Source organism: Hylobates moloch, unplaced genomic scaffold (assembly GCF_009828535.3).
Source record: "Hylobates moloch isolate HMO894 unplaced genomic scaffold, HMol_V3 SCAFFOLD_15, whole genome shotgun sequence".
Classification (NCBI taxonomy): Eukaryota; Metazoa; Chordata; class Mammalia; order Primates; family Hylobatidae; genus Hylobates; species Hylobates moloch.
This window is the reverse complement of record NW_026652290.1, coordinates 36,201,319-36,345,497: the sequence shown is the minus strand read 5'-3', so window position 1 is coordinate 36,345,497 and position 144,179 is coordinate 36,201,319. Positions and strand designations below refer to the sequence as shown.

At 41.0% G+C, this 144,179-nt stretch overlaps 1 long non-coding RNA gene across 3 annotated transcripts; it reads left to right on the top strand.

The window, feature by feature from the left end:
* Nucleotides 1-40,308: 40,308 nt before the first annotated feature.
* Nucleotides 40,309-142,646, top strand: LOC131381403 (uncharacterized). Of its 3 annotated transcripts, none has more exons than XR_009210147.1 (4): nt 40,309-40,453; nt 55,367-55,449; nt 121,196-121,306; nt 142,495-142,646. It is a non-coding gene; the product is annotated as an uncharacterized LOC131381403 (long non-coding RNA). The 3 variants fall into 3 exon arrangements; XR_009210146.1 differs by lacking the exon at nt 40,309-40,453 and adding an exon at nt 40,540-40,648; XR_009210148.1 differs by lacking the exons at nt 121,196-121,306; nt 142,495-142,646 and adding an exon at nt 112,155-112,209.
* The last annotated feature ends 1,533 nt before the right edge of the window (nt 142,647-144,179 follow it).

The following is a 144,179-nucleotide window of genomic DNA, read 5'->3' as shown; positions in this document are numbered from 1 at the left end:
GCAGAGTCAGAAGAGTTGCTGCCATTTTTTGAATATCAGCTATGTTTCCGGTGCTTTGATATAGGGTATTTCATTTATTTTCTTCAAAAAATCCTATGAGGTGTATATGCTATATTATTATCTTAATCTTGCAGATGAGGAAACATAAGCCCAGAAAGGATGAAGCGAAACCAGCAAAGTCACACAGGCAGTAGGTGGCATAGCTGGGATGTAAACCCAGACCGAGTGCCCACCAGGCGCCTGCCGCCTTCACCACCAGCCTCAGGACTGTCAGTGGGCAGTGAGTAAGTTGGAATTTTAATAACTTTGGAGACAAATTTAGCTTCTTAAACAGAAGTGTTTTCTTAGATAAGGAAGGAAATGATATTTTCTTACCACATTTAGTATAATTCATCCTAAACAGAGAAGTTATAATGACAGTGACAAAGCAGGAATGTGTATCTTTATTTTCCAGGTTATGCAAGATAAACAGAAAGATTGCTGGCTTCTGGTTTCTAGATTGTGAAATGAGGACTGGAGCCCATAAACTCCAATAGCATTTTCAGCTTTGAAATTCTGAGGCTCTCGGACAGTTAGCTGCGAAACAAGTATCTTAAGTTTCTAAGGCAAATGCTTATAAAATTAGGAGAACTCACTAATAGTTTTCACACGTGTTTTAAAATTTAAATACATATGTGTGTGGTTACATAAATATACCCATCTATTGTGGGAGAAGCTATCGAGAATACCAAACATTTTATTTTCATTAAATGTAACAATGCTATTTTTTGCTGTGACTGGTGTTTTGGTCATCTGTTGCTGCATAAAAATCATTCCCAAACATAGCAACCTTCAACAGCAGTAACATATATTTTACTCATGAATCTGCAGTTTGAGGAGGGCTCATCACGGAAGCGTCATCTCGGCTCTGCTCAGCCTCCCAGGCAGTCCGATGGCTCGGGCTGGAGACACAGAGAGCTCACTCACTTATGTAATGGATGGAGGCTGTCTGCTGGGACCTTTGCCAGGGCTGCTGGCTCTGACCTGTGGCCTCTTCATGTGGCCTGAAATTCTCATGATATGGGAGATGGGCTCTGAGGATGATCGTCTGGAGACAGAGAGACAGAGGGAGGGAGAGAGAGCATGCGCCAGGTGGAAACCCTACCACTTTCTGTGACCCAATCTCTAAAATCCTGTGGTGTCACTTCTGTGCCTCTTCATTAAGGCAGCCAAAGACGGCCACCCAGGAGATGGGAAGGGAAGTTGACTCCATCTTGTGATAATGAGTGGCAATCCTCTGGGGCATCACTGAGATCAGAAATAATACTGGGACCATTTTTTAAAAATGCAGTTTGCTACAGCATGACTCACTATTGTCTTCCAGCACCATGGCAGACTAGCTCCCTAGAATGTCATTCCTTTGGGGAAAAAGATCTTGTCTGCCCGGTGCCTGGTGTGTAATAAGTTCTACTATCTGTATTTGTGGAATGAATGAAGACTCTGAACATTCAATGATAAGAAAACAACAAGCCAACAAAAAATAGGGAGGAGATTTCAGCAGACACTTTACCAAAGAAGAAAAGAGATGAGAGACAAGCACATGAAAAGATTCTCAACATCATTAGGGAAATGCAAATTTTTTTAACTTTTATTTTAGGTTTGGGGGTACATGTGAAGGTTTGTTATGGAGTTAAATATGTGTCATGGGGTTTTGTTGTACATATTATTTCATCATCCAGACATTAAACCCAGCACCCAGTAGTTATCTTTTTTGCTCCTCTCCCTCATCCCACCTTTCCCCCTCAAGTAGACCCTAGTGTCTGTTGTTGCCTTACTTGTGCTCTTAAGTTCTTATCATTTAGCTCCCACTTGTAAGTGAGAGCATATGGTATTTGGTTTTCTGTTCCTGCATTAGTTTGCTAAGGACAATGACCTCCAGCTCCATCCATGTTCCTGCAAAAGACACGACCTCATTCTTTTTTAATGGCTGGATAGTATTCAATGGGGTATATGTACCACATTTTCTTTATCTAATCTGTCATTGATGGGCATTTAGGTTGATTCCATGTTTTTTGCTACTGTTAATAGTGCTGCAATGAACATTTGCATGCATATGTCTTTATGGTAGAATGATTTATATTCCTCTGGGTGTGTACTCAGTAATGGAATTACTGGGTTTAATGGTAGTTCTGCTTTTAGCTCTTTGAGGAATTAATACTACCCCATACCTCTTAGAATGACAAAAGTTCAAGAATGGCCACACCAAATGTTGCAAGGTTGAGGAGCAACTGGCATTCCCTCATGTGCTGGTGGGAATGTAACTGGTAAAGCACTTTGGAAAAGTTTGGCTGTTTCTTAAAATTTTAAAATACACTTACATGATTCCACCTGAGGAATTTAACCAGAGACGAAAACATACGTCCATGACAAAACTTGTACATGAATGTTCATAGCAATTCTCCTCGTAATAGCCAGAATCAGGCAACACCCCAAATGTCCATCAGCATATTCGTGGTTAAACAATATGGTATATCCACACCATGGAATATTACCGATCAATAAAAGAAATGGGCTTGGCTGGGTGCAGTGGCTCACGCCTGTAATCCCTGGGAGGCCGAGGTGGGCAGATCACAAGAGACCATCCTGGCTAACACGGTGAAACCCCATCTCTACTAAAAAGAATACAAAAAATTAGCTGGGTATGGTGGCGGGCACCTGTAGTCCCAGCTACTCAGGAGGCTGAGGCAGGAGAATGGTGTGAACCCAGGAGGCAGAGCTTGCAGTGAGCCAAGATCAGGTCGCTGCACTCCAGACTGAGAGAAAGAGCGAGACTCTGTCTCAAAAAAAAAAAAAAAAAGAAATAGGCTCACACAGCAATAGGGATACATTTTATTTTATTATTTTATTGTATTTAATTAATTTATCTATTTATTTATTTTGAGATGGAGTCTTGCTCTGTTGCCCAAGCTGGAGTGCAGTGGTGTGATCTCAGCTCACTGCAACCTCCACCTCCCAGGTTCAAGTGATTCTCCTGCCTCAGCCTCCCGAGTAGCTGGGGCTACAGGCACGCACCACCATGCCAGGCTAATTTTTCTATTTTTAGTAGAGACAGAGTTTCACCATGTTGGCCAGGCTGGCCTCCAACTCCTGACCTCAAGTGATCCACCCACCTTAGCCTCCCAAAGTGCTGGGATTACAGGCATGAGCCACTGTGCCCAGCCAAGATACATTTTACAATAATGATACCTGATGAAATAAGCAAGGCAAAAAAGAGTACATACTATAGAATTCCATTTATATAAAACTCAAGGAAATGCAAACAAATCTTTAGTGACAGAAAACAGGGCAAGGAGTGGTGGGAGGGAGGGGGCATGAAGAACTAGGACAATTTGTTGATTGTAGTTGTTTCAGTTTCCTATTGCTACAATAACCAATCATTGCAAACTTAGTAGCTTAAAACAGCACACATTTATTCCTTATCATTCTGGAGGTCCAAAGTGAGTCTTACGGAGCTAAACTCAATGTGCCGGCAGAGGTGGCTCCTTCGGAGGATCCAGGGAGATTCTGTTCCTGCCTCTTCCAGCTTCCGGAGGCTCTTGTTGTCACGTTGCCTTCTCCCTCATCTAAGAACCCTGTAAGACCCTGATAGTCCAGGATAACCTCCCCATCCCAAGGCTCTTAACTTCCTCACATCTGCAAGTCCCTTCTACCATCTAAGGGAACACATTCCTGGGTTCTGGGGATTAGGATGTGAACATCTTTGGGGGCCATTATTTTAGCCTACCACGGTGGCAGTCTTTCCACAGGTGTATACATATGGCAAAACTTACACACTTTATGTGCAGGGTGATTTATTTTCTATCAAAGGTAAATCATATATAAATACAATTACATCATAGAATTATATAATTAAATTATATAATATAAATATAATTATATCAAAATAAGAGAAAGAGAAAAAAATATATTTCCTTTTTTTCTTTTTTGAGATGGAGTCTCGCTCTGTCACCCAGGCTGGAGCGCAGTGGTGCGATCTCAGCTCACTGCAACCTCTGCCTCCCAGGTTCAAGTGATTCTCCTGTCTCAGCCTCTCAAGTAGCTGGGATTCCAGGCACCCACCACCACGCCCAGCTAATTTTTATATTTTTAGTAGAGATGGGATTTTACCATATTGGTCAGGCTGGTCTCAAACTCCTGACCTCAGGTGATCCACCAGCCTCGACCCCACAAAATGCTGGGGTTACAGGTGTGAGCCACCGTGCCCGGCCTGAGAAAAATATATTTTCTGGCTGCCTGTCTCTGAGCTCTGAAAAAAATGTACTAAATATGATATCTGAATTATCTCTCTGAGTAATTATATGAATTTGGATTTAAACCATGTTGATTTAATTGAATGTGTCCCTATCATCAGTGACCGGGAGAAAGTCTTCATCCACCAGTCCGGTGGCTGGCCTCACTTTTGTTTCTGGAGTACACTATGAGATTTGTGTGTGTGTGTGTGTGTGTGTGTGTGTATAATTCATATATATAAAATCACAACTGCTGGCTGCTGTGTGATTTTCACACAGCTCTCATCATTTGTTCATATCTACATGTACTCTGTACATCAAAGATGAAAATAAAGTTTTTGGCCGGGCACGGTGGCTCATGCCTGTAATCCCAGCACTTTAGGAGGCCGAGGTGGCTGGATTATGAGGTCAGGAGATAGAGACCATCCTGGCTAACATGGCGAAACCCCGCCTCTACTGAAAAAATTACAAAAAATTAGCTGGGTGTGGTGGCAGGCACCTGTAGTCCCAGCTACTCGGGAGGCTGAGGCGGGAGAATGGCGTGAACCCGGGAGGTGGAGCTTGCAGTGAGCCGAGATCACGCCACTGCACTCCAGCCTGGGGACAGAGCGAGATTCCATCTCAAAAAAAAAAAAAAAGAAAAGAAAGTTTTTAGTTTTGTAGTTGCATTACTGCTGCTGCAGCTTTTTATTTTATGGTGCATTCACTTCACTCAGCTTCTAAGAGGAATATAGCTTTTGCTCTTCCAAAATTAAACTTTACAAACCCATTTGCTGAGTGGGATTTAAGGCATTTGTCCAGTGGTCTTGATGGATTTTCTGTGATACATGATCCAACACTTATTCAAAAAAATCTGATGTAAACGCATGCATAAAAATCCACTTGGGGTTATGAAGGCAATTAAAATGTTTTGACAAACTTTTCTTACTCCTTGGGGTGATTTTGAAGTGGACTATTCATCCTGCCTGGTAGCTGCTCTCAGAGGATGCTGGGTAGATGCAGTTGATGACGGCCTTCTAACTGCAGACCCACAGTACTGCAGGCTCCTGGGTCAGGCTAGAGGCGTGGGCTGAGCATGAGTGATGAAGGCATGCAGTACCCATGCTCCTCCCTCCTCCTATGTGTGGGCTCTGTGTGAGCAGGAAGGGGCTGCCGGCCCTCAAGGAGGCGTCTTTTTTAAATACTCAGCATTCCTGTAGGACCATGCACTGGAGCCCAGTCCTTAATAGGGAGGAAAAAGGAGACTTGGAAGGCCAGCACTCAGGACACCAATAGGTGCACAGGCTCAAGCAGCCACAGGTAAAGAAAAACATTCCCTAACACTTTGTTTCTTCGCTCAGGTTAAACTTTGACCTGGACCCCCTATAGTTGAGGCCTCTCACATCCTTCCTGGTTTCACATTTCTCACTGCTCCTGTGACATCCAGCACTCACTATGTCGCTTCCCATCCCCACCAGCTTCTGTATCCTGCCCAGTGTCCTCAGAACTTGTCAACTTTCTGACCTGTTAGGTTATGCAAATTTACATTAATCCTAGGCCAAGAGAGGCTAGGACTGCTTGAGAAACGATAGCCTTGGTATTTGCAGGTAACTCCATTAACAAGAGGCCCTCGGGAAATGTATCCATGGAAAGGAATGAAATTCCTTACATGGTAGGAGAGATTGTCCATTGGTTGGTCATGTCCTGGGTCTGTAGTTAAACATCACTAGAGTGCCAAATGGGCCGTCAGCCCCAAGGCGGCTTTGGCTGTTGTCTCCTGGGACGTCAGTACAGAACTCTGATTTGTTTTTTGTTCTTTGTTTTTTTTTTTTTTTTCTGAAATGGAGTCTTGCTCTGTCACTCAGGCTGGAGTGCACTGGCGAGATCTCAGCTCACTGCAACCTTCACTTCCCGGGTTCAATCAATTCTCCTGCCTCAGCCTTCCAAGAAGCTGGGATTACAGGTGTCTACCACCACGCCCGGCTAATTTTTTCTTTTTTTTTTGTATTTTTAGTAGAGACAGGGTTTCATCATGTTGGCCAGGCTGGTCTGGAACTCCTGACCTCAGGTGATCTGTCCATCTCAGCCTCCCAAAGTGCTGGGATTACAGGCGTGAGCCACCGTGCCTGGCCAGTTATTCTGAGTCTGCACTTTTTCACATACCCCACAAATGGGGCACAGTGAGCTCTGAACTGAGCTATTACTTTCTCCAGCTTCAGGTCTATGCCCTTCAAATCTGATGGCGCACACATCTGAATGTTTTTACCTGGAGTTTCTTGTGATGATTATTTCTATCATACTGATAACTACACTCAAACATTTATAAATTAAGCTCATTAAGGTATCGAATGGCCTTGCCCAAAGCCTCCTGACAGCTTATGTTTTATATAGAAATTCAGCTTGTTGATTTGGGTATATGTTGCAAATGCATACTCACCCTCATCCCTTATCTGCGTGTCTGTGACTGGCACTGTAATACTTTGTGAATCTTGCTTTTCTGTACTTTTCCCTCTCTCCTCCAGAAACTTCTCCTGGAAAGGCTCTTTCTGAGCCCTCACCCTGTCTTTCTTGATAGGCCTGTTTAACATCCTCTTCCCAGCTGTTGTGTATTTTCCTCCTCCCGTTTCATGCTCATGTTGCTCCTCTGACCTGGTGACTCCCTTTAACACCAGGGGTGACAAAGAGCATCCTAAATTCATGGAATGTCTTTTATCTACAACTTGGGAAGCTGAACTGTCTTGATGAAGTATGACATCCTAGACAGAATCTCAGGGTAGCATGAACAGCTATGCTTCTTTATTTTTTCTTCTAAAAGGTTAAACATTTTCCAAGTTGGCTGCCATCAGCATGGACGGGTTTATGCTGTGACTTTTTTTCTAGGAAGATTAATGCCAGAGCCATTTGTCTGTGACGATACCTTTGAAGAGAAACAAATGAAAAAGTGGAATTTCAGTCCAATCTAGTCTAATGAATTCAATCTGATGCAGAAATAACATGGGGAAGCAAGGCAATGAACACGTGCTGGGCAGACACATCAATCATCTGAAATCGTGTCACTGAGCCGGACTATAACCATAGCAAGAACGAATCTAACTATAGTCTTATTAGGTGAAAGACTGGATTCTATTTATCTTTTTATGTACAGCCAACTCAAAAGCTTGCAAGACTCAGGCACCTTTTCTGTTCTCACTTGGGCTTTGAAAAACTGTTCACATTATGAATTCAGTACACCCTTAGGCAAATTTGTCCACCCCGTGGCAGTGTGGCCCAGGACGGCTTTGAATGCAGCCCAACACAAATTCATAATTTTTCTCAAAGTATTACGAGAGTTTTTTGCACTATTTTTAAGCTCATCAGCTATCATTAGTGTTAGCGTATTTTATGTGTGGCCCAGGACAATTCTTCTTCTTCCAGTGTGGCCAAAGGAAGCCAAAAGTTTGGATACCCCTGTTTTAAGGTAAGAATTTGGGTTGCCAATTGGTTGGTATGATTATTCAATTGGCATCCATAATGGTTTCTGGAACATAGAAGATGCACAATGTATTAGCTCCATTCTTCCTTCCCTTGCTTTCTTGCCCTCTGAGGCCAGAAATCCCAAGAGGTAGTGGCAGTCACACCTGGACCAGAGCTCTGAAGAGATGGGTTCTCACCTGAGCTCTGGCTCTCACTGCAGGAATGATGTTATGCAAGGCGTCTTTCCCCCATTCTTTTGTGCAACTGGGATCTGCATAAGTCAGTGGTTCTCAAAGGGGGCAATTTTGTCCTTCTGGGGAAAATGCCTGGAGACATTTTCAATGTTCACAACTGTATGCAGGGAGAGTGTCCTACTGACATTTAGTGAGTAGAGACCAGGGAAGTTGCTGAACATCCTACAGGGCACAAGACAGCCCTACAATGGAGGGCTCTCCAGCCCCCAGTGTCATTAGTACTGAGGAACTCTGGTGTAACAGTAAACGATCACCAATGGAATAATTTACAGTCATACACTGACTAATGACGTGGATACATTCTCAGAAATGCAATTTTGTCATTCTGTGGACATCACAGAGTGAACTTACAAAGACCTAGATGGTATAGTCTACTACACACCTCAGCTGTACAGGCCGTACTCTGTCCTATTGCTCCTAGGCACAAACGTGTACAGTGTGTGACCGTACTGAGTCCTATAGGCAATTATAACACAATGGTAAGAATTTGTGTATTTAAACCTATCTAAACCTGGAAAAGGTACAGTAAAAATATGACATTATAAACTTATGTAACCATGGTCCTATATGCAGTTCATTGTTACGTGGCACATTACTGTAGTACAAAGGGAAGGTGTGGACTCCTATTATGTATCAGGTGCTGTGCTAGATATTTAAATCCTACTTGATTTGATTTTCACAAAACTCTCCAAGTGTGGATATTACTGTTCCCATTTTATAGGTGAGGCACCTGAAGCTCAGAGAGTCTAAGCAGTATCATATCACTAGCACGAGTTGCAATCAAACTTGGAGCTGTTTTCATTAATTTGATGATAAAGACTTTGAAGCACGCATGTGTTTGATGGTGCTTATAGAATCATAGACCTCCAGAACCAGAAGGTATCTTGAAAGTAGTTGGTTAGTCAGATGTCCTTGTTGTACAGATGGAGAAACTGAGGCAAAGAGGTTTACTCCATCACAGAACAAGAGCCAGAGTCTGGCCTGAAGCCCATGGCTGAGCTAGGAGAGGGCCCAAGCCTTCTAACCAGTGCTCTCTGGGGTATGTCTGCCTGTAGGAAGACATGGAGTGGGAACACTTGTTTCTCCTAGCAGGCCTGAATTACCTCGTTATTGCTAGCCAGGCAAATTCCCACTGTAACAGGCCATGGCTGGATTTCTGGAGGTGGTGGACAGGTTTTCCCTTTGGAGCCCTCTGAACAGGTAGTCTTGGCTTTGCAGGTGTTCTTGGACAAGGCTCACACATGCTGCAGGAGAGTGCTTCTGCTGGTTCAGGTGCTGTCCCTTAGGACACATCCTTGGCTCTTCCCTACCTCTATCCTTTCGCCTGCTTTCTCACTCCTCACCTTGCAACCCTCTCTATGCCCTCCAACTCTGACTTGCAAAATAGACCAAGGAGGCAGGTTAGGAAGAAATTCTGGGAGCAACATAGAAAAAAGTACGTTTTTGGAATCTGGGTCACTATCGTAATCTGCTGCAGATAATGAGCAGTGAATGTGTGTTCGATGAGATGGCACTTCTTCCCCTTAGGTCTGAAGGAACTCATTTGGAGAACAGGCATGCAGATGCCCTGAGAGCTTGGTGCCACACGATGGACACACAGATAGAGATGTGGCTTCTGCACCCTGTGTTCCCACACCTCTCATATTTCAGACTCAGTGCTTTGCCCTTCATTCATTAACTCGCATTCTTTTTCTCTTCTATCTCCCTCCATTTGGGACGATCAAAATTTTATTTCTGGATGAGTTCCTTTTTTGCCCTCTCTGAGAGTTAAATACCTTTTCTGACACTGAATTTGGAAACACAGACTTAGGGAAATTTTTCAGAAAGACTGCTTTAAGAATAATTTTTTTCCAATAGACAACACAGAAGTAGAATTTTATTTACTTGCCTTTGCTATTATTAGCCATTTATATCATATCATAACTTACGAATAAGACATTAAGATGAGCATTGTAAACGAATGCTACCAATTGCATAAGAGAGAGAATCCATTCATTTTTGCTAGCTTGTATTGTTTTGTTTCCACCATACAATTAGATGTACAATAGAAATACAATTCTATTGCATTAAAAAGAGTAATACTTTTTTATATGTTACTATGTGATAGGCATATAATTGAAGCTTAAAAAATATTTGCTGAATTAAATTGAATGTAATAAGGAACATTTGAAAAACACAGAAAAATAAAATTATTAAAAATATAAAGTTTTCCATCCTTATGAAATAACCAATATAAACATTTTGGTGTATAGCCTTTAACTCTTGTCCCTACATGTGTATCTCTATCCATATCTCTAACTCTGTCTATGGCTCTATCATCTCTACACACACACACACACACACACACACACAAACACAAGATTAAAAAATGTGGGATCATAGTTTATAAAATGTGTAGTATTATAACGTTTATAAATGTTGTAGTATAGTGTAGGAGTTCTACATGAGGTAATGCATGGTTTATTTTGTATGATTCATGTTGCGTCCTGAGAATCTCATCCTTAGCTCAAACCATGGCATTAGAAGTTAGACAAATCTGGATATAATATTGAATAAGTTTTTTTACTTCTTTGTATCTGTTTCTTTATTCCTATAAAAATGGGAATAATAATATTAACCACACATTTTTGTGAAGATTAAATGAGATAATGAAAAGCCCTTAGCACAGTGTGCGGAACTTAGAAGTTTTTCCACATTATTAAAAGCTCACTGATGCACTTCCGGGTATATATATATATATCTTCAGTCTCATCTCTTTATGTTTTATAAGCATTGATTCCTGGAAGTAGAATTATTGAATCAAAGGAGATAATATTTTCCCCAGAGAACTCATTTCCAATGTTGTAAAAGTAACATTTATTGAATTCTGTCTATGGGACAGACACTGTTCTAAGTATTTTACGTGTTTTAACTCATTAAACCCAATGGTAACGCTGTGAAGTTGGTGATATCATTTTCCACATTTTGCTGATGAGGGAATTGATGTCCCTGGAGCTTGTGGATTTCCCCAAGGTCCCACAATTAGGAAATGTGGAGCACAGATTGAGTCCAGCAGCCTGACTCCAGGCCCCATGCTCTTACCCAGGGTACGATCCTAAGTGGATCTCTGGTTGTTAAATCAATAGAAAGAGGGAGAAGAGGGAGCAAACTGGAAAAGTCCTAAATGCCAGGGAGGAGGGGGTGAGGTTGGCAGGTTAGATGAGAAGCTGATGTTAAGTCCAAGGCCTTTAAAAAGATATCAAAGAGATGGATTTGGGAATGGGGTGGGATGAAGGCAAAATCTGTGATTTTTGATAAGATATCTCTTAATTTTCTCTTTTCCTTTTTTTTTTTTCTTTTTTAGATGGAGTCTTGCTCTGTTGCCCAGGCTGGAGTGCAGTGGCACGATCTCGGCTCACTGCAAGCTCTGCCTCCCAGGTTCAGACCATTCTCCTGCCTCAGCCACTGAGTAGCTGGGACTACAGGGGCCCGCCACCACGCTTGGCTAATTTTTTTGTATTTTTAGTAGAGACAGGGTTTTACCATGTTAGCCAAGATGGTCTCGATGTCCTGACCTTGTGATCCGCCCGCCTCAGCCTCCCAAAGTGCTGGGATTACAGGTGTGAGCCATTGAGCCCGGACAATTTTCTCTTTTCTAAAGTTAAATAAGCAAGTTGGTTTATTTTATGAATCGTGTTGCATCCTGAGAATCCCATCCTTAGCTCAAACCATGTTCTTTTCACTTCCCAATGATGAAGGTAACGAGAGAGCATTGAGTATTCTCCCATTTTCCAGGGCCCTCTATGTAAAAACTTGGTGTCCTGAGAAGGTTAATTTGTCATTGAGAAGGGGTTCACCGACTATTCTTTAATGCAGCTTTTAACAAGAGAGTGTTATTTTCATGAAAACAAAAGCATCCCTGTTGCAGATGGAAGCCTTCCACCTTGTGTTTATGCTGATGGCTGTCCTCACCAACCGCCTGGCCTAGTTATTTCTCACTCAGATAAACTATGCAGGCATTTGGGATGGGCTGCAAGGCAGCGCCCACTCCTTTTTATTTGCTGCCATGGCTGGTCAATTGGGAGCAGAGTAGATGCTTCACATTAAGAGCACTTGGCTCTACAGCAGGGGTCCCCAACCCCTGGGCCATAGACTGGTGGTCTGTGCCCTGTTAGGAACTGGGCCACACAGCAGCAGTTGAGTGTCAGGTGAGCAAGGAGAGCTTCATCTGTATTTATAGCTGCTCCCATGGCTCACATTAACACCTGAGCTCTGCCTCCTGTCAGATCAGCGGTGGCATCAGATTCTCATAGGGGTGCAAACCCCATTGTGAACTGCACACGGGAGGGATCTAGGTTGCGCGCTTCTTATGAGAATCTAATGGCCTGATGATCTGTCCTTGTCTCCCATTACCCCCACATAATATCATCAGTTGCAGGAAAACAAGCTCAGGGCTCCCATTGATTCTGATTCTACATTATGGTGAGTTGTATAATTATTTCATTATATATCACAATGTAATAATAATAGAAGTAAAGTACACAATGAAAGTAATGCACTTGAATCATCCTGAAACCATTTCCCAGCCCTGGTCCATGGAAAAATTGTCTTCCACAGACAACTCCCTCCACCTCCATGCCCCCATTTGACAGGTGAGAAACCAAGGTGCAGTGTGATTTGCTGAAGGTGAGTCTATTCCTGGCAGAGTTGGAATGGTGACTCAGGTGACCTTCACAAAAACTACCTGGGTTTATCCCAGCTGCACACTTTTTTCCCTAAGTCCTTTTGGAAAAGGTGCTTGGTCACCTGGTGCTTAGATTTTCTTTCTGTAACAACTTGCATAACTGTGGTATTATGGGATTTTGTGGGAAGTTCTAGATTAGTGCCTGGCACCTAGGGTGCACTCAGTGTTAATTAGGTTTATTATTACACCAGTGGTTTTCAATTTTTTGATTTATTGGTTTGTTAATTATTTATTTTTCATTTTTTATTTATTTCATTTGTTGCTCCAACTGTGGGACCAACCTACTCGTCAACATTTTTTTTGGAACGAAGGCCCAATGTCTACACAGAGTAAAGTTGGATGTCACTGGAATCCCTGCTGCCAGAGCCTCTTCCTCTTCCTCCTCCTCCTCCTCCTCTTCCTCCTCTCACAGCCCTGATGAGGCCTGGCTGTATCAGAGACTGTGACTTGGGCCTACTGGCTTGATTTTAAACTGCTGTTTGTGTGTGATGCCTACCTCTGGGACTTCATCTCTATCCAAGTCATCCCGTTTGTTAAAGATAGCATGGAGTGGAAAGGAACTGGCTTAAAGTTGTGGTTTGCAAATGTGGCTGCTCACTGGGATCTCCTGGATGGTGTAGAATATGTACAGGTCCCACCTCTGGAGGTTCTGATGTGACTGGTCTTAGGTGCACCCTGGGCACTTGGATTTTTTAAAGCTCCCAGATGTTTGTAAAGTACAGCCAGGGTTCAGAATGACTGGCTTTGATCAATAATTTTCTACCTCAGCAGTACATTGAGATCACCTGGGATCTTAAAAAATAAGTGCATGACTACCTGAATCCTACCACAGGAGATTCAGATTCAAAAGGCATAAAGTTGTGCAGGGGACCCAGGGCCTCCTTCCTCCCTTCCTCCCTTTGTTCATCCATTCCTTCCTTCCATTTCTTTTTTTTTTCCTTCCTTCCTTCTCTTCTCTTCCTTTCCTTTCCCTTCCCTTCCCTTCCCTTTCTTCCTTCTTTCCGAAGTAAAGTAGAAGTTCCTCTTCAAAGACTTTCTCCCCATCTAATTAGGAATAAATAGTAACTTCTCTTAGAAGCAAAATTTATTCAAAGACCTGTGCTAACGTTATTAAATATCTGCTAGCTGCAATAAAGAAATCAATGTACTTTATGTTCTTGGCTCCCAAATTTTAGCCTAAATATTTGCCCTGGCATGCTTATACTGGTCCAAGCAAGCATGAGGTCATAGCCTGTTCCTCTTCCTTATTTGTAGATGTTTTTACCTTTCTCAGCATTCCACAAGTTATTTCCTCCTTCCTTTGTTCTCCTCTGCCTTTGCCTCTTTTAAAAAGTTCTAAGTTGCTAGCCAATCGGGACAAATACAGAATGTGAGGTCCCATTCCAGCCAGTGGAAACTGGATACAGCAGTAGGGTGGACGCGTCAAGTTATAAATGACCCTGTCTCCTTTGTTTGATGTACTCTCATGGCAAAACTGCTGGTGAGTGTACCCTTTCTGCAGAAAGTAAAAATGGCCTTGCTGAGGAAATTAAACTTAGGTTCAAGGGCTACTTCTTTATGGCACCAGGGAACAAGCATTTCTAACACTTCCCTCCCTCTCTCCCTCCTTCCCTCCCTCCTTTTTTCCCAGGTGATTATACCCTGGGGCATGCATGGGAACACTTGGTGGGCTTGTCAAAACACAGATGCTGGGGACCCTTGTCAAGAGTCCTTGATTCAGCACTGAACCCAGGAGGTGGAGGTTGCAGTGAGTTGAGATCACACCACTGCACTCCATCCTGGGTGACAGAGTGAGACTCCATCTCAAAAAAAAAAAAATTAAAATTAAATTAAAAAAGAGTCCTTGATTCAGGAGGTCTGGGGTAGGGCTTAAGAATTTTAATCTCGCCAAGTTCCCAGGTGAGGCTGCAGGTGCTGGCTGGGGCCCCACTTCGAGGACCTTGGGATGGAGGATGAATGTGATTTGAGAGGGAGTGAGGGGGTGCAGCATAACCTTCCTTAGGACTTGCTCCTGGCATCAAGGATACCAAGGAGGGATGTCATCCTCCTGCTCCTCCACCACATGCCTCTTTGGGTCACAGCATTCTTTAACCTGTATGGCTTGGGACCAGGTGTCATTTCCAGTGATCTCACAAACTCTGATGGAAAACCTAGTACAGATCCTTCAGCCTGATTCTCCTCCGGGAAAATGTATCGTACAGATCAACTTTAGCTTATCCGTGGCATAGAACTAGCTTCAGCCAAAAATGCTTTCCCAACAATGGCAGTGTTTCCAGGTGTCAGCAGGGATATGTTTGCCTCGGGAAGTTTAGAGAAAGGTCAGAATATTCAGTGGTCAGAAAACTAAGCCCAGATACTACAGGCTCACAGGGGCAGGCAGACTACCAGAGCAGGGCCCAGCAGCAGACGGAGAGGGGGAACCACAGAAGACAGGCAGCTTTCAGCAGGTGGATAGTGCAAGAAGAAGACAGAGCAGACACCCAACGTGCGCCAGGGAGGACTTGGGTTACTTCGGGATCCAGTCATACAGGAATGTGAGCAGCTTGACTTGGGGATAAGACAGAGACAAAGGAGCAAGGACATGAGGCAGGGGCTCTGTTATTGAAAATCTGGCCCACAGAGGGTGGGAGCAGGATCAGCATCCACATCTCAGAGCCTGGGATGGGGTGGAGGGCACAGAGTTCAGGGTTTGGCCGGGCATCCTCTAAGCACCTGCCAGTTATCATGCACATTCATGAGTACCTTGTGTGCACGATGTGAGCATATGTGGTGTGTGCGTTCTGGCAGTCTGCTGGCTGTGGTTCTGTGGAAACAGTATGCCCTGCACTCCTGCAATGAGCAGCTGTTGGCACACTCTGGCAGCCTGTCAATCCAGGCAGCCTGAGCAATGACACTGGTCCCTCCCATTCGCACCACTCCAGCTGCCAGCTCAGGAGAGATTTACGAATGCCCAATGTTGGCACGGTTTGCAGGTCCCATTTGCTTTTAAGAGGCCTTTTTAGTAACCGCCCATCCCAACGTGCCATTATAGACGTGCCTACTGGACTAAGGTTGTCTTCAAAAGGGCCCTGTCATGATATCAGTTTCCCATGGTGTTTGTGCTGTGGCAGTGGGGAAGTCAGCACACATAGAAAGCATCATAGAAAAGGAAATAGTTGAAATGGTTCTTGCAGGATGAGAGGTTTTTCTGCTGACAATGAACATTCGCTATATTAGCACAGTTTGGTTCGTCAGTGTTTTGACACCTTGAGCTTGCCATTTGGACGAGATTGCATTTGTCTGTGTTTCTAAATCAGTGGATATCAACGGGACAATTTTCTCTCAGGGCTATTTGACAATGTCTGGCGACACTTTATTATTGTCATAACTTGGCAGTGGAAGGGTACTACTGGCATCCAGTGGGTAGAGGCAAGGGATGCAGCTAAATATCTTGTCAGTGCCCAGGACAGCTCTTATAGCAAAAAATTATCCAACCCAAATGTTAATAGAGGCTGAGAAACTCTGTTCTAAGCAGAGAGAATCTTACATATGTCAGGTTAGTAACAGAGAATCCTACATTTGATTTCTGATGGGTTCTCGGTGCAGAGTTGTGTTTTTAAACTGTTATCTGTTTTGAGTCTATAATGTGGCTTACCAAGTACAATTGTGTCCTACTCAATAAGCTGAAGGAGTTGGCAAACTATGGCCAGTGGGCCAAATCCGGCCTGCCACCTGCTTTTGTAAACAAAGTTTTCTTGGAACAGAAGCATGCACATTGCTCTATGTCTTGTTGATGGCTGTTTTCATGCTGCAATCTCAGAGTTGAATAGTTGCAACAGAAACCATATGGCTAGCAAAGCCTAAAGTATTTACTATCTAAAGCTTTGTAGAAAAGAGGTGCCGACCCCTGGGTAAAGTGATATGTTAAATCACTTTCTTTTGGTCAAAACACAGCCATGAAGGAATAATCTTTGATTACAGCTCTAAGCACAAGTCTGGAATCTTTTGTAAGTTTTTTTTTATGTTCTTCAAAATCACTTTCTAGTCTCTCTGACCTTCTTTTGACTTATTTGGAAAAGAAGGCTTGGATGTTCTTTCTTCCTTAGGTCGGGGGATTAATGTAACCCAAGACCTCTCTTACCAGCTTTCCCCAGCTCAGCACTGCACCCAGCCGAATGGGAAGGAACAGGCACAGGAGAGCATTAATCACTGGGATGAACTGGGGAACTGGCTCCTCAGAACTTGTTAGCTGAAAATTGCTGGTCTTGTCAGCCCCAACTTGTTAGCTGAAAATTGCTGTACTCGTCAGCCCCAAAAGGTGGCTCTGCACGTGTGACTATGAGTTTCAGCCACACAGACCTCAGCTATGCCTGTTGGGCTTCCAGGCATCTTAGGGCCTGTAATTAATTGGGTGCTATGTAGGATGTGGATCTGTTTTGGGGCAAGCATCAATTTGGGAAACGGATGGGTCTATCTTTGTAGAGACAGCTTCAATTATACAATTTCATTGGGAGCGACATCTGGACCCAATTTTTCAAGGTCTTTCAAGTCAAACCAATGTAAGGAGCTTATTCATTCACTCATGAATTAATTTTAAAAGTACTTAGTGCAGAGACAAAGTAAAAAGGAGCTCACAGGCCGGTATGGGAGGAGACAGAGTGGTCATTCAGTTGGTGACCACAGCGGGGCATAGTGGGCAAAGGAAAGAGGCGCTGAGGCACTGAAGGGGTCTGGGAGGATGGGGAAGGCTGTGGCAGATGCCAGGAAGGGCTGTAAAAGTCTGAAAGGAGACTTTAATGAGAAGGAGAGGAGTGGCGCCCAGAAGCCTGGCCTCTTCTGCAGTCCCCTACCATATTGGATTTACACTGGTCCTTGGTCCTGCAGCCTCAGAAACTTGACCCCTCGGCTCCCAGAGTTGACTAGTCCTAGGTGTGGCATGAGCTCACAAGGACGAAGCTCATAGGAAACAGTTCTCGGAGGGCGCCATTCCTGCCCCTTCCACCACCTACTGCACCTACTACCAATGAATTGTCTTCAATTAGATGCAACAGATAGTGGAGGGATTAACCCTTGAAGTTGTTATAATTTCTATTGTACAATTCAGTTTACTCAAATGATGTCCAACAAAGCAGCATACTGACAACAGGAGGGCAAGGGCAGGAAGATGGTACAGACAGCCCCAGAGAAGAGGAAGGAGAGGCAAGGTGGCACTGCAGGGGAGATGGATCCAAAAGTGAAGCCCCAGAAGGAGGTTTTGTCTGCTCATGTGTTCATTTTATTCTAGGCTCAAGAATGTGGAACAGCACCATGGCCTTACCATTGAACAAACAGTCCTCTCTCTGTGTAAATTTCAGAGGATTTTTCTTTATGAGGTTGAATAAATCAAAGGGAAAGAATAAAATCATGTTTGGAAATTGTAATAATAAAAAATTCAAGCCAAGTTAAAAGCCTGGAATATTGAACATGGATATTCACCTGGGAACATCCCACATTTTCCCTTTCTTAAGAAAAACAAATGAAAAATCTAAAAAGACAAGTAGCAGCATATAAATAGAGTTTACTTTGATTCTTTCATCTACTGAACTTCTCTCTGAAGTTCACAGAGGACTATAATTAACACAGAGGAAGGAAGTACATTTAAGTAGCTTTTAAGAGATAAATCTCTGAAATTCTTAGTGAAGAAAATCTAGAGTTCTGCTATTTCCAGTTAGCCTTGAAAAAAAAATCCACTTATTAGTTTAATAAATAGTTTGTAAAAGGCCAACCATTCCCAGGGCAAAAGCATTTAATCAAAGCAACAGTATTCAACTAGCAGCAAGTGGGAAATTCTACACAAAAGGGGAAAAGTCAGATAACAATTCAGACACAGGAGTGCAGTAAAATTCCACTGTGGGGATAAGTTTAGTGCTAACCAGTTCACTGTGAGTATAGAGAAAGTAACTCAGAGACATGTCTGATAATTATGTTGAACAAAATTGTTGTTCATGGACAATTGGGCCAAAATTTTTCTTTATTTACTTTAATCATGAACTAACTTTAATCATGAACTATTACATAATGGAATAAATTTAAAGTTCTACAACGTTCCACCAGCTGCATTCAGATCTTTACCAATGAGCTACTCACATTGTTTAAGACTGGACTATTTGTGAAATTAGTTAATGCATGATAGAATTCATTTTAATTTTGTTTGTTTGTTTGAGACAGAGTCTTGCTCTGTCACCCAGGCTGGAGAGCAGTGGCACGATCTCGGGGCACTGCAACCTCCGCCTCCTGGGTTCAAGCGATTCTCCTGCCTCAACCTCCTAAGTAGCTGGGATTACAGGCGCCTACCACCATGCCCTGCTAATATTTTTTGTAGAGATGGGGTTTCACTATGTTGGCCAGGCTGGTCTGGAAGTCCTGACCTCAGGTGATCCGCCCACCTCGGCCTCCCGAAGTGTTGAGATTACAGACGTGAGCCACTGTGCCTGGCCTTATTTTGAATTAAAAAGTTCTAAGATATCTCTTATCCATTAAAATTAGACCAAAAGGCTTATAATTACCTCATTTCCAGAAACACTTAGATTATCTTATGAGCTCATTCCATCTTAATGTTAAATAAGGCTTTTCATTAATTAGTCAAACCACTAATTTATTCATGCATGAATCCAACCAGTATTTATTAAATGCCTCTGATGGGCACAACCCCATGTCAAGGGCCCAGGTGCTGCAGGGCACAGGATGGGTGGGAGTGATCCTGTGGTCAGGAACATCACCTTGAAATATGGGGAGCACCTTACACTCTCAGGGGCAGTAAACCAAAATCATATGTCGAAAGGTTCCGTTTTTAAGTAAGACTGTTGTGTCCACAAGGAAGCTATCTCAGAGCTCCCTGACACTCAAGCCAGTAAGCTGTGCTGGTACCTAGAGAACGGCAGACCCACAGTGGGTTTGTATTTATCCAGGGGGGAAAAAGAAAAGAACTTTGTTTAACAGCCTAATCTTGCTGAAGTTTGCCTTCCTGGTTATACTTCTGGTAATGTGCTTTCTTTTTTCTTTGAACAATGCAATAGAATCGTAGGGTTTTGATGTCAGTGTGGAAACTGACTTTGAAAGCCAGCCGACTCAGCCTCTCTTTCAAAGCAAGAATTCCACCTCAGAATCTCAGGTGAATAACCATGCTCTTTACTTTATGAAGCAGAATGTTTCTTCTCTTTTTCTGTTTCTGTTTTAAAAAACAATTCCAATTTTTTTTAAAAAAGGGTTTCCCTAGATTAAATAAAAATATCTGCAACTTGGACTGAGTAATACTGCCTAGGGATGAATATTTCAAATCAAATCCATGTGAGAACCTTTCAAATGTATTGTATGGGACATGTTTTATTCATTTTTTTTCCAGGCCAGCATCTTGTACTTTGGAGACCGTTGCCCCCTCCTTGGTAACGCCACTGTGTTTATGCTTTGGGCGTTGTCCCTCTCCCAGCCCCTGTAGGCACAGGGATGAGCCAGCAAATGAGATGATGCCATTGCCCTGGCCACATGACTGGTCTAATAAAGAGAACATGACTCACAGGAGCCTCTCAGTGTTACCATAAGTAGCTTTGCTGCAGCTATCTGGAAACATGTGTCCTACAGTGATGGAGGGGGCTGTGAGCCTGGAGCTGTGGTGGTCTTGTTTTCTGCCATATAGAACGTTTCTGACTGAAATGGAACCAGAGTGAAAGCAGAGTGAAAGGTGAAGAAGAGAAAGAGGAAGGAAGTAGGGAGGGAGGGAAGGTGAATTTGAGAGAGCACCTAAGGGCTTGGATCTTTCTATGCTCATATTAGTCCAGAGTTTGGGGGTCCTTGAGCTGGTAGATTTTTCCCTCTCAGGTTAGATTCTGGACACTTCAATCCAAGAGTTATGCCTAACACTCAATGACTGCAGCCCCTATGCTCCGCTACACTTTCTCTTTCTTTCTTTCTTTCTTTCCTTCCTTCCTTCCTTCCTTCCTTCCTTCCTTCCTTCCTTCCTTCTTTCCTTCCTTTCTTCCTTCCTTCCTTCCTCCCTCCATCCCTTCTTCCCTCCCTTTCTCCCTCCCTTCCTTCCTTCCCCCTTCCTTCCTTTCTTCCTTCCCCCTTCCTTCCTTTCTTCCTTCCTTCCTTCCTCCCTTTGTCTCCCCTTCCTTCCTTCCTTCTTCCCTTTGTCTCCCCTTCCTTCCTTCTTCCCTTTGTCTCCCCTTCCTTCCTTCTTCCCTTTGTCTCCCCTTCCTTCCTTTCTTCCTTCCTTCCTTCCTTCCTTCCTTCTTTCTCTTCTTTTTTCTTCTTTTCTCTCTTCTTTCTTTTTCTTTTTTTTTCTTTCTTTCTTTCTTTCTTTCTTTCTTCTTTCTTTCTTTCTTTATTGGCAGGGTCTGGCTCTGTTGTCCAGACTGGAGTGCAATGGCATGATCTTGGCTCACTGCAACCTCTGCTTCCTGGGCTCAGGTCATCCTCCCACCTCAGTTTCCTAAGAAGATGGGACCACAGGCACACACCACCACACCTGGCTAATTTTTGTATTTTTGTAGAGATGGGGTTTCGCCATGTTGGCCAGGCTGGTCTCAAACTCATGAGCTCAAGTAATCCACCCACCTCAGTCTCCCAAAGTGCTGGGATTACAGGCTTGAGCCGCTGCACCTGGCCTTCAACCTGTGCTCATATAAGAGGATTCTGACCTTTTACTTTTCTGATAGTTTCTCCTCGGAGAAGAGCTAACTTGTTAGATTTCTTCTAAAAATGTGCCCAGCATCAAGCACAACAATCCAATCATGTTTCACCTCCCTTCATGTTCCATGATTTTCCCACTTAGAGAGAAGTTGGAAGCAAAATAGCAGCTGAGCAGTTGTGCTTTCTTTTTCTTTTCTTAGCCCCCATTGGTGGTCCTTTTTCCCACTGGTTTTCTTTGATCATATCTAATTGAGGGCTGTTGAAGGCCCATTGCCTTTTCAACAAGTTTCCATTATTTTGAGGTCCCAGTTTTCCTGAAACAATTCATTTCACTGCTCTTCATTTGCATTTGTGGTGGGTCAAATATTCTATGTTCATTTTTTATACATGTCTCTTTTATTCCTAAGCATTTTAGAGGTCTTCTTGATTCAATGACATTTTCTGCTTTGGGTATCTTCACTCCTCATTTCCTCATTGGGATAATATTTGTTTGTAGAATCAGAGTTTTGGGGGTTTTCTTTAAGACCCTTTAATGACTCGAGATTTTTTTCTCTCTTGGACTTTGTAGGCATAAACACATACTTTAATGTGTTTCAGAAAGTCTTGAAACCTGCTATATTAGTTAGGTTAGCTTGGGCTATGCCTCACCCTAACACGCAAGCCCCAAGTCGTACAACAGTACACAGAAGAGTGTGTTCTCACTTCACTGTGGGTTTGGTGGGCTCCTCAAGGTCCCATCCTCCATACAGAGACTCAGGGACCGAGCTCCTTCCATCTTTTTTGCTCTGGCCAGAGACACGTCAGAGTAAGGCATGGCTTCTTCACTGCCTCCACCTGAAAATGACTCGTGCCATTTCTGCCCACCCTTCCTTGGACAGACCTAGTCATATGGCCTCCCAAGTGCAAGGGGGCTGCCAGTACTGTCTTCTGAGTTACAGAATAACAGGAAAGCTGCCGGTGGTGAGTACTCGTCATGCCTACTCTGGTTCATGTTTGACTACACCCAGAGTTCCCTCCTTTTACTATTATCCAACCTAAGATGACAGGCCCCTTTCTCTCTAAATGTTCATGTTGGCGCATTTGCTTAAACCTGGGTTCTCAGTAGCAAGACCTTTTGTTGCTTCCCAAACACTCCTGAGAGTAGACTGCTGGCATACCTTTCTGTTGAGCAAATTAGGGCTTCCAGAGATATGTGATTTGTTGCACTGCTCCAGCACTACCTCCCTTGTCCCTTTGCTGGATGTGTTATTTTTAGGGGACTCTGAGGCAGACTGCTCAACTCCTTCCAAAGGACTATGGCCCTTACCTATGCCCCAACTGGTAGCAGGGGCCCTGCCACCCAGGCAGACTGCCCAATGCTGTAGCTCACCTGCCTTACCTGTTGAGCTCCAGCAGCCCAGGATTCCCATCAATGTGCCCCGAATTCTTCTCTCGCCTTCACTGTGCACCATTTTCCTGGCCCATGAACAGACCTCACTGAACTGATCTGACTACCAGTTTTACCTGCTTGACTGTACCACCTCCGTCAACACCGGCTTTTGCATCATTTTTCCTAGATGGCGACCCTTCTTGGGGCGCTGGCTGTGTTCTCAGTTCTCCTGCATCATGCAAGTCCTGAGTGTTCCTGAAGCAGGACTCTCAGAAGCGTTATCACTTGAGAAAAAGATAGTATCTCCTTGGGATAGACTGAATGCTGCCTTCTCTATACCTGATGTGTATAATGTCACCTGGAAGAACAAAGCCATCAGCCTGCATTTCAACTAGATACTGGGGGTAGGATTGGGGGGACATCTTGTCAAATAATTTAATTGGATTCTTACACAAAAGGAATCAGAATCTCCCGCTGAGTCTCTCTGTGGCTACGGACTGGCCTTTTAGAAGTTTCTGCTTGGCTAATTCAAGTTCTTTTCTTATTTCTAGCACCCAGTCAGCAAATTTGAAAATGTACCAAAGACAAAAGAAAAGGAACCACTCCTGCTCTGCAAAATCCTGTGAAGTCTTGTGAAGTACTAACTGCACTGTGGGCGAGGTGGCCTCGAAGAGCAAGGAGTGGTTGGGAAACTGCTCTCTCCTTAAAGGCACAGGAGAAATGGCTACTTGCCATTGGAAAGAGGGTGTGTGTGTGTGCGAGAGAGAGAGAAAGACAGAGAGTACATGTGTGTGCATATGCACCTGTATGTGTGCATGAGTGTGTCTGTGTGTGCATGTGTGTGCACATATATGTATGATGACAGCAGTAACCCTCTGGACAACTGGAAGAAAAAGGTAGCAAAGTCACTGAGCTATAACTCATGTGCAGGTGGGGCCTCACAGGGGACTGACTTGGTGTGCCTGTGCCCACCCTGAAGGACTCCAGCTGTCAAAAGCCATCTTGCTCTATTTGCAGGTCAAGTGTACTGTGCCAGACAGAATAAATCAGACTTGGGGACACATACGCTGGATTTGAGAGTGGAGGGTTAAAGAAAGGAGGCCCTCTTGTTGAGCAACCGAGGCCGGGGAACAGGGTGAGAGCTGACAGCATGCATCACATTCCCAATACCGGTTGTTGGAAGCCATGAGCCATCAGGGGCCTTAGAACCATCTGACCTTCAGGATTGATCACTAACCTGCGGAAGGGAGGGTGATGTTGAATGTTTGATTTTCCACTTTATTGAAATTAGACTTGTCTGCAACATTGCTGGACTAAGAATTAGTTAATTCACATGAAACACCTCTCATGATGATTAACGTAGGTAGTAGCCACTGCAGTTGAAGATTATCTGGGAGTTTACATGTAAGAAGGATCCAAGCAAAAATTGTTCTAAAATATTTTTCAATGTGGTCATCCTTTTCCATAGCTCCTGCTTATTGACTGTGTGGCCTACAGGATGCCCGTGACCATCTGGGGGTTGGAGGGACCCTGATCTAATCAACACGGACAGGACGGCCTGGGTCAAACTGGCTCTGTCTGAGGCGATTGAAGGCTGCTGGACTCGCACGTTCCATGGAGCAAAGTCCAAGTGCACACGAGGACATATGGGGCACTATGGACTGAATGTTTGGGTCCCATCAAAATTCGTATGTTGAAACGCTGCCCTCCAATGGGATGGTATTGGGAGACGGGCCTTGGGAGCTGATTGGGGTGAGATGAGGTCATGAGGAAGACACCCCATGATGGGATTAGTGTCCTTAGAGAAGGCACCTGGAGCTCTGTCTCAGCCCTGTGAGGGTGTGCCTAGAAAGCGGCCACCCACAGCCCAGGAAACAGGCTCTCCCAGGCGCGGAATCTGCTGGCACCTTGATTCTGGACATTGACCTCTGGAACTGAAGAACACATGTTTGTTGTTTAAGCCTCTAGTCTACGGTAATTTGTTACAGCAGCTGGAGCCTATTAAGATGTGGGAGGAGAGCCCTGAAGGAGTGGGACCTTAAGAAAGGGACACGGTCAGCGTGGCTAGAGAGAGAGGCAGGAAACAGGTGAGAGAGGCCAGGGAGACTGGGGAAGGCTACGTGATTCTGTAGACTGGCTCACTGGAAGAACTTCCACTTTAGCCCTAGAGGGAGATGAGCTGTGAGTGGTTTGAGCAGGGGAACATGAGTGACTGCATTTTTAGGAGCTCATGGTTGTTGCTTTCTTGAGGACAGCCTCCGGGGGAAGGTTGGGACAGGAGGAAGCAGGCACAAGGCAGTGATGACAAACCAGGGCAAGGCACTGAGGGAGAAGGTGGGGCTCAGGAAGTGGGGAGAAGGTGCTCCTTTGAGACAGAGCTGGGAGAATTTGCTGAGGAATGATGTGGAGAGGACCCCAGGCCCCAGGACATTGCTGTCATCCACCAGGATGGAGAAGACGACAAGAGACAGGTTTAAGCCCACGTAGAACTGGAAGGAAGCTTCCTTCCTTTTTTCCTTCCTCCTTTCCTCTCTCCTTCCCTCCTTCCCTCCCTCCTTCCCTTCCTTCCCTATTCCCCCCCTCCCTTCCTTCCTGTCTTTCTTTTTTCCAGGATGAGAAAAGCGTCTACTTGTTTGTGTCCTGACAGGGTGATCCAGGAGAGGGGGAATCCCGTGATGCCTGAGAGGAAGAGGAGAGAATTGCTGGAGGCCTGTCCTTGAGATGGCAGGAAGGGATGGGTTTAGTGCCCCAGAGGATTTGGCCTTGGTTGGTTCATGAACAGTTGGCACAAACAATTCCTCTGCAGTAACAGGAGGGAAGGCCAGGTGTGGGTCTAGACACGAGGAGGTGGGTAGATGCAGTAACAGGAGGGAAGGCCAGGTGTGGGTCTACACATGGGGAGGCAGGTAGATGCAATAACAGGAGGGAAGGCCAGGTGTGGGTCTAGACACGGGGAGATGGGTAGATGCAGTAACAAGAGGGAAGGCCAAGTGTGGGTGTAGACACGGGGAGGTGGGTAGATGCAGACATCCTTTGTTGATTGGTTTTCTCAGTGAAAAAGAAAGTTAGGTCATCAGATGAGAGTGAGGCTGGGAGAAGGGTTGAAAGTGTGGGGAGAGGGGAATAGGAGTGACACAGTCTCCTAGGATAGGGGGACACTAAAGTGACCAGGTGAACACAAGATTTCCAGGCAGCTTGGAGGGTCCTCCTGAGGTCAGTGGTCCTAAATTCAAGTGCAGCCAGTAGACCAGGTGGGAGTTTTTCTCCAGTATAATCAGGTGCAAGGGTGCAGTGAGGGGCTGGTAGAGTTGGGTTTAATTGGGTTTGGGGGTTTTCCAGGCTAACGTGACTGTGGGAGAATGGACAAAAGTGCTGAATGCTTATGGAGGGGAAGGACTCAAATGGTGGGCTCTGGAATCCAAGCTGGTGTGGAGGGAATCGAGGATGAAGAGGAAGGGAGGGACCATTGCAAATCTAGCATCAGGGAGGTGTAGGTCCCAGGGAGATCAAATTATTGTTGGGGTGGAGGTGCATGGCCAAAAAATTGGAGGTGAGTTCAGGGAGTGGGATGCTTGACAGAGATTATGCAGGGTCACAGTTATGATCATGACGCTGTCTATGATGTGATGGAAAGTGGCTCCTGGTATCCTGTGGGCAGCAGGAGCCTGGAGAAGAGGAGGAAGCCACTGAAGGGCCAGGTATTGGAGGGACTATCCATGTGGATATGCACACTGATGCATTGTAGCAGAAGCAGGGCTGGGGAGACAGACAGGGGCCAGGTGCTAAGATCTTCAGGGAATGAGGCCGGTGGCCTCAGAGGAGACCTCTAAGGGTCGAGGTTGGTGCCACAGTCTACAGCATGGGCCACACAGCTTTTTCTTTAGGCAGGGATTATGGGGGACATGATGAGGGCAGGAGAAAAAGCTTAAAGATTTGAAAATGATGGCAAGGAACAAACAGGACTATCTCCTACTTCTAAGCCCAGGGATACAATGGGTGTGAGCAAAAGACACCGACCCCTCAGCAGGCAAAAGCACAAGAGGCCTCTCAGGGCAGTGCCAGATCCAGTTCAGGCAAGAGACTGAAGGCATATGGAGGGGGAGGATTAAAAGGAAGGATCTGCTCACAGCAGCAATTTGTGATCTGCACAAAATGACAAATACATAGTTTATTAATATTTTCAACTGGATTCCAATGACATTTATTTTAAATAACATGTTCGCTAAGACATATGAACTTTAAAGACTCATTTATTTCTTATCTGCCCATCATTGTTCTTTCAGAATTCAGACATTTCAACTCAGGAACTGTTATTAACTGGCAAATTGCAATGCATTATAATTGTTATGCTCTTATGCAGACCAGGCAGCTTTGCTCAAACAATAGCTGGATACTGACATTCCATGTTTCTATTTAGTTTCTGTTTCAACAGTTGTAAAACACAGGCAGCACTGCTGCCCCCAGGTGGTATGCAGGAAAACTGTATCTTCATCTTCCAAGAAACACCTACCTGAGCGCCTTGTTGGTATAGGCTGTTTGGCCTCATCTTTTGAACCTGATACAACTCAGTGGAATGACTGTACAGGCTACTAAATGTAGTGTTTTACTGTAGCTGATACAAACAGGTAATTATTTATTAATTGACAACTCTGAGAAAATGAATACTCCTCTTCACACCCAGTGCCCCAATATACAACCATTGATGTGGGTATGAAGATAAACATGCATACATTTCCAATTCCTATGGTGTTTGAAGTAGAGGTTGATTAGTGCGAATATTTAAGAATTTTCAATCTTCAGAACTTAAAATGAGCATGTAAATAACCGTTAAGCATGCGAAATTAAATAAAAACTTAAAAGAATTCAAACTTAAAGCTGTTGGAACTTTAAATTATCCTGAGTCTTGAGAGGAACGCGACTATGCAGCCTGCATCAAGCATCATGCAGCTGCAACTTCTGCCTTTCATTTCCCCATACATAATTAAGACCAAATGGTGCCCAGAGATAAGCCCCCCTCAGATCACTACCCCTTCTCATAGAGTAATAATTTTTTTTTTTTTTTTGAGACAGAGTCTCACTCTGTCACCAGGCTGGAGTGCAGTGGTGTGATCTCAGCTCACTGCAACCTCTGCCTTCTGGGTTAAAGTGATTCTCCTGCCTCAGCCTCCCGAGTAGCTGGGACTACAGGCACGCGCCATCACGCCCAGGTAATTTTTGTATTTTTAGTAGAGACGGAGTTTCACCATTTTGGCCAGGATGGTCTCGATCTCTTGACCTCGTCATTCGCCTGCCTCGACCTCCCAAAGTGCTGGGATTACAGGCATGAGTCACCGTGCTTGGCCCAGTAATTTTTTTTTAGAATGTAACAATCTTTAATCAATCAGACTGTTGTAGTGTATGGAAAAGGTTGCAATCCTGCTAAAATTTCCGTATAAATGAACCCTTAACCTCTCCACTTTGGAATGCTGACTGCATTGGTTCAGTGTTTCGGGGTGGCCATCCTTGAGCTTTGTACTCAAATAAACTCTACACTTAATCATATTTTCTGAATCTCATTATTTAAGGTTGACCAGCATTATTAACCAATACAGCAGACCTGTGGTTTTCAAAGTGTGTCCCTTGACTGGCAGCATCAGCATCACCTAGGAGCTTGTCATAAATGCAAATTTCCAAGCCCCACCCTGACCTATTGGATCAGCTACTCTAGAGTGGGGCCAGAAATCTAAGCATTAATGAGAGATAGTCTGCTGTTCCTGGAAGACTGAATCTGAATCCATACGTGGTCTCTCAAGAGCTATTTAACTCTTGGCATTACTGTAGCTCATCTCATTTGCCACCAACTTCATGCAAATGCTGTGAGCCTCACATAAGATGATCTATATGAAGCCAGTTTGGAGACTGCAGAGTAGCAATGAAACAAAAGGAATTATAATAACTGCTATCATTTTTGCACTGACTTTTTTTTTTTTTTTGAGAGGGAGTTTTGTTCTGTCACCCAGGCTGAAGTGCAATAGTGCGATCTTGGCTCACTGCAACCTCTGCCTCCCAGGTTCAAGTGATTCTCCTATCTCAGCCTCCTGAGTAGCTGGGATTACAGGCGTGTGCCACCACTCCTGGCTAATTTTTGTATTTTTAGTAGAGACGGGGTTTTGCCATGTTGGCTAGGCTGGTCTTGAATTCCTGACCTCAGGTGATCCACCCACCTTGGCCTCCCAAAGTGCTGAGATTACAGGCGTGAGCCACCACGCTCGGTGGCACTGACTTTTTAATGGGTAATTTTGAAAACATTTGCACAAATTCATTTTCTAAAAAGGCAGCCACCATCAGTACAGGTTATCAGTTAGGGTCTCTTAAATTTTAATTCCTTGATTACTTGACCTCAGGTCTCTTTGGTCTATTATACTCTTACTTTCCCTTCAGGAAAAGAAAATCTGTTTGGAACTACAAATACACATGAACTAGACCCATTTTTTATTTCCTAGCAGTTGTTTAGCCCCAGCAGAAAAAAAAAATAAGTAGATACACAGTTTCCAGCAAGAAATATTACTTTAATTCAATGCACCCAATTTGATCGTGTCTTTCCTACATGATGGATACCACAATAGGGTCTGGAGATAGAAAGCTGAATAAAATATGATAGCTTCCCTCAAAAAGTTTATCAACTGGTGGTGGTAGGGGGTGCATAGACATTTAACAACAATAGTATCGTAGCTGGAAAGAAAGTTAGAAGAAAAACTTTAGATACATTAAATGTAACAGAGTTTAGTTGAGTAAAGAATGATTTTCCAGTGGGATAGGCCCCTGAACCAGAATAGGTTCAGAGCACCTCCAGGGCTGCCACATGGTGAGATAACATTCGTGGTTAGAAAAGAGAAGGTGAGGCACAGAAACAGCTGGATTGGTTACAGCTGGTGCTTGCATTATTTGAACATGGCTTGAACAGTTGGGCATCTGTGCATGGTTGAGCTAATCTGCTGAGAAGAGTCAGTGACAGTCTGTTGACAGATACAGTTAGGTTACGGTTCACTGTGCATGGAGAAACCTTTAGGCCAAACTTAAAATATGTAAAGAGACAGTTTTAGGCTGGGCTTAATTGGGAAAATGTGAGCCTTTTATGGCACTTGTCTTTTTTTTTTTTTTTTGAGACGGAGTCTGGCTCTGATGCCCAGGCTACAGTGCAGTGGCATGATCTCGGCTCACTGTAACCTCTGTGTCCCAGGTTCAAGTGATTCTCCTGCCTCAGCCTCCCGAGTAGCTGGGACTAGAGGCACGTGCCACCACGCCCGGCTAATTTCTGTATTTTTAGTAGAGTTGTGATTTCACCATATTGGCCAGACTGGTCTCAAACTCCTGAACTCAGTGATCCGCCCACCTCGGCCTCCCAAAATGCTGGGATAACAGGCGTGAGCCACCGCATCCGGCCAGCACTTAATTAATTATATTAGTGTCTCACACTGCTCTCTCCTCTCTTCTGTGCTCTCATCTAGGGAGGATTCTGGAAGGATGTCAGGGGCTGCCTGGTAGGGTTTGAATTTCCAGGATCTGCCCATAAAAGCAAACAAGGCACTTAGGATAGCAGAACCAAGGACACTCAGACAACATCTCCCAGAGAGCCAAGTGGGCGGTAAGGAACCCCACATGCCCCAAATACAAGCACGCAGGATGGGACCACCTGCAGCCCCAGGACCATTGTGGCATGAGCGCTTGTGTGGAGGAAGCAGAGGGAAGGGGAAGGGAAGGGGAGGGGAGGGAAGGGAGGGGAGCCAACTGCCCTGGGAGGTGGCTCCCCATCCTCCATCTGCCACTGTGGGAGGTGGTTCAGGCCAAACAGGCACTGCGGGGGCGTCTGCAGCATTCCTATTCCCGAGGCTCTGATATGATCAGCCTGATGGTGTGGGAGAAACCTGACCTATACAGTCTCCTGACCAAGAAATTCAACTCCCTTCTAAAACAGATCCACAGGGAGGCAAACACTGGAAGGAGAATCCAATTACAGCTAGACAGGAATGATAAGAACAGAGAGGAGAAGGTCCAGATAAAAGCAGAAGATCACAGCTGATAATAATGTGTTGTGTATTTCAAAATTGTTAAAAGAATAGATTTTTAACGTCCTCATCACAACAAAGTATGTTGGTGAGATGATAGGTATGTTAATTGGCTTGACTGAATCTTTCTACAATGTAGACATAGATGAAAACATCGCATTGTACCCCATCAATATACACAATTATTATTTGTCAATTAAGAACGAAAGGAGAGGAGGCAGATTGGAGAGAGAACAGGCCATTTTGGACCACTTTGCAAAAACAACAGATGATAGACAAGCTATGCTGACTCCCAGCTCCTGCCAATATGTTCAGGGAAACTCTTGTTACTAAAATACTCATATCATAATCATAAAAATAAACAAGAGTCATGGAAAGTTATCGTAAGAAAACAGACCATAGGCGCGAAAGAAGTCCCTTGAGATAATGAAAATATGACAAGAGGCCCACAAAACGGAGGGAAACTAAGGTGTTTTTTTTTTTTTTTGAGACAGAGTCTCACACTGTCGCCTGGGCTGGAGTGCAGTGGCATGATCTCGGCTCACTGCAACCTCCGCCTCCTGGGTTCAAAGGATACTCCTGCCTCAGCCTCCTGAAGAGCTGGGATTACAGGTGCCCGCCACCATGCCCAGATAATTTTTTGTGTTTTTAGTAGAGATAGGGTTTCACCATGTTGGCCAAGCTGGTCTCCAACTCCTGACCTAGTGATTCACCTGCCTCAGCCTCCCAAAGTGCTGGGATTACTGGCGTGAGCCACCACGCCCGGCCTAAGGTTGTGTTTTTTAAAAGAGAGTCCTGTCTTCTGGAGCTGCACACGTCTGTGTTTAGAGAGGAAAGTGTGTCCGGAGTTGGTTCCTGCTGGTGGGTTTGTGGTCTCGCGGACTTCAAGAATGAAGCCGCGGACCTTCGAGTGTTATAGCTCTTAAAGACGGCACGGACCCAAAGAGTGAGTGGTAGCAAGGTTTATTGTGAAGAGCGAAAGGACAAAGCTTCCACAGCATGGAAGGGGACCCTAGCAGGTTGCCACTGCTGGCTGGGGTGGCCAGCTTTCATTCCCTTATTGCCCCCTCCCATGTTCCATTTCCGTTCTATCAGAGTGCCCTTTTTTCAGTCCTTCCCAGGACTGGCTACTTTTAGAATCCTGCTGATTGCTGCATTTTACAGAGCGCTGATTGGTGCATTTTACAGAGCACTGATTGGTGCATTTTACTGAGCACTGATTGGTGCATTTTACTGAGCACTGATTGGTGTGTTTTACAATCCTCTGGTAAGACAGTAAAGTTCCCCAAGTCCCCACTGGACCCAGGAAGTCCAGCTGGCCTCACCTCTCAAAAGCTCTGATGTCTGGGAGTTATTTCCAATCTGGGGAAGAAAAAGTGGATTGAGGTGTAAGAGAAAAAGATTGGTTCATTCAGGGATGATGGGTGAAGCCTGATGATGGGCGTATGGTGTTCGCAGCATGATTGGCAAGGTTTAGTCCATGACCTCCTCCTCTTCCTAGGGTGGCCCTCACTCAGTTTCCTTTGTGGGCACCTGTGAACGATGAGCTCCGTCTTCAGCCCTCTCTCTTCTCCTCTTTCTACAGAGGGAGGTTCTACATTTTCCACATAGACATTTCTCCTGAGCCCCAGCGTGTCATGGATGTCATGGACTCAAAAGCCCCTGGGGCATGTGTAGCTCAAGGTGGCAAGGGCTGAACACATTGACTTCTCCTTAACTGGCTCCTTCTCCTCTCTCCATTTCCATGAAGCACCTCACCATGCACCTCCTACCCAAGCCAGAAACCTGAGCCTTATCCTGGATTTGGCTCTTTCTGAATCTACGCATCTGATTGTCCCTCCAGCCTGCCTGATGTTTCTCACAGGTCCCATGTCTCCCACCTTCTTGCCACTTATCCTCTGGACATACAATGGGCATACACCAAGCATCTTGCTTCACTCCACATCGTAGTTACAGTGACTTTCTCGGGTAAAAAGCTGGCCACTCTTGCACATATTCTGTGGCCGCTCAGCGCCAGGAGCATATGAACCAGGCTCGTCCCAGGGCACACGGGATTGACTTTCCCAATCTCCTGCCCACCTGTTTGGCTTCATCTTTACTACTCCTGCCCTCCTCTTTACGCCCCAGCAGAATGGAATTGTGATTTGAAGATCGTGATTTCATTCCTATGTCACTTTGCACGTGCATTCCCCTTTCTGAAACAACTTCCCTGTTTGACGGCAAAAGCCAAGACTTTTTCTCTTTGTTTTCTCAGCATCCAGCAAAGTGTTTAATGCATATACAATGCTTTGCTAAATATTTTGGAAAGATAAATAGGAACGCTTCAGAAAACATCATGTTTATTTAGACATATGTCTTTGTTGTCTTGCCTCGCCAATCAGCTACCAACTACAGATGGTTACAGTGGTTCAATTTAGGATTTTTTGACTTTATGATGGTGCAAAAGCAATATGCATTTAGTAAAAATAGTACTTCAAATTTTTAATTTCCATCTCTTCTGGGGCTAGGGATATGTGGAACAATACTCAGAATGCTGGGCAGGGCAATGGTCCGGACCTTCCAGTCAGCTATATGATCGTGAGGGCAAACAGCTGATAATGTACAGGGTGCTACGATTCCAGATGATGTTACCCCACTGTAGGCTAATGTACATGTTCTGAGCATGTTTAAGGTGGGCTAGGCTAAGCTATGATATTCTGTATGTTAGGTGTGTTAAATGCATTTTTGACTTGGACAGTTAACCATGGGTTTATCGGGATGTAACCCCATTGTGTAAGTTGGGCTGCATCTGTACTTTGAAAGTAACATTCTTCATCACGCACAAAAAAACTCACTCCACTTCCAGTTCCTTTAATTCCTTAGATGACTGTGTCATTTGGAAATGAGGACAAAGTAGTAGTCATCTATGAGACACATTGTTGGAAGCTTTCTGATTTTCTTATGAGAGTATCCATCAGTTGAAAAGCTGAACTAGTATAGCATTTTTTATGGGCAATGTATGAGAAACTGCTATAATGGGCTCTAGATTTATAGCAAATAAGACAATAAGTACAGCAAACTGGATTGGTTTTTAAGGCAGCAGCCATTGTGAAACAAAAAAATAAGACTGATTATTTTTAATCTCAAAATGACTATGTTGTAAACTGTTTAGAGATCATCTATTATCAGATTAAAAAGTCAAACAATCAGAGGAATTTCTCTTAGATTTTCAAAGGTGATTGGGAGATGGACTCAGATGGCACCGTGTGGCAAGAATTCATAAGATTACACACGCTGTTTGTAAACTGACCTTTAAATATTAGGCTTGATGGAGAGACCAATGTATGGGCAGATTTGAATTCAGATAAAGAAAGAATGTGAAAGTATCTGTGTAAACTGTAAACTAAGTTATCAATACAGTGTAGGTTTTTTTTTCTGCACATAAACATGATGTACATGATTTCAAGCTAGTTTGAATTTATGAAAACTCCCAGACAGCATGAGAAATAAGAAGGAAGCGAGAGAGCAACACTTCCCCTTGCTTGCTGCCCTGTGGGTCATCGCTCGCTAACGTCCAAGGTCAAAGCCCTTGGCCAAGGGGCACTGCTGGCAGCCTCTGAGCTGGCTGACAGAAAAATACACTACCACTTTTCATCTTGGTGAGTGGTAAACTGGCGACCTAGGGTCAAAACTGCAGCTAAAGAGATCTGCTGGCAAAAAGGCAGAGTGGAAATTACCTAGATGAATCCAACCAGCTGTTAGAAAAACAGAGCAACTCTGCTCTGAAGGTGACAGCAGAGGCCAGGCAGGCATCTGTCTTTTTCCTTGGACTGGGGCCAGCTTTAAATGCAGCCAAACCAATCCATTGTACCACGGTGAACCAGCCAGTCCATGGTGCCTCTGGTTATCTCTAGGATCATCTCGTATGTTGGTAGCTGGAGAAACTGTGGCACCCCATAATAACCAGGCAGCCTGCTCTCTTACACGGGTGCACAGTGGATGCTGCTGCTCAGAGGCTTTCTGGAGTGGCCCTTCCGGAACCCTCTGAAGGCCTATACTCCAGGCACCTGAGGTTCCCCACCAAGGGCTTTGTTTGCTATTTCATGCTTGTAACATGCCAGAAGTGCAGGGCAGTTGACACCACCAGGAGCAGCCACTAAAGCAGCTACCAAGAGCTGGTGTGCCCAGCATCCTTTCCTTCAGGAGAGGCAACCCTGGGGTGTGTCCACACTGTCCAGGAGACCCAGCCGGTTGGGGCCCCAGCTGCCTACAGAGGAAACGGCTCATGAGCAGGCCTTATATCCCTCCCCTCTCCTCCCCTCCCCTCCCCTTCTCTTCCCCTTGTTGAAAGACTTTCACTCATAAATCCACAAATCAGAAAAAATTCTTTGTTGGGCCATATGTCCATCTTTTTTCTTTGAAATACTGTTTCTGCAATATTAAGCTTAATTACTCCTATCCAGGTTATACTTAACGCTAAATTCTTGTAATCTTAGTGCCCAGTCCCCCCAAGCAACTGCAGTTTTGCTAGAAGCTCTTTTTGCTCAGCTCCTCTGAGAGCTCTGCCTTCTGTCCCTCAGCTTCCACATCCTGTGGCTCCCCGGATGGCAGTGGCTTCCTTAGCCCCTGCAACATTACCTTTTATGCTCGTGGATTCTAATGTCTACCAAGCAATCCTCACTTAGACTCAAGGAAGAAAACTGGGTGAATACCCCAAACTCACTGCAAGGCCCACACCTCACAGGTGATGACAGGGGCAGGAAGGAAGCCACACTGGGTGGAGGGTGCTGCAGTGAGCCTGCCCACTGCGTCCTGGTTCGGTCGCTAAACTTACATTTCCCTGATCTTGTCAGAAGTTCTCTCTAGGGAGGAAATGTTTTGGATATTCACCTCATTTGACGGAGCAGCTTGAAGCAGTTTGGAAGTTGCTGTCAGTACCGAAGCCCTTCAGATCTTCATACTGATTTATGTAGAAAGAACTGCTAGGGAAATTCCTACTCTGTTTCTCATCTTTATTGAAGCTTAAACTCAAATCCTTGAGCCTGTGAAACATGTCCTTTTCCTCTGTAGACGCTTCATTTTCATAACCGTCCATGAAAACTGCTTAGAAGCATTCCTTTCCATCTGTCACCTTCCTTCACTTGTGGCGTTTCTTCATTCCTAGTAGGGTTTCTTCAATTACCTTCTGCAGAACAGCACTAGGTCCAGTCCCCAGGGATCGGCAATGTACAAGCCCACAGCCAGCACCGCAGAGGAGCCTTCTGTTCCTTCCCATTCCTGATGAGATGAGAAAATAGAGGGGCAGATTTGCTGGCAACCAGATCGCAGGGTTGCTTTTTAGCCACCCCTGTCTATCAATGTGCCTTTTCCCTCAGCATGTGTGCAGTAATTTATCCAGCTCTCCTTCACTACACTTTGTTTGGAGTGTGTGTGTGTGTGTGTGTGTGTGAGAGAGAGAGACAGAAAAGCAGGGACAGAGAGGCAGAAAGATAGAGGCAGAGCGAGCTACAGAGAGCTACTGAGATACAGAGACAGAGGTCAGAGACAGAGAGATAGACAGGGAGATACAGAGACATAGAAAGAGACACAGAGATACAGAGACAGAGTTCAGAGACAGAGACAGAGATACAGAGACAGAGAGAGAAAGAGAGACAGACACCCCCCCCCCCCCAACACACACACACGTATTTCTTCAATCAGTTTCATTTCCATACCATAGGTTTTATGCTTAGGGGAAATCTCATTTCTTCCGGATAACCCTGGACTTTTCAAGCCTCTAGTCTAAATTGCTTCTGTGAGGATTCATTTATCTCTTTTTCCATAACCTGAATTTTGACCTTCTTTGTCCGTTTCCTCCTCCCCGTTCTTTCTTTTCTTTCTAGCCTGGGGATGGAGTTTTAAAGCTGAGAGTCTAGGTGGACCGCAGGGGAATCCTGCACAGCACCGCCTCCACCCCACACATGGCAGGGAGACCCCGCTCTCCCCGCGGGCCCTAGAGGTGCTGTGCTGCTAGCGGCCGGTAGGAGGAAGCGGGCCTCCCTGCTGTTGCCTGGGATGTGTCCCCAGCTGCCTCCCTTCGGACATCTTACGTGGGTGTTTTTGCTGATGCGTTTTTGAAGCTCAGTTAGGTCAAGGAAGTGCCTATCCGTGATTGAGCTTGGGAAGCACTCAGGACATATCTGGCATTTTTCTGGCTCATAACCTCATAACCAAACAAATCACAACTCCCCTCCACCAAAAAAAGAAAAAAAAGAAAAGAAAAGAAAAAAAAAAAAGAAACAAATGCTGTTACCTTGGCTTATATGTACGGAGTAAAGGGACCAAAGTGGGGTCAGATATCTGCTTCTGTGAGTTCGTTCAAGTGGGGAGAATCCTCCTAACTGCACATGGGGCTTGAACAAATGCCTGTGTCCGGCTGATTCTCATACATGAAAACGTTCAATTTCGCTCGGATTCAGGCTGCTTCCGGCGCTAGACTCCCAGCTGGGGGAAGTGAGCGGATGCTGCCATCTAGAGTCAGGATGAGGTAAAGCGACCAAACCCCTTGGGTTAGCGTTGAGTTTTCTATTTCATCTCGCTTTAGAATTCTCTCATTATTTGTTTTATACTCTTACATCGCATTGACAATACCCGGAGGAAAGAATTCCAGGGAATGATTCTGTCCTTAGCTGTCTGACGGGATGCTATTTATGCACGTATCTATAGACACCCCATGTGTGCCTTGCACACTGCCAAAACCTCTGAATTCAAGTAGACAATAAATATTCCTGTCAAATAATCTGTGTCCTAAGGTCACTTATTAAATCAGTTATTTAAAAGGAATGAGTTCATCCGTGAAACAAATTTTAGAAAGGATAATAGCTGGGTCATTGGTTGCATGCATTTAAAATGCTTACGTTTTTGACAAATTCCAAATTCCAAAGAGGCGGCGGCACCTGTTTACCTCTAACAGTGTATAAGGGTACCTTTCCCTCCAACACTGCAAACATTGTATATGATCAAGCTGGTAAAACAATTTTTACTTGGATAGGTAAAAAGGATCTCTTATAATAAATAGCTGGTGAATTTTAAAATGTGAGTTTGAAATTGCTAAGAACTTATTTAAAGTCATCTATTTATGTATTTATCTATTTAGGATTGTGTCCTATCGTGTCATTTGCTTATTTTTATTATTTTTTTACTTTTTGCTATTGATTTGATAATTTTTTAATGTCATAAGGAAATTGGGTTTTCATTAGATTCCTTGTAAATACAGTTTCTCCAGTTTTCACTTGACTTTTGCATTTGCTTATTTTTAGAAAATAATTTTGTCTTGAAGGCATTTTGAAATTCTCTGGTTATGTCCGTGCATCTTCTCCTTTATAGCTTTTGGACTGGGAAGTACTGTTGATCTAGATACAGAGATAAACAGAGTCCTGGCGCCTAGCTAGTGATAAATAATTTGCTGAATAATGCGTCCTTGCATGAAGCCATTTTGTGATCGTGCTGATTTTGCATCCTTCAGATGATCAGTGCGGATACTTTCCCTGCCCACACTGGAAGACCATTGGCTATGCCCATGGCAAGGAGTGGAGTGGAGGGAAGTCCTAGGGGCATCAGGCTCCGGCTCCACTTCTCTGCAATGCTCCTGGCAGGTCCTGCATGCCTCCTATGACTACTGTACCTAACGTTCCCTCCTTTCCTGGTGTCAGAACGGTGGCCTCAGGTATGCACTCCCATCAGACATGGCACAATACACAGAGAAGAGGAGGCCATGTCTTTCCATCAGTGCATTTCAAGAATTAAGAGGCTTCTCTAAAACAGCACCTCACCTGTCATGGCCCAAGAGCGTCAGGCGCCTGTGCCGTGGACACACAGCAGCTGGAAGAGGCCTCAGCGGGCTTAGGATGGAGCGAACCTCAGCTCTTCAAAGGCAGCGATGCCTTAGGCATCTAGGGCAGATCTGTTACAGAATAGTCAGTCCTCAGGTTAGCTGTCAGACACCTTTTAAGTAAGAAGGGCCCACTGATGTGGTGGCACTGAGAGGTGACAGCGTGCTCCCTTGCTCTCGGCGCCCACTCTGGCCGCGCTTGAGGAGCCCTTCAGCCTCCCCCCCCTGCACTGTGGGAGCCCCTCTCTGTGCTGGCTGATGCCGGAGTTGGCTCCCTCTGCTTGCAGGGAAGTGTGGAGAGAGAGGCGTGGGCAGGTACCGGGACTGCCCGCGGTGCTTGCCAGCACGAGTTCCAGGTGGGCACGGGCTCGGCGGGCCCCGCACTCCCTGGCAGTGAAGGGCTTAGCACCCAGGCCAGCAGCTGCGGGGTGCGCCAGGTCCCCCAGCAGTGCCGGACCGCCTGCGCCATGCTCCAATTTTCCCTGGGCCTTAGCCACCTCCCCCTGGGGCAGGGCTAGGGACCTGCAGCCCCACGCCAGAACCCCCCCTCCGCCCCCCCTCTCCTCGAGGTGGGCTCCAGCGCAGCCCAAGCCTCCCCTAGGAGAGCTGCCCACTGCTCCCGGGTGCCCATTCCCATCAACCGCCCAAGGGCTGAGGAGTGTAGGCGCGGGCGGGGGGTGGGAGGTGGTGGTGGTGGTGGAGGAGCAGGACTGGCTGGCAGTTCCACCTGCGCCCCTGCATGACATCCTAGGGTGTGCCACACACTAGGCAAAGCCAGGTGAGCTCCTGAATGGGGTGGGGACTTGGAGAACTTTTATGTCTAGCTGGAGGATTGTAAATGCACCAATGAGCACTCTGTGTCTAGCTTGGGGTTTGTAAAGTCACCAATCAGTGCTCTGTGTCTATCTAATCTAGTGGTGACTTGGAGAACTTTTATGTCTAGCTAAGGAATTATAAATGCACCAATCAGCACTCTGTGTCTAGCTCAGGGATTGTAAATATACCAATCAGCACCCTGTCAAAACAGACCAATCAGCTCTCTGTAAAATGGACCAATCAGCTCTCTGTAAAATGGACCAATCAGCACCCTGTCAAAACAGACCAATCAGCTCTCTGTAAAATGGGCCAATCAGCAGGATGTTTGGGGGAGGGGTGTCAGATAAGGAAATAAAAGCAGGCTGCCCCAGGTAGCAGCGCTAACTAGCTTAGGTTGTCTTCCGTCGGGTGGAGGCTTTGTTTTCTCAGTGTTTGAAATAAATCTTACGGCTGCCGGTTCTTTGAGTCCGCGCTGATTTTATGAGCTGTAATACTGACTGCAGAGGTTTACCGCTTCACTCCTGAAACCATGAGTCTCCTGGGAGGAATGAGCAAATGTGGACTTGCGGCCTTAAGAGCTGTAACAGTCACCGTGAAGGTCTGCAGCTTCACTTCTGAAGCCAGCGAGACCACGAAGCTAGCAGAAGGAAGAAACTCCGAACACGTCCGAACAGCGGAAGGAGCAAACTTTGGACATACCGTCTTTAAGAACTGTAATACTCACCGTGAGTGTCTGCAGTTTCATTCTTAAAGTCTGAGACCGAGAACGGACACAGCACCAGGTCCAGATTGGCAAGAAAGCACCCTGGGCTTGCCCAATCTAGAGAGATGGGAACTGGGAGGGCAACCTTGAAGAGTGTGACCCAGAGGCTGGGCCAGGGGGTGGAACCATGAAGGTCAAGCGTAACTCTTGGCTCATTCTACCTCTGTTCATCACCACTCTTGCTGTGATTGCAACATTTCCTACGTGTGAAAACATTTTGAGAGAAGACTCATGAGAATCAGTTCACGAAGTTAGAAGCTAGAGTTCAGAAAAGTTCCAACATAGGAAGTAGGTAAGTCAATTGTTTTTATGCTGCAACAATAATGTTGAATATGTAATGGAAAATATTTTGTTTACAACAACAAATAGAATAAGCCAACAGAAGCCATAAAATCGTAGATGAAAAAACTGGAATTTACCTGAGAGTCACAAAAGATTTCAGTAAAAGGAAAGAGTATTTTTGCAGGGAAAAGAGTACTGCAGGTATGTCAATGCTTTTGACAATGATTTTATGTTTGTTACTTGGAATGAAAGGTAGGTTGTGAGCAGGTATGTGCTTGGGGAAGGTAAGTTAATAAGCGTGGAGTTAATGAGTGGAATGGGGCACGGTGTAGAGAGTGCGTGGGTTTACACGGGGTGTGGGTGGGTAGTGGGGTCGGGTAGATAGTTGAGTGAGTCAGGGCCGAGGGTAGGGAGTTGTGTGGGCTAGGGGTGGATGCAGAGTACAGGATGGCAGCGTGTGGCTTAGAATTGTTTGAAAAATATTCTGCTTTGTTTGGAAGACTTTTGAATCTAGTTGTGTTGTACTGTAGTAGCAGTAGAAATTTTAATTGCTTTAAATAGATTTTATGTATGTATGTATTTAGGGTCTTACTCTGTGGCTTAAGCTCAGTGCAGTGGTGCCATCAAGGTTCACTGCAGACTCAAAATCCTGGGTTCAAGCGATTTTCCCACCTCAGCCTCCCGAGTAGCCAGGACTACAGCATCATCATGCTCAGCTAATTTTGTATTTTTGTAGAGACAGGATATTGTTGCTTGTAAATGTTGGCCAGGCTAGTTTGGAACTACCGGGCTCTAGCAATTCTCCTGCCTCGGCCACTCCCACGTAATAACTGCTTGGGTTTAGATAGTGTGTGCTGTTGGTTTTTGTAGGTGACATTTGAGAGTTTAATTATTTTGCCTCATTTTTCTTTGGCCGTACAGATCTAGCCAAGCCTAGAATACTCGGTTTGGCAGAGGACAATTGGTCCTTCTTCTTTTCTTTTTTTTTGGTAATGAGATTTAAAAAAACGTATAATTAACACATTATCATTGTATAAGTGTATGGGGTACAGGGGGTACAGTGTGATGTTTCCATGCACACGATCAAATTGGAATAATTACCACATCCTTTACTTTAGACATTTATTCTTTGTGGTGACAACATTCAGTATCTTCTAGTTATCTTGAAATATACACTACATTATTTGCTATGGTCACCCTACTGTGTAATAGAAATCATTCCTCCTATCTAACCTTGTCTTTGCCCGGTTGACCAACCTCTCTGCTTCCCCGCCTCCTCCCTGCTCTCCACAGCCTCTGGTCACTATTTTACTCTATACCGGCATGAAATCAACTTTTTAAGATTCCAGATATGAGTGAGATCCTGCGGTGTTTGTCGTCCTGTGCCTGTCTTATTTCACTTGATCAGAGTCCCCTGGGTTCACACACGGCCCCTCTTAGGGGTGAGCTTGCAGCGCTGTGGATCAGCTGCGGGGGATCCGCCCTCAGGCTCTGTGGATCAGCCTCCGGGCGCTGTGGTCCTGGTCCTCTTGCGCTCCGCTGCCCCCTGCTGCCCACCCAGGGTATGCGCAGCCAGTGGGGAAATCCTGTGCGGCCTGTGAACCTTCCCATTATGTCTCGTTTATTGTCCAAAAAATGAGACGTTTTCATTGCTTCTGTTCACTTCAGAAGAATGAACAGAAAGCACTCACTACCCTTTAACCTAAATAAAAGATAAGCCAATATTTCTAACAAGAGCATGGATTCTTTCTTCGGAGCCCACAGACCCTTAAAAGGTATGCAGGTGGTGGCCAGGCGCGGTGGCTCACGCCTGTAATCCCAGCACTTTGGGAGGCCAAGGTGGGTGGATCACGAGGTCAGGAGATGGAGACCATTCTAGCTAACACCGTGAAACCCTCTCTCTACTAAAAATACAAAAAAAATTAGCTGGGCGCGGTGGCCGGTGCCTTGTAGTCCCAGCTACTCGGGAGGCTGAGGCAGGAGAATCGCTTGAACCTGGGAGGAGGAGGTTGCAGTGAGCCGAGATGGCGCCACTGTACTCCAGCCTGGGCAATAGAGTGAGACTCCGTCTATAAATAAATAAATAAATAAATATTCGGGTGGGCCTCCTGGAGGTGACCAAGCCCTTGTGACAGTGTGAATGCTTATTTATTTAAGGTTACACCTTCGGCTTTCACCAGATTCTGTATAGGGTTCATATTCCCAGAAGTTTAATATACATTGCTCTACAGCAGTGATATTGAAACTTTTTGGACTGTGCATCCCCAATATGTTTGTTTATTTAGTCATAACTTGTATACGAGTACTAAGTGATGAGCTGAAGGTGAAATAAGGATGTCTTTCAACATCCTTATTCATGTCTTTCAGTGTCTTTTAGTGTCTTTCTAATGCTGATGGGTTCCTAATAGCATTAGCCGATATTGTAAGTCACACAGGCAGAGGTTTGCCACCAGTGGTGGAAATATAACCTTGTTCCTTCTTGACAGTTTCTGTTCAACTTCTTTTCTTCCCTCATTGCTTCTATTTTGAAATGTGGTTGATGATGAACTAGTCTTCTTAGTAGTCTACTCGGGAGGCTGAGGCAGGAAAATGGCATGAACCTGGAAGGTGGAGCTTGCAGTGAGCTGAGATTGGGCCACTGCACTCCAGTCTGGGCGACAGAGGGAGACTCCATCTCAAAAAAAAAAAAAAAAAAAAAAAAGTAGTAGGATCCTTCTACTCCTAATACTAGTTATTTTTTTGAGGTTCACCTGGGCTGGCATTATTAGTACCGTACTGAATCTGTAGTGAATACACAAAAATCTTTTTAAAGCCACTTTTCCATCTCGTGAAGTTATTTTGTTTAAAATGAATCAGCAATCCAATCAACAATTGACTCTGATATAAGCCCTTTCTCAATAGTGGCTGGAAAATATTTTTAAAATATTGTTTGAAAGTCTGATTTCTTTTTCTACCTCCCTATTATTCTTGAATATTACTACCATTTACAAAACACCTAGGTCGGTCTGGGATTCATTGCTTCTAGGAAGGAATGTTTTGATATTGTGTAAATATCTATATTTAAAAAACTGAGAATTAACTCAGTGTTATGACTAATAATAAAGTTTACTCAGCTGGCTGAATACCAACATGTATGTATACGTACAGGTATATAGGTATACAGCACCATTCCTCTATATCGGCAAAACCAGCTAGGAAATCGAGTTCATTCAACATGTACGTATTGAGTGTGGATTTTCCTCTAGGACCCTTTAGCCTTGAAACTATGGCTGTGAACAAAGCAGAAGAACCCTTCTTTTCACTGGCATTTATATTCTAGTAAAGACCGACAGAGAATTAACAAAATAAGTAAAATATGCTAAGTGTGAGATGTGTTATGGCCTCTGGGAGATGCAGAAGTGAGGAAGAAGGAAGAAGATTGTGGGTGTGGAGCTGTGACTAAATAAGAAGTCATGGAAGGCCTCAGGGAGAAGGTGGTAAAAACCTGGAGGTGGTGAAGGAGAGAGCCATACAGGTTTCTGGGGGGACAGCATGCCAGGCAGAGGGAAAAGCAAGTGCAAAGGCCTTGAGATAGAAAACTTCCCATTCTGGAAGCAGCAGGAGGTCAGTGGGCTGGTCAGTGTGTGTGCATGGGAGATGTGTTGTAGGAAATGGGTCAGAGAAATAGGTGGAAGCCAGGTCTCACAGGATTTCAGAGATGGTTGGTGAGACAAATGGAGGTGTCAAGGAGGAGTGGCATCATCTGGCTTTTTTTTTTTTTTATGATCATAGCATACTGCAGCTTCTAACTCCTGGGCTCAAGCCATCCTCCTGCCTCAGCCTCCTGAGTAGGTGAGACTACAGTGTACCAATGCCAAGATGATCTGGCTAAATATTTAACAGGACATATCTGCCTGCAGAGCACAGACTAGGCAAAAGGTGGGAAGAGCATAAGTGACTTTGGAAGAGTTGGGATATTTTTTAATAATAAAACAATGTCATTCTCGGGCACCATGTCCCTCAGAATCCTGACGCTTATGGGCAGTCAGGGGAACTAGCATATCCTCAGCTCTGTGCCTCAGTTGTCAAATCTTTGCGTGCTCCTGCAATCTCACAAAATCTTGCATTCTCTGAGCCTTGTTAGTGCCCATTCCTCTGTTGTCTTTATGTCTTCTTCCCTAGGACTTGTCCTTAAAGCAACTTGCCTATGTATCTGCCTCCAACCTGGAGATCCTTTGGCCCTGATGGTAGTGGAACCACATTGCATTTGAGAAGAGGGCTTTTCTTTGTATTTGCCTAACCGTGAATTCTATTTGTCTGTGTTTGGGCACAGCTGTCTTTCTCCTCAATATAAGTTTAGGTTCAGAGGACTAAGACGTGATGTCCGGTCAAAAACTGGGTTATGTAGTGGTGTACCTAGTTAGAGATCAGGAGGTATCTTTGAATACAGGTTTTATGCCCCTAAATTTCTTTACCCTAAAACGAGGCATGGCTCTTGTGAATGGATTAATGCCATTATTCCTGGAGTGGGTTCCTGATAAAGGGACGAGGTTTGGCCCTCTTCTTTCCCCCCCTCACCCTCACACCTCTGCCACGGGTGATGCAGCACTAAGGCTCTTGTCAGAGGCCAGCACATGCTATTGGACTTCCCAGACTCCAGAAACATGAATTTCTGTTCATTCTAAATTACCCAGTCTGTAGTTTTATTCTATAGCGGTCTAAAACAAACTAAGATGCCCCTACATATAGAAATACTTTTTGTATCAGGACTGATGTCATTTGAATAAACACAGAGGCTACACACTGCACAGCTCTGGAGGGCATCATTTATACAGGCTGGAATGAGGGTTGATATCCCTGGGATTAAACCCAAGGTGACCTAGATTATGTAAAAATTTGAAGCAAAATCTTTATAAATAATAGTTACCTTTACTCTCCATGATGCTCTCCATGATGCATTGACATTATCCTATATTATCCTGTCCCATCCTGTCCTATCTTAACTGTGTCAGTCCATTTCGCATTGCTATAAAGGAATATATGAGACTTGGTAATTTATAAAGAGAAGAGGTTTATTTGGCTCTGCAGACTGTACAAGAAGCATGGTGCCAGCATCTACTTGGCTTTTGGGGAGGCCTCAGGAAGCTTTTTCTCATGGCAGAAGGTTAAATAGGAACAAGCATGTCATATGGTGAGAGAGGAAGCAAGAGAAAGAGAAGGAGGTACTGGGCTCCTACAAACACCAGCTCCCATGTGAATTAATAGAGTGAGAACTCATTACCATGGGGAGGGCACCAAATCATTCATGAGGAAGCCGTCCCCATGACACAAACACCTTCCACCGGGCTTCACTTTCAACATCGGGGATCAGATCACATTTCAACATGAGATTTGGAGGGGACAAATATCCAAACCATATCACTAACCTATGCTATCCTATCTCATCTCCTTCCATTTAAAAATGATGGTCAAGCCAGGTGCGGTGGGTCACACCTGTAAGCCCAGTACTTTGGGAGGCTGAGGCAGGCAGATCACTTGAGGTCAGGAGTTTAAGACCAGCCTGGCCAACATGGCGAAAACCCATCCTACTAAAAATACAAAAACTAGCCTAGTATGGGGGCGTGTGCCTGTAGTCCCAGCTACTCAGGAGGCTGAGGCACAAGAATTGCTTGAAGCTGGGAGACGGAGGTTGCAGTGAGCTGAGATTGCACCACTGCACTCCAGCCTGGGTGATAGAAAGTGAGAAATCTGTCTTTAAAAAAAAAAAAAAAAGAAAAAGATGGTCAAGACCCACTGCATAGGGACCAATGGACCAATCATGGAAGCAGAGCCACCATGAGTATTATAGAATATGAGATTGCTTATAGGGCTTGTTACTTTTACACAGTTACGCAATTAGTTGTGGTGCCAGGGAAGCTTTGCTTAACTGGAGAAGTAAAGGTCTGAAAGAGGACAGTGATTCAGAACTACACAGGGGAGAAGTGAACAAGTCTGAGGAAAGCTGTTGCCTCTGCAGCTATTGTGGTCCTGAGGTGGTGGGTTGTGGGCCCGCAGAGCAGGCAGCTGGGAACAGACACTGGACATGAGGTGGAGAAGGAGAAACACAGACTGGAACTCATGGAGATAAGTGAGAGGACACCCTGGAGCCTGGTCTGTCTCTCATGGAATCTAACTTTGAAGATGTGTTTGAACAGCAGAAAAAGCTGGTGCCCCTCATCTCGGAACTATATACGTGTCTGGCTTGGGAGCATCGAAAGAGATTATTTGGCAGGTGCTGCGGGAGCTGCAGGCCAGGCTGCTACCCCGTGCAATGCTGCGTCAACAGGCTGAGCTGATGTATCAGTGACAATGCGCACAGTCCACTGCCGTGTTGGGGCCGCATGTTTAGTTTCCGACAGTCATGGCAGCGGCTTCATGTCAATTTCCACATCTTGCACAGATTTCTCTTACAGCCAGCCCCAATCGGGTGCCATACATGGAAGGGAAATTTAGAAAATAGAGTTCTAGTTTAGATAAGATTACAGTACAAAATCAGCCCCTCCAATAATGAGGTGGCTTCAGTGATGTGCTGGAGCCAGCTTGAACCAGCTCGTGGGAGCCAGTTGTTAAATTTTCAGAAATTTTGCAAGCCAGTAGTTAAGCACAACCATTATTAAGGTTCAGTTATCTGAACTTAAAATTAAAATTATGCTAAAAACAAAGATAATACAATACTCCAAACTCACACTAATATTTTCAGTTTTGTCTATTGTATCTTAATGATGGGTAGCAAAGTCTTGGCTCAGTTCTTCCAGGTTCCAGCTGCTACCTTTTCTGTTGGCTTACTGCGGTCTCACCCATACATTTGAAGTTTAGTAGTCAGCCAGACATTTGGAGGATAATCACATGTAGATTTTGGGGCACGCTTTCTCCCAGGATTTTCCTTATACTTTTCTAGCTGTTCTGTCAGACTCTAAACTCTGTCTTCTAGCACTTCTTGCCAGAACAGCTACAATTTTCTGAGCCTCAAAGCTGTGCCCACGTACTGGGTGGTACCCATAGGCAAGAAGCCACAGAGTCATACATGTTCTCTTCTAGGTTCCATCTTTCAAGGCTGGACATCCCTCCAGTTTCTGCTTGCATTAGCCTGGGCTCCAGGTGCCTTCCATAGTCATTTGGTTTGGTGTTAACTGTATTTTATTTCTGAAGGAGACTTAGTCTGATGAAGCTTCTTTGCCATTACCAGAAGCTGGATTATTTCTGGTTATTTTGGGAATTCTAGTTATTTTTAAATTGAGATCAGACTTTATGCCTGAAAACACCTGCACACTAGAATTGCTGAGAGGAAGTCTCCTATTAATTTTTTTAAAATGGTAGGGCAGATGTCTTTTGCTTCTGGTAGGCTTTTAGATTCTCCGCTCATCCCTAATGTTTTGCAGTTTCACCAGTGTGTGTCCAGGTATGATTTTATCTAAATTTTGTTTCTAAGAATTAATATATGGAATTGACAAATTTATTATGAACATGTGGTTTTAAGAAATAACACACAGACATCCTATATACTCGTCACCCAGTTCCCCCCCATGGTGACATCTTGTGTAACTGTAGTATGATTTCACAACCAGGAGGCTGACATTGATAGGATCCATTGACCTTACTCAGATTTCACTCAGATTCTACATGCACTTATTTGTGTCTGTATTTTTTGTTCTGTGCAATTTTGTCACCTGTAGATTCCTGTGATGTCACCACAGTCAGGATACAGAATAGTTTCATCCTAAGAATTTCTTTTGCTACCCTTTTATAGCACCACTTTCTAGTGACTGCCTATCACTAATCTGTTTGCCATTTTTTTTTTTACAATTTTAAAAATTGATGCATAATGTCATAGTTTTGGGGGTGCATGTGATAATTTAATGCTTTCATATAATTTGTAAAGATCAAATCAGTGCACTTGGGATATTCATCACCTTAAATATTTGTCATTTTTTTATGCTAGAAACGTTGAATTATTCTCTTCTAGTTACTTTGAAATGTACAATAGATTATTATAAACTAAATATTCGCCCTACTGATCTACAGAACACTGTCTTATTTTTTGCTTTCCATTTTTATAAATTTATTTCAAAAACATTAAAGAACATTAAAAGGTTATGCGTTATGTAGCCTTTGCAAAATATTTAACATAAAATATTTTAAAATAAAAAAAGATTTAAAATATTTAAATAAGTCTCAGTGGGAGGGTTGATCTGAAGTAACTTAATTTGCCATGTCTGGGACTTGTCTTCAGAATTTCATTTAGGTTTCTGTGATCTAATATTAGAAACATGGCTTTTAATAATTTTCCTTTGCATTTCTGTCCTCTCAGTGTCTAAAAGAGACAAGCTTGAGCCCACTTACACATTTTTCATGTTTGAATTGATTTCAAGAATATGAGACTTTTTTAAGTAGTGTTTTCTTCTGGAGGGAAGCATCCTTGGAGAAAAAAAGTGGAAAACATTCAAATAATCTTCACTATTTCTTGTAGATACTGCATATCATCTTCAATTACCATGCTGGGCTCTCAGTGAACCTTGCAAATTTCTGATGATATCAGGATTTTCTGTTGCTCACTCAAGCTGTTGATTCTGATTTAAAAATTCCTCTACTCATTGAGAATCTAGAGTATTCCTTGTTCAGTTTGGTTGTCTTAACTTGTAAACCTTCTGTATCTTTTATCATGATACTGCTTTTGCTTGTTCATTGTTCTTTGAAGTAAGTAGCTATATCTGCAGAGTGGGGCTTTCACAACAGCTTCCGAGGTTGACCCTCTGGCTTACTATAGACTTCTGCTTGCCTGATGTTTTCTCACCGTTTTTTCATGTACATGTTAGAGGGATGAAGCTGTCCCTGAGAGCAAGTGGCTAACTTGCTGGGATTGCTTGCCTTTGGCATCCTGTGAGGTCAACCATGAAGTCACGACTTTCCAAGATTATAATGGAGCAATTGAATTGCTCATATCCTCCGTGTCCCCTCATCCTTTGTTACCAGGAAGCCCACAGACTGCCCAGGGACCAGGCTCATGGCTGGAAGTGGCAGCTTGAGGTTGGCCAGACCACACCCTCACTATGATCTCCACAAATACTACTTCTGGGATGTCTGTTACACAGATATTTGAGCCTCTCACTCTGTCCTCCATAAATCCTACCTGCTCTTCCATACATTCTTTTCTGTTTGTATGTGATGCATTCTGGGTGAATCTCTTGGTACCTCTATTAGTCCATTTCACACTGCTGATAAAGACATAGCTGAGACTGGGCAATTGACAAGAGAAAGAGGTTGAATGGACTCAGTTCCACATGACTGGGGAGGCCTCACAATCATGGCAGAAGGTGAAAGGCCTGTCTCATAGGACAGCAGACAAGAGAAGAAAGCTTGTGTAGGGAAACTCCCCTTTTAAAAACCATCATATCTTGTGAGACTTATTCACTGTCACAAGAAGAGCATGGAAAAGACCTGTTCCCGTGATTAAATTATCTCACACAGGGTCCCTCCCACAACACGTGGGAATTATAGGAGCTACAATTCAAGATGAGATTTGGGTGGGGACACAGCCAAACCATATCAGTACCATATTCCAATTAAATAATTTTTCCCTACTGTGTCCAGTTTACAGTTTATCCCATTAACTTCGTGTACTTATTTCGTTGATAATTTTTTTATTTTCCAAATTTATAATTTTTTATACTTACATCTTATAAATTTATTTTATACCTTTATTAATGGAAGCTGTGCTTTTATCATCTTAGATATCATAATTATTGAATACAATGCTTAATCATTAATTTCAGCTGGTGTGAACTCAGTCCTATTTTTAAAATTTTATTGACTTTTTCTTAGAGAATAGCTCCTTTGAGATGGATATTTTCTTGCTTTTGTTCAGTTCTATTATTTGCTTTTTCCTGAGTCTCTTTTCTTATCTGGTAATTTTCTAGTTTTGCTGTTGCTCTCAGCCAGCCCCTCAAGCCTCCTGGCCTTAAGTAAATATCATGGTGGATTTCAAGGACTTCTGTTCCATTATGATATTGGGAATATTATTTAAAATAACTAGAGGTAGCTAGGTTTAGTTTCTCATCATCTGGAGTTCACATTTTTGCCAACCACAGAGAGAAGGTGGCCGTAGAGTAAGTGGTCAGCTTAATTCTTAGTCACCAAACATAAGCTGGCTCCAAGATACCTTCTTGCTAAAGAACTTCTAGTGCTTGTTCTCCTGTAGTAGCCAGGTTACTATTCACCTGTCTCTTGTGACCCTGAAGGCTAAGAGGCCCACAGCCTCTGCTCCTCTTATGATCTGGCATTTGTCTTTTGATTTGGTTCACAGAACTGTTTTCTTGGTTTCCAGTCCAGCTATAGTCTTTGGGTTAACTTTTTCTGTATTATACCATACTGCTGTGGGTTTGGCACAGAGAGTATGGCCTTAGCAAGGATACCTAATCTCTCCAGACAATCTGAAAAACTGGGATGATAGTAATGTTCTTTACTTTGTAGGGTTGTGTTAAGAATCAAATCAGTTAGTGCATCTAAAACGCTTGGCACATAGTTATTTTTACCATAATATAAATAATACCTAGCACAAAGTACATGCTTGATAAATATTTGTAGGGTAGAGTGGATTCGTTTAATACAAACAAATGCACAAGGCTCTTCTGGTTACATCTGATAATGATTGTATTAGTCAAGGTAAGCTGGGTTATGCTGCAGCCACTAACAATGTCTGAATCTTAGTAGTTTATAACAACAAAGGTCTGTTTCCCACTCTCACTGCCTGCCCATCACAGGAAAGTTGGGCTTTGCTCTTCTCTGTTTTTATCCATACTCTGGGTCCCAGGTCTTTGGAGGAGTCGCTTGCTGGAACACTTAGACACCATGGTAGTAGGAAAAGAGAATGGCCCTTAGCACTTCCTCTTCAAAGTGGCAAATGATGATACTGCTCACATTCTTATATCAAAACAACTAATGTGATCATTTGTTCGGTGGGGCCAGAGATGCAGTTCTACCATCTGCCCACAAGGAGAGAACTGAATATTTGTAAACATCCTGATGATTTCTGCAATGATCACCATGAATAAACATTCACTGGATGCTTACTTGAAGTAAGGTATTGTACTAGTTAGCCTACAAAGAGGTGGAAGTAACTTTTAACAACAGGACTCTTTTGATAATAGCACCTTTATCTTTACTCAAGAATAAAATTATTTTTAGTAGTTGGTGACAAGTATAAATTCCTGGCTAATGAGAAAAGAGACGTGATTGCAGTCTTGGCAAAAATATCATTCCAGCACAATAACACATTTGTTATAAAGTCTTGGAACTAAATGATCTGTTGAAATATTTATGGTTGAATTTAACTCTTTGAAATAAAAACACATCTCATACAGTGACAGATACAAGGTATGGCCATAAACTAAATAGTCTTAAAGAAAACAATGCATCTTATGGTAAATGATTAGATGCATGTAGTAATTGCTGTAAGCATACCTACTCCAAATTTTCCCGTCTACCACCTGCAATCCTTGCTACAAAATGAAATCATTAACAGCTCAGTAAAAGAATGATTAATATTTTTGTGAAGCGCGTTTCTCATATCCTTGGCCTTTCTGCTATGTTGCTATAGCCTCAATTTGAGCTGAGGAAAGAGAACTGTTGGTGTATTGGGTTAAATGCTTCTATTTTAAAATCTAATTTTCTCTTCAAAGATACCTCCTAGACACATCATGTGCATGCTTTAAGGCTGCAGGTACCTGTGAAGTTTCCTCATTGTTATAAATAAAGGTTTTTAAGTCTAGTAAATTAAACTTCAAGAAATAAAATGAGAACTCAGTTAATAAGCTGACAGTCTGCCCACTGAAATTGCTGGAGGCTTTTTAGGTTCTAATGTACTAATTTCATTTCCTTACTTGTGTTTGCAATTTGGCTGGGCTTAGAAGCAGATTTGGTTTAAACTGAAGGTGAGAAAGGAAAGAGATGATGTTCTAACATAAAATAAGAGCATTTACTTGTCATTTCACCCTTACAGATTAATTGTTTTGGATTTTTAATTTACCTTTTGGTCTTTGAATTCAAAGTAAATATCCTGGAGAATATGATTTAATAACAATATATGATCCACTGTCTTTAAGGTAGTTATTGGCAGCCAAAAGAGGACACTGTGGGAATAAGACAAAGACCAGGCTTCTGGATGTATATATAGCGTATATATGTATGTATACATACAACATGGATGTGTATGCATGCACTTATGTGTATAATTAAGTTTGCATGTATGCAATGGGTGTGCAAGTATGCATGTAAGTTTGTATGTATGTAATGCATGTGCGTATGTATGAACATACACGTGTGTAATTGTATGCAATGTGAATGTTATGTGTTCATATATATAATGTAAGTGCATACATATAATGTATATATACATGTGATGTGTATATGTACATATGCATGTAGTTTTGTATGTGTATATATACAGAAATACATCTATCATTGGATCCCATTGAAGCTCTGCTTTTGCAGCATATGACATATTTAGTTTTCAGCATCAGATGTCTCTAATTTAATTTTCATTTTCAGGTTGCTTTTGATCTTCTAATTCTTTTGTATTTCTACATACATTTTATAAGCAATTTGTCAATTTGTATGTAATAGCTTGTTGGGATGGAGTGGAGTTGCATTACAGCTATAGGTTTAATGAAGCCATTAAATGAACCAAAAGTTGACTTTGTTGGAAAGTTTATAACTATAAATTCAGTTTCTTTTTTTTTTAATTATTATTATTTTTTGAGATGGAATCTCGCACTGTCTCCCAGGCTGGAGTGCAGTGGTGCAATCTGGGCTCACTGCAAGCTCCGCCTCCTGGGTTCACGCCATTCTCCTGCCTCAGCCTCCCGAGTAGCTGGGACTACAGGCGCCCACCACCATGCCTGGCTGATTTTTTGTATTTTTAGTAGAGATGGGGTTTCACCGTGTTAGCCAGGGTGGTCTCAATCTCCTGACCTCATGATCCGCCTGCTTCGGCCTCCCAAAGTGCTGGGATTACAGGTGTGAGCCACCGCGCCTGGCCAGTTTCTTTAAAAGATACAGAAGTATTCAAGTTATTTCTGAGCTAGATTTGATAGTTTTTATCTTTCAAGGAATTTGTCAAATTTATTGACATAGGATTTCATAATATTCTTTTTATTCTTTTTAACAGCTTGAGATAGAATTTGTATACCATACAATTCAAGTAAAGCATACAATTTAATGGTTTTTAGTATATTCACGGACATATACAACCATCACCTCAGTCAATTTTAGAACATTTTCATCACCTCAAAGGGAAACCCCATGACCTTTAGTTATCACCACCCTATACTCCCCATCTCAGCCCTGAGCAACACCAACTCCTTTTTGTCTCCTTACTTGGGACTTCTACATGAATGGAATCATATATAGTGTGTCACCTTTTACAACCAACTTCTCTCACTTAGCATGTCATTTTCAAGGTTCATCCATATTGTAGCCTATGTCAGTAGTTTACTTCTTTTTTTTGACCAAATCATATTTCATTGTATGGATATACCACATTTTGTTTATTTGTTCACCTGTTGATGGGCACAGCTTGTTTTCACCTTTTGGGTATTTCAGTAGTATTGTTATAAACATTCATGTACAAGCTATTGTGTGGACATATGCTATCAATTCTTTCTTTGGATATATGACTGGGAGTGAAATTGCTGAGTCATATGGTGACTTTTTACTTAATCTTTTGGTAAACTACTAGATTGTTTTCCGAAGCAACTTTGTGATTTTACATTCTCACTAGCAGTGCTGAGGGCTCCAATTTTCCCATAATCTCACTAACATTTGTAATTATCTGACTTTTTTATTGTAGCCATCCTAGTGCTAGTTGAAGTGATACCTTACTGTGGTTTTGACTTGCATTTCCATGATGACTAATGATGTTGAACATCTTTTTATATGCTTATTGACTATTTGTGTATCTGCCTTGAAGAAATGTATACCCAGGTCCTTTGTCCATTTTAAATCTGTTTTTTTCTTTTTATTATAGATTTTGAAAAGTATTTATAGGCGTATATCTTATATTATTTAATAATATTTTTATTGTTGAGTTGTTCTTTTGAATTCTGTATATACTCCAGATACAATTCCCTGATCAGATATATGGTTTGCAAATATATTCTCTCATTTTGTGAATTGTCTTTTTATTTTTTTGATGGCATCCTTTCAGGTAATAAGTTTTCCATTTTGATGAAGTCTAATTTATCTATGTTGTATTTTGTTGCTTGTGCTTGTAGAGTCATACCCAAAAAATTATTGCCAAATTCAATGTCATGAAGATGTTTCCCTATTTTCTTTTAAGAGTTTTATAGGTTTGGCTCTTACATTTAGGTCTTTGAGCCATTTTAAGTTTTACATATTATATAAAGTAAATCTCCAAATTTGTTCTGCAGGTGGCTATGCAAATGACCCAGTGCATTTGTTGAAAAGACTATTTCTTCCCAATTGAATGGCCTTGGCACCCTCGTCAAAAATCGGTTAACCATAGGTGTATGGGTTTATTCTAGACTCTCAACTCTATTTCACTGATCTACATGTCTGTTATCATGCCAATACTACACTGTTTTGATTACTGTTGCTTTATTCTAAGTTTTGGAATTGGGAAGTATACATTGTTCTATTTTGTTCTTCTTTTGCAAGACTGTTTTTGGCATTCTGGGACCCATGAAATTCCACATGAATTTTTAACACTGGCTTGTTAATTTCTATAAAGAAGCTCCCTAGGACTCTAATAGATATTGCCTTGAGTCTGTAGATCAATTTGGGAAGTACTGGCATCAGTGTTAGTCCATTTTTACGTTACTATAAATGAATATCTGAGACTAGGTAATTTATAAAGACAAAAGTTTTAATTTGCTAATGGTTCTGCAGGATGTACAAGCATGGCAACATCTTGGCTTCTGGTGAGGACCTAAAGAAGCTTACCATCATGGTGAAAGGTGAAGCAGGAGCAGGTAGGTCACAAAGTGAGAGTGGGAATGAGAGAGAGAGAGAGAGAGGTGAGGTGCCACACTTTTTTAAATAACCCATGCTCCCATGAACTCAGAATGATAATTCCTTGTGATCACAAGGACCACACCAAACATTCACGAGGGATCCACTCCTGTGACCCAAGCACCTCCCACCAGACCCCACCTCCAACACTGGAGATTACATTTAAATATGAGATTTGGAGGGGACAAACATCCAAAGTATATCATTCCACCCTGCCCCTGCCAAATCTCATGTCCTTCTCACATTGCAAAATATAATCATCCCTTCTCAATAGTTCTCCAAAGTCTTAATTCATTTCAGTTTTAATTCAAAAGTCCCAATTCCCAAGTCTCATCTGGAGATGAGTTTTTTTTTTTTTCTCACTAAGAGCCTATAAAACCAAAACAAGTTATTTTCTTCCAAGAGACAATGCAGGTGCCAGCATTGGGTAAACATTCCTGTTCCAAAAGGGATAAATTCACCTAAAGAAAGGGGCTACAAGTCCCATGCAAGTTTGAAACCCAGCAGGGCATTTATTAAATCTTAAAGCTACAAAATAATCTCCTTTGACTTCACATCCCATATCCCGAGCACAGTAGTGTCAGAAGTGGGCTCCCAAGGCCTTGGGCAGCCCTGACCCTGAGGCTTTGCAGGGTCAGCCCCTGTGGTTGCTCTCACCGGCTGGTGTTGAGTGCCTTGGCTTTTCCAGGTGCAAGCTGTTGGTGGATCTTCTATTCTGGGGTTTGGAAGATAGTGGCCCTCTTCTCACAGCTACACTAGGAAGTGCCCCAGTGGGGACTCTGTGTGGGGACTCCAACCCCACATTTTCCCTCATCACTGTCTTACTAGAGGCTCTCTGTGGGAGTTTCACCTATGGCTGCCTTTTGCCTGGGCACCCAGGATTTCTCATACCTCCTCTGAAATCTAGGGGGAAGCTGCCAAGCTTCCTTCATGCTTATATTCTGTGCAGCTGTAGGCTTAACACCATGTGGAAGCCACCAAGGCTTATGACTTGTGCTCTGCAGAACAGAGACCCAAGCTGTACTTGAGGCCCTTTGAGCCTCAGCTGTAGCTAGAGCAGCTGGGATTCAGGAAACAGTGTCCTGAGGGTGAGCAGGGCAACAAGGCCCCAGACCTGGCCCCTGAAACCATTCTTTCCTCCTAGGCCTCTGGGTCTGTGATGTAAAGTGCTGTCTGTAAGATCTCTGAAATATTTCCACAGCCTTTTTCCCATTGTTTTGGATATTAGCACTTGGCTGTCTTTTAGTCATGCAAATCTCTTTAGCAAATGGTTGCTACATAGCCTGCTTACATTCCTCTTCTGAAAATGCTTTTACTTTCTGTGCCACATGGCTAGGCTGAACTTCTATGCTCTGCTTCCAACTTTAAGTCATTTCATTGCTTCTGTATCTGATCATAGGTTGTTGGAAGCAGTCCAGCCACATCTTGAATGCTTTGATGTTTATAAATTTATTCCATTAGACACCCTAAGCCATCACTCTTAAGTTCAAACTTCCATAGATCTCTGGGACATGGACATAAATGCAGCCAAGTTCTTTGCTAGGATGTAACAGGGATGACCTTTACTGTAATTTCTAATAACTTCTGCATTTCCATCTGAGAATTCATCAGCACAGCCTTCACTGTACATACCTCTGTCAGCATTTTGGTCACAACCATTTAACCAATCTTTAAGAAGTTCCAAATATTCCCTCATCTTGCCATCTTCTGAGTCCTCCAAATTCTTCCAGCCTCTGCCTGTTACCCAATTCCAAGGCTGCTTCCATATTTTCAGGTATCTTGACAGCAACACCCCACTCCTTGGTAGTAATTTTCTGTGTTAGTCCATTTTTTCATTACTATAAAGGAATACCCAAGACTGGGTAATTTATAAAGAAAAGAGATTCAGTTGGGTCACAGTTGTGCAGACTGTACAAACATGACACCACCATCTGATTGGCTTCTGATGAGGGTCTTAGGAAGCTTACAATCATGGTAGGGCAGGCACATCACATGGTGAGGATGGGAGCAAGGGAGAGAGGGGTGAGGTGCTACACATTTTTAATCCACCCGATCTTGCAAGAACTTAGAGCAAAATCTCGTCGTCACAAGGACAGCACCAAGCCATTCATGGGAGATCCTTCCACCAGGCTCCACCTCCAACATTAGAGATTACATTTCAGCATGAGATTTGGAGGGGACAAACATCCAAACTGTATCACCATACTAATGCCAAATCTCCTGATTCATTTATGTGTGTTATTTCCCATTTATTTTGATTTTCTATAATTTTTTAAACAATGTTTTGTAGTTTTTTAGAGTGTAAGTTTTGACTTCTTGGCCACACTCACCAGAACTTAGTCTCTGCAGGTTGAGTTGGAGGATAAGAGAAATAGTGGCAGCCTGCCCATCCTGGGAAGACACCATAGCAGTTTCCTGGAAAATCAGGAGTAAAGGGCCCTCTTCTTTGTTACACTCACATGGAGCAGAGCTCCTGTCAAGCTGTGTAGTAGGAGAGAGCGAGCAGTTTGTGGCTTAAGAGCTACAGATCTTCACTATTTTACTTGAGTTTAGTAGATTTGAATAAATTATTCTTGGATAATTCTTCTTTAGGTAAATTGTTCCTTAGGACAATTTCCGAGGTTTTAGATGCTTTGGTTTTTTTTTTTTTTAATAGCTTCTACTAGTTATGCTTTTATCAGTGGGTGTGAGTTCATGGAGCTCTGCATGCTGCCAGCCTCCAAGTGGAACCTTTTTAATAATCACTTTAAAAAGCCCCAGAGGATGCACACATAAGAGCCTAAGGCTCCCTGGGAATTGCAGGCCTGAGAATCCACCTGACACCAGTGCTTCAGTCCTGAACAATTGTAAGGTTGGCATTACTATTCACTGAATGGGAAAGCCTGCAGCAGAAGCTGGTTTGGGTGCCATATGAGGAGTTTGATTTTGGAAATGTTAAATTCAAAAGGCCTGTCAGACATCCACATGAGATATAAGCAGGAAGATAGGTGTGCAATCCTAAAACTTAGACAAGAGGCCTTTGATAGGGGTTTAGTTTTGGGAAAGAACCATTTAGAAATAAGACTACTCAAGGTGACTCACAAAAATCATTTGCCCAGGTAAGATCTGACTGACTTCTGTTTTCCTGGTGGAACTATTAATGGCACCCTCTTTCATAAATGTCCTTATTTAGAGAACAACTTATATGGTTATCCTCTTCATGAACTGAATAAAATATTCAATCAAAGATGCCAATAATTATTTATGACATCACACATTTTGGTGAAATAATTCAATAATGTCTATTTTGTATAATGATATCTTAAAAACTTTTTTTGAGAAAGTTTTTAAGATAAAACTATAGATACATACCTCTTGTATATTCCTTGATGATAAAAAAATGACATTGAACTTTTGTAAAGTGGACTTTTTTATTGGAATATCACAAATCTATAAAACATGAAATACTGTAACTAAATTCAATTAAGAACAGACAGTAAATTCAGAAATCTTGAAGAATGTGGGCTCACTGGTGAAAAAATAATTTAACAGACCTAAAGTTAATGCAGTTTGATGAATGAGAATCTTTCAAGAGTCACAGTATATCAGCATTTGATGTTGATGCTTTTAAAATACTGAGTATCATTTCAGTCAAATATTTCTCACAATTGTGCTTTAGTTTTAGTGGCTTAAATAGTGTCTAGCACATTGTATTAGTTCGTTCTCACATTGCTATGAATAATTACCTGAGACTGGGCAGATTATAAAGAAAGGAGGTTTAATTGACCCACAGTTCTGTGGGCTGTACAGGAGGCATGGCCAGGGAGGGCTCAGGAAATTTACAAACATGGCAGAAAGCAAAGGGGAAGCAAGCACATCTTCACATGGCAGCGAGAGAGAGAGAAAAGGGGGAAGTGCTACACATTTTCAAACAGTTAGATCTCATGAGAACTCCATCATTATCAAAAAACAGCAAGGGAGAAGTATGCCCCCTGATCCAATTACCTCCCATCAGGTTCCTCCCCTGACATTGGAGATTACAATTCGACATGAGATTTGGGTGGGGACACAGAGGCAAACCATATCACACATAGTCCATAATCAATGCATACATGTTGAATGAATGAAGAGATAATTTAATGTGATAAGACACTGCATGAGCTGTAAAATATGGAATATGTATGCTTTAATGGGATCAATTTTTTGAAAGACTACTGTGTTAAAGAAAGATAACATGATAAGGAAGGGTTAGTTAAGGTGGATAGATCTTCATAAACTCAAGTTTATGAAGTTTAGCCTCAACTGGGTCCCTAGAGTGATGACCAACTGACACTAAGTTCCCTTTAGGGGCCCAATTCATGTCCATTGTGTAATCGCTCACTTCCAGTCGTAGAGGATAGTCTTTGAACAGAAGAGACAGAGATGCCTGGAATAAGGTAAGTAATCACACTTGCAAAATGTATTAGAATGGGCTATTATTTTGATCGTACATGACTCAACTCAGATAAATCAAGCATTAGGAATTTTTTAAAAAGTCAGGGTAATGAGTTTCATTTTACTACTCTTTCTAATTTTGCTTTCTGTTTGAAAATTTTTATAATAAAAAATCTATATGTAGATTACCACCAATTTGAACCAGTTGAGTTTATTAAATTCCTTGCACCCATGCTGATAGTAAAATAGAAATTAATGTAAAGTATGTTGTACAGTACAGGGTTGTATGCATATATGAGTGTTTCATAGAGATTAGGAAATGGCATTGATATATCTAAATTAGTAATATTCTCCATTCATGGCATCGCTATTACTCAGGTTATCACTTGTTAATTTAAAGATATTTGGCTCAAGGGTCTCAAGGAATAAGCAGGTACTTTTAAGGAGGTGAGGTCTCAATTTTTGTTTATGACTATTTTCAACTACTGTGAAAGAAAAGAAAATATTACCAATCTATGTATGAAAGATTATCGTGTCCATTATTGTTTCTAATATTACCACCAGTTTTTCAGAGTTCATTCACAATTTACAAAACAATTGCTTTGAATAAGATTATCTTATTTTAATTTGCATTATACAATGGCATACACTCAACTAATTAAAATGGTTTCACGTGGTGATTTTTTTGGTCATAAGGTCATATTGCAAGGAGTGATGAAGATCTAAATAAATGGGTTCATTAAAAAAAATCAAGTATTGATGGCTTCACTTCTGCGGCCATGATGATACAAAAATTCCTCCATTGTTTATTGCCCTCTCCCCCAAAAGTCAGTACAATATTGTACCACAGGGAGCCAACAGGGTTATGTGGAGGTATCAGGGAGAAAATGGAGGGAAATCAGAAGAAACTAAAGTGAGGAATATGTATGTAAAATGAGTTTCATTGTAATATACAGTTATCCCTTGGTATTCACAGGGGTTGGTTTCAGGACCTCCATCAAATACCAAAATTCAAAGATGCTCAAGACCCTGTTATAAAATGGCGCACAGCATTTGAGCATCACCTATGCCCACCCTCCCATACACTTTAAGTCATCTGTAGATTACCTATAATACCTAATGCAGTGTAAATGCTGTGTATATAATTCTTACACTGTATTTTTTATTTGTATCTTGTTTTACTGTTGTTTATTTATTGTGTTTTTTTCTTCTGAGCATTGCTGAATCCCACAATGCAGATAGGGGGGATCTGCCATAATTGTCAGTGAGGACATGTATGGGAGAGTGTGGAACCTGAGAAGCAAATTATTTATGGACGAGCAGCAGTTGCTAACCATTTTATGGTTTGAATTTAATATAGCCTGACATCCATCAGGAAAGTGTTCTGTGCTTAAATGGATTCCTTGCTGATCTCAATCATTCTGAAGCAGCAAGGGGAATACACATTTTTCTCGAACTATCCATTAGAAGCATCTATATCTAAGTAAGTGTACTGGACAGAAAGCTGAATTACATATCTTTTTTGCAATTTGGAAAAAAATTATAAATGGACTAAAATGGCTTTGTCCAGATTACATAATTATGTATATTTTAATAACTTTTTGGCACAAAGAAGAAAAAAATCCTTCTAAATAATATGATATATGAGATTCAAATTTCATAAAAACCAAAAATGTAACAATGATCAACAGTGGCATGCCAAAGGTGGGTCAGTACGAATGCCCATCCTAGATTTAGTTAGTAATGGGGAGGGGTGAAGAGGGTGGGGTTTGAGAGGTGGGAGTACATTGTCTATGGAGAATAATAATAATAAGAAAATGTAACCCGAATCTGTCTGCTTCTATTATTACTATGCTTTGCCTTTTGTTGGCTTAGGTTCTAGATTAGGGCTGCAAACTTTTTCTATAAATGGCCAGCTAGAAAAGATTGTAGGCTTTGCAAGCTCTACATCTCTGTTGCTGCAGCTCTACATTGTATCTGGAAAGCAGCCATTGACAATAAGCAAATGATGGGCGTGGCTTTATTGACTCCTGCTTTCCCCATAAAAAGAGCAGGTGTCCCCACCCAGAACTGTGTGCCTTCTGAGTGCCTGGTGTGGAGAGTGGATTCCTTTCCATTGGCATCAGCCTTAGCCATGAGTCTTGTGAGCAGACAAGACCCACAATGCATCCATGTGGATGCTTTAGGAGTACAGTTGGGCTGTCTTTGACCTCTCCCCTCTGCAGTGAGATGAAGTACTGATGGACCAGCTCCCTTTACATGCAGGCTGGGATGAAGAAGACACTGGGGAGAGGAGCAAAAGTGCCTCTCTTTTGGAGCCGACTGTGAAGCTTTGTTGTATGGCAATGTAAGTTTGAGATTGCATGCTTCCACAGTGAAACTTAGTGAAAGACGATGGATATATTTTCATCTTAACCAATATCAATCTTAGACTGTAGGAAGAGGGGAAGCCTGATGGCAGTTTCAGAAACTGGTTTTTGCTCATGAGAAACATGATTTCACACTATTTCCAACTTCTAAATGAGCTGCCAGGGAGCAGAATTTTAAAGTAATGAAACTTCTCTGAGACATTCAATTCTTCCTTCCATGTATTAATCCTCATCTACTGAAATAGCAAACTCAATAAAGATTTGAAATCATCCACTTATAACTTAGGTTAGACTAAAGCCTTACATCTCTTCTTCCAATAATCTCTAAAAATCTATCTGACGCTGTGATAGAGACCATTATTTTGCACCTACTGAACAGATTCATGCAGACTTCTGAATAATATTAAACTTAATTCCTTTTGTTGACTTCTGTAGGGGACAGAGATTGTTGGAATTATTTTAATATTATAAGCCTTAAACAAATAGGCTGCAGTGCCAATATATTTTATTATATAGTTTCCATTTTGTTCCAATCAATGTAAGATGAAGACAGGGATTTTGTTTCCTTTGTAAATGGCTGAGAGTGGGTCATTGTCTTAGTTTGGAATGCTATAACAAAGTACCACAGACTGGGTGGCTCATAGACAACAGAAATTCATTTCTCACAGTTCTGGAGGCTGGAAGGCTGAGATCCAAGTGCCAGCATGGCCAGGTTCTGGTGAGGGCTCTCTCCAGGGTTACAGACTGCCAATTTCTCATTGTACCCTCATGGTGGGAAGAAGTCAAGAGAGCTTTCTGAGGCGCCCCCTGTTTTTAAAACATTGTACTTATTTATTTAGAGACAATGTCTTGCTCTGATACCTAGGCTGGAATGTAGTGGTGACATCATAGCGATCACTCAAGTCAACTCACGCCTAGCCTCCCCACCCCCAGTGAGTAGGTGGGACTGCAGGTGTGCACCACCATGCCTGGCTGTTAAGTTTTTAAATTTTTTTGTAGAGAGGGGTGTCTCACTTTGTTTCTCAAGCTGGCGTCAAACTCCTGGCCTAAAGCAACCCTCGCACCTCAGCCTCCCAAAGTACTGGGATTTAGGCAAGAGTCACTCTGCCTAGCCCAAGGTCATTTTCTTAAGGCACTAATCCCATTCATAGACTCCACTCTCATGACCTGATCACCTCTCAAAGCCCCCACCTTATAATACCATCACCTTGGGATTAGGATTTCAACATAACGAATTTTGAGGGTACACAAGCATTCAGTCCATTGCCATTCTCAGTAAACTGAATCCATCTAAAAATTCTTGTTGAGCAATGTGCTAGACATTGGTGTTCAGTGATGGGCAGAGCAGACAAAGATTTTGCCATCATTGAGCTCTGGAATACGCAACACACACACACACACACACACACACCAGAGAGAGACGTGAATCACACAAATATAATTAACACTGCAATTCTCTTTAAGGGCATGAAGAAGAAAAACTGTGTTTGGAGAATGTATTATAGGGGAATTTGCCTAGCTTGAGGGTCAAGGAAGGTTGCCCTGAAGACTAGCCGTTTGATCTACTCTAGGAAGAGTAACAGTCACTAGGTAAAGAGACGTAAAGAAGGTGTTCCAAGCAGAAGGGATGGTGTATACAGAAATCCTATGGTGAAGAAAGCATGCTGGATACTTAGGCCTGAGGCAAGGCCAGCATGTACCACCTGGTGGCAAACATGGTACAAGATAAGACTAGAAGAGGGGGCCAGACCCCACAGGCCTGGTAGGCCAAGCTAAGGAATTTTATGTTAATTAGAGTGAGTTAATATTCCCCATGAGGAAGAGAGGCTGGATGCAACCAAATTGTGTTTGGAAAACATCACTCTTGTAAAAGTGAAAGGTAACATAGCTGACTCCATCTTGCTTCCAACCTCATAAGCAAACTGCTTTTACTCATTCCTGAAAGTAGGCCAAGCTAACGATGAGAAGTATTTAGTTTATAGTTTAACTATAAGGATGATTACAGTCTCTTCCCAGTACTACCCCTGAAAAGGTGAGTATGTACAAAAGTAATCATGTTTAAAGATCTATAGAAGCATTGTGACCTGAACCAAGTGCAAAGACATTTTGCAAACTCCTCAAGCCTCTGCTGACACCCAGGTGTCTGTGGTCACCTGTTACCTCCTGACTTCAATGCCCTCCTTATTCCCCTTCCACTAATATAAAAAGAAGCTTGAGATTCATGCCTTTTAAGATGGTTCTGTAGGACATTAGTCCGCCATCTTCTGGTTTGCTAGCTTTCTGAAATAAAGTCATCTTCTTGCCCCAATACCTGTTTCTTGACTTCTTGGCTATCACGTGGTGAATGGAACAAGCTTTGGGCTCAGCTGCATTCCGGCTGCAGGAAGTGAACAAATGGGATGCAGAGCAGGAGTGGGTGCAGTTGTACTATCTAGTAAGTTGCTGCAAGTGCACAGTGAGGAGGTCATTGGGGTGATCCAGGTGAAAGTCTACTGGGTCATAGGCTAGGGATGGTGGCTGTAGGAAAGAGAGAAGACATTAAATTTGAGATTAGCTTTTGACACAAGAAGAGATGTGAAATAAAGAGTCGAATATAGAGGTCTGGAGCTCAGAGAGGTCTGAACTGAGACACAAACAGGCCAAGTCATTAATATCTTACACACAGATACCAGGTTACTTAGAGAGTACACAGTGAGAAGCAGAGAGAGGTTAGGCTTGAACTCTGAGGGAGGCTAACTTTTAATATATTTTGCAGGTTTTCAGCCCTAATTTCTCTGAATACTTGTCATACTCTTTTCTCTCTCTCCTGTCATTCTGTGACATCCATTATGCATATGTTGCTGTGCTTTACAGTGTCCTACATTTCTTTGGGCACTGGTTTTGGCAGGGGTCTTTTTGGCTGTTGCTTGTCCTGACCACACCCAACTGGTAGACTCTATTAATTGCTGGCTGATTGCAGTGTTGTTTTTGTCAATGCCGTGAGTCATCAATTGCCCCGTAGATCAAACCAATCATATTACACTTCTTTGAATGAATAATTTCTGTGGTCAGTGTACGATATTTGTTCGGATCCCAGGCGGGTTCCTCCGGGCTATCTCTTTTCTGGGTTCTCTTGGGCAAACTAGCTGACCTGCAGTTCCTTGTGTATTTTCAATTAATCTAATCTTTCAGTTAATCTTTCTCCTCTTAGTTGGCTTTCATGATGACTTCCACTATTGTTGAGAGTGCCCTTAGGCTTGAACCTCTCTACACTCTGTTGCAAATGGAATCAGTTTCTTTGGGAAGGGATTAGTAGTCAGGTTTATGGCTTGTTTCTCCCCTTAGGCAAAACTTCTGAGCCAGGAATCTGTAGCTGAGGATGAGGACAACAGTATATTTTTTCTGAGCGACATTTCCACTAAAGGAGCTGAGTGCTTGGTGGAGATAGCAGGCAGTAGATTCATGTCTTCTTTGCTTGCCTCTCCTGGCAAGGAACCAGTGCCTTATGAGCTAGCACAAAGGCAATCCAGACCCTGGTATTCTCAAGGTAGAGCCTCTGTCTTATGGGTGAGGGCTGGGCAGAAGAAGGGGGAGCCTGCACCTTTTGGCCATACTCACCTGGAACTTGGAGCCTCAACAATAGTTAGCTGGAGGCAGAATGAGAAATGCTGACATCCTGCCCCTCCTGGGAAGAAAGCCCTCTTACTAGCTGCTGGGAGGAGAGGATCTGTGTTTTCTTGGCTGCACCAGTCTGGAGTAGAATTTCTATCACACTGAGTTGGGACAGGGGAGGAAGGGAGTGAGTTTCAATTTAAATACCACAGACTCACTATTCTTACCACATTTTTAAAGATTTTCTTCATTTATTTCTTCTTTTGCCATATGCTTTTGGGACCATTTCCAGAGACTTTAAATGGTTGTTTTAAAAAGATGTTTACCATTTTTGCAGGTGGCAGGGGTTGCGGGGGGGCAGGTGTCTGCATGGTTTCTCATAGTGTGGTGCTGAAAGTTTCTCTCTGAAAACTAACTTTGAGGAGCAGAGATAGAAGAGGATCCCTGCTGTCTTTCAGCAAGCTGCTGAAGGAAAGAAGGATAGACCAGTGAGGCAGAGAAAAATGAGAATCTGTGTCATCAAAGCCAGGAGACCATTTCTGGTAGGTCAAGCAAGACTGAAAATGTGCATTGGGTTGTACACAGGAAGTCAGAGGCATTGTTAGTTTTGGTGGAATGATGGTTTTGGAAACTAGTTAGGAGTGCAGTGGGATGGGAGCTAGGCAAAGAAGTGGATATAAAGACTATAGATAACTTTTGTATTTTTAAAATATATAATTAGAAAATAATGTTTAATGATCACCTATGTACCTGCCACCTAGCTTTATCAGTTCTTAATGTTTCATCATATTTGCTTTAGATAAAAAAAATATACAGAGTGACTTGACTTCCCCTGTATACTCCTTCTCAATCCCACTTCCTACCTTCCAGAGATAACCATTATTGTTAATTTGGTGTCTTTCACTTGTATTATATTTAATCCTATCACTTCATTTATATATTTGTATAAATAACATACACTATTGCTTTGCAAGTCTGCAATCTGAATCGAAATGGTATTATATATCATATTTCTTTCTGCAACTTGCTTTTTTAAACTCAATATTATACTTTAGAAATTTATTGATGTATCCATTGAAGATATAGCTCAGGTTTATTTATATTATAAATATGCCTTAATTTAGCAACCTCCACTGATGGATGTTTAAACTGTATCCAAGTTTTTATAATTACAAACAGAGTTGCATTGAACATTCCTGTATGTGCCCCCTTGCATGCCTGTGTCCAACTATTCCTGGGAATGGGAATGCTGTGATGGGAGGCCACATACCTGGAGTTTTCCCAGAGTGTGCTGGTGGCTCTCACAGTATCACCCACAGCATATGAGCTTCTGTTACCATCACATTCTCATCCTCAACACTTGGTGTTGTCAGACTTTCTAACTTGCCTTTCAGATGGATGGGAAAAGGTATCTCACTGTGGCTTTTATTTGTTTTTCCTTACTTTTTTTTTTTTTTCTTTAAGATGAGTTTTCACTCTATCACCCAGGCTGGAGTGCAGTGGGGTGATCTCAGCTCACTACAACCTCTGCCTCCCAGGCTCAAGTGATCTTCCCGCCTTAGCCTCCTGAGTAGCTGGGACCACAGGTGTGTGCCAGCACACACAGCTATTTTTTTGCATTTTTGATAGAGACAGGGTTCTGCCATGTTGCCCAGGCTGGTCTCAAATCCTGAGCTCAAGTGATCCACCTGCCTTGGCCTCCCAAAGTGCTAAGATTACAGGCATGAGCCACCACATCTGGCCTGTGGCTTTAATTTCTTTTCCCCATTACTCATGAAGTTGAGCATCTTTATGCTACTTTCTGGCAACTTGATTTCCTCTTCTGAATTGCTTTTTTATCTTTTTGCCTGTTCTTCTCTGGAGATTTTTGTTATTTTCCTTACTGACTTATGGGAATTCTTTATGTATGCTGGACTCTAATCTTTCGTCAGGAATGTGCATTACAAATATATTTTTCCAATCTGTGCCTTATTCCTCAGTTTGTTTTGTTGTCTTTCTTTGAACAGATGTGTTAAATTTTAATGTGTTCAGGCATATAAATGTCTGCTTTTATGGTTTGTTCTTATTGTTTTTGTTACTTGAAACAGGCTATTTTGTTTTGGTTTTCTCTTTTTGTATTTTATTTGTCACTGATGTTAGAAGAGGGGATGGATCAAAACATGAATTTATTACTCCATCTGGATATTTGAAATAACTCTTAAAGACATTTATGAAAGGCCAAAGGGAGATATGATACTGTGTAAGGTACAGTGAGGGTCACATTACAGTGCACTTAAAAAAAGTGTCAGGAACTTACAAAAAAACAATGGGAAGGATCTTATCAAAGTAGGAAATGGCTAATTCAAGCCAGCAGAAGGAATGCATCTACTTGGGATGAAGAGGTTGAATGTGCAAAGATAAGATTAGATTACTATGCATATTCACATGTAATCATTATATAGGTGTACTAGGATCCTGAAAAACTGGAAACCAGTGGAACAAATGGCCAGGGGAGTTCTGACCCCAGATAGGAGGAAGGGCAGCATCCCTACTGTTAATGAAAGAGGGGAACCCGGGGTGCGTGAGATGCAGCTGAGTTAGGAAGGCGAGGCTGTCTCACCTGATGACTTCTTTTTCTCTGCAAATAGAAATAATTCATCATCTGCTGAGAAAGTGGCTGGGATGGAAGAAGATTGATGACTTTCATCTTTTGAGAAAAGCAGAACAATTATGAAACACTGAAGGGTTGGGAGAATGAGTTGAGTAGAGGAATCTAGTAGGTTTTCCAGTATCATCAAAGTCCCACATGAAGTATTTAAAAATTCATAATAAAATCAGTTATCACTGTGGTGTGATCTTCAGCAGCAGTTGGTTCTCAGGGGCAAGCATAGAAGCAGAAAGTTGAGAGAAATTAAGGCAACTGTGCCACTGGACAATGATTGTGGAATACAGGCTGAATGAAGTAGGTAAAGGAAGAAAATGATCATGGATAGAGGGAAAGTGGAGAGGAGATAAAACTTTGTTACTCGGGGAGGAGTTGCCAAGCAGGCTGGAAAGACAGCGATTGCAGGCGAGTGGTGTCTGAGTTAATGATTTTTGGACTTGGCACCGTTATAAGAAATGACAAGGTCCAGAGTGCAGTTATGTGTTGGACACCTGATAGCAGTGGAGTAAAATGGTTTTGAGATTAGCACTTTGTGAAAATCAAAATGTCAAATTCAACTATTGGCAGAGCTTGGGGGTAGGAAAAAATGCAAGCCAGGTGCCAGAGTGGTCAGCCAGTGGGGAGGGTGAACCAGAGTTCAGCAAGGAGAAGCAGCATGTGCAGTTTTAAAAGAGCAAGGTTATTTTTGTTTTTATGTATTCTTTTGATTGCTTTACAATAGAATGGAAGGTTGAGGGAAGTAAGAAGCATCTGAACTCTATTTTCTGACCCTGAGGTATCTGAGCTGGCAGGAATGCCTGATCTCTGTGGAATAGGGTACCTACAGGGAGGGTCACTGGCAAAGGCTTGGGAGTGCTGTTCTGTGGTCCTATGAAGCTGGGGCCCATAGGTCATAGTCGAAGGTTTGGGGAGGTAGGAGGGCTGGGGCAGGGCAAGGACGCATGCAACACTGAGGGCATGAGGGTGCACTCAAGATGGCAGAATGCGGCAGGAGTGGCAGCTCCACTTCACTCAATGGCTGAAGAAAACTGGTATAACTACATCAGTGGATTCAGACTGAGGAGAAGGGACACTGGGTCTCCCCACCAGAGGACCCATCGCATGTGCTTGGGTGAGGGCAGCCTGGGAAGAGAGAGATCCCATATCCTGCCTGGACAGCTAACAGACCAACCCTTTGCAATGGCTAACTTCTGAGTCCCTACCTGACAAGGGACCAGCATTGAACAATTCTACACAGCTCCTGGGGCTAATGGAGAGAGAAGAGAGAGAAGGAGTTGCTTGGAGATGCAGCTCACTTAGGACTCGTGTGGCAGAGTGGCAGGAGCAGATTTGGGGAGAAATTGGGCCTGCCTAAGGCGACAGCTGCCTGGTGATCATGTGGAACCATGACACCATCTTCTCAGGCCAGTGGAACAAATACATTATTATTTATGTATGATTAGCAATTTGATTGCTATTCAGATTTGAGTTTATTACCTTATCATTTGTTTAAATATCAGTAAACTATATTTTTGTACAATTTTACATTTATAGGAAGTTGAGCAGAAAGTACAGAGATTTTCCACGTACTCCCTCTCCAACCCTAGAGTTTTCTCCATTACTAACATGTTGCAATGGTGTGGTACCTTTTTTACAGTTGATAAACCAACATTGAAATATTATTGTTAAAGTCCATAGTTTACATTAGGGCTCATTGTTTGTGTTATATATTCTATAGGTTTTGAGAAATGTATAATGTCATGTGTCCACCAATACAGTATGATATGGAATAGCTTCACTGTCTTAAAAAATCCTCTGTGGTCCACCTGTTCATTTCATCCCACCTCTCACCCACTTCTCAACCCATGACAAACACTAATCTTTCTGCTGTTTCTATAGTTTTGCCTTTTTCAAAAGCCCCTGTAACTGAAATCATACAGTATATAGCCTTTTCATATTGGCTTCTTTCACTTTGCAAATTGACATAAGGCTTCTCTATGTCTTTTTGTGGCTTGTTAGCCCATTTCATTTTTATTGCTGAATAATATTCCGTTGTATGGATCTACCACACATTGTTTATCCATTCATGCACTAAAGGACATCTTGGTTTTTTTCAAGTGTTGGCAATGATGAATGCAGCTACTCTAAACATGCAAGTGAAGGTTTTGGTGTAGACGTAAGTTTTCATTTCATTTGGGAAAGTACTAAGGAGTGCCACTGCTGGATCTTACAGTTAAGATTATGTTTAGTTTTGTAAGAAACTGTCAAACTGTCTTCCAAGGAGTTGTTCCATTTTGCATTCCTACCAGCATTGAATTTCTCTTGCTCCATATCTTTGGCAGCACTTGGTATTGTCAGTGGTTTGAATTTTGGCCATTCTACAAGGTGGGCAGTGGTATCTAATCATTGTTTTAATTTACAATTTCCTAAGATGCTTTTGAGCATCTTTTTGTATGCTGATTGTCAACTGTATTATCTTCTTTCATCGCTTCAGATTTTTTTGTTCACTTGTTTAATTGGGTTGTTTTCTTGTTGTTGAATTTTAAGAGTTCTTTTTATTTTTTTGGATAACGGTCTTTTATCAGATACATGTTTTGCACGTATTTTTTCCCAGACTGTGGGTTGTCTTTTCATTCTCTTAACAGTGTCTTCCACAGAGAAGTTTTAATTATGTCCAATTTATCAATATTTTATTTCATGAATTGTGCTTTTGATGTTGTATCTAAAAGTCATGCCAAACACAATGTTAACTATGTTGTCTCCCAAATATAACCTTACAGAAATTTTATAGTCTTGTATTTTACATTTATGTATATGATTATTTTTGAGTTCATTTTTGTGAAAAGTATAAGATCCATGTCTAGATTTATTTATTTACTTTTTGCATGTGGATGTACAGTTGTTCCAGCACTGTCTTTTGAAAAGACTATATTTTCTCCATTTTATTACCTTTGCTCCTTTGCCAAAGATCAGCTGGCTACATTTATGTGGGTCTATTTAAGCGCTCTCTATTCTGGTTTATTGACCAATATGTCTATTCTTTTATAATACCACACTGTTTTGAAGTGAGGTAATGCCAGTCCTCTGATTGGCACTTCTTTTCTGAACATTGTTTTGGCTATTCTGGGATTTTTCTCTGTCCATGTAAACTTTGAGATCAGTTTGTTCATATCCACAAGTAACTTGTTGGGATTTTGATTGGGTTTGTATTGCATCTATATATTAAATTGGGAAGAACGAATATTTTGATGATATTGCGTCTTCCTATCCATGAACATGGAATATTTCTCAATTTTTTAGAACCACTTTTTTTCATCAGAGTTTTGTAGTTTTCCTTATATAGATCTTTGTTTTGAAATGTAGGGGATTTTTGTTGTTGTTGTTTTTTTTTTTTTTTTTTTTTTGAGACGGAGTCTCGCTCTGTCGCCCAGGCTGGAGTGCAGTGGCGCAATCTCGGCTCACTGCAAGCTCCGCCCCCCGGGTTCAGGCCATTCTCCTGCCTCAGCCTCCAGAGTAGCTGGGACTACAAGCGCCCGCCACTGCGCCTGGCTAATTTTTTGTATTTTTAGTAGAGACGGGGTTTCACCATGGTCTCGATCTCCTGACCTCGCGATCCACCCGCCTCGGCCTCCCAAAGTGCTGGGATTACAGGCGTGAGCCACCGCGCCCGGCTGTTGTTGTTGTTTTTTAAATATGACCCAACAATTCTATTTCTGGGCATATGTCCAAGGGAGGTAAAACTGGTACGTCAAAGACATATCTGCACTTCCTTGTTACTGAAGCATTATTCACAGTAGACAAGATAAGGAATCAAATGAAGTGTCCACTGAAGGATGAATGGATAAAGAAAATGTGACACACACCACAAACACACAAACACACACACACACAATGGAATACCATTCACCCTTAAAAGATAAGGAAATTCTATTATTTGTGACAACATGGATGAAACTAGGGGACATTATGCTGAGTGAAATAAGCCAGGGACAGAAGGAGAAATAATGCATGATCTCCCTTTTGTGTAGAATTTAAAATAGTTGAGAAGTAGAAGCAGAGAGTAGAATGGTGGTCACCAGAGCCTGATGGTAGGGGTGAGGGGAGTAAATGTGGAGAGGTTGGCCAAAAAGTACAAAGTTTCAGTTAAACAGGATAAACAAGTTTTGATGATCTATTTATAGCATGATGACTATAGTTAACAATAATGTATTAAATATTTGAAAATTGCTAAGATGGTAGTTCTTAAATGTTCAATGTTCTCACCACAAGAAGGCTGTGAGGTGATGGCTATGTTAATTCACTTGATTTAGTCATTTCCCAGTGTGTGTGTGTGTTTAATATTGTACACTGAAAATATGCAGTATATAATTTTTATCAATCATACCTTAATAAGGCCGAGGGAAAAGAAATAGAAATGGAGGTTTTGTCTCACGCGTCCGTGTGAAGAGAGCACCAAACAGGTTTTGTGTGAGCAACAAGGCTGTTTATTTCACCTGGGTGCAGGCGGACTGAGTCTGAAAAGAGAGTCAGCAAAGTGTGGTGGGATTATCATTAGTTCTTACAGGTTTTGGGATAGGCGGTGGAGTTAGGAGCAGTGTTTTGCGGGCAAGGGGTGGATCTCACAAAGTACATTCTCCAGGGTGGGGAGAATTACAAAGAACGTTCTTAAGGGTGGGGGAAATTACAAAGTACATTGATCAGTCAGGGTGGGGCAGAAACAAATCACAATGGTGGAATGTCATCAGTTAAGGCTATTTTCACTTCTTTTGTGGATCTTCAGTTGCTTCAGGCCATCTGGATGTATACGTGCAAGTCACAGGGGATATGATGGCTTAGCTTGGGCTCAGAGGCCTGACAGGTTTTACTGTTATTCGAATATGGTGAGCATAGCACATAAGGAGATAACTGCCATTGAAAAGATAGTTTGTCACTCGTCATTCCCAAGAGGAGAGGGCACACCACATCACAAAGGCACCACACAGGGATGTGCTAAGTTTGGTCAGGAAGCAGAAAGAGGGAGGAAAATATAACAAGAGGCTTTATTGTGGTTTCTGTGGGGAAAAATGGCTAAGGCAGGCTAAACATGTTTAGGATTGGCTCATTTGAATAATTCAGCAGGCTCTCAGGTGTAGGGTACCCAGACCTGGTATAATTAGGGCATAGTAATATTTGACCTGAGTGTGAGAGTTCCATAGAGAAAATTTGGGGATCGGGGGCAGGGGATATGGACTTTGGATTGCTTAGTTTGCATATGAAATGCACGCTCTTGGGCGAGTTGTTTACTATCTCTAAAAATTAGCTAACACTGGGAGGGGCAGATCTTCCCTGGTCAGGGAAGCGTTAAATAATAGAGCATCAAAAATACAAAAAATAGTATGATATAATTAACATAATCTTGTACATACTTCGTTAGATTTATATTTAAGTATTCCAACTTTTGGTATTAATGTAAATGGTGTTATCTTAAGTTTCAAATTCCAGTTGTTCATTTTGGGTATATAGCAAAGCAATTGACTTTTGTATATTAACCTTGTATCCTGCAGCCTTGCTATAATCACTTGTTAGGTCCAGTAGATTTTTGGTGATTCTTGGAAATCTTTTACATAGGCAATCATGCCATTTGTGAATGAAGTTTTATTTCTTCCCACTCAATTTGTATACCTTTTATTTGGTTTTCTTATTTGTTGCATTAGCTTGGATTTCCAGTACAATGTTGAATAGTTGTAATGAAGGAGGACATTTTTGCCTTGTTCCTGATCATAGCGGGAAAGCATCTAGTTTCTCATCATTAAAATGTTAGCTGTAGGTTTTCTGTAGATGTTCTTTATCAAATTGGAGAGTTTTCTTCTATTCCTAGTTTGCCGATAATTTTTAATCCTAAATGAATGGGTGTTACATTTTGTCAAATGCTTTTTATGCATCTATTGATATGGTCATATGATTTTTCTTGTCTAGCCTGTTGATATGGTGGATTAGATTAATCGATTTTTAAATGTTTAACCATCCTTGCTTACCTGGAATAAATCTCACTTGCTGTGGTGTATACTGCTTTTTATACATTATTATATTCAATGTGCTAATATTTTGTTGAGGGTTTGGTGTATATGTTCTTGAGAAATGTTGGTCTATTGTTTTCTTTTCTTGTAATGTCTTTGTTTCGGTAATAGGGTAATGCTGGTCATAGAATGAGTTAGAAAGTGGTCCCTCTGTTTCTACTTTCTGAAAAAGATGGTAGGGAATTGGTTTAATTTCTTCCTTAAATGTTTGGTAGAATTTACCAGTGAACACATCTGGGCCTGATGCTTTCTGTTTTGGAAAGCTACTAATTATTGCTTCAATTTTTTAAAAATAGATACATTTTATAATGTTAAATTAAAATGTTAACTGTAGGTTTTTGTAGATGTTCTTTATCAAACTAGAGAGTTTCCTTCTATTCCTAGTTTGCTGAGAATGTTTCATCATAATGAATGGGTGTTAAGTTTTGTCAAATGCTTTTTATGCATCTGTTGATATGATTTTTCTTGTCTAGCCTGTTGATATGGTGGATTGGATTAATCGAGTTTTAAATGTTTAACCATCCTTGCTTACCTGGAATAAATCTCACTTTTAAAATAGATATATTTTGAAAATTGAACCTGTTTAGATTCTCAATTTTTCCTATGTGAGTTTGGTAGCTTGTATCTTTTAAGAAGTAGGTCCATTTCATGTAAGTGATAAAGTCTGTGGGTAAAGAGTTGTTAGTAAGGATAAAGGATAATATTATTATCCTTTTAATGTCTGTGGGATCAGTAGTGATGGCCTCTTCGTTTTTAATGTTAATGACTTATGTCTTCTACTTTCTTGGTTACCCTGGTTAGAGGTGTATCAATTTTATTGGTCTTTTCAACGAACCAGCTTTTGTTTTTATTGATTTTCTCCATTGTTTTTCTGTTTTTAATTTTATTGATTTTTATTATTTCTTTTTTTCCCACTTACTTTGCATTTACTTTTTTAAAAATTTTGTAGTTTCGTAAGGTGAAAGTTTAGATTACTAATTTTAGAGTTTTCTTCTTTTTAAATACATGCATTTGATGTTATAAATTTCCCTTTAAGCACTGCTTTCATTACATTCCACACGTTTTGATAGGTTGTAATTTTAGTTTCATTTGTTCAAAGTGTTTTTAAGTTCCTGTTGAGACTTCTCTGACCATATGTTATTTAGAAGTATGTTGTTTAATCTCCAAACATTTTGGGCTTTTCTAGGTATCTTTCTGTTATTAATTCTAGTTTAGCTTCATTGTGGTCTGAAAACATACTTTGCATGATGTCTATTCTTTTAACTTTGTAAGTTGTGTTTTATGGCCCAGAATGTAGTCTGTCTTAGTAAATGTCCCATGTGAGCTTGAGAAGAATGTATATTCTGCTCTTGTTGCATAACGTATTCAATAAAAGTCAATTAGATCAAATTGATTGATGGTGTTGTTCAATTCAACTCTACCCTCAATGATTTTCTGCCTGCAGGATGGGTCAGTTACAGATACAAAAGTAGTGAAGTCTCCAACTTACGGTGGTAAATTTGCCTATTTCTCCTCGCAGTTTGATCAGTTTTTGCCTCATGTATTTTGATGCTCTGTTGTTAGGCACACACATTAAAGATTGCTGTCTCATTGTGGAGAGCTGGCCCTTTATCATAATGTAATACACCTTTTTATCCCTGATGAGTTTTTAATTTTTGCTCTGCATTTGCTCTGTCTGAAATTGAGTCACCAACTCCCCTTTCTTTTGATTAGTGTTATGGCATGTTTGTCTTCATCTCTGTACTTTTATTCTATCTGTCTTTGTATTTAAGTGGGCTTCTTATAGACAGCATACATTTGGATATTGTGGGGATGGGTTATCCACTCTTATAGTCTCCATCTTTTAACTGATATATGTAGAACATTCACATCTAAGATGATTATTGATATTGTTGGATTAATGTCTACTACATTTGTAACTTTTCTATTCATCTTTCTTTTTTGCTTTCTTTCTTTTTCTTTCGTCTTGCAATCATTTTCTGATTTCTTTGATTTTAAATGATCATTTTATATAATTCTGTTTTCTCTCCTCTCATATCAATTATAATTCTTTAAAAAAAAATTTGGTGGTTTCCCTAGAGTTTAAATAAATTCCAGCTGGGTGCAGTGGTTCATGCCTGTAATCCCAGCACTTGGGAGGCTGAGGTGGGCAGATCATGAGGTCAAGAGATGAAGACCATCCTGGCCAATGTTGTGAAACCCTGTCTCTACTAAAAATACAAAAATTAGTGGGGCGTGGTGGCGCGTGCCTGTATGCCAGCTACTGGAGAGGCTGAGGCAGGAGAATCACTTGAACCTGGGAGGTGGAGGTTGCAGTGAGTTGAGATCGTGCCATTGCACTGCAGCCTGGCTACAGAGCGAGGCTCCGTCTCAAATAATAATAATAATAATAAAATAAATTCCATGAAATAATGATAGCATCATCTGTTTTAGGAAATAAGAGTGCTTTGTAAAATATAAATTTAATTTACTGATATTGGGATTTAAAGACATTTAATAAGGATTATATACAAAATGATATTTCAGTAGATCAGTCAGTGGAAAAGTAGAGAGCAAAACACTGTTCTTTGCCGAAATTTTCTTCTTTAAATGATTTCTGTAAATTTGTAGGGTATAAGAGAAAATTTGTTACAGGTATATAACGTGTAGTGATCAAATCAGGGTATTCAGGGTTTTCATCACCTGAGTACAATATACTTTTTAAAGTATAGTCATCTTACTCTGCTATTCGAACCTTGAATTGAGTGTTTTTTAATTGTTGATTAAAATTCTTCATGGCTTTGCATCTATCTTGAGATTTATTCTACATATCTTCAAAGTAAGAGCAATATTTTGTTTCTTCCATTGTCATGCTATTATAATTGCTTTTCCCATATTAGTGCAAAACTTTTTATAAACACAATTTGAATGGAGGTATAGTATCCATTTAAGATGCCAACATTTATTCACTGATTTCCCTATGATTGACCAATTATTTCTAATATTCCACTGTTATAGTAAATACTGTGATAAGCCCCAATATGGGAATCTTTCCCGATATTTAGGATTACTTATCTAGAATATTTCCTGAATAGAAGTTACCTGGCTGCAGTATACAAACAGTTTTAAGGGTCCTAAGATATACTGCCAAACTGTCCTCCTGAAAAGGTACACCAATTTACAGTTCTGCTAGCAAGATGTGAGCCTGCTGATTTCATTTGACTCCTTATCACTGAGTTTATATAAACAACATTTACTAATTTCATGAGCAGTTTTCTGTATTTTCTGATTTAAAGTTTTAAAATTCCATAGCATCCTATTTGTTCCCAACTGTAAAGGAGTACGAACTTGCTTATCAGCACATAGGGAGAAGGGATATGTTCTATTCTACCTTTGTTTAGTAATTATTAAAATAAAAATTTCAAACACACCTTGTGTTCCTTTCCCTGCGATGTATATACTTATTTGTATACACGTTTTCAAATCAAAATCATTAGCTGATTATCTCAAGAATAAACAAACATTCAATCAGAGACACCATTAGTATTCATACTGGAAACAACTAACATCTTCATTGTGAATGATCAAAATTGCCCAGCCTGCAGAGAAGAGATGAAGCAGAGACAATTGCTATAGAAACTAAGGGCACAATGCCTTTCAGATTGCAGGAAGAGCGTGCATTTCTGCTTCCTGCACACCTGTTTGCATTTGTGCTTTCAAATGGAAGGTTTACAGTGAGTCCCAGCAACAGCTTGAACTATATGTGAAAAACAATCATTGCTTTAGCCATTGGCTTCATTATAAGAAGTGTAGTTGAGAAATATCATTTTACAATCTGCAATAAGAAGGAATAAAGAGTGACTTTTCTTTTTTATGTATGTTAGAGCACCTTCCCTGCACCTGCGTTGGCACTGACATCTACCCAAGCACATATCGAATATGTAATTTGGGGAAGCAGGCTCTAGCAAGAAGCAGCATATTGCTAATGATTTACCTAAAATATCTTTTTTTTTGGTTAATTTTCTCCTTTAATCCCAATCCCAACTCTCTGGGGAAAGGAGGAGGCTTGCAGGAGACAGGTTTGAGCTCAGGACAATCTCCTGGTGTGAGATTATGAGTTTAACTCCTGAAATCCAGAGCTCTTGCTCTTCTGATGCCAGAATGTCTGCCCCTTGTCTCTCAGATAAGATCCACAGACATAACTCTACTTTTCATTTTCTTTCCCTGATAGCTGGAGGTGCTGATGTGACTTGGAAGGGTCCTGCTAAATTTCATGGGCTTTACGGCCTCCATCCAAGTGACCCCTTTAGCCCACCTAAAGGGAAAGTCCAAGTGCGTGGAGAGATGATGAGGGCATAGGGCTTTTCATTTCTTGGGGACCCCATACATTTCACTGATAAGGGTGGTGTGGTTTGGCAATTTACTTTTGTGAGAGTAACATTATTCATCATCAATTGGAAAGTCCTTCTGCATCTCCATTGCCAAGGTTCCATGTTGGTTTCCTTTAACTCTGCTCCAGGCTGTGTAGCATCTACAGGCATGGCCAGGCATTCACCTTGCCCTGACACAATGTAGCTATTGGGCACAGATGGAGGGCAGGACAGTTGAAGACGGCTTCCACTGCAAAGAAAGTGGTATCTTGGGCACCTCCATCTTGTCATGTGACAGATGGATATGGCTTCTTTGGGAAGAAAAACAACAGGAGTTTCTATTAGGAGAATTCAAGATTGTATCAAAATAGATGCTGGTTCTGACTCCATATTAAGTTACTTTTTGTTCTGAAACACTCGAAGTTTTCTCAAGGTCTTGTTCTTTTTGCCTGCACAATAGAGATAAGACCTTTTATACACTGCAACGTTTGGCTGCATCAAATTCGATAATAAGTGAGAAAATCCTTTGTAAAATTAAAGCTATCTGCAAGCTGAGTGTGTAGATATCTGTTTTCTTAAAATGTATATTTATCTTTCTTCTGCCCTATGATTCCTCATCTCAGCCTGCCACCCTCTGCCCCCACCATGTGCATAATGGAATTCTGTCAGAATTGTTAGACTAAGTTGATTTCTATCCAGAGAGCAGCTCAAAGTCAGCTCCCTATGGTAAACACTGCGGGTATGAAATGCTGTCAGTCCTATGGAGTGAATGTCTGATTCATGACAGCTCATCCTTCTTAACTGCTTTCATCTCTGACTTTCTGGTTAAGATTACCTCTCCACTGGCCACAGCCTATATGAAGGAAATTGCTCTTGTGTAGTTGTTCAGAATTAGGCAGCAGAAAAGAAAATATCACTACCCTGCTAGGTAAGCCATAAAATGGGATTTAGCCCTTCAACGTATTGTAAAATTAGAAGACCAATAAAACAGAGAGCACGGAATGCATTTCACAGAAGTAAAAGATAATGGAACATATGGTAAATTGAACAAATAGTGGATGGCAACAGTGTGATAGCTGAAGAGGAAACTGCAAGAACATAGGCATTTCAGCGTTCTCTTAATTCAAGACCTTTGGTGTTCACTGGAAACAATTTCATTAGGTCTATGTGGTTCAAAGACAAGTTTTCAAGATAGATTTTATAATGAGCAAGGCAAGAGTGACCCTTGAAAGGACACAAGGTAATTCATTCAGGCTATCCACTTAACAGTGCTTGAACTTGGTTTTTAAAAAATGTTTTATTTTGAACTAATTTTAGTCCTTCAGAAAAGTCTAAATAATATTGAATGTTTGCAGATACCCCTCACCCAGCTTCTTCTAATGTCAACATTTTAAATAAGTATAGCACAATAATTAAAACAGGAAATTAACATTAGTACAATACTGTTAACAAAGTAAAGTCCTCTAATTTCATCACTTTTTTTCACTAATGTTCTGGCATCCAAACCAGAACCTCACATTGCATTTGGTTTTTATTTCTCCTTATTCTCCTGAAATCTGTAATTCCTCAATTTTTCCTGTCTTTCATGATCTTGACATTTTTAAAGAATTTTGGTTAGTTATTTTGCTGAATATCCCCACATTTGGATTTGTCTGATGTTTCTCCAGATTGGCCTGAGGCTTTTCACTTTTTTCACTTTGCCGAGAATACCAAAAAAGAAAGTTGTGTTCTCAGCGCATCGTATCACATGTTCCAGAGATCAATGTGTCTAATTACTGGTGATGTTGACCTTTGTCACTTGGTGAAGGTGATTTCTGCCGGGCCTTCTTTATTGTAAGACTTCTGTCATTCTTTTGCGGTTAGTAAATATCCTGGGATATTTACTATTTCCTGTTTCTCCTGAAACTTTGCCCATTAATTTTAACATTCACCAGCAGATCTTTCCTGCAATAACAATTACTGTAGTGTTTGCCTAATGCTGATTTTCTATTCCCCTCTTTCCTCCTATGTTCACTAAATAGAATTCTACCAAAAGGAAGAGGTTTCTCTTCTCCTCCATTTATTTATTTATTACATCAGTTTTTAAAATTTATATCAGTAGGGACTCATGGATATTTATGTTATGTTATGTGCCATAATCTAATTCTATTACAATGTATTTTGTTCTTCAAATTATTTCAGCTTTTGCATTAGGATCTTCTTCAGATAGGCTCTTGTGGTCTTTCTATAAGTGCATATATATACTATATATAGGATATCATACACACACACACACACACACACACATATATATATAATTTTCTTACGTTCTGGAACCACAAGATGCTTCAGGCTCACCTTGTATGTATTTTCCCTGCTGCAGACCTGGAACCAACCACTTCTCAAAGAGCTCTGGTTCCTATTTTTTTTTTTTTTAATTATACTTTAAGTTTTAGGGTACATGTGCACAACGTGCAAGTTTGTTACATATGTATACATGTGCCATGTTGGTGTGCTGCACCCATTAACTTGTCATTTAGCATTAGGTATACCTCCTAAAGCTATCCCTCCCCCCTCCCCCCACCCCACAACAGGCCCCTGTTCAATTCCCACCTATGAGTGAGAACATGCGGTGTTTGGTTTTTTTGTCCTTGCGATACTTTGCTGAGAATGATGGTTTCCAGCTTCATCCATGTCCCTACAAAGGACAGGAACTCATCATTTTTTATGGCTGCATAGTATTCCATGGTGTATATGTGCCACATTTTCTTAATCCAGTCTATCATTGTTGGACATTTGGGTTGATTCCAAGTCTTTGCTATTGTGAATAGTGCTGCAATAAACATACATGTGCATGTGTCTTTATAGCAGCATGATTTATAGTCCTTTGGGTATATACCCAGTAATGGGATGGCTGGGTCAAATGGTATTTCTAGTTCTAGATCCCTGAGGAATCGCCACACTGACTTCCACAATGGTTGAACTAGTTTACAGTCCCACCAACAGTGTAAAAGTGTTCCTATTTCTCCACATCCTCTCCAGCACCTGTTTTTTCCTGACTTTTTAATGATGGCCATTCTAACTGGTGTGAGATGGTATCTCATTGTGGTTTTGATTTGCATTTCTCTGATGGCCAGTGATGATGAGCATTTTTTCATGTGTCTTTTGGCTGCATAAATGTCTTCTTTTGAGAAGTGTCTGTTCATATCCTTCTCCCACTTTTTGATGGGGTTTTATTTTTTCTTGTAAATTTGGTGGAGTTCATTGTAGATTCTGGATATTAGCCCTTTGTCAGATGAGTAGATTGCAAAAATTTTCTCCCATTCTGTAGGTTGCCTGTTCACTCTGATGGTAGTTTCTTTTGCTGTGCAGAAGCTCTTTAGTTTAATTAGATCCCATTTGTCAATTTTGGCTTTTGTTGCCATTGCTTTTGGTGTTTTAGACATGAAGTCCTTGCCCATGCCTATATCCTGAATGGTATTGCCTAGGTTTTCTTCTAGGGTTTTTATGGTTTTAGGTCTAACATGCAAGTCTTTAATCCATCTTGAATTAATTTTTGTATAAGGTGTAAGGAAGGGATCCAGTTTCAGCTTTCTACATATGGCTAGCCAGTTTTGCCAGCACCATTTATTAAATAGGGAATCCTTTCCCCATTTCTTGTTTTTGTCAGGTTTGTCAAAGATCAGATAGTTGTAGATATGCGGCATTATTTCTGAGGGCTCTGTTCTGTTCCATTGGTCTATATCTCTGTTTTGGTACCAGTAGCATGCTGTTTTGGTTACTGTAGCCTTGTAGTGTAGTTTGAAGTCAGGTAATGTGATGCCTCCAGTTTTGTTCTTTTGGCTTAGGATTGACTTGGCAATGCAGGCTCTTTTTTGGTTCCATCCGAACTTTAAAGTAGTTTTTTCCAATTCTGTGAAGAAAGTCATTGGTAGCTTGATGGGGATGGCATTGAATCTATAAATTACCTTGGGCAGTGTGGCCATTTTCAAGATATTGATTCTTCCTACCCATGAGCATGGAATGTTCTTCCATTTGTTTGTATCCTCTTTTATTTCACTGAGCAGTGGTTTGTAGTTCTCCTTGAAGAGGTCCTTCACGTCCTTTGTAAGTTGGATTCCTAGGTATTTTATTCTCTTTGAAGCAATTGTGAATGGGAGTTCACTCATGATTTTGCTGTCTGTTTGTCTGTTATTGGTGTATAAGAATGCTTGTGATTTTTGCACATTGATTTTGTATCCTGACACTTTGCTGAAGTTGCCTATCAGCTTAAGGAGATTTTGGGCTGGCTGAGACGATGGGGTTTTCTAGATATACAATCATGTCATCTGCAAACAGGGACAATTTGAATTCCTCTTTTCCTAATTGAATACCCATTATTTCCTTGTCCTGCCCAATTGCCCTGGCTAGAACTTCCAACACTATGTTGAATAGGAGTGGTGAGAGAGGGCATCCCTGTCTTGTGCCAGTTTTCAAAGGGAATGCTTCCAGTTTTTGCCCATTCAGTACGATATTGGCTGTGTGTTTGTCATAGATAGCTCTGATTATTTTGAGATATGTCCCATCAATACCTAATTTATTGAGAGTTGTTAGCATGAAGGGTTGTTGAATTTTGTCAAAGGCCTTTTCTGCATCTATTGAGATAATCATATGGTTTTTGTCATTGGTTCTGTTTATATGCTGGATTACGTTTATTGAATTTGGTGTGTTGAACCAGCCTTGCATCCCAGGGATGAAGTCCACTTGATCATGGTGGATAAGCTTTTTGATGTGCTGCTGGATTTGGTTTGCCAGTATTTTATTGAGGATTTTTGCATTGATGTTCATCAGGGATATTGGTCTAAAATTCTCTTTTTCTGTTGTGTCTCTGCCAGGCTTTGGTATCAGGATGATGCTGGCCTTATAAAATGAGTTAGGGAGGATTCCCTCTTTTTCTATTGATTGGAATAATTTCAGAAGGCATGGTACCAGTTCCTCCTTGTACCTCTGGTAGAATTTGGCTGTGGATCCATCTGGTCCTGGACTTTTTTTGGTTTGTAAGCTATTAATTATTGCCTCAATTTCCAAGCCTTTTATTGGTCTATTCAGAGATTCAACTTCTTCCTGGTTGAGTCTTGGGAGCGTGTATGTGTCAAGGAATTTATCCATTTCTTCTAGATTTTCTAGTTTATTTGCATAGAGGTGTTTATAGTATTCTCTGATGGTAGTTTGTATTTCTGTGGGATTGGTGGTGATATCCCTTTTATCTTTTTTTACTGTGTCTATTTGATTCTTCTCTCTTTTCTTCCTTATTAATCTTGCTAGCAGTCTATCAATTTTGTTGATCTTTTCAAAAAACCAGCTCCTGGATTCACTGATTTTTTGAAGGGTTTTTTGTGTCTCTATTTCCTTCAGTTCTGCTCTGATCTTAGTTATTTCTTGCCTTCTGCTAGCTTTTGAATGTGTTTGCTCTTGTTTCTCTAGTTCTTTTAATTGTGATGTTAGGGTGTCAATTTTAGATCTTTCTTGCTTTCTCTTGTGGGCATTTAGTGCTATAAATTTCCCTCTACACACTGCTTTGAATGTGTCCCAGAGATTCTTGTATGCTGTGTCTTTGCTTTTATTGGTTTCAAAGAACATCTTTATTTCTGCCTTCATTTCGTTATGTACCCAGTAGTCATTCAGGAACAGGTTGTTCACTTTCCATGTAGTTGAGGGGTTTTGAGTGAGTTTCTTAATCCTGAGTTCTAGTTTGATTGCACTGTGGCCTCAGAGACAGTTTGTTATAATTTCTGTTGTTTTACATTTGCTGAGGAGAGCTTTACTTCCAACTATGTGGTCAATTTTGGAATAGGTGTGGTGTGGTGCTGAGAAGAAAGTATATTCTGTTTATTTGGGGTGGAGAGCTCTGTAGATGTCTATTAGGTCTACTTGGTGCAGAGCTGAGTTCAATTCCTGGATATCGTTGTTAAATTTCTGTCTCATTGATCTGTCTAATGTTGACAGTCGGGTGTTTAAGTCTCCCATTATTATTGTGTGGGAGTCTAAGTCTCTTTGTAGGTCTGTAAGGACTTGCTTTATGAATCTGGGTGCTCCTATATTGGGTGCATACATATTTAAGATAGTTAGCTCTTCTAGTTGAATTGATCCCTTTACCATTACGTAATGGCCTTCTTTGTCTCTTTTGATCTTTGTTGGTTTAAAGTCTGTTTTATCAGAGACTAGGATTGCAACCCCTGCCTTTTTTGTTTTCCATTTGCTTGGTAGATCTTCCTCTATCCCTTTATTTTGAGCCTATGTGTGCTCTGCATGTGAGATGGGTTTCCTGAATACAGCACACTGATGGGTCTTGACTCCTTATCCAGTTTGCCAGTCTGTGTCTTTTAATTGGAGCATTTAGCCCATTTACATTTAAGGTTAATATTGTTATGTGTGAATTTGATCCTGTCATTATGATGTTAGCTGGTTATTTTGCTCGCTAGTTGATGCAGTTTCTTCCTAGCCTTTATGGTCTTAATAATTTGGCATGTTTTTGCAGTGGCTGGTACCGGTTGTTCCTTTCCATGTTTAGTGCTTCCTTCAGGAAGGACAGGCCTGGTGGTGACAAAATCTCTCAGCATTTGCTTGTCTGTAAAGGGTTTTATTTCCCCTTCACGTATGAAGCTTAGTTTGGCTGGATATGAAATTCTAGGTTGAAAATTCTTTTCTTTAAGAATATTGAATATTGGCCCCCACTCTCTTCTGGCTTGTAGAGTTTCTGCCAAGAGGTCCGCTGTTAGTCTGATGGGCTTCCCTTTGTGGGTAACCTGGCCTTTCTCTCTGGCTGCCCTTAGCATTTTTTCCTTCATTTCAACTTTGGTGAATCTGACAATTGTGTGTCTTGGAGTTGCTCTTCTCAAGGAGTATCTTTGTGGCGTTCTCTGTATTTCCTGAATTTGAATATTGGCCTTCCTTGCTAGATTGGGGAAGTTCTCCTGGATAATATCCTGCAGAGTATTTTCCAACTTGGTTCCATTCTCCCCGTCACTTTCAGGTACTCCAATCAGACGTAGATTTTATCTTTTCACAAGGTCCCATATTTGTTGGAGGCTTTGTTCATTTCTTTTTATTCTTTTTTCTCTAAACTTCTGGCTTCATTTCATACATTTGATCTTCCATCACTGATATCCTTTCTTCCAGTTGATTGGATTGGCTACTGAGGCTTGTGCATTCATCACGTAGTTCTTGTGCCATGGTTTTCAGCTCCATCAGGTTCTTTAAGGACTTCTCTGCATTGATTATTCTAGTTAGCCATTCATCTAATTTTTTTTCAAGGTTTTTAACTTCTTTGCCATGGGTTCAAAATTCCTCCTTTAGCTTGGAGTAGTTTGATCTTCTGAAGCCGCCTTCTCTCAACTCCTCAAAGTCATTCTCCGTCCAGCTTTTTTCCATTGCTGGTGAGGAGCTGCGTTCCTTTGGAGGAGGAGAGGTGCTCTGATTTTTAGAGTTTCCAGTTTTTCTGCTCTGTTTTTTCCCTATCTTTGTGGTTTTATCTACCTTTGGTCTTTGATGATGGTGAAGTACAGATGGGGTTTTGGTGTGGATGTCCTTTCCGTTTGTTAGTTTTCCTTCTAACAGTCAGGACCCTCAGCTGCAGGTCTGTTGGAGTTTGCTGGAGGTCCACTCCAGACCCTGTTTGCCTGGGTATCAGCTGCGGTGGCTGCGGAACAGCAGATATTGGTGAACAGCAAATGTTGCTGCCTGATCGTTCCTCTGGAAGTTTTGTCTCAGAGGAGTACCCAGCCGTGTGAGGTGTCAGTCTGCCCCTACTGGGGGGTGCCACCCAGTTAGGCTACTTGGGGGTCAGGAACCCACTTGAGGCGGCAGCCTGACTGTTCTCAGATCTCCAGCTGCGTGCTGGGAGAACCACTACTTTCTTCAAAGCTGTCAGACAGGGACGTTTAAGTCTGCAGAATTTTCTGCTGCCTTTTGTTTGTCTATGCCTTGCCCCCAGAGGTGGAGTCTACAGAGGCAGGGAGGCCTCCTTGAGCTGCAGTGGGATCCACTCAGTTCGAGCTTCCCAGCCACTTTGTTTACCTACTCAAGCCTTGGCAATGGCGGGCACCCCTCCCCCAGTCTCTCTGCCGCCTTGCAGTTTGAGCTCAGACTGCTGTGCTAGCAATGAGCCAGGCTCCATGGGCATAGGACCCTCCGAGCCAGGTGCAGGATACAATCTCCTGGTGTGTCGTTTGCTAAGACTATTGGAAAAGTGCAGTATTAGGGTGGGAGTGACCTGATTTTCCAGGTGTGTTCTGTCACCCCTTTCTTTGACTAGGAAAGGGAATTCCCTGACTCCTTATGCTTCCCAGGTGAGGCGATGCCTCGCCCTGCTTCAGCTCACGCTTGGTGTGCTGCATCCACTGTCCTGCACCCACTATCTGACACTCCCCAGTGAGATGAACCCGGTACCTCAGTTGGAAATGCAGAAATCATCTGTCTTCTGCGTTGCTCATGCTGAGAGCTGTAGACTGGAGCTGTTCCTATTCGGCCATCTCGTCTCCACCAAGCTCTGGTTCCTTTTAGAAATAAGATCTGAGCATTTAGAAATAAGATCTGAGCACTGAGTGTTTATGACTGCTGGGAGTCATTGCTTCTAGCCCTGTCAGCAGTCAGAGTTGGAGCAATATGAGCATACAAACACATGCATATGCACATATCTGTACTTCTGTATCTCTCTGTCTCTATCTATCTACCTTTCTATCTATCATCTATCTCGGTGTATGTGAAAACCATGGGTTTATACTGAAAGTTCAGATTCCAGTCCAACACCAAGGGCTCCATTTAACTTTCTCCAATTCCTTTTTTGTAACTTTCCCTCTAACAGTGAGCACCCTGGTTCTCCTTATTTACAAAATATTCCTTGTTTTCCCAATTTTAGCATATCTAAGAATTAGTTTAGGATTTTCTAACTCACATTCCTGTGAGAAACATATTTGCTGATTAGCTTACAGTATTAATATGTGGTTCTTTTGGTCTTCATCCCCACAGTCTGTAGACTGTTTTATGCAGTCACTTAGGTGAGTTCTTTCCTTTTGTCTTGCCTTCAGCATGGTTATGATATTCATTGTAAATACAGTTTTTTGTTTTTTGAGACAGAGTCTCACTCTGTCACCAGGCTGGAGTGCAGTAGCACGATCTCGGCTCACTGCAACCTCTGCCTCCTGGGTTCAAGCAATTCTTCTGCCTAAGCCTCCGAATAGCTGGGACTACAGGCACATGCCACCATGCTTGGCTAATTTTTGTATTTTTAGTAGATACGGGGTTTCACCATACTGGGGAGGCTGGTCTCGAACTCCTGACCTCATGATCCACCCACCTCGGCTTCCCAAAGTTCTGGGATTGCAGGCATGGTAATACAGTTTTTAAGAGAAAACAGGTACTCAAGTTCACAGCAAAGATGAGCAAACACATGACTGCTTCTGTCTGACTGGATTTTGCTTACAAATCAGATCTGCCACCTCTGCCTTTCCATGCACAGTCAAGCTCTGTTCTCTAGCTTGGATTTTTTATTATAACAACTGCCTCCAGTGTTTTCCTTGTTTGAAGAAGTGGGCATACCTTGGTTCGTAGACTTCTCCAGGATTAGGTCCCGTGCTTCTAGAGGAGAATCCCAGCTGGAGTTGGCTTTGGCCTGTGCAGGCATGAGGGGGCCTTCCTGCCTCTGCTGTGCATGGACTGGTCACCACCAGCCACCTGTGGATGAGCTGGGGAAGGTTGTGCCACATGTCAGGCAAGGGGACAGCATGGAGGAGTCCTTTTGGGTTTGTTGGAGACCAAAAAGAGAAGGCACCCTGTTGATGTGTTTCATTAGTGCCAAGTGGGCACCCTGTGACTACTCTTACCTGCCTGTAGATCAGGTCTGCAGGAGAATCTCTGCAGATGCGTGCTCTGGGCAGAATTCCTCTTCTGTCTTCAGCCCCTTCTTGCCTCTTGCCTTCAGTTGGCCTACCACAGCTGAGCTCTTGAAACTGACCCATTTTTCCTGTAGAGCTGATGTTTATGGTTTCTTCGAATAAACATAGAAATTGATTCTCTCAGTCTTAAAACCTGAGAAAGTTACATTTGTCTTATCTTGTTCCTTTCTCAGGAAAGGAACTATCAGGCCACCCAGATAGTATAAAGGAGTTGAAACTTACCAGATCCCTGTGTTTGGACAGTGAGAAGCCAGACCCCTCACCCATCATGACTACCTAAGTGACCACCTGCTGCCTGTTATGTTTTCCAACACATGGTTACATTCCTTCCCTGCTATATAAACTCCTAATTTTAGTCGGTCAGGGAGGTGAGTTTGAGACTGAGCTCCCATCTGCTCAGCCGCAGCACCCGATTGAAGCCTTCTTCCCTGGCAATACTCATCTCAGTGATTGGCTTTCTGTGCAGCAAGCAACAGGACCTAGATCAAACCCCTGGTGTTTTGGTAACATTCTGAGGAGCCATGGGCATCCCCATGTGTGACTCCTGTCAGCCTCAAACAGGCAGGGAGGAGAGCAGAAAGGTATCAAGGTGGCAGCACTGCCAGCCTCACTGCCATGTGAGCTCAGCCCCTCTTCTGTTTGGCCCACTCTTGAGTTCTCACAGGACAGGACTTTGGGGTATATCCAGTTTGGAAGCATCTCGCCCCTCTTCTAGCCTTTTCCAATGGTGTGTCTATATTATTCTGCTAGAGCTGCCATAACCAAGAACAGTTGTCCTTCAGTATCCTGGAGGATTAACTGCAGGACCCCCCTGGCAAATATCAGATCTGTGGAAGGCTCAGGTCCCTGATAAAAAATGGTGTAGTATTTGCATATAACCTGCACATACCCTTGTTATTTTTAATTTTTTTTATTTTTGAGACAGAGTCTCTCTTTGTCGCCAAGGCTAGAGTTCAGTGGCGCGATCTTGGCTTACTGCAAGCTCTGCCCCCTGGGTTCATGCCATTCTCCTGCCTCAGCCTCCCGAGTAGCTGGGACTACAGGCACCTGCCACCACACCAGGCTAATTTTTTGTATTTTTAGTAGAGATGGGGTTTCCCCATGTTAGCTGGGATGGTCTCGATCTCCTGACCTCGTGATCTGCCCACCTTGGCCTCCCAAAGTGCTGGGATTACAGGCATGAGCCACCATGCCCGGCCTCCTTTTTTATACTGTAAGTCATCTCTAGATTACTTAAGATAGCTAATACAATGTAATGTAAATGTTACATAATGATTTTTACACTATTATTTAGGGAATAGTGACAAGAAAAAAGTCTGTACATATTCAGTGCATCTACAAGCATCCATTATTTTTCCAGCTGTTTTTTGACCTGTGGTTGGTTGAATCCACAGATGGAGAATCCACCCACTTGGAAGGCCTGCAAAACTGTAGTGCCCTCTGCTCCTGGGGTTAAGGGAGGTGGTAGGAAGTGAGAGAAAGGGTAGGCACAGAGATAAGGATGGAAGGAGAGGTGAGTCTTTTCTGGGTAACAACTTTCAATTTTCACTGTGTAGCTTGAAAACTCTTAGGGGTCATCCTACCTCTGGCAAATGTATAAATTCACAGACTCTCAAGGTGCTCATTACTGTAAAACCTTCCAAATCGCAACTTTGAAGCTAAAGGGCGTATGGAATTTTCCAGAGTGAAGGTCTTCTGGAGCAGAGCATGTTCCAAAACATCTCTAGGAGTGCTTTAAAGGGAGAAAAAAGACAAGTGTTCTTTTTCAGTCCTGACGAGCCATCTGGGGTCTGAAATGATTTACATCTGACTTTTTTTCAAGTTTATACATTATTGCACTGGCTTGACAGTCTCTTGTTCTTATCACCCCTGGATTCCGTTAACATAGGCTGACTGACGTGCTGCAAGGAAAGTGCTCCTTCTTCATGCTGTTTCTGCTGATGGATTTAGGTAGCTCACAAGTGAGTTCTTTAATGGAGCAGTTCAGGCAGCCTATCTCATGTGTTGTTATAATACAGCCCACATCTCAGCATGGGAAGCAGCGGAGTGGGGATTCAAATGTAAGGCTGGAAAGCCCAGGTTCCTTCTCTTTCAATTGGGGAATATTAATGAGATGTGTTTTTAGGGATCAGGTGAAGTCTGCTCCCATGTAAGCTGATTTATAATAACTATTTCTTATTTACTGGTTATAAATACTGGATTAGGTACCTGTATGATTAAGAGAAAGAATCATATTTCTTATTGGTTTTTGATCTGGCACCTTTAAAAATTGAAGAAAGGATCAAAATTAGAAAACAAAAGGAAGCTTCTCAGTTATCGATAGATGAATTATCAAAATGAAAGCTGAGACATCCTAAGATCCTGGAAAGTGCACAAAGGTTTGAGGTCAGGTTGTGACCTGGAAGGTTGAGGACCCTGGAGCTGGCACAGTGCTGTGACCCTCTGCCATCCCCTCCTGTAAAGGTGGTGGCTGCAATGTCTGCCTCACAGGGAGGTTGTAAAATAGCATGTTTATTTTAAAGCATTTTGAAGACTTGTAATTGGTGCCTAGTGGCATGCTTTGCACATGAGAACCCCTTCACTGCACCTCTTCATCCAAGCCCTCCCAGACCTGCAGTGCAGCTCCATGGCCTTAGCTGACCCATGGGCAGACAGGGCTCCACATGCGTTGGAAAAGGATGGGGCATACCATGGCTATGGGAGGCTGCCACAGAATTGCAGGTGATCAAGAAGAGACAATTGATAGACTGGCAGTGAAGAAAACCTTGGCATTTTATGAGTAGAAGCTAAGTGAATTAAAAATCCAAGCACAGCAAACTGGGGCCATTTAATGTATGGAAACAAACACTTCTGTATTTCTTAATCACCCTGGGAGTATCAATGTGAGCATGTGCAGCACAGTGGTGCGAGATCATAAAGCTTCATCGTGATGATGTGCAGGCATTAAGAGATGGTTAAATTAGGCTTAATATTACTTGTTAAGAGGGCACTGAAAAATGCTATTGGTATATCCATCAATACTGGCAAAATATTTAAGCGTAGATGTTTATACTCATTCTGTCCTGAGTTGAATTCATCTTCTCCCTCCCTACATCTACCAGATCTTGTTTCGTGCCAGGTGAACCTGCTTCTGGGCTTCCACACTAATAACAATAGTTGCTTGAAAAACTACCCCAAAACTTAGTGGCTTAAAATGAACAGCTCATACTAAGCTCATGATTTGGGCAGGACTGGAGACTTTGGCCTGTGCTCAGCTGGGCAGTTCTTCTGGTCTCACCTGGGCTAAGTCCTATGTCTGTGGTCAGCCTCCAGACTTTCCTGCAGGGGCTTCAGCTGGAACCACACACCCCTCCAAGAGACTAACCTGGATCTCCTCACAGGGCAATAGACAGGGCTCCAAGAAAATGAGGGAACGTATTAAAGGCCTTCCAGTGCCTGGGATCAGAACTAGCCACTTCTGCCACATTCTATCAGCCACAGCAAGTTATGAGGCCAGCCCTGATGCAAGGGGAGTTCCTCTTGTTTGGGGAGCTGCAAAGTCACATTTAAAAGGACTTATATGTGGGGAGCCATGTGGACATAGGCCACTTTCTAACCTACCACAGCTCTGTGCTTGGCTCTGTTAGGGAACTGTCCAACTCTATGGTAATTTTTGGTAGGCTTTTTCTCCATCTCCTTTTAGACTGGAAGTTGCTAAAGACAAGGACATATTGTTTGTTTCCTGTATCCTCCGAAAACATGCCAATGGAGTGAAGACTCCATGAAGAAATAAAATAAAAGGGTGAGATTTAAGACATTAGTATGTTAAGGAAAGGATTGCTGGAGTGTGCAGGAAGGCTCCACTGATGGAGGGAAACTGACCTAGTCACAAAGGGTAGGGAGCAGTGAGACAGACAGCTGTAAATGGGGAAAGCACCCAGATAAGGAGGATGGGGTGACTTGGCTATAAAGGCAACACTGAAACTGGCCTACTTTCCCCATAGAACAGATGCTTATGGTATTTTTGAATAAACATAGAAATTGACCATCCCAGTCTTAAAGCTTGAAACTTACATTTGTCATATCCAAGTTCCTTTCTTAGGAAACGAACCATCAGGTCTCTCAGATTGTATCAAGGAGCTGAAACTCACCGGACCACAGCAAGTGGACAATGACATGCCAGACCCTTCACCTATCATGATGAAAGGTAGAGGCTTTGTTCTTTTCTTCTCACTGGAGAAATTTAGTTTCAACTGAAAGGCGTAAATCTAGTTCCTGTGGCTTCTCTTCCTACAGACCACCTGCTTTCTTTAGGCCAACTCCTCTTCCTTATATCTTCCGAATTTCTGTTTTCCTGGACATAGTTACATTCCTTCCCTGCTATATAAACCCCCAATTTTAGTTGGTTAGGGAGATGGATTTGAGACTTCTTTCCTATTTCCTGACATCATCCAAATAAAGCCTTTCTTCCCTGGCAATACTTATTGTCTCAGTGATTGGTTTTCTATGTGGCAGGCAATGAGACCTAAACTGGACCCCTGGCATTTCAGTAACAACAATATTTAGGGGACTGAGGCTGAACTAAGTGCAGAGAATTAGGAGGAGATGAGATTGATAAGGTTGGTTAGGACCAAATGGTGGAGAGTTCAGAAGTTGCAACAGATTTGGACTTTATAGTCAAACAAAAGATGCATTTGGTTTTATACAAGCCTATATGTGGAGGAACCTTTGTTGTTATAGGTATGTTCATATACTTATGTTAATTGAAACAACTTTAAGCTTAGATCTCTCTCTTGCTCTCTCTCTATCTCTGCCTCTATCTGTCTATAATCTATCTATCTATATCTATCTATCTATCATCTATCTATTTATCTATCTATTATCTATCTACCTACCTATTTATCTATGGTAGTGGTTAAGTCTGTAAATTTAAAAAGTTGTGAAGTTTGGGATCAGTTTGTCAGAATTTAAATGATATCCTTCAACTCTTGCCATCTGTGTGACCTTAGGCCAGTCACTTCAACTCTCAAGTCCTAGTTCCTTAATCTGTAAAGTGGAGTGTTGATGACAATACCTGGCTTATGGGTTATTGTGAGATAGAATGCCCTATGTACCATGTGGCAAGGTGCTTGGCCCTGGGAAGCACAAATGCGTGCTGGTGTCTTCATCATTAGTAATGATATTAATGCCGTATGGAGAGATTGCTACCTGCCCTGTGTCCAAGCCTGAACAGCTGACATTTCTGAGAAGAGGAGGAGCACATAGAAGTGGTGCTTTTGGAAGGTTGATCCCATAGATCCCATTGAAGACACGAAACTTGCCTTCGGGGCCTCAAAGGCTGGTTGTGGATATAAATCATACACACAGGAAAACACAGCAACACAAGATGGTAAGTTCCAGGTGAATGACACGGAGAGGGAAGCCCCTATAAAGATTGTGGGTGATGAGATAAGAATAAGAGTGAGATAGGAGGCATGGAAGGAGTGAGTTCTGGGATTGGTTTGATTCTGGCTTTGACTGTGGCTTTAGGCAAACAGAATATTATTTGTTTACATTTAAGATGAATTTATGGGGAAAGCCCATGCAAAATATATAAAATATATAAATACATAAAAATATATAAAATAAATATAAAAAATATAATATATAATATATAAAATATAATTATATTATATGTAATATAATTATATATCATATAATTATAAATATATTATAATATAATTATATAATTATAATTTTATATTATAAATATATAATTATATAATTATATATTATATTAATTATATGATATATAAATATTATACTGTTTATGTAATATTTATATATTACATATATAAAATATATAAAAAATTTATGATGCTGCCTTTTTCCTGTATATAATACTAAGCTTTTTGGAAAAAAAATAATTTGTTTTCATATTTAATTCTTCAGTGCATCACACTGATTCTTGAAGGTAAAATTTGAGTGAACCGACTGAACTGAATAGCAGTCAGACATTCTATTAAGGTGTTGGGGTGGAGAGAAGGTGAGGGTGCATTTTATTTCTTGCACCTAAGAAGATGTGGTCAAACATCTCTAGAAAGGTATGTGTGGGTTTTCATGAAAAAATGTGGTATTTAGTAGAATACTATAGTTACAATATTATTTTCTTGGTGAAAGAATAAAAACAATACAAGTAAAAAGTATATAAATATGTCCCAGAAGAATGGGGTGGAGCTGTGGATGCCCAGTGGATCTTGACCACATATTTCATTGGCCTTCACTCGGCATAGGAACTTCTTTACATGGCCCAAGGTGCTCTATGAAGCTAATTGTTCATCAGTTGTTACACAACTATGAGTTGCCTCTGTGTGTAAATATACACATATCTGTTACCTAACTAGAATTTTGCTGGAGTGCGTTTCAGATCTTCACTTCGACCTCTCCTACTCCTGAAGAGAAATGTGTCTTTTCTGCTCAATTATAATTTTAATCCAAATTCTTCCTCCCCTTCCTCTTCTTTTTCTGTCTTTCCGCCTTTAAATTTCTCCCCTTCTTCCTCCTTCCTCATCTTCCTTTTGTCTTGGGTTCTCATATGGAATCATAATATCTCACTCAGATGAGTAATTTCTTTTATCAGAGACTATGTCCTCATTCCAAAAGACCCTCCTACCCATCGTCACATGTCTCCCTTCCCTCTTGCTGTCTGTCCTTTAGAATGTCAATCTCACTACATGTTATGGGTTGAGATGTGTCCCTCCAATATTCATATGTTGAAGTCCTAATCCCTTATATCTCAGGATGGAAATTTATTTGGAAATAGAGTCATTGCAGATGTTATCAGTTAAGATGAGGACAAACTGGATAGGGTGGGCCCTAATCCAATATCACCAGCGTCCTTATAGAAACGGGAAATTTGGACACAGACACACACACAGGGAGGAAGGCAGAGATTGAAGTGATCCATCTACAAGCCCAGAAATGCCAAAGATTGCCAGCAAACCACCAAGAGCTAGTAAAGAGATAACAGAACAACATCTTCCTCATAGCCCTCAGAAGGAACCAACCTGGCTGACACCTTGATCTCAGACATCTTGCCTTCGGAACTGAGCTAATAAATCTTTCTTGTTTAAGCCATTCACTTTGTGGTACTTTGTTATGGAAGCCCTAGCAAACTAGTACACACTTTTATAAGTGTTCTTAATGTATGTATACATTTAATCCCCTTTATTATTTCAGAAGTGACTTGAGATGTTGGTACCAAAGAGACAGTAAATCTTAAAAAGAATAACATTGGATTTATAGAGTGCAGTTGAAGAAAGACAAAGCAGGAATTCTGACAATAAAGTCATATTTCCCCTCAGCATTTATTATGAATCAAATTAATTTGGAAGTAGGAAAAGGTGTATTGATGTTTAAACCTGTGAAAAGACTCATAGCTTCAGAGTTGTTGGCCAGAGTTCTGAGCTTAAGGTTAAACTGGGAGCTCCATGAGAGCAGTGACTCTGTTTTGTTTAACATAGTATTCTCAATACATAGTGCAGCATCTGGCACATAGTAGGTACATAATACATTTTTATTGATTGACCGCTTGTCTAGGGAAATAAATTTAGTCATGTGGCAAAACAGAAATCATGTGGACAAAACAGAAGGCAGATGCCATTGCTCAAGTGAGAAAAATATTAAACTGACTTTGTTAGGTCTGAAGAGATGTATTATCAGTTTCTACCTGTCCAATTGGGGGATCATTTACTAAACATTCCTCAGATGTGTAGCTCAATGTAGACTCTACAGAGAGTGCAAAGAAATAATGTTTAATACTCTTTGGCTTCAAGAGGTTTATGATCCAGTTGGGGAAATTAGACATTGAGTGGAGATAAGCAGCAATAATACAATAAAATGCTCAGACCTATCCCAGTGATGATAATGCTGTGGGAGGTCCCAAGAAGAGGCATGGGTGTGGCCATAGAGATTCACAGAGAACGCAGAATGAAGTCTCTCTGAGGCAGTGTCTTTCACCTGCGCATCCCCAGGGTACCAGAGAGCTTGGTCTTCCAAAAGAGTTTGTTGAATAAACAGATGGGAAAATGTGAGGTTGGCCTAGAGAGTTAGGTTTAGGGTGGGGGTGGAGAAATATTCCATGTGGTCAGGATTGGCTTCATGGGCATGTCGCCCCTAGAGTTGCGTGGGGCCCCATGCTCAGAAGGGCCTGACACTTGACTGATGTGCTGCTGCTATATGTTGAAATTCTTAATGACTTTTGGACAAGGGGACTCGCATTTTTATTTTGCACTGGGCCCTACCAATTATGTAGCTGGCCCTGCGTATGCTTAAATAGCACTAAAGTGTTTGCTTCATGGATGCAATCTGCTGCGGTGGCACAATGTTTTTAATAAATATGATTTTGAATTCTGCCTGGAAAGGACCTAAGCCAACCTGGTCATTGACAATTCTTAAGCCCTTCTTTCTGGACTGTATAGTAGTCACGAAGAAGTTTCGGGTGGGTAAAGAGAGTTAGTTTCTCCCTTAAAGCTTCATACTCGCTTTACTACCAAGTGTTAACAAGAGCAAGCCTCAGAAAAAATCAGCCTCTCATACGTGCATTAACTGAAGAACCACATAGCCTGACTTACAGGCTCAATGAAGCCTGTGGGTTCTGTCTTTTTGGAGCTCAGGCCACCACTTGCAGGAAAGATCTGTCCACAACACTATGTTAGCACAACAACATTACAGAGCAGGATTCTCCAGCTTTATAGCTGGCATCAGGGAACTGATTGCTGAACAAGGGTTCCTTAGGGACAAAGTGGATGCAACAGATACAGGTCTCTCTGGATGTACTCCATGGATGCAAAGACAGGCAGTGCATAGTTTATTTCAGTCAATCCACATATCTTGAGTACATTTATCTTTCCCAATGACAGCCCATTTCTAACTTCCATCATGCTATGACAGGTCACTATCTTCTCCGATGAAAACCTCTCCCTGTGATAGTAGGATCATTAGAAAAGATTCAAGTGCTCCGGGCATGGTGGCTCACGCCTGTAATCCTAGCACTTTGGGAGGCTGAGGTGGGTGGGTCACGAGGTCAGGAGTTTGAGACCAGCCTGGCCAACATGGTGAAACCCTGTCTCTACTAAAAATACAAAAATTAGCTGGGCATGATGGCATGCACCTGTAGTCCCAGCTACTTGGGAGGCTGAGGCAGGAGAATAACTGGAACCTGGGTGGTGGAGGTTGCAGTGAGCTGAGATTGTGCCACTGCACCTCAGCCTGGGCAACAGAGTGAGACTCCGTCTCAAAAAAAAAAAAAAAAAAAAAAAGATTCAAGTGTTGGCTGTGATGTGAATAATAGGAGTTCTTACAGCAGCCACTGTGCTGCCAATCAGGAAACTGGTGGGTTTCCCTGGATCTGCACATTTTTATCTTCAGCAACTTGTTAGATTGAATGAACACACCTAATATTACACTAACTGTTTTGAAGTAGTTAAAAGTAAATGGCAAACACTGTGACAAATGCTTTAGGTAGGTCATGTCAGTTAAATAGAGTCCCTGTCACTCCCTAATGTCTTGGACCCATGGCTTCTGCCACGTGTGCCCCGTTCGTCTTCTGCAGTTTTTTGAATCTATGAAGTATGAAGGTTGAGGGTATGGGCGTTGGAAGCTAGGTGACGGAATTGACAGCTGACTCCACAAGACATTGGTCAGGCATGATAAAAATGGCATGTAGGGGAGCACATGAAAGTTCTTTAAATGGGCACTCTTGAGACGGCTTTGGGTCCCAATTCTGCCATTACCCGGAGGTGTGGATTTGGCTGCTACTTCATCTCTCTGGGGCTCAGCGGCTTCCTCTATAAAAAGCACAAACTGGATGAGATGCTTGTTAAAGATTTTTGTAATTCCCAACTGCATAATTTTGTATTCTGCCTGGTGGTCATAGGCAGGGTGAACTATTTGTAGAAGGAATATAAGTAGAAATTCAAGTTGGGAAAGAATAAGTACATTTTAAAATTTGCAGACATACCTGTAAACATCCCATACATAGTATGGAACGACTTAAATTTATCGGTTTATTAAATCCTACCTACACCTTTATGCAATAGGCACTATGGGACAAAGTTGCTATGTGGTGAAATTTTTCCTATTTATTTATGCACAGATGTATTCACTGTACTCTAGTTAGGGTAGGATTAAAGGTAAAATTTTTTCTACTGGCATCTTTCTAGTAATGATTTCATAATTTGTATGCAGAGCACTAGGTGGCAATGTTGCATCTTTTTAAAACCAGTTTTCCTTTTAGAAGAGATAAATGATGGGTGAGATACGACTTAAAAATAATTACTACATTTTAAGTTGTAGCTCATTTTGGAATCATATTTCCTAGGATTTGTTCATTGTTGCAAATGTGACAGGAAATCTTAATCCCTAAGTTCAGAAGAATTGGATTATTGTTGTTGTTCGAGGTAAATATCCCAATAGCTACATAAAATAAAATTTCTCCTATGGTAATAAGGGAATTTGAATTTCTCCTTTAAAGGGAATTTAGAATCTACCCTGAAAATATTTAGAGAATGGACAGATTTTTTTTTTCTCCACAGAAGAGAGTGCAGAAGCCAGCATTAATCTTTTTAAAATATATCTGTTTTCAGAGAGAAAAAAAAGTCTATTCTAAAAAGCAAAGGTCATTTTGGGTCATTATAATCATATACTTTTGGGGGAAGAAAGAAGTTAATCTCGCAGAGAGATAACTCTTTGCAAAAAGGCAAATTGCCCAAGGCATGGTTTTCTCAAGTGAAGGTGAACTCTTTAAAGAAAGGGAAGTAAGTACACAAGAGCAAGGATTTAGAGAGTGTGTGTTTTCTCCTGGATGAAAATGAAAGTATAGATTCATCTCTTTCACAGCTACTGGCTCTAGAAACTATCAATTTAGAGGAAAGGTTGTTTGTATGTTCAATTATCTGAGATTGGTTTTCTCCAAATACTGTTATATCGACAATGGACAAGTGGCAGCAGGAGGAAGAATGAATAATATGGTGCTAGTCTTATTTACTCTGCCTGTCATTAATGTCACAAATCCTCACTTACTGATAAACGCGCACCCAGCCAGCGTGTCTGAGAGCCGCAGAAGGTGGTTTAATATCACAGTTGGGCCAGCAACTTTGGAGCTGAACTGTTTGGCTTATCGTAGCTCCATAGTTAGGGAGTCAATGTTTCAGGGTCTTGACTTTCTCATCTGTAAAATTTAAAAATTGTGCCTTCTGTCTCTTGGAATTGTGAAGACTCAATAAGTGACAGCTTTAAAAAAAAATCAAGCACAGTGCTTGAAATGTAGTAGCTTTTCCCATAGTCTTGCCTTTGTACTGAAGGTTGACCAAAACAACCCTACTATGATCCAACCTGAATTACTGGCCAAACAAAGCAAGATTTGTAACTATTTATTTTAATTTAATGTATGTATATATCTTCTCCTACTCATAGCCATTTTCATAGCAAATCCATAAGTTGTTCCACATTCAAAATAAGTCACTGCCCTTTAAAAAAAACCCATGAACTGCTCCCCGACAAATAAAAAGCAAAAACAAATTAAAACCCTCATCTGTAAAACAATGGCCTCAACAAGTGACTTGATCTTGTGATCAGCAGTTTTAAAACTGCCCTCACTTAGAGGTTTAGAAATTCTTAAGACAAATAAATATGGATATGAAAGTTTGGTTTTGAGTTGATTTCCTAACCTTATTTAATTTTTAGATTTTTAAAGTTTTTGCATAATTTTCATTTACTTTGTCTAATTCAACAGGCAAAAATAGAAGTGACGTTAGAATGCACTATGATAAACATTCTTCTATAAGTTGTTGAAATAATGAAACTTTATTGTCATATATATTAGAATACATGTTATATAATACATATATCATGTTACATATGTTATATATATAATATATGTAGTCCATTAAATTGATGTTTCTTTGAACTAGTGTCTGTGGAAGAGATGAATCTGTATTCTTCACTGCTAAACAGGAGAAAACATCCACTCTCTCTAAATCATTGGTCTCATCCCTTCTCTTCCTTTCAACGATTCACCTTCACTTGAGAAAACAATGCCCTAGGTACCTTTCCTTGTATGCAAACATGTCTCTTAGATAGAATAACTTCTTTCTTCTCCCCAAAGTATATGATTTGAAATAATGAAACCTTGAGTTGAGAAGGTACTTTCTTGTGAGTGTGACAAGAAGCAGCACAATCTTCCCAAGCAGGTGAATGGGAAGATGAGATCCCTTGTTATGGAAGGATCTCTGGGGACAGTGTCACCTAGGTGAATGATGATGATGATGATGAAAGCTGAAAGCCAACTGCTCTCCTAGAAGTCCTTCCAAGTAAAGGCCTTATTGACCATCCAGCATGTGCTAGCCATGGGATCCCACCAGTGTTCCTGGGTCGGAGCAGTGGTTCTCAGCTTTGCCCCCTGCCCCACTCGGGACATCTGACAACATCTGGAAACACTTTTTGATTGTCACACCTGGGAGAAGGGCTACCACTGACATCTAGTGGGGAGAGTCCAGGGTTGCCGCTAACCATCCTACAACACAGGAAAACCCCTACCACAAATAACTATTCAGTCCAAAATGTCAACAGGGCTGTGGCTGAGAAAACCTGACTTAGAAAGAGCTTCCTTGTTATGGGATCCAGAGCCCTCTTGTATAGGTTAAAATTGTTAGGTGATAATGGGATGTCTGGGCCGCGGGTTAGCACTGAGAATGCCCTGCAATGAAAAGATAAAGAGTTTTTATCCTTTGCTTTTTTTTATCATTATGTCCAGAGAAAAGAAAGCTACTTGTGGGCTATTTTAGAGGACTTCAATGATCTTTCTAAGAAAATTACACAAACTAAACATTGTATACTACTAATATTACCTAATTACTTGAACATAATATGAATTGTCGTTCTGGATGAGCCTGTTAGAAATAATCAGTGTTTTATTGGCATGTAAAACAAGACGGAAGTGAATTTGAGGACCAATATTCAATTGAGGCTATGCTACACAGCAGGTACTAGGGATACAAAAAGTTGCACTCTTCATGGAGCCAACAGACCTAGGGCAAAGACAACTGCAAATCAAATGATAACCTAAATCAATGTAAAATTAGTTTGTGGGGAATGGGTTGGGGGAGATAATTGTATTGTTCTTACTATATAAGTGATATCAATGTCCCTCCCCAAACAGGGTTTGTTCAGAAGAACACAAGGCCTTCTTCATAATATCCTGGGGTACAAGGTGGGCTGCTTAACCGTGTTGATGTATGGAACCAGAGTGAGAATTCTAAAGGAGGGTCCTGAAGGTACAGCAGCAGGTGGTTCAAAACCAAAAATATGGCCATAGGTCAAGATAACAGGTATAAGCCAAGATAGACACTAAGGTTCTGAGAAGTTCAGTGATGGAGAAACACACAGAGGGGAAGGAAGGGGAGCCTAGAAGGATCCTCAGACCATGGCTGGCTCACTGCCTGTGACTCTTCCTATGGAAAAAGCAGAGCTGGCACCCTTTCCCCAGAAAGCCTCTCCCTTAAGAAGGGTCAGGGGGAAGAATATCCTAGGGTTTGATGATCAAGTGCTCTTAATGAAGTCCTGAAATTTTTTCCTGTGGGGTATGAATCTCTGAAACCACTGTACCGGTTTGCACCATCTGCAAAGTACCAATGTTGGGCCTGGCCTTGCTGTCATCAGGATCCCAGTACTTTTTTTTTTTTTAAGATTCTCTAATTTCCTACTAGGTTGCTGGAGTGCATGGTGGAATATGGGGCCTTAGGAGGTGAGATGAAGTGGGTAGTTGAAAAAAACAAGTTGCATGTCCATGGAAGGGAGAGTGGAGTAGAGGCCAGAGGGCTGATGACCTCTGTCACCCCAGAGAAGTTATTAAAAGTTTATGCCAGAAGACATGGAATTAACCACTACTTTAAGTCAGCCTCTCCCTCATTCCAGTATTTACAGCCTTCTTTTTCTACACCACTCTGCCTCTTTGCTAATCCAGGCCCTACACTGTTTTTTGTTTGTCTGTTTTAATGAGGGGTACTTTTTGTCCTTGCCTATCATGAAGGGGCTATCCTCATGAACAGGGGCACCGTGTTGCACACTTACAGGAGACATCATGCCCAACACAGTATGTGTGAATGATGCCCCTGGGCTTGCTCAGTGGACAACCCTTGCAGGAAGCTTATGCGTGTGCTGCTGGATGATCCACAGGCGAAGTGCAGGCAGCTGTTGTTAGCAAGCCTTCCTCCTGCAGGGATGAGAAGAACGCAGGAGTCTGCCTTTGATTGATGAGCTCCCCCAAACGGGGTGGTCAGCATGCCTTGGCTTGATTTCCTTTTCCTCCCTGGAACTGGAGGTCATGTCATCTCTCAGCGCTGGTTCCTTCCTGTCTCCCTCCTTCCCCCAGGATCTGTCTGCTTGTTTCAGCCACTGACATTTGCCACATTGCTCCCACAACCTTCTCTCTCACCACCTACCCTATGAAACCTTTCTCTTATTTTCCTGGGAAAGGGAAGCTCTTGCCTCTTTCTCCACTCTGTTTACATTATTTTTTATGGCTCACAGTCTCTCATTTTTTTAAATCATTTTTTATCATTTGGATCATCCCACCCTTTATGATCAAGATCCATATTTGGAAGTTTAAAATCAGGAAATTAACTGTTTCTTGTCCTTTGCATTCCTGCTATAATGCAATACCCCTGACTAATGAAGCAAGTAGAAACTATTGGAAAGAAAGAAAAATACAGAAATGAATGTACCAAGAGTTGACCTTTTTGAATTCATGGGTAAATGGCCTGGTCTTCCTACTCTTATGTGAATTCCAGAATGTGGGAGCCATGTGTCTTGTTCTGTGTTTACAGAGCTTCTGGCATAGTGTCTGACACAAAGCAGACACTGAACAAATATTTGTGGGCTAAATAAATAAATGAACATTATCATTTCTGTGGACATTGTTCAGTTGCACATAAATGAATCATTATTACAGATGTTTAACCAAATGGGGAGCTATTTTTTCCCTCATACATCTAGAGGCAGGGACCCGAGGATGGAGTAGCTATATGCAGTTGCCACCAAGAAAACAGTTTTTTTGTTTTTTGGTTTTTTTTTTTTGAGACGGAGTCTCGCTCTGTCGCCCAGGCGACAGAGTGCAGTGGCGTGATGTCCGCTCACTGCAAGCTCCGCCCACCGGGTTCACGCCATTCTCCTGCCTCAGCTTCCGGAGTAGCTGGGACTACAGGAGCCCGCCACTAGGCCCGGCTAATTTTTTTGAATTTTTAGTAGAGACGGCGTTTCACCATGTTACCCAGGATCTCCTGACCTCGTGATCCACCCGCCTCGGCCTTCCAAAGTGCTGGGATTACAGGCGTGAGCCACTGCGCCCGGCCTGGAAGCAGTTTTATTTTTCTGCTCTGCTCTTTGCATAAGGCTTTTTGAACTCGGAGTTCAAAAAGTCTTATGCAAAGGTGGCTTTATGCAAAAGCCTTATCCAAAGGTGGTACCACCTCCAAGCACACAATGAATCTTTATGATGAACCAGATGAACTGGTATCTTTTCATTGGGAAAATTATCGCCTTCCCGGAAGCTTCACTGATATCTCATTAAGCAAGCTGTATTGACCCTTCCAGCAAGAGATCTGGAAGTTACATTTATTTTCATCTAAGCGTATCATCACCTGTATTCTCTTGGTGTCTACTACAGTTGTAAGGGTTTCTTAGTGATCGTGTTGTGTTTACATTTCGTATTTTATATTTTCGACTAGTATACAAATATTAACAAAATAATTTTATAAATATAATTCCTAGCATTATATTTTTGAGAAGATTTTCTTACAAGACCTAAAGCTCCTTAAAGTTGGAGACCTAGAAATATTTTTGACAATGTCTTTTAAAAAAAAAACCTTGTTGTAATCATGCTCATGAGTATAATCCAAACTGATTGCATCTGATCAGTAATTTAAAATTTAGATTAAGCAAGAGTGAAAATGAAAGATAAATTATCTCTTTAAGGAAACATTCAGTTAGTATACTCTTACTCATCTGCCCTAAAGGTATATTTTTTTCATATATTCAAAACATGGATTTATTCATCGGTTAACTCGTAACAATCGCTGCACACCTCCTAGGTTAGGAGTAGGGTTACAGGTGCTTTGCAGGCTCACGAATGTATCTGCTGAACAATACGTAGGAAATGCCACCACTTGCTGGAGCTAGGACGCCCCATACAGTCAACAGGATGGAGCCCTCACGGAGGTTGCATTCTAGTGGCAGAAGGCAACAATATAAACAAATATACAGACCAAAAAATAATACCATTTATGCAGAATTCAGTGCTTGAAGAAAATAAAATAAGGCAATGGAATAGAAAGTAATGGGTAGAACAGGGAGCCCCTTCAGACTGGAGGTCGAGGAAGCCTCCCTGAGATCCAGTAAAGAGGATGGAGCCATCCATGGCAGAGTGGGGACAAGGGCTCCAGGCAGAGGGCACAGACAGTCGAAAGCCCTGAAGCAGGAATAACTTAGGGTTCAGACCAAGGGAAATGGCTGATGTGGCTGAGTGTGGTGGTGGGGAAGACAGTAGGACCAGAGCACATAGGCCCCCAGGACACCTGAAGGAGGTGAGAGTTTATCCTAAGTGAATGAGAGGCCACTGGAGCATAGTGCCTGATTTATGATTGAAAGTCTCTCTCTGATTAGCTGTAGGGGTCAGAGCTGGGGACAGGGAGATGGGCTGGCAGGCATTGCTGTGGAGTAGGAGGTAGGGGAAGGTGGCTTGGATTAAGGTAATAGCTGTGGAGTTTTGACAAGAGATATGATTTAGGATCTACCTAGGAGGTGGGCTGATAAAATTTGCTGTGACCCTCTGTGGGGTGGAGCGGGGAAGAGAATCAAGGATCACTCTTAGGTTGTATATACATATATTATATATATATATATATATATAATATATGTATAAAATATATTTTATATGTAGAAGAGGCACAACACTATTCTTAGCTCAGGCTGCAGTCATAAAATCCCACCGACTGCGAGGCATAAACAACAGAAACTCTTTCTCACAGTTCTGGAGGCTGGAAGTCAGCTTAAGGAGTCAGTAGGTTTAGTGGTTCCTGTGGCATCTCTCCTGGGCTTGCAGATGGCCACCACCTTCTTGCTGTGTCCTCACTTGGTCTTTCCTCTGTAAGTGCATCCCTGGCGTCTCTCTGTGTGCCCAAATTTCCTCTTCTTATAAGGACATCAGTCAGATTAGATTAGGGCCTACTCTAACTGTCTCGTTTTAACTAAATCACCTTTCAAAAATCCTATTTCCAAATACAGTCCAACTCCGAGGTGCTAGGAGTCAGGGCTTCAATATAAGAATTTTGAGGGGACACAATTTGGCCCACAACAGTCCCCAAGGGGCAGATGCACAGGTAAGCCCAGCAAAGGAGCTGGATAGGCGAACACAAGAGAATTCCTGGAAAAGTCAGAAATGCCATGAAGTTGAAGACTGCATTAAAAACCAGATCTGGGAGTCTAAGATATTTCTGTTGGTCAGAATAGTACTACCAGGGTTCACAATGCCAGGAAGGAAAAGAAAAGGAAGGTGAGAGTGGAAGTGAGGGTGGGAAGGGTGGGGGAAAGGGAGGGGAAGAGAAACCTTTTAAAATGACCCCGATTATTATGCTGACTGAGAAACATTTTCATGTGCAATTATATTTACTGAGGTTGATTCTGAACTTTTGCTTTAAAATAAAAGAATTTCATGATCATAGGTGAACTTTGATACTGATAAGATTGGTGATTTCTTTGGGGAGGGAGATGGACAGAAGTAATTCATGTTCTGAGACTGTGGGGGTAGTTGGTAAAAAAGAGTGACCTAGCTCCAGGTTACATTTGGCAGCTGCCTCCTTAGTGCTGTGAAATCATGGCAATGCAGGGAAAGACGTTCTCACAATGAAAATACTTGTTTTTTTCCCCTAATTATACAAATAATATGTGGTTATTCATATATCACTTGTGCACTATTAAATATTCAGTGTTGAAAATGTATTTGGAAGAAAGTGAAATCATCTGATATTCCACCCCTGAGATAACCGTCATTAACAATTTTTAGTTATTATTTCTCCATGCTTTGCTTTATGCATATACATGCACATCTATAATTCACATATAATTCACACATGCAAGCAATTTTATTTAGAGTGGTATAAATGTGTGAATGTGAGTGTGCATGTACACGTGTGCATACATGTGCATGTTTGTGCACTATGCAAGAGTGTGTGCATGCGTTTCTTCCCTCTCCTCCACCATTCCCTGGGAACGCATGTTAACTGTCTGGTTTGCATCCTTCTCTCTTTTCTCCAAGGACTTATGTCTGTTTACCAATATACACTGATATGTGCATTCACGTGCAGGTGCAATTTTAAAATTAACATCTGTTTTTGCAAAAATGTGATCTCAAATGAATGTATCTATATATGCAAACACATATTTTCCTCATCTTACTTTCTTATTCCCCTCTATTCTTATGAGTGTTCTGCCTCGTGAGTGCTAATAGTGCATCTGTTCTATTCACAGAACTCAATTTCTGTGTCTATCGAGGTGCTGCTGTATTTCATGAACATCCCTTCTGTTCTCATGGCATCCTTATATCAGCGTGGCCTCAGCTGTCTTGGCTTCTCTTTCTTCCCACCTCTTTGTGTGGGAGCTAATGGGGGCACTTGTTGGTGGACAGATGATGTGATTAGATGCTCCATTAGCATACACCTCAGTACACTTTACTCAGAGCATGCTCCCTCTATGCATGTTAATTTCTTGTAAATGTCAGGGAGTCAGAGGGTGTTGATAAACATCACTACTATTAGTTACTCAGCTATCTGGATCACAGTTTGAATTGCTCCGACCGTGGTTTGGAAATCCACAAAGCACTTCTCTGACATTTTTTGTTTGTTGCGGCTTTCATAAAGGTAGAGGCTTTGTTCTTTTCTCCTCACTGGAGAGACTTAGGTTCAACTCAAAGCCATATATATATCCAGTTTCTGTGGCTTCTCTTCCTACAGAGCCTACCCAGGAAACTTCCCTACTACCTGCTGGCCTCTTCCACACCATTTTACTAGCTTGATGCAGAGGATGTGCATTACTTACCTGAACCTACCTGAGAAGCAAAGTTATTTCTGTTGAAGTCATATTCCAATCCTTAGGTGAAACATTATTCTATTTGAGTATGCCTTGGTGGCAGAAAGGAAAATTGGCCTATTTTCCTGATTAGTATACTTTCCACTGTAGAAACTGTTCTTAGTCTAGATCTTGACCTCAGGGAAGCAAAATGATCTCTGGTTTTAATTTTATGAAACTTTAACCCCAAAGGGCAAACCAGACATTATTAGTTCTACATACCTAATAACAGACACTAAATGAGTTAGTGAGTTGCAACTGTGAATATCAATTAAATGAGATTTAATGGAAATATATCATGCTATTATTCAAGTGTAATGCAAACTTGCTAAGATTTTATTTAAAATATTTCATGAAAAGTGAAATAATAAAACCGTACAAAGGAATAAGTTACAGATTGATCAAGAAGTAGATTAACTTGTGATGAGCATCTGATAGTGGTTCTTTCTCTGGCTGTCATTTGGTAGGAACTGACTTATGCCTGTTTCTGTATTCTACAGAGGCCAATTCTCTGTAAAGATCAGTTTGGTTATAGACTTGGTCTTACCCAGTTCTGACCCTACACCCTAGGCTGGGATGAGGCAGACTGGAGTAGCTAGTGCACCAAGCTCCTTTCTTCTTGTGCAGGGACTGTGAGGCCACAGGCCAGAGGGGCAGGTATGGGATTGGAAAGGAGCCTGTGGTGGCTGCCTATGTCCAGCTACATGTGCAGAGTGGAGAGCAGGCCTGCGTGCTGCTTCTGCTGGGAGGACTCCGTCACCAGAATCTGAGCTGTCCAGGGGACTGGCAGATAGATTGATGGTCCCCATGTGATATGGTTAGGCTTTGTTTCCCCACTCAAGTCACATCTTGAATTGTAATCCCCAGGTGTTCAGGGAGAGACCTGGTGAGAAGTGATTGGATTATGGGAGCGTTTTCCCCCATGCTGTACTTGTGATAGTGACTGAATTCTCATGAGATCTGATGGTCTTATAAATGATAAATGGTAGTTTTTTTCTGTGCTCTCACATGCTCTCTCTCACCTGCCGCCATGTAAGATGTGCTTGCTTCCCATTCTGCCATGACTGTAAGTTTCCTGAGGCCTCCCTCCCCAGCCATGCAGAACTGTGAGTCAATTAAACCTCTTTCCTTTACAAATTAGCCAGTCTGGGGGAGTATATTTATAGCAATATGAGACTGGACTAATACATCATGCTTGGCCCTCTTGTCACTATATCCAGGAATGTGCAGGGAAAAAAATCTTTTGTTGCTCAAAAGTGAGGCTTCTGCTGCTAGAACATTACCACAATCACAAAACTTCAACTAAATATTGGCCTGCTGTGTGTGACTGTGTGTGTGTTCACGTGTGCAAATGGTTCTGACTTTCTTTTAGCAATTTAAAAGCAAGTTAAATCCCTGCTGACAGAACTTGGTTTTCCTGCTGTGTGGGTGCCTGGGATATTTAATTGAATCTAACAAACATTTCGCTTTGTGGAAGGGACAGATGAGTTTTCTTTAGGGAATGGATAATACTGGGGGGCTCAGGATTGAGAGACAGTCTGTGAGAGTAAAATCATCTCCACGCTGGGAACTGTGAGACTCTCACCCTAACTCTCTTCTTATCTCTCCCTGTACAACTAAGCAGGTCATTTAAACCCTCTGAAATTTTCTACATCAAAATTTTATCACTGGTGAAAGGACTAGGTTGACCAGCTTACAGAGAAAACTCCTTTCAGATCAAAAACTGTCTTTCAAAGATAAAGTGATAGAAGAGTCATTACCTTTATCGTCAGACACATATATACAAAATGCATTAACTGTGAAAGCATTTGAAAAATCTTGCCATAAGCAAACGAAAACTGTAACTCCCAGCATTTAATTTATAACTAGGATATAAATTAGATGCTCTAAGAATTCCCTTTAGTAATTATTGCATTATACAAATCATTGCCCCGATCATTCATTGATTCATAACATATTTTGGGTTCACACTCTGTGGGAGGCAGCTTCAAGGTGCTAGAGACAAAAGGGGAATGAGACACACAGTCGTCACCCTCAAAGAACTCATGAGAGGTAGGTCTTCGAGAAAGGGCAAGAAATAAAAGGCAAAGAAACTAATTATAGTATAATGAGGGCTACAACATGCCATATCCCCTAAATTAAAACTGCTACATAGAAAATGCCAACTTCATTGCATATTTCTATTCACATCATAAAAACGTAGGATGAAAGTGATTGTAAAATGTTAATACAGACATACCATGCTGATATTGCGGGCTTGGCTCCAGGGCACTGCAATAAGTGAATATTGCAATAGAGTGAGTCACAAATTTTTTGGTTTCCCACTGCATATAAAAGTTATGTTTAACAGACTATACTATACTGTAGTCTAGTAAGTATGCAATAGCAGTATGTGTAAAACAATGTACACAATCTAATTAAAAATACTTTAAAAGTGCTAATGATTATCTTTTTGCTGTTGGACAGTCTTGTCTCCAAGTGGATGGCTGTTGACTGATCAGGGTGTTGATTGCTGAAGGTTGGGGTGGCTGTGACAACTTCTGAAAATAAGACAATAATGAAGTTTGCCACATTGATTGACTCTTCCTTTCACAAGAGATTACTCTGTAGCATGTGATGCTGTTTTATAGCCTTCTTTCCACAGTAGAATTGATTGAAAATTGGAGTCAGTCCTCTCAAACCCTGCCACTGCTTTATCAACTAAGTTTATGTAATATTCTAAATTCCTTGTTGTCATTTAAACAATGTTCACACATCTTTACTAGGAGTAGATTTCATCAAGAAACCACTTTATTTGCTCATCCATAAGAAGTAACTCCTTATCTGTTCAAGTTTTCTCATGAAATTTCAGCAATTCAGTCCCATCTTCAGGCTCCATTTCTAATTCCACTTCTCTTGTTATTTCTACCTTATCTGCAGTGGCTTCCTCCACTTAAGTTTTAAACCCCTTAAAGTCCTCCATGAAGTCTGCAATCAACTTCTTCCAAACTCCTGTTAATCTTGATATTTTGACCTCCTCCCATAAATCACGAATGTTCTTAACAAGATATAGAATGGGAGAATCCTTTCCGTAAGGTTTTCTATTTACTTTGCCCAGTTCCATCAGATAATCATAATCTATGGCAGCTATAACCTATAACATTTATTTCTTAAATAAGATGACTTTAAAGTCAAAATTACTTCTTGATCCGTGGGCTGCAGAATGGATGTTGTGTTAGCAGGCATGAAAACAACATTAATCTCCTGTGTACATTTATTAGAGCTCTTGGGTGACCAGATACATTGTCAATTAGTGGTAATATATTGAAAAAATCTTTTTTATCTGAGCAATGGGTCTCAACAATGGGCTTAAAATATTCAGTAAATCATGTCGCACACAGATGTGTTGTTATCTAGGCTTGTGGTTCCATTTATATAGCATAGGCAGAGTAGATTTAGCATAATTCTAAAGGATCTTAGGAATGGCAAATGATCATTGCCTTCAACTGAAGTCACCAGCAGCACTAGCCCCTAACAAGAGAGCCAGAATGTCCTTTGAAGCTTTGAAGTCAGACATTGACTTCCCCTCTCCAGCTATGAAAGTCTTACATGGTATCTTCTTCCAAGAGAAGGCTATTTTGTTTACATTGAAAATCTGTTGTTGAGTGTAGCCATCTTCATCAATGATCTTAGCTGGATTTTCTGGATAACTTGCTGCAGCTTCTACATCAGCCCTTGCTTCTTCACCTTGCACTTTTATGTTATGGAGATGGCTTCTTTTCTTAAACCTTATGAACCAACCTCTGGTATCTTCCAACTTATCTTCTGCAGCTTCCTCACCTTTGCCAGCCTTCATAGAATTGAAGAGAGTTACAGCCTTGCATGGGCTAGGCTTTGACTTAAGGGAATGTCGTAGATGGTTTGATCTTCTAATTGGCTCACTGAAGCTTTTTCCCTATCAGCAACAAGGCTGTTTTAATTTCTTATCATTCGTGTATTCACTGAAATAGCACTTTTAATTTTCTTCAGTAACTTTTCCTTTACATTCACAACTTGGCTGTTTGGCACAGAAGCCTTGCTTTTGGCCTATCTGGACATTCGGCATGCCTTCCTTACTAAGCTTAATTGTTTCTAACTTTTTGATTTAAAGTGAGAGGCGTGCGACTTTTCCTTCCTGAACACTTAGATGCCATTATAGGGTTATTAATTGATCTAATTTCAATATTGTGTGTTTCAGGGAATAGAGAAGTCTGCGTTGAGAGAGAGATGGGGGAACAGCAAGTTGGCGGAACAATCAGAACACATACATTTATCAATTAAGTTTGTCATCTTATATGGCTGTGGTTCAACGTGCCCCCCAAACAGTTACAATAGTAACATTAAAGATCACTGATTACAGATCACCACAACAGATATAATAATAATAAAACTTGAAATATTGCAAGAATTAGCAAAATGTGACACAGAGCCACAAAGTAAACACATGGTGTGGGAAAAATGGTGTCTGTAGACTTGCTTGATGAAGGATTGCCACAAAGTTTTAATTTGGAAAGAATGCAGTGCCTGCAAAGCACAATAAAGCCAAGTGCAATAAAACAAGGTATGCTGGTACGTACTTCTAACTCACTGATACATGAGAAGCTAAAGCCAATCACAATAAACAGGAAAATGTGTGTGCGAGTATCATATATTAATAGACACAGTCTGGGGGAAATGATGCAGGAAACTATATTTAAAGGAACATTGTCTCTGGAATAAGATAGCTATGAATTCAGATTCTGACCCCTTCTAAATCTGTGATTTAGTTTAGTCACTTAGCTTCAAGTTTTATTCCCTCATTTTAAAAACAAAGGCTAACAGTGACTTTCTCACATAGTTACTGTGACAATGAAGTAGAATAATGTGGAAGTATTTAATTTTCTGAAACCTTTGCATAGAGTTGTTATTGTTTCAGCTTTTGTTGGTCACTGTTTCCTCTAAGATTCTGGAAAATCTTTATTTTGCCAAAATCCTCCATCACACAAGTGACACAGGCCTCCCTTCGTCTCTGGCACCATTGAGGCCCTTTGACATCTGGAATTCAATTTGCCTTGTTAAGAAGTTCTCTTTCACACAGCAATGGGATTCATGCAGTCAGGATGTCTCCACAGGCCCTCAAGTCAGCATGTGGCTGTCTCCACTGTCACTTGGTTCCACTTCACCTGCTCTCAACCTCCCAGGAGTCATTTTCACTGTTTGTCTCTGTCACAAGTTGCATCCCTGGTGCCCCACTCAGCCTACTGCCCTTGGTCTCTTTTCAGTTGGCCAGCAGCAAACAAGTGAGGGCCTAATGCATGCCAGATGCCAGCCACACAGCTACTTTGTAGGTGCTGTTGCCTGTGACATGCAGCTTGCCAATTTAGATGCTCCATTCTCTCTACTGCCTGCATAATCTCTGTGCCTTTGCTTGGGAAATAGAATCTACTCCTCTGATGTCTACCCTCACAGAATGGCTTTGCTTTACAGTTGCTTGGCCCAAGGGATTTATATTTCTTTTAATTTATACATCATTTTGCTTCTCAGTGCTATATTTGCCACAGAGTTGCTGGTCCAGTCTGGGTCCCTAGAATCCACACCACAGTTTAGTTTTTAACATAACTATTGCTGTGCTTCAGCTTTCTATCTAAGGATCTAAATGGTGCTATCAAACACTTTTGAACTCTTTCCCCAGGAGGCTCCTTGACCCCATACAAGTAGATGGGAGCAGACAGACATCTGAGCACAAAGGGTTGCTTAATTCCACTCACAGATATGTCTATATTCCAGGATCAACTAAGTTCAGACATGCAGAGATGTTTCAAGATTTAAAACAAAGTGGAATATTTGTTTTAAAGTAGCTCTTGACTTCTAGTCAAATTGGTGGATCGAATGTAGCAAATTACCTTCTTATGTTCCAGTCACCTTCTTATATTCTGAATGAAATATTTTAAAATGTTTTAAAGGTGCAAGCGTCATGTAGGAAACTCTAGATGGAAGCAGAGGATAAACTGAGCTGGCCTCAGGGCAATGGCTGGCTTTTGACACCCATATGGGATTGCGAAACAAGTTTGTAGGAGTCACGCTGAGCAAGGAGCAGACACTGAACTCCTTTATAAACCCAGAAGCTGGGAAATTGCTGCTTGTTCTTGACGAGGGACTGTGCTATCTGTCCTCCAGCCTCAGTTGTAGCAAAGAGCAAACTGACCACTCCCATTCAGAGCTGTAACCAGAAACATCTATGACCTCAGACCTGTGGAACATCAGGTTGCTGGACTCGGCTTTACATTCTCCCTGAGACTGACTGGCAGGGTCCACAGTAGGGTTTGAGCAAAGGCAACCAATAGATCAGTATCCAGAGAGGTCTCGATGACCCAGAGAAAGAAACTCAAGGAGAACCTATGATGGGAAACAAGGTCATAGAGAAGGATGACACAATATTTGAGATAGTTCCAAGAAAATCGGCCTACATCCCCCTGCCCACTGGTGAATGCATAAATAAGAACCAAGAGCCAAGAGAAGAAATGAATTCAACTAAATATGTTTAAAAGCAGCCCAAAAATATAAAAGAGGAAATAGTGAACATGATGAAAGAATACGAGGTCATAAAATGGAGCAAGCAAATGTAAAAAATAGCCTAAAATATAGTACTTTGAAATTTTTTTGGGATTGATTAAATAATACACTGGGCAAAACTGAAGGGAGAATCAGTGAAATGGAAGATAGATTGAGTAAACCTTTCAGGAATCAGCACTGAGACATAATGAGATGAAATGTAGAAAAGAAAAAATAAGAGATAAGGAATAGAAAATGAGAAGGTCCAATTACCTTTAACTGGAGTTCCAGAAGTTTATGGAGGGAATAGTGGAGTTAATGTTTAAAACTGTAATACTGACAATTTTCCAGAAATGAAGAAACTCTCAGATTGAAATGGTTGAATAATATAAATAAGTTGTATAAATACATGGAGAAATGTTGTCATGAAACTGTAAAACCTCAAAAGAAAATTCTAAAACACAACAGAGAAAATTCAGAGTACTGATAAAGAAGCAACAATCTGATAGGCTTCCATGATAAATAAAAGAAGAAATAAGACAATGGAATCAAGTTAAAACTCCATGGAAATATTTTCATTTAAAATTCTTGCCGATAAATGAATATGTAAGAACGTGGACAAAACGAAAACATTTTCAGTGTACAAATACTTGTTATTATTTAAATGAGAGTTACAGTGGCTCATGCCTGTAATCCCCAAGCTTCGGAAGGCTGAGGTGGGAGGACTGCTTGAGGCCATGTATTCGAGACCAGCCTGGGCAACATGGCGAGATCCTGTCTCTTACACACACACACACACACACAAAATAGCTGGGTATGGTGACATGTGCCTGTAGTCCCAGCTACTCAGGAGGCTGAGGTGAAAGGATCTCTTGGGCCCAGGAGTTCAAGGCTGCAGTGAGCGATGATTGCAGTACTGTACACTGGCCTGGGTGACAGAGTGGGACCCTGTCCCTACAGATTAGTAAATAAATATATAAAAATAAAGATTATTACAGCAAGATAGGTGAAATATACAAAATAATGTACTTAAGCAATAAATATGAATCCATAAAGAAGGAGTGGGGTGCAAGAAGTAATTGTGAGCACAGAAACACTGTAGAATGTGGTGGTATATTTAAATGCATGTCCACTATAAAATAAGATTATAGTAATGAGGGCAAAAGTGAAAAATATTTTGTTTGTATATGAGTTTATAGGCTGTACGGAAACAACACAATATTAATCTTGTGAATTGAGGTTTGAGAGTGTAGAAAGTTTGGAGGGAAGTTATTACTAATTTTTTTGTCTTGTCTGAGAAGAGAATAGAGATATTGATTAATGTTATACTTGTTTGTACAACAGAAATGTAAGTATGTATGTGAAAAAACAAGGGTAAATACACAAATAATAAAAATATAGTAGATAATTTATAAACAAATAGTGGAAAAGACAGAAAATATATGTAGTTTAATCAACCTAGTGGAAGCTAGCAAAAAATAAAATAGAAGTGGATAGAATATATATAAAAAACAGAACAATGTGTCAGAAATAAGTTCAAGTATATTAAAAAATCATAAAATATATGAATGGTTAAAACAAAGTAAATGACAGATATACTCAGATTTTATCTAGTCTATATTTTCAAGAAACAAATGTAAAACATAAGGATGCAAAAATGTTGAAAGACAAAGGACTAAAACATATATGCCAGGTAAATATGAAAATAAAGTGATAAAGATTAATAATGAAAACTAATATTAGATTAAAATAGAAAAAGAAAAAAGAAAATATTTAAAAAGAAATTTAAAAAATCTCAAGAAGTTATATCAATAATAATCCTATGTATAATAATACTATTTCCAGACCTTTGAACCAAGTACTGACAGAATAACAGATGAAATTGACAAAGCCACACAACAGTAGGAAGTTTAACATATTTCCTTCAGAAAACAATGACTCAAACATCTAAAAAAATAGACATTTAGAAAAACACAGTTGAAAAGTTTGATGTAATAGTTTTACATAGAATTTTGCGTGTGACAAAGAATATACTTTTTTCAAGTGTACGTGAAACTTTAAAAAAAGTACCATATATTCATTAAAATGTTTCAACAAATCCCAAAGAATTGATATCATATACCCATACCCTGACTACAGTGCAATGAAAATAAAGAATTAGAAATACATAAAAAACTCAAATATTTATAAAAATACTTAGAAAAATTACATTTCAAACAATCCATAAGTTATAAGAGAGGTGAGGAAAATTAAGAAAAAGATTATATTTTAAAAATTTGTACTATAGTTAAACCAGTTATCAGAGTGAAATTTATAGCTTTCAATAAATTTATTAGAAAATAAAACATTTTGAATACTAGCTAGCTAAGCAGCCAATTCAAGAAGTGAGAAAAAGATCAACACAGCTGTCACAATTCTTTTTCAATTCTGAAAAAATTCAGAGATTATCTCTTTAAACATTGCCTCTGTCCCATTCTCTCCTCTTTTTGGCAAGCAGATTAAAAGTATGCTAGACTTTCTTGTCCTATTTTCCGTGCCTTTTCTTTCTGCATTTCTTTCTTATATTTTTGTCTCTCTGTACTATTTTCAGTAGTTCCTTCTGACCTACTTTCCAACTCATTAATGCTTTCATTAGCTATGTCTAATCTGCCAGCAAACCATACTTTGTGAACTTTTAAAAAACTTTTAATATTTTAATCATAGATGTTCTGGTTTTGTTTTGTTTTGTTTTCAGATTACTTATATCATTTTTTAATAGTTTCCTGTTCCCTGCTGATAATTTCAAGCTTGAATTTTGTTTTTTACTAAAGTAGTAATTATAGTTGCATCTTCGTCATATGTAATAACTTCAATATCAGGTCTTTGTAGGTTTGTTTCTCTTGTCTGTTCTCTCTCCATTTTAGTGTCTTTGTGTGTGTGTGTGTGAGTGTGTGTGTGTGTACTAGGTTATCTTTGACTATGTGCTGGTCATTGTATTTTAAACTTTTTTTGTAGGAATAATGTGAGGTCTAAGATGAGGGTATATTCTTCCAAGGAGGATTCACATTTCTTTCTATCAGGCATTTAGTGACACTACCAGTTTGTGGATGATTTTAATGCAAGATTAAAGTTTGATGTTATCTGGACCATGCAGATGATAAGAGCTCTGATTTCAATAACTTCCTGGTTTATTTTCATATTTTGAGTCTTGTTTTTGGTAGTCCCCAGTTAATATGTGACTGAGTGTTCATTGGAATCTCCACTTTGGGCAGGTCTGGAATTTAACCTGTATTTTCTTGCCCTGTGAGATGGCCAGTACTACGGCTCAAACTCACAGCTTTTTGGTGGTGGTAGTTGGGGCAAGGGGTTGCTAGCAAATACTCTTAGAGAGCTGTGTTTACCTTTCTAGATTCTTACATTTTTCTAGAAATCTATAGCAGTGAGTTTTGGGAAACCCTATATTCTTCTTAATCTATATTCCTAATTCTGCAGTTGTTTTATGTTTTGGATATTAATGTTGCTAATTCCCCTACTCCTTTGTTTTCTCTCTAGATAGCAAGTGCCTATTTGACATCCCTTGGATGTTTTGTTGGTATCTCAAACCTAACATGATCAAAAGAAGACCTTTTATTCACACACACACTTCTCTCTCTCTCTCTCTCTCTCACATGCCCACACACTCACGATCCTCTGGTATTTTCATTCCCTTACCCTGGTGCATTATTTAACTGCAGAATCAAAAACCTAGGACCCTGGCCTGGTGTGATGGCTCATACCTATAATCTCAGCATTTTGGGAGGCTGAGGCAGGTGGATCACTTGAGGTCAGGAGTTTGAGACCAGCCTGGCCAATATGGTGAAATCATCTCTACTAAAAATGCAAAAATTAGCTGGGCATGGTGGCATGTGCTTGTAGTCGTCACTACTCAGGAAGCTAAGGTGGGAGCATCCCTTGAACCCGGGAGGTGGAGGTTGCAGTGAGCTGAGATCATGCCACTGCACTCCAGCCTGGGCGACAGAGTGAGATTCTGTCTGAAACAACAACAATGACAAAAACAAAAACCCAGGACATCATTAATCCTCTTTTTTTATTTTCTTGCTGTCTGCTCCCCATTCACTCTATTGGCGAGTTCTCTCAACATAACCTCAGAATCCACCCATTTTTCTCTAGTCTCCAAATCCACTATCACCACTCTATTTCTGGACTGCCATCACCCCTTCCTACGTTAATCCAGGCACCAAGTAAATTATATTAAAGCTTTGCTTCTTCTCTTGCTGAACACATCACTTCCATCTTTAAACCCCAGACAGAATGATCTTCAAAAATGTAAATTGTATCCTGTCCTGTCCTCCCCTGTATAAATGGCATTCTTTTGTTGTTGTTGTTAAGATAGAGTCTCATTCTGTCACCCAGGCTATAGTGCAGTGGCACGATCTCGGCTCACTGCAACCCCTGCCTCCTGGGTCCAAGCGATTCTCCCATCTCACTCAGCCTCCCGAGTAGCTGGGACTACAGGCGCATGCCACCAGGCCCAGCTAATTTTTTTTTTTTTTTTGTATTTTTAGTAGAGACGGGGTTTCATTATGTTGGCCAGGCTGGTCTCGAACTCCTGACCTTGTGATCCACCTGCCTGGCCTCCCAAAGTGCTGGGATTACAGGCGTTAGCCACCATGTCTGGCCTTAAATGGCATTCTTTCAGTTTAGATTAAGGCCCACTGACAACGAAAATCTATGGGTCAGATGTCCATCTATCCTCTCTCCTCTTGTGACCATGCTCCATGCCCTTGTGTTTATTTCTGTTTACCTGACAGATGGAGTTTATACTGCCCTGGCGACTTCTTATTCTGCTAAGGAACATGCTTCCCTAGGTCTTTGCTGGTTTTGCTTCTTCTGGCCATTCAGCTCTCAGCCTGTGTGGTGTCTTCTGTGAGGGCCCCCCTGACCATCTAATATAAATCACCAACACTGCTCTTGTGCCACTGTTCCTGTCCAACAAATCATGTAATCACTAATTCCTATCTGAAGTGGTTCTGCTTCTTTATTTTCTTGTTTATGGCCTGTCGTTTATATTGGAATGTGGCTCCTAGAATACTATATGAAACAGAAAAATATTCAATAGGTATTTTTTTTAATGTGGTTGTTGAAATAGGGACATTTCCTGTGTACTCACCGAGTTGCTTTATGTTCAGAAACACAGGTTGCATTTGAATATATGAAATCTTTTTCTCCTTTAGAAAAAAAAGGGCAGAGGTATGGGATATGGTCTGTGCTTAAGAAGACATCCAGGGAGAGCTTCCTTCCCTCTGCTGGAAGGGGGATGTTAGTGTCCATTGCAGATCCTCCTCCAAACTGACTTCTGTGAAATATGACTGTAGGCGGGTCCCATCTGTCACTGTCCTGGCACCTAGGACCCACCCAGCATGGGTCCTCTTCCCATCACTCTGTCTTTCTTATCTGGCCTTCCCTACCCCCACCTATGTTCATCTTGCCTATTTTCTGGTTGACTGTTTACCACTCCTTTTACTGCAATGACTCTTAGTAGTTGTATTCTTTTAAGAAATATTGTCTTGAATTTGTAAGAGTGATTCTTTCAAATAGTTGCATGTTTAATTTGGTTCTTAAAATTACTATGGACTTAAGAGTTTGAGACAAACACTAAACACTTAAAAGGTGTTTAATACATGAAGGAATACATACCTGAAGAAAGGAAAATATTTAGGTGTGTAGATTTTAGATCTTCAATTGGTAGTTGGCTAGTATTTCCATAATTATCTTTCAGAGTTTCATGTTTATTTTATATTAGGTTCATTTTTTCCTACTCTCACCAGAAAAACAAAACAAAAGGGAAATGAATTCCTAGTGTTTGGGCTTGAATAAAAATTTCTTAGTTCTATCATTACAGAGGGTCTCATAGCAAATGCAGGGAGAGGAGAGAGACAGGGAACCTGGGACACCAATCAGGCTCCTCTCAGGCCAAACTTCTAATTATCCCTGGATCACCTAACTCAGATTTTGAGGAAAAGACAGATTGTATTGCAAGTGAACACTAAAGAAATAAAAGAGTGCGGCATTTCTGAAGCTGTAGTGGTGGATGCAAGGTGAGCTGTGTGGCCCTAGGTTGCATGTTATTCCTGCTTTCTCTTTATGTATTCTGTCTAGCAGGTTAATCTTTCAGCTTTATTCATGCCGCTGTTCACAGGGAATTGATATGCTCTACCACTCTCTAATTCACATCACGAGCTAATGTTTTGCCTCCACTCCTTGTGTGCATTGTTGCTTATACATTCATTTATTGTGTACCTTTACAGTATTTCTAATTTCCTGAGGGTTCATTCTACCAATTGTGAGGAATATATCTTTACTGTGTGCATAAAGAATTTAGAGCCACAGTAAAAATGAAATACAAGCAGTCCCTGACTTACACACAGATGGGGACATTCCAGATGTGGTTTATATTAATAAATTTCTTGTTTAACAATCAGAATGCATTTTGCCATAGCCACAATATGATAAGAAGTTGCTAGGTTCCCAATCTAACCCAAAAAAGCTAATTAAATTGTTAAGCTTTTGGGACCAGAATAAGGACTCATTAAATGACAGACTAGGATGGACTATAGAATTGGGAATACTCACGAGTCTAATTGCCCTTTTCAACCCTGTTTTGAAGTCCTGAGGGTACCAGAAATTTATCTCTGCTGACATATTCGTTCTCTTCTTATTTGGTTCCAGGTGGAATTCATGGTGGATTCTTTTGATGGGGATTTTCCTGCTTTGAAAGGAAATAATAGGACATTTTCAATGTGGAACAGGGCTGAGGTTCTGACTGCTGGCCTAAAAGAAGTAAGTAGCTGTTTAGATCCACATGATAATTTCTGCTTAGGAGAGTGACCAAGTGGGAGAGAGCTGTTATGAGAATCACAACACAAGAAACACCAAAGGAATTGGAAAGCAATGAAGTGGTTTAAACTGTGAAGCAGGAGGAATGTAAAGTATTGAACGGACTTCTGGAAGGAATGATTCATTTATGTAAAAGGTGGTAAAAATTGCCAATAGAAAAGCTGCAGTAATGTTCACAGAATAAGGTATTTAACCCAGAGCCTGTTAGTCTCTTGTCTATTCCGTAGAACATCTGAGCCACATTACCATTTCTATTTTAGAATGCACAACTGGTATAGTCATTAAATCTTAATAAATCAGTCTAAAACTATTGAGAGTTGTAATTGTTAGTTTTTATGCACTGTGTAAAGTCTTATCAAACTATAGGCTTCCATAATTGTATTTGAGGCACTTCCTCCCAGAGCCCACACAAATAATTCCCAATACCAAGGTGCTTGGAGATTCCACTTCTTTTATGTTTGGCCTTATAGGACCAAACATATGGTTGATTTGACCCTCTAGCAAAGTAATGAAATGAATTAATTTCTGGGATGATTAGCTACATTTTATAGTGACTATATTGGCTTAGTAATGAAGAAAAGCCATATGTACATGTGCTTCTGTGTGGATACAGATTAAGAAAATGAGAGAAGGCAAATGCTTTGTTATGATACCAGAATGTTGAATTTATATTATCTTCATTCTACTCCAAACAAGAGGCTGTCGTTTGAATAACTCTTGTTAATCAGCTCAGGTAATAAGTGTTGTGACTACTTATCTTACATCTCATTCTTCCAAAACAGAAGTGAACGACAACACAGCACAGTGTTGTAATTATCCGTAAGAGCCCAGGAATCTGATCAAAATGAAAATAAATGAAACAAATACCCATGTAACTTTCTGTTTTGGGCTGACATTTGGGGAAGGCTGTAGGGTAAATTTTCTCTCAAGTTTTTTAGAATTTTTATAAAAATTATATTGTTATAGGCCTTCCATCCCTCTGATATGTTGAAAATTTCATTATTTATTGCCATGTTTTGCTGTTTTTTTCTAAACCTCAGGAATAAAGGGCAGTTAAAATTTAGTAGTGTTAAGCTCTTGAAATAAAATGGTATCTCTCCACCATGGCACACGCTTACCTATGTAATAAACCTGCACATCCTGCACATGTACCCTGGAACTTAAAAGCTGAAGAAAAAAATTGCCACAACACTTTTTTTTTGCAACATGTTAAAGGTTTGATGCATTTTTGAATTAAAATCATTAAATTGTAGTCTGAGTCAGAATCTCAGAGGTTTATGTACTTTTTGAAGGGAAGATAGAGTCATGTGTTTTTACCACTCACTACACTCCCCTTTACCCTCTAGAGGTAACCACCAATTTTATGATAATTTTTTCTTACTTTTATTTATCTGTGTACCAGCAATATATAACTCTAAACAAAATAGTTTATTTTGCCAGTTTTTGGAACTTTATATAGTGGGTTCATATAGAATGTATTATTATTATTATTATTATTATTATTGTTATTATTTTGTTTGTTTGTTTTGGAGACGGAGTCTTGCTCTGTCGCCCAGGCTGGAGTGCAGTGGCAAGATCTCAGCTCACTACAACCTCTGCCTCCTGGGTTCAAGTGATTCTCCTGCTTCAGCCTCCCAAGCAGCTGGGACTACAGGCACGTGCCACCACACCCTGCTAATTTTTAGTAGAGACGGGGCTTCACTGTGTTAGCCAGGCTGGTCTCGATCTCCTGACCTTATGATCCACCCACCTTGGCCTCCCAAAGTGCTGAGATTATAGACGTGAGCCACCGCGCCTGGCCTATTTTGTTCTTTGAATCAATGTTTTATTTGCAATTTTTTGTATGTATTGCATGTAGGTTTGTTACTTTTTATGACTGTAAGTGTTTCATTGTATGACATCACTGCAACTCATTGATTATTTTGAAGTCTTTTGAAGTGGAACATTGATGTAGTTTTTGGTAATTGTGAACTCTACTGCTGTGAATATTCTTATACATATCTACAAGAACATGTGCAAAAATTTCTCTAGGGTGTATATCTAGAAGTAAAATTGATGAGTCAGAACACATGTGTATCTAAAGCTCTAACAGATAATGCCATTTTCCCCCTAATATGGTTTGGCTTTGTGTCTTCACTTAAATCTCATCTTGAGTTGTAATCCCCTGGTATTGAGGGAGGAACTTGGGTTGAGGTGATTGGATCATGAGGGCAGTTTCTCCCATGCTATTTTTATGATAGTGAGTGAGTTCTCACGAGACCTCATGGGTTTATAACTGTTTGATAAGTTCCTCCTTTGCTCATTCTTCTTTCTCCTGCCACCTTGTGAAGAAGGTTCCTGCTCCTCCTTCTGCAGTGATTGTAAGTTTCCTGAGTCTTCCCCAGCCATGCAGAACTGTGATTCTATTAAACCTCTTTCCTTTATAAATTATTCAGTCTGGGGTAGTATCTTTATAGCAGCGTCAGAACAAACTAATCCTAGAAATTTGTACCACAGAGAATGGGATACTGCTATAAAGATACCTGAAAAGGTGGAAGTGACTTTGGAACTCGGTAAGAGGCAGAGGTCTGAACAGTTTGGAAGGCTCAGGAGAAGACAGGAAGATGTGGGAAAATTTGGTACTTCCTAGAGACTTGTTGAATGGTTTTGACCAAAATATTGATAGTGATGTAGACAGCAAAGTCCAGGCTGAGGTGATCTCAGATAGAGATGAGGAGCTTACTGGGAACTGGAGCAAAGATCACTCTTGCTATTCTTAAGCAAAGAAACTGATGTAATTTTGCCCCTGCCCTAGAGATCTGTGGAACTTTGAGCTGAAATGGGAACTTATGTTTAAAAGGGAAGCAGAGCATAAATGTTTGGAAAATTTGCAGCCTGACAACGTGATAAAAAGAAAAACCCATTTTCTGGGGAGAAATCCAAGCCAGCTGCAGAAATTTGCATGAGTAATGAGAAGCCAAAGACAATGGGGAAAATGTCTCTGGGGCATGTCAGAGGTCTTGGCAGCAATCCCTCCCATCATAGGCCTGGAGACCTAGGAGGGAAAAATGGTTTTTGGGTCAGGCCCAGGGCCACCCTGCTCTGTGCAGCCTCTGGACTTGATGCCCTGTATCCCAGCTGCTCCAGCTCTAGCTGTGGCTAAAAGGGGGTAAAGTACAGCTTGGGCCATTGCTTCAGAGGGTGCAAGCCCCAAACCTTAGTGGCTTCATGTGGTATTAGGCCTGCAGGTGCACAGAAGTCAAGAATTGAGTTTTGGGAATTTCTGCCTAGATTTCAGGGGATGTATAGAAATGTCTGGATGTCCAGGCAGAAGTCTGGTGTGGGGCAGAGCCCTCATGGAGGACCTCTGCTAGGGCAGTGCACAGGGGAAATGTGGAGTTGGAGCCCCCACACAGAGTCCCCACTGGGGTACTGCCTAGTGGAGTTGTGAGGATAGGGCCACCATTATCTAGACCCCAGAATGGTAGGTCCACCAACAACTTGTACTGTGTGCCTGGAAAAGCCGCTGGCACTCAATGGCAGCCATGAAGGCAGCCAGTGTGGAGGGTTGTACAAAGTCACGGGTGCAGCTGCCCAAGGCCATGGGAGCCTCTCCTTTGCATCAGCATGCCTTGAATGTGAGACATGGAGTCAAAGGACATCATTTTGGAGCTTTAAGATTTCACTGCCCCGCTGGATTCTGGACATGTGAGGGACCTGTAGCCCCTTTGTTTTGGCAAATTTCTCCCATTTGGAATGGGAGCATTTATCCAATGCCTGTACCCCCATTGTATCTTGGAAGTAACTAACTTGATTTTGATTTTACAGGCTCCTAGGTGGAAGTGACTTGCCTGGTCTCAGATGAGACTTTGGACTTGAACTTTTGAGTTAATGCTGAAATGAGTTAAGACTTTGGGGCACTTTTTGGGAAGGCATATTGGTTTTGAAATGTGAAAGAGACATGAGATTTGGGAGGGGCCATGGGCAGAATGATATAGTTAGGTTTTGTGTCCCCATCTAAATCTCATATTGAATTATAATCCCCTAGTGTTAAGGGAGGAACCTGATGGGAAGTGATGAGATCATGAGGGCAGTTTCCCCGATGATGTTCTTGTGATACTGAGTGAGTTCTCATGAGATCTGATGGTTTTACAAGTGTTTGGCAAGTTCCTTCTTTGCACACTCTCTCTCTCACCTGCTGCCTTGTAAGATGTGCCTACTTCCTCTTTCACTGTGATTGTAAGTTTCCTGAGGCCTCCCCAGCCATGCAGAACTGTGAGTCAATTAAACCTCTTTCCTTTATAAATTATCCAGTCTTGGGTAGTGTCTTTATAGCAGTATGAAAATGGACTAATACACCCCTTGAGATTTAAACCTCTGATGATTAATTTGTTTTGGATGTTGCTGGATAAATAGTTCATACTTTGATATTTTTGCATTGACGTTTGTCAGTTGACATTTTTGTTTAACTTCCTCTATTTATCTGGACTTGGTATGAAAGTTTTGCTAGCATCATGAAGTGAGTTGGATAACTTTTATCCCTTTTATCTTTTATTGAGTGATTTGTATAAGATAGAGAATGTATGTGCTATAGCATTTGGTAGAATCAGTCGTAAAACTACCTGGTCATTTTGCAGTAATGGCAGATGGGGAGATTTTGATGCCCACATACATTTCATTGTTATTTTTTTGGAAATGTTTCAATTACATTGTACCAGGGCTTTTGTTTTTTGCATGAAACTTTAAGAAAGAGATTTATTGAGATATAATTTTCATAGTATAAAACTCACCCTTTTAAGTTTGAAGTGTACAATTTGTTGTTTTTAACTGTCAGAATTGTGCATCCATCACCTCATCTAACTTTAGAATATGTCCATTTCCCCTAGGAGAAAACCTAATATCTATTAGTACTCACTCCCCATTCTCCCAACCCTTCAGTCTTAAGGAACCACCAATGTGTTTTATGTCTCTATATATTTGCCTATTCTGGGTATTTTTTATTAATGTAATCATACAATGTGTGGTCTTTTGTGACTGCCTTCTTCACTTAGCACCTTCTTTCCAAGTTTCATCTATATTGTAACATGTATCGGTACTTCATTCCTTTTACTATTGGATATCTGACATTGGCTATTATAAATAATTCTGCTACGAATATTCATGTACAAGTTTTTTCATGGACACATGTTTTAATTTCTCTTGAATATACCAAGGAGTGGAATTTCTGGGTGATATGGTAAGTCTGTTTAACATTTTGAGGAATTGCCAGACTGTTTTTAAAGTGGCTGCACCATTTTACATTTCCACCAGCAATGCATAAGGGTTTTAATTTCTCCACATCCTTGCTAGCACTTATTATTATCCATTATTATTATATTATTGTCATCCTATTTGATGTAAAGTGATATTTCACTGTGGTCTTGATTTGCATTACTTAATAGCTAGTGATTTTGACATCTTTTCATGTGCTTAATGGCCATTTGTATGTCTTCCTTGAAGAAATGTTTACCCAAATCCTTGGCTCATGTTTAAATTGATTATTTGTATTTTTATTTTTGAGTTATAAGAGTTATATTTTGGACATCTTATCAGATGTTAAGTTACAGTTCGAAAATTTTTTTTGTCATTCTGTGGTTTGCCTTTTGCCTCCTTCCCTCCCTCTCTCTCTCTTTTTCTTTCTTTTTCTTTCCTCTTTCTCTCTTTCTTTTGTTGTTGTTGTTGATACAGAGTCTTGCTCTGTCTCCCACACTGGAGTGCAGTGGCATGATCTCAGCTCACTGCAACCTCCACCTCCTTAGTTGAAGTAATTCTCCTGCCCCAACCTCTCAAGTAGCTGGGATTATAGGTGTGTGCCACCACACCCAGCTATTTTTTGTATTTTTAATAGAGATGGAATTTCACCATGCTGGTCAGGCTGGTCTTGAACGCCTGACCTCAGGTGATCTGCCCACTTCAGCATCCCAAAGTGCTGGGATTACAGGAGTGAGCCACTGTGCCTAGCCACCTTTTCACTTTCTTGATGGTATCTTTTGAAGCAAAAATATTTTCAGTTTTAATGATGTACAAGATCTACTTTTTCTTTTCTCTCTTGAACTTCTGGTATTAAATTTAAGAAATCATTGTCTAAACCAGGGTAATAAAGATTGACTCTTACGATTAGTTCTGCAAGTTTTATAATTTTCACTCAAAAGTTTAGGTCCATGGCATATTTTGAGTTACTTTTTCATATAGTGTGAAGTAGGTGTCTAAATTTACTCTTTTTGCATGTAGATATCCACCTGTCCCACCACCATTTGTTGAAGACATTTCTCCCCTGGATTTTTGTGTCAACCTTTTCCAAAATCCATTGATTATAAATGTAAAGGTTTATTTCTGAATTTTCCACTCTATTCCATTTATCTTTATGTGTTTATCCTCATGCAAGTGCCATACTGTCTTGATTACTGTAGCTTTGTAGTAAGGTTTGAAGTTGGCAAGTTTGAGTCCTCCAAATTTGTTCTTCATTTTCAAGATTGTTTGGCTATACTTGGTGGATCTTTATGATTCCAGGCCTTTTTGTTTTCTTTATTAAGACAGGGTCTCACTCTATCATTTAGGCTGGAGTACAGTGGTGCATTCATGGCTCACTGCAACCTTGAACTCCTGAGCTCAATTGATCCTTCTACCATAGCCTCTCCAGTAGCTGGGGCCACAGGCGTGTACCACCATGCCGGGCTAATTTTTTGTACTCTTTTTTTTTTTTAGAGATAGGGGTTTTGTTATGTTGCTCAGGCTGGTCTTGAACTCCTGAGCTCAAGTGATATGCCCTCCTTGGTCTCCCAAAGTGTTGAGATTATAGGCATGAGCCACCATGCCCAGATCCCAAGCTTTTTTGTAGGAGAAGGAAATGTACTGTTAGAATGTCAGCAAACATTTATACCACCTCAATATATAGTAACCCTTCATGTAACACTGAGAACTGACAGTGCAAGCAAACCTGGCCCCAGCCCAGCCCTGGACATCTGGGTCCAAATGTAGCTCTGGCCATTCATGAGTAGTGTAATTTTAACCTCTCCAAATGCCCGTTTCTGATTCTGTGAAGTGGAAGTAAAATAAATCCTACTCACAGTTATGTCAGCTACCTATCATGGCAATAATGCTGGATAATAAATAATCACAAAACCTCACCAACGAACAATAAGTGTTTATTGCTCACATGCCTGTGGTCAGCTGGGAGCAAACTAATGAGCTCTGTTAATATCAGCTGGGATATCTCTCAGGTCCGAGTATGGGTCAGGGTGGCCTGGTAATTTGGCTCTGCTCCATGTGCTTTTTTTTTAAAAAAAAAAAAAAAAAAAGAACAAATTTTTTTTTTGAGATGGGGTCCTGCTATGTTTCCCAGGCTGGAGTGCAATGGTTATTCACAGGTGTGATCATAGCACATTGTAGCCTTGAACTTGTAGGTTCAAGTGCTTCAGCCTCCAAAATAGCTGAGATTATAGCTATACACGACTTTGCTGGCTTCCATGTGCTTTTTGTACTCCATAGTCTTATGGCAATGGCACAATTGCAAGAATAAGAAGCCCAGTCATACACATGTGTTTCATGTGTTATGACTTCTAACATCCCATTGACTCAAGGAACTTGGGTGAAGAAGGGTCTCTGAAGAACCTACCCAAGTTACTCCATAAAAATAAAGTCATCTGCTACACCCAGATGGCACTTCTGCCATGTTACAACTATCCAAGTCAACTGGGGACATTTCTGTCCCTCCTCTGACAATCTTCAAACTTAAAGAAGCAAGGGAGAGCACAATGAGTCTGGGAGGAGAAATGGAAGACGAGTGGGAGATAATAGTGATAAAGGTCTCCTGCCCCATTGCAGGCTTCCCCATCTGAGCCAGGACTCAGCCAGAACAGGGGATAAACTTTGCAGTCGATGCAAGGTAAAAGTTTAATATTGAATTAATCTGGATTTTTTAATACCTAAAATATCAGACTAATTGTAACAACTGGGAATGACCACAGTAATTGTGAGATCTACTCAAGGCTCTCTCCAGGGCTAGAGGTGGGAGATTTGCCATAGAACAGAGGAAATACAGAGCTGGCCAAAAAGCAAACTGACTTTCTGCTTGCCCCCTACAAAATTCAACTCATTCAATAAATCTGTTACAGGGACAGATAAAAGTATTCAGAGGCCGGGCGCGGTGGCTCACGCTTGTAATCCCAGCACTTTGGGAGGCCGAGGCGGGAGGATCACGAGGTCAGGAGATCGAGACCATGGTGAAATCCCATCTCTACTAAAAATACAAAAAATTAGCTGGGTGTGGTGGCAGACACCTGTAGTCCCAGCTACTCGGAGAGGCTGAGGCAGGAGAATGGCGTGAACCTGGGAGGTGGAGCTTGAAGTGAACCGAGATTGCACCACTGCACTCCAGCCTGGGCGACAGAGCAAGACTCTGTCTCAAAAAAAAAAAAAGCATTCAGAAACAGTATCTGGGTAAGCAGAATTCATTGTTCATGTAATAATAACCAATATTTTTATATATATATATTTTTTTATTATACTTTAAGTTTTAGGGTACCTATTCACAACTTGCAGGTTTGTTACATGTGTATATATGTGCCATGTTGGTGTGCTGCACCCATTAACTCATCATTTAGCATTAGGTATATCTCCAAATGCTATCCCTCCCACCTCCCCCCTCCCCCCACCCCACAATTGCTTTCACATATATTACCTTTGCTTTCAAAAAGTTTCCACCTGACAAAGAATAGAATTTCCTATTTCTCCTCTATGGACATTGCTCTCTCAACCGTTTTCACATCCATAATGTTATATTCAAACCTACAAAACCTGTGTACACAAGTTTTATGGTTCATCCTAAAATTGAAAAGAATATGAATGCTCTTCAGAGTATATGCTGCTAAACCATTGTTTTCCTAGAAAATTCAGTGACTATAATAATAAACCTGGGGTAATGGGGTTAGAGCTTATGTCTGACCCAAATAAGATAAGGTTTTTGGTTTGTAGCCATTCTCTTGGTGGATATTCCCATGACAAAAATGTTTTTCCTTAGGGAACCACACACATGTATCTCCCACGGGGAATCGATATAATTTGGTGGTCAGGATTATATTATCATAATGGTGACACCATCTAGTTCCTCAAAACAAAAACCTGGAAGTCTTTTATTATTAATTTCATTTTTTGATTATAAAATAATTGAATATCTGTATGTAGTATATATATAAGGTTTAAAAACTGAGAGTAAATACTCATATATGTGCTCACCTCCCAGGGTAATTAACAGAACACTATTCCTTGCAGACCTTCCTCAGTCCCCACACCCTCTCTTCTCAGCATTGGCCACCACTATTGTGAATGCTGTGCTTATCACATCTTTAATTTTTCTTAGAGTTTTACCTCAGATGTATGTGTCGATAAACAATATAGCGTCACATGTATCTCAACTCTATGTAAGTGGTGCAATCCTGTATGTTTATTTTTCGCATTTTGCATTTTTCATTCAACTTTGTTTTTTGCTTTGTTTTTGAAAATTTGTATTTAATCTGTGGGTTGCAAGTGTAATTTTCTTACATGCGTAGACTGCATAGAGGTGACATCAGTGTGTTTAGAGTATCCATCACCCAAATAACATGCACTGTATCCATTAAGTAATTTATCATCATCCATCCCAATATGGTTTGGATCTGAGTCCCTGCCTAAATCACATGTCAAATTGTAATCCCTAATGTTGGAAATGGGGCCTGGTCGGAGGTGATTGCATCATGAGGGCAGTTTCTCATGGTTTAACACCATCCCCCTTGGTGTTGTCATGGCAATTGTGAGTGAGCAAGTTATCATGAGATATAGTTGTTTCTTCCCTCTCTTCCTCCTGCTCTGGCCATGTAGGACATGCCTGCTTGCCCTTTGCCTTCCACCATGATTGAAAGTGTTCTGAGCCTTCCCCAGAAGCTGCTGTGCTTCCTGTATAGCCTGTAGAAACATGAGCTAATTAAACTTCTTTTCTTTAAAAATTACTCAGCCTCAGGTACTTCTTTATAGCAGTGTGAGAATAGACTAAAACAGAAAATTGGCACCAGGAGTGGGATATTTCTATAAAGATACCTGAACATCTGGAATTGACTTTGGGATTCAGCAACAGACAGAGGTTGGCAGTGTGGAGTTCTCAGAAGAAGACAGAAAGATGAGAAAAAATGGGAACTTCCTAGAGACTTGTTAAATTGTTGTGACTAAAATGCTGATGGTGATATGAACAGTGAAGTCTAGGCTGAGGAGGTCTCTGATGGAAATGAGAAACTTATTTGGGAACTGGAGTAAAGGTCACTTTTGCTATGCTTTAGCAAAGAGCCTGGTTGTATTGTGCCCTTGCCCTAGGGATCTGTGGAACTTTGAACTTGAGAAGGATGATTTAGGGTATCTGGTGGAAGAAATTCTTAAGCAGCAAAGCCATCAAGATGTGGACTGGCTCCTTCTAATAGCCTATGCTCATATATGTGAGCAAAGACATGATCTGAAATGGGAACTTATATTTGAAAGAGAAGCAGGGCATACAAGCTTGAAATATTTCCAGCCAAGCCATATGGTAGAAAAAAAAGCCCATTTTCGGGGGAGGAATTCAAGCAGGCTGCAGAAATTTGCATAACTAAAAGGAAGGAAAATGCTGATAGCCAAGACAAGAGGGAGGCCTCGAAGGCATTTCAGAAACCTCCATGGCGGCCCCTTCCATCAAAGGCCCAGAGGCTTAGGAGGAAATAATGTTTTTGTGGGCTGTGACCAGGGCCCTGCTGCTCTTTGCAGTCTCAAGACAGTGCTCTCCACATCCCAGCTACTCCTGGCTAAAAGGGGTCAGTACAGACCTCTTGCTTAATGGGTGCAAGGCATAAGCCTTGGCAGGTTCCGTGTGGTGTAAAGCTTGTAGGTGCAGAGAAGGCAAGAGTTGAGGCTTCAGAGCCTCCACCTAGATTTCAGAGGATGTATGGAAAAGTCTGGATGTCCAGGCACAAGACTGCTACAGGTAGAGACCCCACATGTAAAACCTCTTTTAGGGCAGTGCAGAGGGTAAATGTGGGGTTGGATCCCCTGACAGAGTCCCTACTGGGGCACTACCTACTGGAGCTGTGAGAAGAGGGCTACTGTCCTCCAGACTCCAGAATGGTAGGTCCACCGATAGCTTCCACCATGCACCTAAGAGTTATGCCTGGAAAGGCACTCAACACCAACCCTTGAGAGCAGCTGCAGGGACTGAACTTTACAGAGTCACAGGGGCAGGCTGCCCAAGGCCTTGGGAGTCCACTCCTTGCATCAGTGTGCCCTGGATGTGAGACATGGTGTCAAAGAAGATTATTTTGAGTTTTAACATTTAATGACTACCCTGCTGGGTTTCAAACTAGCATGGGGACTGTAGACTTTTTTATTTGGCGATTTCTCCCTTTTGGAATGGAAATATTTACCCAATGCTTGTATCTCCATTGTGTCTTGCAAGTAACTAACCTGTTTTTTATTTTACAGGCTCATAGGTGGAAGGGAGCCTTGCCTCAGATGAAACTTTGGACTTTGGACTTTTGAGTTAATGCTGGAATGAGTTAAGACTTTAAGGGACTGTTGGAAAGGCATGATTGTGTTTTGAAATGTGAGAAGGACATGAGATTTGAGAGGGGCCAGGGGTGGAATTATATTGTTGTGATCTGTTTTCCCCCCAATTCTCATGTCTAATTGCAGTCCTCAGTGTTGGAGGTGAGGCCTGGTGGGATGTGATTGAATAATGAGGGTGGTTTCTCATGGTTTAACACCATCCTACTTGGTGTTGTCATGGCAAGAGTGAGTGAATAAGTTATCATGAGATCTGATTGTTGAAAAGTGTATAGCACCCCTACACCTTCTTCCTGCTTTGGCCATGTAAGAAATACCTGCTTCCCCTTTGCCGTCTTCCATGATTGAAGGTTTCCTGAGGCTGCCCCAGAAGCTGCTATGCTTCCTGTACAGCCTGCAGAATCATGAGTCAATTAAACTTTCCTTCATAAGTTACCCAGTATCAGGTATTTTTTATAACAGTGTGAGAACAGACTAATACAAACCCCCTCCTACCTCCTCACCCTTCTGAGTGTTTATATTTTGAGTTAATCTGCAATGTGTATGGCTGTAATTGATTTCTTCTCTCTCCTGTCCTATATTCCACTGTGCCACCATTTTATCCTTCTGTCCAAGGATATTTGGATTCTTTGCAATTTTTGCTAGTAAAAATAATTTTGTTATGAACATTCCTGTGTGTGAAACCTGTGGTACCCATGCAAGGGTCCCTCAAAATACATGGGCACAAGGAAAATGGCTACATAAAGTAATGCTATACTTTTGTCATCTACATAGGATGAGAGTGCCATTGGCTAGCATCCTTTCCAGTCTTAGTAGAAGTAAAATTATGTATCATTTGGTTTTAATTTCTATTTCCTGGTTATTAACAAGGTTAATCTTTTCACGTGTTTTTCAGTGAAGTGCCTCTTGATGTATTGTTTTTCCATTTTTTTTTTCTTAAGACTTCTTTTCCTTTTAATTTTCAGAAATCCTTTATAAATACTGGATAGTAACTCTTCTCTGGTTATGTAAGTCAGAAAGATCTTATCTTTTCAGATGCTTAATGGTGTTCTTTCAATAACAAGTTTTAAATTTTAAAGTGGTCTGGTTTATCAATCTCTTTGGGTTTTGCTCAATTAATTCTCACATAATTATAGAAGTATTATGCTATGTCCTCATCTAAAAGTTTAACATTTTTGCTTTACACATTCAATCCTTGATCCACATGGAACTATTCTAACTGATGTTTGTAATTGCTGTGAGATTTGTACCAAATTTCATTCTTTCTACATGCATTTCCAGTACCAAACTCTACTGAAGAATACTTTCCTTTTTCAAAGATCTGCAATTCCCTCTGTTATTTATCAAGTTTCTAGACAGGAGTGAATGTATTTCTAGTATGTATTATGTGCCATTGATCTATTTTTCTATTCAAAGCTGATACCACAACATTTTAGTTATTGTTTTAATAAGTCTTGATATTTGACAAGTTATCTCACCTTGTCCTTCCTCAGCAATCTGTTTTTTTCATATTGTTAATTCAATTTATATTGAGTTCAAAAATAAGCAAAACTAAATTATATCAGTAGAGGTCAGGATAGTGGTTAGCTTTTTTAGAAATTTATTTTAATTTTAAGTTCTGAGATACATGTGCAGGATTTGCAGTTTTGTTACCTAAGTAAACATGTGCCACGGTGGTTTGCTGCACCCATCAACCCATCACCTAGGTATTAAGACCCGCATGCATTAGCCATTTATCCTGATGCTCTCGCTACCCCTGATCCCCCAACAGGCCCCAGTGTGTGTTGTTTCCCTCCCTGTGTCCATGTGTTCTCATTGTTCAGTTCCCACTTATGAATGAGAATAGGTGGTGTTTGGTTTTCTGTACCTGTGTTAGTTTGCTGAGGATGATGACTTCCAGCTTCATCCATATCCCTGCAAAGGACATGATCTTGTTCCTTTTCATGGCTGTATAGTATTCCATGGTGTATATGTACCACATTTTCTTTATCCAGTTTATCATTAATGGGCATTTGGGTTGATTTAATGTCTTTGCTATTGTTGTTAGTGCTGCAGTAAACATACACATGCATGTATCTTTGTAATGGAATGATTTATATTCCTTTGGGTACATACCCAGTAACGGGATTGGTGGGTCAAATGATGTTTCTGGTTCTAGATCCTTGAGGAATCACCACACTGTCTTCCACAATGGTTGGACTAATTTACATTCCCACCAACAGTGTAAAAGCATTCCTATTTCTCCATAGCCTCGCCAGCATCTGCTGTTTCTGGACTTTTTAATAACTGCCATTCTGATGGGCATAAGATGGCATCTCATTGTGGTTTTGATTTGCATTTCTCCAATGATCAGTGATGTTGAGATTTTTTTCATATGTTTGTTGGCTGCATAAATATCTTTTAAGAAGTGTCTGTTCATGTTGGTTGCCCACTTTTTGATGGGGTTGTTTGTTTTTTTTTCTTGTACATGTGTTTACATTCCTTGTACATTCTGGATATAAGACCTTTGTCAGATGAGTAGATTGCAAAAATGTTCTCGCATTCTGTAGGTTGCCTGTTAGCTCTGATGATAGTTTCTCTTCCTGTGCAGAAGCTCTTTAGTTTAATTGTATGCCATTTGTCAATTTTTGCTTTTGTTACAATTGCTTTTGGTGATTTCATCATAAAGTCTTTGCCCATGCCTATGTCCTGAATGGTATTGCCTAGATTTTCTTCTAGGGTTTTTATGGTTGTGGGTTTTACATTTAAGTCTTTAATCCACCTTGAGTTAATTTTTGCATAAGGTGTAAGGAAAGGGCCCAGTTTTAGTTTTCTGCATAAGGCTAGCCAGTTTTCCCAGCACCACTTATTAAATAGGGAGTCCTTTCCCCATTACTTTTGTCAGGTTTGTCAGAGATCAGACGGTTGTAGATGTGTGGTCTTATTTCTGAGATCTCTATTCTGTTCTATAGGTCTATGTGTCTGTTTTGGTACCAATAACATGTTGTTTTGGTTACTGTAGACTTGTAATATAGTTTGAAATCAGGTAGCATAATGCCTCCAGCTTTGTACTTTTTGCTTAGGGTTGTCTTGGTTATATGGGCTCTTTTTTGCTTCCATATGAATTTTATTTTGTTTTATTTTATTTTTTGAGACAGAGTCTCCCTCTGTCACCCAGGCTGGAGTCCAGTGGCGCAATCTTTGTTTCATATGAATTTTAAAGTAGTTTTTCTTTTTTCTTTTTCTTTTTGAGACAGAGTCTGGCTGGAGTGCAGTGGCACGATCTCGGCTCACTGTAAGCTCCACTTCCCAGGTTCATGCCATTCTCCTGCCTCAACCTCCTGAGTAGCTGGGACTACAGGCACCTGCCACCACACTCGGCTATTTTTTCTGTATTTTTAGTAGAGACAGGGTTTCACCACGTTAGCCAGGATGGTCTCGATCTCCTGGCCTAGTGATCTGCCTACCTTGGCCTCCCAAAGTGCTGGGATTACAGGTGTGAGCCACCGCGCCTGGCCTAAAGTAGTTTTTTCTAATTCCATGAATGTCAAGGATAGATTAATGGGAATAGCACTGAATTTTTAAATTACTCTGGGCAGTATGGCCATTTTCATTATGTTGATTTTTCGTATCTATGAGCGTGAAATGTTTTTCCATTTGTTTGTGTCCTCTCTTATTTCCTTGAGCAGTGGTTTGTATTTCTCCTTGAAGAAGTTCTTCACATCCCTTGTTAGCTGCCTTCCTAGGTATTTTATTCTCTTTGTAGCAATTGGGAATGGGAGTTCATTCAGAGCCAAATGGCTCTCTGCTTGTCTGTTGTTGGTGTACAGGAATGCTTGTGAATTTTGCACATTGATTTTGTATCCTGAGATTTTGCTGAATTTGCTCATCAGCTTCAATGACAAAAACCACGTGATTATCTCAATAGATGCAGAAAAGGCCTTTGACAAAATTCAGCATCACTTTATGTTAAAAACTCTCAATAAACTAGATATCGATGGGACATATCTCAAAATAATAAGAGTCATTTATGACAAACCCACAGCCAGGGGGTTAAGGAGCTTTTGGGCCTAGACAATGGACTTTTCTAGATATAGGATCATGTCATCTGTAAACAGAGACAATTTGACTTCCTCTTTTCCTATTTGAATACTTTCATTTCTTTCTCTTGCCTGATTGCCCTGACCAGAACTTCCAATACTATGTTGAATAGTGGTGAGAGAGGGCATCCTTGTCTTGCATTGGTTTTCAAAGGGAATGCTTCCAGCTTTTGCCTATTCAGTATGCTATTGGCTGTGGGTTTGTCATAAATGTCTCTTATTATTTTGAGATATGTCCCATCAATATCAAGCTGATTGAGCATTTTTAACAAATAAAGGGATGTTGAATTTTATCAAAGGCCTTTTCTGCATCTATTAAGATAATCATGTGGTTTTTGTCATTGGTTCTGTTTATGTGATGGATTACGTTTATTGATTTGCATATGCTGAACTAACCTTGCATCCCAGGGATGCAGTTGACTTGATCATGGTGGATAAGCTTTTTCATGTCTGCTGGATTCAGCTTGCCAGTGTTTTACTGAGGATTTTTGAATCAGGGTTATTGGCTTGAAGTTTTCTTTTTTTGTTGTGTCTCTGCCACATTTTGGTATCGGGATGATGCTGGCCTCATAAAATTAGTTAGGGAGAAGTCCCTCCTTTGCAATTGTTTGGAATCACTTCAGAAGGAATGGTACCAGATCCTCTTCGTATCTCTTGTAGAATTCAGCTATAGATCCATCTGGTCCTGGGCTTTTTATTGGTTAGGCTATTTATTACTGTCTCAATTTCAGAACTTGTTATTGGTCTATTCAAGGATTTGACTTCTCTGAGGGTCTGTGTGTCCAGGGATTTATCCATTTCCTCCACATTTTCTAGTTTATTTGCCTAGAGCTGTTTACAGTATTCTCTGATGGTTGTTTTTATTTCTGTGGGGTCAGTGGTGATACTCCCTTTATCATTTTTTATTATGTCTATTTGATTTCTTCTCTCCTTCTTTATTGGTCTAGCTAGCAGTCTATTTTTTTAATATTTTTTTCAAAAAGCCATCTCCTGGATTCACTGATTTTTTTGAAGGTTTTTTTTGTGTCTCTGTCTCCTTCAGTTCTGCTCTAATCTTAGTTATTTCTTGTCTTCTGCTAGCTTTTGGATTTGTTGGCTCTTGGTTCCTAGTTCTTTTAGTTATGATGTTAGGATTTGAGATCTTTCTAGCTTTCTGATGTGGGCATTTAGTTCTTTAAATTTCCCTCTTAGTACTGCTTTAGCTATGTCCCAGAGATTCTGATATGTTGTCTCTTTGTTCTCATTGGTTTCAAAGAACTTCTTGATTTTGGCCTCAATTTCACTATTTACCCAGGAGTCATTTAGGAGCAGGTTGTTCAATTTCCATGTAGTTGTGTGGTTTTGAGTGAGTTTCTTAATCTTGAGTACTAATTTGATAGCACTGTGGTCTGAGAGACTATTTGCTAAGATTTCAGTTCTCTTGGACTTGCTGAGGAATGTTTTACTTCCAATTATGTGATCAATTTTAGAGTAATTGCCATGTGGCACTGAGAAGAATGTATATTCCATTGATCTGGGGTGGAGAGTTCTGTAGATATCTATCAGTTCTACCTGATCCAAAGCTGAGTTCAAGTCCTGAATACACTTGTTAATTTTCTGTCTCGATGATCTAATATTGACAGTGTGGTGTTAAAAGTCTCCCACCATTACTGTGTGGGTGTCTAAGTCTTTTTGTAGGTCTCTAAGAACTTGTTTTATGAACCTGGGTGCTCCTGTATTGGGTGCATATATATTTAAGATTGTTAGCTCTTCTTAATGAATTGATCCCTTTACCATTATGTAATGCCCTTCTTTGTCTTTTTCAATCTTTGTAGGTTTAAAGTCTGTTTTGTCAGAAACTAGGATTGCAACCCTTGCTTTTTTTCTGCTTTCTATTTGTTTGGTAAATTTTCCTCCATCTCTTTATCTTGAGCCGATGTGTGTCTTTGCACGTGAGATAGGTCTCTTGAATACAGCACACTGTTGGGTCCTGACTCCTTATCCAATCCAATTTGCCGGTCTGTGTCTTTTAATTGGGGCATTTAGCCCATTTACATTTAGGGTTAATATTGTTATGTGTAAATTTGATCCTCTCATCATGATGCTAGCTCAGCAATCTCTTGGTCTGAAGGAGCATATGGCATACTTTGCTACTTTATGTAACTTTTAGAATTAACATTCCAAGTCCTATGAAAAACTCTCTGTGTTTTATATTTTGACACTGGCATACCTGCCAACATTATTATATGCTGTTTTCTTACTAAATTACATAATTGTTTTTAGACTTTGAAACTACCAGTCAGTGATTTAAAAATTATCTTAAGGTTGGGCATGGTGGCTCACGCCTGTAATCTCAGCACTTTGGGAGGCTGACACAGGCAGATCACGAGGTCAGGAGTTCAAGACAAGCCTGACCAACATGATGAAGCCCCGTCTCTACTAAAAATACAAAAATTGGCTGGGTTTGGTGGTGCATGCCTGTAATCCCAGCTACTTGGGAGGCTGAGGAAGGAGAATTACTTGAACTCAGGAGGCAGAGGTTGCAGTGAGCCAAGATTGTGCCACTGCACTCCAGCCTGGGTGACAGAGTGAGACTCTGTCTCAAAAACAAAAAACAAACAAAAAAAAGCCATCTTAACAAGTGACCAGAGTTAACATCAAGATATTACGTCATGTCAACATCATGATTCCCTGATATGATGTACTCCCTCTGATATTTCAGTTTCCAGAATTGCCCCATTTCAAATCGTTTTCCACCTGCAGCCAGAATAAGCTTTTGAAAATGCAAATGTGACCATGTCCTTTACTTAAAACTTAAAAACAGTGGTTTTCTATGGCCCTTAGACATCAGTCCAAAACGTCAGTATGTCCCTTCAGGTCCTTCATGATTTGAACTTTGCTTATTCCTCTGGTCTTCCATCTCCTTCACCCTCTTTACCAGTTTGCCTGGGCCACACTTTGAGATCCTCCCTAGTGCCATGCTCTCCCACCCCAGCTTAGAGCTGTGTCATACCTTGTCCCAAAGTTTCCCTCTGGAGTAGTTACAAAACTACTGATCTTTCTTTATAGCATCTCTTGTCTTTCCTCCCTTTTCTTCTCTGCTCCCCCACACTGATACACTTCTTCCACTGCAATGGAATGACCCAGCCTTAACTACTATCATGAATTTTAAGGATCTCTATCCAATTTGGAAGCTGAGATGTCAGCGGACAAAATATTGACAAAAAGTAGCTGAAACAATAAAGATTTTTTTTTCTACAAAATAAGCAGCTGGTATTGGTTGATCCAGAGTTAATTCCATGGCTCAATGATGTCAGGGTAAACTTCTTTCTTTCAATATTTGCCTCATGGTCACAAGATGGCCATAGCAGCTGCAAGCAACCTAGAGAGGAAAAAGGTCTTCTCTTCTTTATTATTCTCTTTTTATCAGGCCAGGAAACATATCTCAGAAATCCTCTGGGAGACTCACTTTCATGTGCCATTGGCCAGAGCTGCCCCAATAATTTGGATCTGGCATATCTGACAGCTATGAACACAGGCTTCCTCTGCTAGCAAGGAGGAAAGGCAAGGGGAATCATGGTAGGAAAATGTCTGACAGAGGATTTCCCTGTTTACACTGAAGATTTCTGTATGAATTTGTGAAGGAAAGGATTCTGAAAATAAGGGGTTAATATCCAAAATCTATTTGATAATGTCTTGAGCTGTGCTACCCAATATGGCAGCCATTAACCATCTACAACTTTTTAAAATTAAAATTAGATTAATTAAAATAAGATTAAATAAAAAATTCAATGTCTGTTTTTGTAAGTCATATTCCAAGTGTTCAACAGCCACTTGTGGGTACCTTATTGAATAGCACATATAAAACAAATTTCATCCTTGCAGAAAGTTTTATTAAATAACTGGTTTGGAGCTTACTTAGAAAAGCTTTTGAGGGCTGATCTAGACCAAGCCTGTGAGAGGGTCCTGTATATTGATAGCTCTTAACAAACATTTAGTAAGTTGAAAAAAGTTAGAAAAGTTGCATAAAGTAGATTTATTGCATCTAAGTTTACCACTTTTTGCTTTAATTGGTTATAAGTAATTTGATTCTAGTAAATTTGCTTTTAAAAGTAACTATAAAATCAATCATATGACACATTTTATCTTTTTTCTACTTTGTAATTAATAGACACATTTTTTTGAAAAGGCCACACTCTCAAAAAGTTGAAGTATAAAATTAAATTGCCAAACAAATAGTTATGACTTGCATTGCAAGCAGAATTATTGTAAATATATATTAAGCCAGTTAATTACTCAGACCATTAAATGAGTTCCATTAATGTGAGCAAATTCAATCCATTAATTATATTTCCAATGGTTATCCCTGTTAAAGTATGAAAAATAAAAGAAAGTAAAACTCACTTGTAGTGCAGCAGTAACTCAACAGTTCACACAAGGACTTTAGGCTCCAGCAAAGCTAACATAAATGCAGTGTCCTGATGGCATCATACTATATCACCCTTTCAGTCCTATATCAAAGGATATTTGATTTGCATACTTTGTGTTTTTATTATTTACTTGAATATTTTACTTTAAAAAACTATTTTGTTTTTATTTTTATTTTTTTAATTATACTGTAAGTTTCAGGGTACATGTGCACAATGTGCAGGTTTGTTACATATGTATACATGTGCCACGCTGGTGTGCTGCCCCCATTAACTCATCATTTAACATTAGGTATATCTCCTAATGCTATCCCTCCCCCCTCCTCTCACCCCACAACAGGCCCTGGTGTGTGATGTTCCCCTTCCTGTGTCCATGTGTTCTCATTGTTCAATTCCCACCTATGAGTGAGAACATGCGGTGTTTGGTATTTTGTCCTTGCGATAGTTTGCTGAGAATGATGGTTTCCAGCTCCATCCATGTCCCTACAAAGGACATGAACTCATCATTTTTTATGGCTGCATAGTATTCCATGATGTATATGTGCCACATTTTCTTAATCCAGTCTATCATTGTTGGACTTTTGGGTTGGTTCCAAATCTTTGCTATTGTGAATAGTGGTGCAATAAACATATGTGTGCATGTGTCTTTATAGCAGCATGATTTATAGTCCTTTGGGTATATACCCAGTAATGGGATGGCTGGGTCAAATGGTATTTCTAGTTCTATATCCCTAAGGAGAAAACCCCATTGTCTCAGCCCAAAATCTCCTTAAGCTGATAGGCAACTTCAGCAAAGTCTCAGGATACAAAATCAATGTTTTTAATCATTATAGATTCACAGGAAGTTTCAAAAATAGCATAGAAATGTCCTAATGTACCGTTCACTCAGATTTTCCCAATGGTTGCACCTTATGCAATACTATCAAATATGTGATGGCATATTTCCCAAACCAGGAAATTGACATTGACACAATATGTGTGTTTAGTTCATTTATGCAATACTATCAAATACTGATGGTACAGTACCAAATCCAGGAAACTGACATTGGTGCAATATGTGTGTTTTGTTCAGCATCATTTTATTACATGTAGAAGATTCGCGTAATTACTACAATCAAGTTACAAAACTGTCCTATCATCACAAGACTCCATTGTGTTATCCATTTGTAGCCCCAACCACTCCCTATGTCTCCACACCCTTCCCCTAACCCCATTATTCCTAACTCTGGCAACTGCTAATCTGTGTTCCAGCTCTACAATTTTATCATCTTGAGAATGTAATGGAAGTGGAATCAGAATATACTATCTTTGATACTGACTTTTTTTTACTCATGTATTGTCCCTGAAATCCACTGAAGTTGCTGCAAGTCTCAATAGTTTGTTTCTTTTTATTACTGAAGTGTATGGTATGAATGTAACACAGTTTGTTTAGCCATTCATTGATATATAGAATTTTTTATTGTTTTTAATTTTTGACTATCACAAATAAAGCTGCTATAAAAATTTTTGTGGGGATATAAGTTTACATTTCTCTAGGACAAATGCCAAGGAGTGTGACTGCTGGGTTGTATGGTAAGTGTATGTTTAGTTTTTTGAGAAGCTGTCAAACTGTTTTCCAGCGTCACCATACCATTTTACATTCCCAACAGCAAAATCCGAGTGATCCCATTTCTCCGCATCCTTACCAGCATTTGATATTTTCATTATTTTTATTTTAGCAGTTTAATAGGTGCATAGGATATCTCATTATGGTCTTTGCTATGGTTTGAACGTGTCCCCTCCAAAACTCATGTTGAAATTTTAAACCCATTGTGGTAGGCTTAAGGGATGGGGCCTTTTGGAGGAAAGAATAAGTAATAAGTAATGGATTACTGATAGATTAGTGTTTTTTTGTTACTTATTAGTAATCTATTACTTAAAAGATATTTTATTACTTATAGTAATCTATGTTTATTACTTATAGTGTTTTTTATTACTTATAGTAATATTAGTAATAGATTGCTAATCTATCTATTACTGATTAGTGTTTTTTATTAGTGCTTTATAAAAGCACTGGAGAATGCTAGCTGGTCCCTTTGCCCTCTCACCTCCTGCCATGTGAGGATGCAGCATTCATGGCATTATCTGGAAGCACAGAGCTACCCTCACCAGACACCAGACCTGCTGGTACCTTGATCTTGGACTCTTCGGTCTCTAAAATTGCAAGAAATAAATTTCTATTATTTACCAATTAACCAGTTTGTGGTTTTTAAAATATCAGCACCAAAGGTCCAAGACGGTCTTCATTTGCATTTTCCTGGTGACCAGATATTGAACATTTCTAGGTGCTTGGTGAAATGTCTCTTTAGATCTTTTGCACATTCTAATTTCTGTTGAATTTCTAGACTTCTTTACATATTATATATATAAGCCCTTTGTCAGATATGGGGCTTGCAGATATTTCTCCTTGTATTTTCATTTTCTTAACAAAGTTTCTTACAGAGCAAAAATTTAATTTTGATGACAATTAATTCACAAATTTTTTCAATAATTCATGCTTTTTGTACAAGGTTTAAGAAGTCTCCAGCAAGCCCTAGGTCCTGAAGATTTCTCCTGTGTTATCATATAGAAGTTTTATAATTTAATGTTTTACATTTAAATCTATGATCCATTTTGCGTTAATTTTTGTAAAAAGTATAACATTTATGCTGAGGTTCATTTTTGTGCTTGTGAATATACAGTTTCTTTGGCATAATTGTTGAAATGACTATTCTTTCG